The sequence below is a fragment of the Gossypium raimondii genome, chromosome 13, assembly GCF_025698545.1.
Source record: "Gossypium raimondii isolate GPD5lz chromosome 13, ASM2569854v1, whole genome shotgun sequence".
In the NCBI taxonomy this organism is placed as follows: domain Eukaryota; kingdom Viridiplantae; phylum Streptophyta; class Magnoliopsida; order Malvales; family Malvaceae; genus Gossypium; species Gossypium raimondii.
In genome coordinates this window covers 10,802,440-10,946,618 of record NC_068577.1, presented here as the reverse complement: position 1 = coordinate 10,946,618, position 144,179 = coordinate 10,802,440, and the positions used below count along the sequence as shown (strand labels likewise).

The 144,179-nt window shown below is 34.6% G+C and overlaps 7 protein-coding genes across 11 annotated transcripts; 2 read left to right on the top strand and 5 right to left on the bottom strand.

Annotated features, from left to right (window-relative positions):
* The first annotated feature begins 15,103 nt into the window (after positions 1-15,103).
* Positions 15,104-15,739, top strand: LOC128036126 (uncharacterized). Its single transcript, XM_052627001.1, has 2 exons — positions 15,104-15,332; positions 15,417-15,739. The coding sequence occupies exons 1-2, from the start codon at positions 15,104-15,106 to the stop codon at positions 15,737-15,739; spliced, it is 552 nt and encodes a 183-aa protein (XP_052482961.1).
* A 23,031-nt stretch (positions 15,740-38,770) lies between these two features.
* On the bottom strand, positions 38,771-41,045 carry LOC105782543 (hypothetical protein). The gene is made up of 3 exons (XM_012607340.2): positions 40,838-41,045; positions 39,569-39,719; positions 38,771-39,195 (listed from the first exon to the last, which is right to left on the bottom strand). Exons 1-3 carry the CDS (start codon positions 40,899-40,901, stop codon positions 38,934-38,936), a joined length of 477 nt encoding a protein of 158 aa, XP_012462794.1. The 5' UTR covers positions 40,902-41,045; the 3' UTR covers positions 38,771-38,933.
* Positions 41,046-43,270: 2,225 nt separating this feature from the next.
* LOC105782542 (60S ribosomal protein L8-3-like) lies at positions 43,271-59,337 on the top strand. Of its 4 annotated transcripts, none has more exons than XR_008192886.1 (6): positions 43,594-43,801; positions 44,923-45,149; positions 45,895-45,998; positions 58,672-58,698; positions 58,832-58,951; positions 59,076-59,337. XR_008192886.1 is itself a non-coding variant. In XM_052626787.1 (6 exons), the coding sequence occupies exons 2-5, from the start codon at positions 44,938-44,940 to the stop codon at positions 58,926-58,928; spliced, it is 279 nt and encodes a 92-aa protein (XP_052482747.1). In that variant the 5' UTR covers positions 43,594-43,801; positions 44,923-44,937; the 3' UTR covers positions 58,929-58,951; positions 59,076-59,337. The 4 variants fall into 4 exon arrangements, 2 of the variants coding, with proteins under 2 accessions (XP_052482746.1, XP_052482747.1); XM_052626787.1 differs by having other exon boundaries at positions 44,923-44,988; XR_008192885.1 differs by lacking the exons at positions 58,672-58,698; positions 58,832-58,951; positions 59,076-59,337 and having other exon boundaries at positions 43,271-43,801; positions 45,895-46,755.
* Positions 59,338-72,968: 13,631 nt separating this feature from the next.
* Positions 72,969-75,220, bottom strand: LOC105782541 (lysine histidine transporter-like 6). Its single transcript, XM_012607337.2, has 6 exons — positions 74,938-75,220; positions 74,717-74,856; positions 73,737-74,620; positions 73,534-73,625; positions 73,335-73,403; positions 72,969-73,244 (listed from the first exon to the last, which is right to left on the bottom strand). Exons 1-6 carry the CDS (start codon positions 75,031-75,033, stop codon positions 73,146-73,148), a joined length of 1,380 nt encoding a protein of 459 aa, XP_012462791.1. The 5' UTR covers positions 75,034-75,220; the 3' UTR covers positions 72,969-73,145.
* Positions 75,221-81,864: 6,644 nt separating this feature from the next.
* LOC105783081 (mediator of RNA polymerase II transcription subunit 25) lies at positions 81,865-89,790 on the bottom strand. 2 transcript variants are annotated; one of them, XM_012608270.2, is made up of 16 exons: positions 89,579-89,790; positions 88,897-88,927; positions 88,422-88,485; positions 88,204-88,334; positions 87,269-87,478; positions 87,114-87,179; positions 86,522-86,723; positions 85,820-85,887; positions 84,901-85,743; positions 84,101-84,154; positions 83,929-83,957; positions 83,648-83,716; positions 83,489-83,573; positions 83,124-83,210; positions 82,942-83,010; positions 81,865-82,602 (listed from the first exon to the last, which is right to left on the bottom strand). In XM_012608270.2, exons 1-16 carry the CDS (start codon positions 89,674-89,676, stop codon positions 82,171-82,173), a joined length of 2,538 nt encoding a protein of 845 aa, XP_012463724.1. In that variant the 5' UTR covers positions 89,677-89,790; the 3' UTR covers positions 81,865-82,170. The 2 variants fall into 2 exon arrangements, with proteins under 2 accessions (XP_012463724.1, XP_012463725.1); XM_012608271.2 differs by lacking the exon at positions 82,942-83,010.
* Positions 89,791-106,566: 16,776 nt separating this feature from the next.
* Positions 106,567-109,292, bottom strand: LOC128036125 (uncharacterized). Its single transcript, XM_052627000.1, has 4 exons — positions 108,915-109,292; positions 108,290-108,394; positions 107,876-108,136; positions 106,567-106,971 (listed from the first exon to the last, which is right to left on the bottom strand). Exons 1-4 carry the CDS (start codon positions 109,290-109,292, stop codon positions 106,567-106,569), a joined length of 1,149 nt encoding a protein of 382 aa, XP_052482960.1.
* A 15,846-nt stretch (positions 109,293-125,138) lies between these two features.
* On the bottom strand, positions 125,139-127,040 carry LOC105784055 (transcription factor HHO3). Its single transcript, XM_012609833.2, has 5 exons — positions 126,634-127,040; positions 126,327-126,550; positions 125,898-126,228; positions 125,736-125,812; positions 125,139-125,648 (listed from the first exon to the last, which is right to left on the bottom strand). Exons 1-5 carry the CDS (start codon positions 126,974-126,976, stop codon positions 125,295-125,297), a joined length of 1,329 nt encoding a protein of 442 aa, XP_012465287.1. The 5' UTR covers positions 126,977-127,040; the 3' UTR covers positions 125,139-125,294.
* Positions 127,041-144,179: the final 17,139 nt, after the last annotated feature.

The following is a 144,179-nucleotide window of genomic DNA, read 5'->3' as shown; positions in this document are numbered from 1 at the left end:
TAAGTTTATTTTGTCTAAGGGAGGAATTTTTGTGGGGAAAGGGTATATGTATGAGAGTATGTTCAAAATCAATATTATTAATAAGAATAAAAATAATATTTCCACTTATATGGTTGAATCTTTTGTTTATGGCATTATAGATTAGGTCATTTGAATTATAGAAAATTGAATGACATGTATAAGTTAGATTTAATTCCTGTTTTTAATAATAATATTGAAAAATGCAATACATGTATGTTGACTAAAATTACAAGAAACCCTTTCCCTAAGGTTAAAAGGAAAACAAAATTTCTTGACTTGATAGATAGGGATTTATGTGACATGCATAATACTCCTACATTAGGTGGAAAGAAATATTTTGTTACTTTTATTGATGATTGTTCTAGATATTATTATGTGTATTTATTGCATTCAAAAGATGAAGCACTTGATAAATTTAAAGTTTATAAATCTGAAGTTGAACTTCAGTGTGAATCATTTATTAAGTGCTTAAGATCGAATAAAGGTGGAAAATACTATAAACCAAGTTATTTTGAATCCACTGGAATTGTCCATCAAGTTTTATCCCCTTACACACCAAAACAAAATAGTGTAGCTGAAAGGAAAAATAGAGCCTTGACTGAAATGGTAAATTCAATGTTATCATATTCAGGTCTTGGACAAGGTTTTTGGGGAGAAGCTGTTCTAACGACTTGTCATATATTGAATAGAGTTCCTAATAAGGAAAATAAAATAACCCCTATGAACAATGGAAGAAAAGGAAACCAAACCTTAATTATTTGAAAGTTTGGGGTTGTAGAGTTATTGTCAAAATTTCAACACCTAAACGTAAAAAGTTAGGTGAAAGAGGAATTGAATGCATATTTATAGGTTATGCACATAATAGCAAGGCATATAGGTTCATGGTAATTGAACCAAATGATTCAATTTCAATTAATACTGTTATTGAATCAAGAGATGCTATTTTTGATGAAAATAGATTTAATTCTATATCAAGACAATTACAACCACAACAATTGATTCATTCTTCAAATGAGAATGAGATTCCATTGGAACAAATTGATAATAATGATGAATCTTGTCAAGAATTAAGAAGAAGTAAGAGGATTAAAAAGGTCAAAGATTTTGGACCAGATTTTATTATGTTTCTTGTAGAAGGAAAATGTGAAAGTATATGCAATAAGATACCTTATTGTTATAATACGGAATCTGATCCTATTACATTTGAAGAGGCAATGAAATCTCAAGACTCTGCTTTTTGGAAAGAAGCAATAAATGATGAGATGGATTTAATAATGGAAAATCAAACTTGGATCTTAGTTGATCTTCCACCAGGTTCCAAACCAATAGGTTGTAAATAGATCTTCAAAAAGAAAATGAAGGTTGATGGAACCATTGATAAATTTAAAGCAAGGTTGGTAGCCAAAGGTTTTACACAAAAACAAGGTATTGATTACTTTGATACCTATGCTCCAATAGTAAGAATTGCTACAATTAGACTCTTAATATCACTTACCTCTATATATAATTTGGTTGTTCACCAAATGGATGTTAAAACTGCATTTTTAAATGGTGAATTGGAAGAGGAAGTGTACATGGAGCAACCGGAAGGATTTGTTGTTCCAGGACAAGAGCATAAGGTATGTAAGCTTGTTAAATCTTTATATGGACTGAAACAAGCATAAAAAAAATGGCACCAAAAGTTTGACAAGGTTGTTTTAGCTAATGGCTATAAAATAAATGAATCTGATAAGTGCATATATAGCAAATTTGAAAATGGAAAAGGTGTCATAATTTGCTTATATGTAGATGACATGCTCATTTTTGGCACGGATTTGGAACAAATAGAAAACACTAAGAAAATCTTGTCAAACGACTTTGTTATGAAGGATATGAGTGTAGCAGATGTTATTCTTGGGATTAAAATAACCCAAGATGAAAGCACTATAGCTTTATCACAATCACATTACATTGAAAATGTGCTTAAAAAGTTTGATCTTTTCAATTGTATACCAACATCTACACCCATGGATCCTCAAATAAAATTAGTATCTAATGCTGGTAGGAAAATTGATCAATTGAAATATACAAGTCTAACTGGTTGTCTTATGTACATAATGACTTGTACAAGACCAGATATTTCATATGTTGTTGGAAAATTGAGTAGGTACACAAGTAATCCAAGTAGTTTGCATTGACAAGCTTTGAATAGAGTAATTAGGTACTTAAAGAAAACTATTAAGTATGGATTGTGTTATAATGGATATCCTCCAGTTTTAGAAGGGTAATCGGATGCTAGTTGGATTACAAGTTTGGAAGATCATGCATCTACTAGTGGATGGATCTTCATTCTTGGTGGAAGAGCTATTTCTTGGGGTTCCAAGAAACAAACATGTATTATTGATTCCACCATGATAATTTATTGCATTAGCCACTGCATCTAAAGAAGCTTAATGGTTAAGAAATTTGCTTTATAATGTACCTTTATGGCCTAAGCCAATTTCACCTATTTCTATCCGTTGTGATAGTGAGACTACTCTAGCAAAGGCATATAGCCAAGTATATAATGGAAAGTCTAGACACATTGGATTAAGACATAGTTATGCCCGACAATTAATCTCTGATGGAGTGATCACTATTAATTATGTGAGGTCAAGTGAAAATTTGGCGGATCCTTTGACAAAAAGTCTTGCTAGAGATGCAGTAAAAAGGACCTCAAAAGGGATGGGACTCAAGCCCATTAATTAGAGTCACCCATAGTGGAAACTCGACTCAACGCTTGGTATAACGTCAAGTTTTAAGTTCAATGAGTCAAAGTACATCATTAGTATGTGACTGTTAGCACTATAAATAAATTCATCCTAAGATTAAAGTGCTAGGTACCCGTAATGATAAGGGAAGGATGAGTAATGTAATCTTAATGGACCCATAACATAAATATGTTAGATTTTTATAATTACGGGAACACTCTTGATGGGATCTACCTATGTGAGTGGAAGTGTGGCCGCTTCTAGGAGCTCAAGGGCTTAGCTCTGACAGCACTCATGAAAAGAGGACATAAACAAATGGCCATAATAGTGTCCCTATATACTATGCATTGACCGATGTTGAAATCATTGTGTGAGATGTATTCGGTTAATCAAATGGAATAGTTGGTTCAAAACTTAGTCTACCATGCAATTTCGATTAACTTTAACATGTTTTCACTAAGTGAATGTTCAATCGTAAGATACCTTCATTTATGCAAATTGATTTCCAAGAATATCAAAATCCAAAATATTTTGAAAATGGGGGGAGATTATTTGAACATTTTCAAATATTTATAGTGTTCCAATAACTATAAATGAATGGGTGTAATTAATCAAAAGTTATATTATTTGATTTTTGAAAAGAATTATAACTATTTAAATAATATTATTCAAATAGTTATAATATTAAATGAATAATTATGTGTTTACTTTAAAGACATTATCATTCGAAAGACACCTATTGATGAAAGATGTCTCTATGAAGAGACATGAAAATTCTTATAAATAGGAATGAGATTTCATTTGGAAAACACACCAACAAATTCTAATATTCTTTCTTTCCTTCCTTCATTTTCTAATATTATTTGATTATTTTATAAAGTATTATTGCAAAAATCCTTTATAGAAATTGAGTTTCTTGTCATACATTGCTCAGTGTGTAGTGGGTTATTCTCGTCAGCGCAAAACGTAAATAGTCATTGGCTTCATTGTATCCTCAAGGTTAATTTGCTTGGAACTCATTTGCACACCGAAAATAGGTGCGGACGAATATAACATTAAAGATAGTGACTTGATACGTGCCTTAGAGCCTTGTCCTATTTCTTCTTTTTTCTATTTGAGTTTCGTTCGTGTGTTCGAGATTTTCTTCACCGGAGATTTGTAATAACATATAGTGGTGAGTATTCACTAATCCTATGACATGCCATCTATTCCCAATAGATTCACCTTGCAATTTTGCCAGTATAACCAATCATACAGGGCATAAAATCTGATATTTAAGCACTTAATTCATGATATAAAAATTCAATTTAAATCATGTCACTTAGTAATTTTAGTTCAAACATAAATCAACACAATAAGTGTCTTTGTCCATGGATCTAAAATCAATCATAAAACCATCATCAAGTGCTCTAATATACAGTAATCCATGCTCGAATTATTATTCAATACAATCCAAATCAATCATACCAAAAACACAATTCACAATTTTCATAAACCATTTACAAAATGCTTATATAAAATTAAAATCAATTTTAATAATCTAAACCATTTGAGATACAATTGAATCATTAGAAACACCATTCAAAACCTACCTTACCGAAAACTCATGGTATAGCCAAAACACAAATTTCAGCCCCTAAATGACCTTTCCTACACCAAACACCATATCTAAACATAATTTCTAATCTATCAAGAGAAAACCTAAGCATCAATTTCATCAAACAAAGCATTTCATAATTTTTTGAAAAATCAACTCATGTTTTATGTTAAAAATGATTTTGTCAAAATTGATTAACCAAACGAGTTTAATCTTTTGTTTTCTGATAAAAAAATTTAATAAACATGATTTGAGCTTAAATATCCATTTAAACTTGGATTCCAACTCAAAACCATGAATTCACCGTTGATGAATTTCATGTTCAAGAGAGAAGAGATCAAGATTTGAAAAATCATTTTTGTAATACCCGATTTTGGCCCGGGTAAAAGGCCCAAAATACAAACGGGTTTGTAAGACCCAAAATGAACCGAGGCCCGAATACAGCGGCCCAAAATAGATGAAAAACCCTAGGGTTTCTAAACTTCGGCCGCCGCAACTCCAATATTCAACACAGGCTGAATCTCCACGCAATCTTCACCTGCACGACAGGGAAAGAAACAAAATGGAAAGAAAATCAAAAGATTGAAAATCAAATCCAACAGATTTACTTTCTATGTTGTTATTTTATTATAAAATAGCCATTGAAATATTGTAATGGGGGGATTGGAAAAAAAACACAATTATTTTTACAGCAAAAACACAGTTAGTTCAATACCGAAAGAGCAGAAATCGTTCCAAGGTTGATATTTATTTCTTTATCTTTGTTAATCTACAGTTTTTTTTATTATATGTTTTTATCTATATGCTAAGAAAATAAATAGAAAGAAAAGGAAAGAAACAACCTGACTGGTACCCAGAACCGCCGTGAACGGTCAGAAACCGAAAGGTTTCTCAGAGATTTGAGGCTCCTGCAGCAGTGTTTTGTGGGTTTCGGGTCCAGATCTAGGTTTAGGGGCTTCAAAGGGACAGAATAGGAGATTTTCTCCTTTTCCAGCCACCGCAGATGGTGGTGCCGGCGCCGGAGATCGGCGGCCGGGGCAGTGGCCGGTGACCGGCCGATGATCGGACTGGAGGCCAGACAACTGGGGAAAGAGAGAGCTTTTGAAAGTTTTTTTTATTTTTTTTTGGAAAAAGGGTTAAAATGAAATTTTTTTGGATATTTAGTGGCTTAAATAGCCAACTAAAACGACGTCGTTTTGAGCATGGGGCGACCCGAATCCGACCCGGCCTAGGATCCGCGTGTTTTTTTATGCGGAGGGGTAAATTGCGCTTTTAGCCCCTCCGCCTTTTAATATATTTCCAATTAAGTCTTTTTTTTATTTTTTAGATTTACCCTATTATTTATTTCAATAGCAATTTGGTCCAATTCGCAACAGCGCCGTTTTAGAGGAGAAGGGATAATTTCCTTTCCTGCCCCTCTGCGTTCTTTGCGCGTTCAATATGGTTCTCTAGTCTTCAATTATTTACGGATTGGCCCCAGATTTTTGTCTACAGTTCAATTTAGTCCTTTTTTTTATTTTCTTTATTTTTAAATTAATTGATAATGTAATTATTTTATATATATATATGTAATTTTTCTTATCTATATATGCATATATATTTCTATTTTTTAATAAATATTTTTCTATATTTGTTTTTTAAATGAATATTTTTATATTTATACGTATATATTTATGTTTTAAAAATGATTAAATATTTACTTATTTTTTATTTTATTTTTATTATTATATATCGTCTAATTTATGTATTTTCTATATTTTCATAAATACATTATAGATTTTGCTATATATAAATTTTATAATTCTAGATTTTATATGTAAATCCACGTGCATGTTTTTTTTTTTGAAAAAATTCAATGTATATATTATGTACCTTTTATTCTTTATTTTTTATTTAGTTCTTTCATTTGTTTATTAATTTGTGTTTTCATTTATATTATTTTGCTCGTTTATTTAATACTTTGCATGTCATCGTTTATTTTTTTATGTATATTAGTTTCTTTTGTTTATTTGTATACATTATTTCTATGACATTGTTATATCTATTATTGTTTTATTTATTATTGTGGCATATATATATATATATATTATAATATTACGTCATCTTTTTACTCGATTTTAAAAATAGAACTTTTCAAAATAGGGATAATACTCATATTTAGGATTTTTAAGAAAATTGAGCCCTAACGTATTGGGTTCTGATTTTCTTCGTAAAATCTAACAATCGAGGATTGCTCTTTAATCGAACAAAATAAAACTTGTCATTGAGAATTCAATATGTTGTGTCCTAACGTATTGGATGTGACACGTTGATTTCTCGAGACAAAGATTTTTTTTTAAAAATAAAGGAAATATTGAATGTTTGGGATCTTAGGAAATTGTGCCCTAACGTATTGGGCTGCGATTTCTTCATAAATTTTAAACAATTAGATATATTTTTTTAAATTTTATTACATGAGTTTTTTGGACTAACTCATCTTGAAGAGAATAAAATGTTGTGCCCTAACGCATTGGGTGTGATATTTTTTTTAAAATGAGAAAGTCATAATAAATAATTTAATTTAATTAAGGATCGCACTTTTTGAACTCTCGACTTTAAGATATTAATTAATCAATTTGGCACCAATTTTTGGGCGTTACGAGGGTGCTAATCCTTCCTCGTACGTAACTGACTCCCGAATCCGTTTTTCTGAAACTTGTAGACCAAAGTCATTTTTTAGGTGATCCAATCACACCTTAATAAAAGATTGGTGGCGACTCCCAATTTTTGTTTTTTTAAAGTCGACAACTAATTTTTGTTTTTTTTTCAAAAATAAAAAAAAAGTTAGTTTCGACAGCTTGGCGACTCCACTGGGGACTTTTTAAAAAAAATAAGAGAGTCGAGCTACAAAGTTGATTAATTTTTGTCTTATGGTCGAGAAAATTTTGTTTTTTTCTTGCTTAATGGATTTAAGTATTGTTTGCATTACACATTACATGAGTTCAATAATTTTACCCTTTTAAGTGGGAGCGAGAAACTAGTCTTTCGCGAGGTTTTCACCTCCGTGCAGGGCAGTGGACCGCTTCCGGGATACATCCGTACCATGTCTTCGTGAGATTTTCATCTCCGTGCAGCCATAGGGAAATGTATTCCCCTGAACTGAACTCGGTCCATATGAGCCTATAATGGGTGAGGATTGAAGAATCTACTAGTTCGGGTACCCTTACTCTAGAAGCCAAACCTCATATAATGAACCTTAGGAATCCACCCTAGGTAGGACTACACTAAACCCTAGTAGATATCTGGGTAGGTATTTTACTATTATATTATATGTTTATATGGTATTTTGTGTTTTATTTACATGTCATGGCATTTCATTTCATTATAAAAGGTGTCGGTTCATATTCAGTTGCTAAATAGAAAGCTCATCATGGAAAAAGGGTTTCTTGATAAAGTGGAGGATAATGCGGCTGTTCGAACTTGGTCTAAAACAACACAGCAAGAAAAGGGTGATAGTTTGGCGGACGGGCATATGTCAGAATTATGGGACTTTATGCGCATTAGTGTAACTCAAAACAATTTGCAAGAATTGAAGGAAATCTGGGGTCAGTGGAGTGATGAGGTTAGACAGCTATTTTATGATAATTATGGGGATCTACCTTATTTGCTTGATCTAAAGGTAGACAAGCATTTGTTTCAAGCCCTTGCCCAGTTCTGGAATCCTGCTTACAGCTGTTTTACATTTGGGAAGGTCGATTTGGTGCCTACGATAGAGGAATATGTGGCTTTACTTTGATGTTCAAAGTTTCAAGTGGACAGGGTCTACTCGAGAGCGGTAAATGTGCCAATCTTTTCAAAGAAGCTGATGAGTATAACAGGAATGAGTGAGCAGTGGGTTGTTGCATGGATTAAGCAAAAGGGGGATAGTAAATGCGTTCCTTGGAGAAGTTTGAAAGATGTAATTCTAACACACCCAGACGTGAGAAAGAGGTTAGATGTATTTGCTTTAAGTATATACGGCTTGGTTGTCTTCCCCAAAGCCTTGGGGTATGTGGATGAAGCAGTCACCGATTTATTCGACCATCTTGATAAGAAGGTTACACCGATTCCAGCAATTTTGGCAGAAACCTTCAGGTCATTGAGTGCATGCTGAAAAGCGGGTAAGGGTAGATTTATTGGATGTGCGCAGCTACTACTCGCGTGGCTTCACAGTCACTTTTGGAAAGTGGATAAGGTTTCGTATCGAGTTTTCTCTGAAAATTATTCACCACTAAAGGAGATAGTTGCTACGCCGAGGAGAGATGACATTTCGGAGGAAAAGTGGATGGCAATTCTTCAAAATCTTCAGGAGGAGGACGTGGAGTGGAGAGCTCCTTAGTTGCTTCCAGATGAGATTCTGTATAGGTGTGGTAATTTTGACTACGTTCCTCTGCTTGGTATTTGGGGAGCTGTTGGATATGCCCCATTATTGGTGCTAAGGCAGTATAGGTCAAGGCAATTTATACCTGCGACCCAAGGGATAGCTGATTGTGAATTTTTGTACAAGGATGATGGTTATGGAAAGAAGATTTAAGAGATGTCTAGTGCGTGGAAACAGAGTCGTCGAATGAAGAGGTTAGCTGTGGGTCCGATGACAACTCCTGAGTATCATGAATGGTGAGTTAGGAGGATCAACGATAACACACCTAAGTTAAAACAGGAAAACAACCAGTCAATAGAGGAATCTTTGTGAGTCGTCCCTTCTGAGTTGGAAATTATAAGACAGGATTTTGAAAGAAGAAATGCGGATTTAGAAAATAAGATAGAACAGATGGAGGAAGAAAAGACGAACTTGAGATTAGACATAAACGTTCAGAAGCTCGAAACTGAGAAATTAAGAAAAGAGAAAAAGAAGGCTGAGGAGGAGTTGGATAGTCTGAAGACGGATTATAAAAAGTTGCGTTTGTCAATAAGAACTGCCGGGTTGGGAAAAAATTCAGAACAGTGGTGTAAAGAACTTCGAGAAGAAAAGGACAAAGTCGATAGATGGGAAGGAAAATTCCAAGAGATGCAGATGCGAAACGAGGCCTTACAAAAGAGTTTGTCGGATAGCCAAAGAGAGAAAAGTGAATTAAAGGATAAGGTGACCGAGTTGGAAAGATCTCTTCATCAGTATCAGAATCGAAATTCTGCAATAGAATTGAAAGCAAGCTTGAGCAAGATTGAGGAAATGAATAAAAGAATCGAAGAGCTAGAAATGGCGCTGCAAAATTGTGAGATCCAGATCAAGTACTTGAAAGCAAATGAAGTCGTAATAATGAACAGCTCCACTACTTTCAGAGTCAAGTTAGGAGCAGAACTCATCTTATGGAGGAAGCAGTGGTCCAGATTCGAGAAGTAGCTGATCACATACAGACTTTAGCAGTACAGGCTGACATGCTGAGTGTGAAGTATGAATTAGAATCGAATCGGGGGCAAGAATTAGCTTTGTTACTTAGAAAGATTAGAGTTCTGGGTACTAGGGCAAAGTCTTATTTGTAATTCACTTTATGTAAAGAAATTTAATTTCTAGTAAAGTTTTCTTAAATGGAATTGAATCAAAATTAACGCCTTTTTGCATTCATTTCATGCATTGTATTTGCTTCGCATGCATTAAAAAAAACTAAAAGATTCTAATTAATTTAAGCCATTCCTCAGATAATCTGAAAACCAACCAACCTACCAAACACTGCTACGGTACTCAATCGAAAACCAAAGACATGGACCAAAGGCTAGAATAGTTCCAAAAGGAAATGCAAGATCAGCTTCAACAACAAATGAATGAGTAGCTTGAGAAGATTCAACAAAAAATGATGGATAAAATGATGGAATCTTAGGGGAATATGATGGCTAAGTTGACTCAGTTGTTGACTGAAGGAGTTGGTAAAGGGAAAAGCTTTGTGCTTAATGTTGAAGAAGGGGACAGTGAGGGACCTGTCTATCCTCCAGGCTTTACCCCTTAGCAAGTTGAAGTATATCCGCACAAATCCTCTGTCACCATTAAGCCTCAGCAATTTCAGGTCGGCATTGCAACGCCAACGAATTTTCAGGCTGGATTAGGCCCTAACCTCAGAGACAACCTTGTTAATCCTGCTATCCCTGATTTCGATGAAACATCTGAAAAGGAGAAAATGAACAATGAATTGCCAAAACAGCTAGAGGAAAGGTACAAGTGGCTGGAATAGAAATTTAGAGTGATGAAATGTGCCGAGAGCTACTATGGGATTGATGCTAAAGAATTAAGCTTGGTTCCGGATTTAGTACTCCCTTACAAGTTCAAAATGCCAGAGTTTGAGAAGTACAACGGCACTAGTAGCCCCGAAGCTCATATTACCATGTTTTGTAGGCGAATGACTAGGCATGTTAATAACGACCCACTACTGATACATTGCTTCCAGGATAGCCTCACAGGGGCAGCGTCCAAGTGGTACAATAAATTGAGCCGCACCAAGATTAATTCGTGGAGAGATTTAGCACAGGCATTCATAAAACAACACAGTCATGTGACTGACATGGTACCTGATAGAATCACTCTACAAAATATGGAGAAGAAACCTGGTGAAAGTTTTAGGCAATATGCACAGAGGTCGAGGGAGGTTACTGTCCAAGTTCAGCCGTCTCTTCTAGAAAGAGAGATGACAGTGCTTTTTGTTAACACATTAAAGACCCCATTTATTACTCACATGTTGGGAAGTGCTACTAAAAGTTTTTTCGACATAATTATGAATGGTGAAATGATAGAAAATGCTATCAGAAGCGGGAAGATAGATGCGGGAGAAAGTAATAGAAGGTCAGCCTCAAAGAAAAAGGAAAACAAGGTCAATAACACCAGTTATTCAAAGACTATTACGGTGAATCAGCCGAGAAAGGTGGCTATTGACAAACAAGGAACCGACACAAGGCAAAACAGGGAAAAGCCCCAATTTACGTCCATTCCAATTTCGTAGAAGGAGTTGTATCAAAAGTTATTTAATGCACACGTAGTTTCTCCCTTTTATTTAGAGCCTCTACAGCCTCCGTACCCCAAGTGGTACGACGCAAACGCACAATGTGATTATCACGCGGGAATCGTGAGGCATTCCATATAACATTGTACGGCGTTCAAAAAGCTGGTTGAAAGACTCATAAGCATGGGCGTTGTTAAATTGGATGATTCACCTAAGACAGAGAATCTGTTACCTGATCATAACGGAGTGAACATGATAGGTGGGAGCATGGGTAGAAGAATCAAGGAAGATATTGCAGAAGTTAAAATTCCTTTGAGATGGGTGTGGAGGAAGATGGTAGAAAGGGGATTATTTGTTTTGGATTCAGAGAGAAGCTTTGAAAGAGTGGAAAACTACTGTGAGTTCCATCATGAGGAGGGACATGAGATTCAAGAATGTACTGAATTTAGAGCTTTGGTTCAAGGCATGATGGATAAGAAGGAAATAGAGTTTTACAAAGAAGTTGAGGAGGAAGGGAGTATCTGCACATCCGAATCCACGAAGGTTCCAAGAGTAGCGCAGCCGGTGGTCATCATTTCGCGACCAAAGAATAATGAAGTGAGAATGCCAGTAACTCCAAGGATCATAATAAAGAAGCCTGCAACCTTTTCTTACCAAGATAGTAAGAGGGTTTCGTGGAACTATGAGTGCAATACAACTGTCCCTGGAAAGGAGACTGCAAAAGACCAAGGTGTGTGTACCGATCCAGAACCTGTAAAAGGAAAGGCCATAGCAGTGGAACAAAAAAGGAAAGTAGCTGAGCCTGTGCTATCTATCAATGAGCCAGTGAAGGAGGAAGAAGCTGTGGAATTCCTTAAATTTTTGAAGCATAGTGAGTATAATGTGGTTGAACAGTTGCATAAACAACCGGCTCGCACATCCATACTAGCCTTGCTCTTGAATTCTGAAGTACACCGTAGTGCGTTGATGAAGGTGTTGAAATAAACCTATGTAGCCAATGATATTTCTGTCAATAAATTGGATCGGTTGGTCAATAATATCATTGCTGATAACTTCATGTTCTTCAACGATGATGAGGTACCATCTGGGGGCACGAGATCTACTAAATCTTTGCATATCACTACACGATGCAAGGGGTATACTTTGCTAGGAGTGTTGATTGATAATGGATCAGCTTTGAATGTGTTGCCATTATCCACACTTAACAGTCTTCCCATAGATAGCTCGCACATGAAAACATGCCAAAATATAGTGAGGGCATTTGACGATGTAGAAAGGAAGGTCATGGGACGAATTGAAATACCCCTATTGATCGGCCCAATAGTTTGCAAGGTAGATTTTCTTGTGATGGATATCAAACCCTCCTACAATTGCTTACTAGGGAGACCATGGATACATTCGGCGGGGGCCGTACCTTCATCGTTACATCATAAATTAAAGTTGGTGTCAGAAGGTCGATTGGTGACAATAAACGCTGAAGAGGATATTATAGCAACCGTATCCAATGAGGCGTCGTATGTGGATACTAATGACGAGTCGGTGGAATGCTCTTTTCGATCTCTGGAGTTTGTGAATGCAATATTTGTTCCTGAGGGAAGCAAGATTCTGGTGCCTAAAATATCCAAGACTACAGAGATGGGTTTGCAACTGTTAGTAGGAAAAGGAGCTTTACCCAGAAGAGGATTAGGGAAATACCTGCAAGGGAGAATTGAGGTTCCAGTGCTGAAAGAAAAACAAGACAACTTTGGCTTAGGGTATAAGCTAGACAGAGGGCAGAGAAAAAAGGAGTTGGAAAGAAGACATGAAAGAAGAAGGTGGGATCATTCATTCTGAGAGAAGGATGTCAATTGAGGAAAGCATCGAAGAGACATTGGAAAATATGCACATCAATGCCATAAATGAGGATGCAAATGGAGGGGAAAGTTTGTTAGACATATGTCCTTATGAACCTGGGAGTGTTCTAGATAATTGGACTGCGGAAGAAATACCTGAAGTCTTTAGAACTATCTCAGAGTAATATTCAAAACAAACTTGTTGTTTTAGCCTAGAAATAATAAGAACTCTTTTGTGAAAAAGGCTTATGTTCAAATATCATTATTTTAATGAAATACAACTCTTTTGAGCAAATATTCTTTTATTCTTCCCATACGAGTAAATACCTTAAATTATTCTTTCAATTATAATCATATTGCACAGATAATTGTACATAAATTCATACATTCTTTTGCAACCATATTAGGTCCTTGTATATCAATGATGTGAATGACACTGCTACAAACTCAGAGTTTTCTGTTGAACGAAACATGTGTTTAGAGGGATCGTGGGACTTTGAAGGCGACGTAGATGGTGGTTTATCTTTGGATTTGTTGAGAATGGTAGAACAGGAAGAAAAACAAATTCTACCTCACAAGGAATCAATAGAAGTTGTGAGCTTGGAAGAAGGGAAATAGGTGAAAATTGGAACTGAGATCTCTGCCAAGACAAGACGAGACCTCATTAAATTACTCCAAGAATTCAAAGACGTCTTCGCATGGTCATACCAGAATATACCCGGATTGAGCATTGACATTGTGGTACATCGCCTACCTATAAGGGAGGATTGTAAGCCAGTTCAGAAGAAACTAAGAAGAATGAGGCCCGATATTGTGCTTAAAATAAAAGAGGAAGTAAAGAAACAGTGTGATGCGGGGTTTTTACAGGAGGTCAAATATTCTAAATGGGTAGCCAACATCGTTCCAGTTCCTAAAAAAGATGGAAAAGTGCGAATGTGAGTGGATTACAGATATTTGAACAAAGCGAGCCCAAAAGACAATTTCCCATTGCCGCATATCGATACTTTGGTTGACAATACAACAGCATATTCATTGTTTTCCTTCATGGATGGTTTCTCAGGGTACAATCAGATAAAGATGCACCCTGAAGATATGGGAAAGACTACATTCATTACTTTGTGGGGAACATTTTGCTACAAAGTAATGCCATTCGGACTAAAGAATGCGGGAGCAACATATCAGAGAGCCATGGTAGCCTTGTTCCATGACATTATGCATAAAGAGATTGAGGTTTATGTTGATGATATGATTGCCAAATCCAGAACAGAGGAGAAACATGTGTAGGTCCTGAGGAAGTTGTTCCTAAGACTAAGAAAGTTTCAGCTCAAACTCAATCCAACAAAATGCACTTTTGGAACCAGGTCAGGAAAGTTGGTGGGCTTCGTAGTCAGTGAGAAAGGAATCGAGATTGACCCAGACAAAGTTAAGGCAATACGAGATTTACCGCCACCACGTACTCGGAAAGAAGTTCGAGGTTTCTTAGGAAGACTGAATTATATTGCTCGGTTCATTTCACAGTTGACTGAGAAATGTGACCCCATATTTCGTCTTTTGAAGAAACATAACCTAGGTCTTTGGAATGAAAAATGCCAGGAAGCTTTTGAGAAGATAAAACAATACTTATCCAAGACTCCAGTGCTGTCACCGCCCAGCCCAGATAGACCATTGATTTTGTATCTAACAGTGTTCGACAACTCCATGGGATGTGTGTTGGGTCAACATGATGAGACTGGAAAGAAAGAAAATGCGATATACTATCTCAGTAAGAAATTTACTGACTGTGAAATGAGATATTCGTCTATTGAAAAATTGTGTTGTGCCTTGATTTGGACGACGAAGAGATTGAGGCAATACTTGCTTTATCATAGGACTTGGCTGATTTCAAAATTAGACCCTTTAAAGTATATGATGGAGTCAATGGCGTTGAATGGAAGAATGGCTAGATGATAAATCTTGCTCTCTGAGTTCGATATAGTATATATGAGTCAAAAGGCCATCAAAGGGAGTGCGATAGCAGATTTCTTGGCTAGCAGAGCTTTAGAAGATTACGAACCACTGGACTTGGACTTCCCAAATGAAGACTTGATGTATGTGGCAAATGCTGAAGAAGATCCCCAGGAAAATCATTCTTGGAGGTTAAACTTTGACGGAGCTTCGAATGCGTTAGGCAATGGGATTGGGGCAGTTCTGGTATCTCCAAATGGAGATTGTTATCCTTTCACTAGCAAATTGCACTTTGATTGCACTAATAACATGGCTGAGTACAAAGCTTGCATCATGGGTATTCGGGCAGCCATAGAGCGGAAAATTAAGATACTAGAAGTATACGGAGATTCAGCATTGGTAATATACCAACTAAGAGGGGAATCAGAGACAAGAGACCCTAAGTTGATCTATTATCAGAGATTGGTTCTGGATTTGATTGAAGAGTTTGACAACATTAATTTTCACTATCTCCCACGGGAAGAAAATCAGATGGCTGATGCTCTTGCTACTTTAGCCTTCATGATTGAAGTGAATAAATTAGAGGATATGAAGCCCATTCAAATTAGTATTTATGAAATCCCGGCTCAGTGCTACAGTATCGAAGAAGTGGAGAATGATAATCTCCCCTAGTACCAAGATATATTGCTATATATGAAGAATCGCGAATATCCTGATTAGGCAACGGAAAATGATAAGAGGACATTGAGGAGGTTAGCTATTGACTATGTCCTAGATGGAGCGATTCTATATAAAAAGGGAAAGGATCGAGTACTGTTGAGATGTGTGGATGCTGTAGAGGCTAAGGAAATTTTAGAAGAAGTCCATGAGGGTGTTTTTGGAACGCACGCCAATAGATTCACCATGGTTAGGCAGATCATGAGATTCAGATATTACTGGTCCACCATGGAAAGAGATTGCATCAATCATGCTAAGAAATGCCATAAATGCCAAATTTATGACTTCTCCATGGCCTTTCTCTATGTGGGGTATGGACGTCATTGGACCAATATCACCGAAGGCTTCTAATGGACATCGTTTCATTTTTGTGGTTATTGACTATTTCACTAAGTGGGTAGAAGCAGCCTCATATGCTAATGTTACGAAGTCAGCAGTCAGTAAGTTTTTGAAGAAATAGATCATATGTCGATATGAAATGCCTGAAAGGATCATATCTGACAATGCGCTGAATTTGAATAACAGCACGATAGCGGAAGTCTGCAACCAGTTCAATATTAGACACCATAATTCATCACCGTATCGTCCAAAAATGAATGGTGCAGTAGAAGCGGCCAATAAAAATATCAAGAAAATTGTGGCGAAAATGGCTGAAACTTACAAAGATTGGCATGAGAAGTTACCATTTGCTCTTCTTGCTTACCGAACATCTATCAGGACTTCTACAGGAGAAACACCTTTTTCTTTGGTTTATGGGATGGAAGCAGTCCTACCCATTGAAGTCAAAAATCCTTCTCTCCGGGTATTGGCTGAATTAAAATTGGATGAGGCAGAATGGATCCAATCTCGGTATGATCAGTTGAACCTGATAGAAGAGAAAATACTAAAAGCTATTCGTCATGGTCAAATGTATCAGAAGCGAATGATGCGAGCTTATAACAAAAAAGATTCATCCCAGAGAATTTCATGAGGGGGACTTGGTGTTGAAAAAGATCCTCCCTATACAAAAGGATTTCAGAGGGAAATTGATGCCAAACTGGGAAGGACCTTATGTTGTAAAAAAGACTTTTTCTGGAGGTGCTTTGATTTTGGGTGAAATGGATGGTAAAAACTTACCGAATCCTGTAAATTCAGATTCAGTCAAGAAATATTTCTCTTGAAGGAAGAGAAGGAATCAAAGTGAAAACCCACAAAAGGCACTTTGAATAAAAAAAAATGGAGAGGCCAAGGTGAAAACCCGCAAAGGGCGCCTTGAGACCAAAGGGGATTTGAGTTGAAAACCCGAAAAGGGCAGCTCAAACATTGATCAGATTGGGGCATGTGGTGATCTTGCTATACCTAAATCAACATGAAAAGGATATGCGACATCTTGGGGCATCGACAAAGTACTGTGGATCTTCTAAACACATGTTAAATTCAAAACGATTCTTAGTTTGCATAGAGAAGTTCAAGCTGTGATATCCAAGGCACCTAGTCTTCATATACAGAATTTGTTTGTTCTTGTAATACTTTATTCATTGTTCTTGAATATCTTTTTCTTTTCAAGACACTAGCTCTCAATTCCTTTTTCTTTTATTCATATTTGATAATTCATTTCTGGGACAGTAATATGTTGGTACGAGCATATTGCGTTAGAATAATGATTAATGGACTAATAAACTTTCGCAAAGGAAGTTTTGAATATTACTCTGGAAGATTCTAAATAATACAGTAACATGAAACAGGACTATTGTTTAGAACACGCCAATTTTAAAATTTTGTCGAGATATCTTGTTGGTGACAAAATTTTAATCACCAAGAGATAAGAAGAAGTTCCTTTTAAAAAAAAGAAGATGTAGAAATTTTTTGTTTATGCAAGAGAATTGGGTATGACACCCTGGGAATGGTGTAAAAGACCAAAAGAAATTTCACATTTTCTATCCTTGAATTGTGATAGGGGAGGATTGAGAAAAGGCCAGATCTTTTTGCACTTGAGTTACCACGAGAGAAAGATAACACAGATTTTAAGTTCTAGTGGATTGAACTTTGAAGTTCACAGTAGGGAGCAATTTGATTAAGTGTTTTTCGAAGATGCTAACTGAGCAAGAAGGTATTATAGCACATTAGTGAGGAAACCTTAATAAACTTTGAGTAATAATAACTCAAGTGTTAAAATATCGTTTTCATGACATTTTGCATTCATTTAAATGTCATTCATACACGTCTAGCCAGGAGCATTTGATTCATTCTAAGCATGACATCCTAATCTCTAGGTATAATTAGGTTCATCATACAGGCATGTTTCACAGAAAATAGATCAGTGAAATCATAAAGCTTATCTCCCTAAGCAACAGTGGAGCAGGTTAAAAAGTAGCAGATCCTGTCTTCCTATACTGGTAGGAAGTGGATCGAAGATGCAGATCTTGCCTTCTCATACTGGTGGCGAAGTAGATCGAAGAAAGCAGATCTTGTCTTCATGTATTGGCGTGAAGTAGATCGAAGATAGCAGAACCTGTCTTCCTATACTGGTAGGAAGTGGATCTAAGATGCAGATCTTGTCTTCCCATACTGGTGGCAAAGTAGATTAAAGAAAGCAGATATTGTCTTCATGTATTGGCGTGAAGTAGATCGAAGATAGCAGATCATGTCTTCTTATATTGGTAGGAAGTGGATCGAAGATGTAAATCTTATCTTCCCATATTGGTGGTGAAGTAGATCGAAGAAAGCAGATCTTGTCTTCATGTATTGGCGTGAAGTAGATCGAAGATAGCAGATCCTGTCTTCCTATATTGGTAGGAAGTGGATCGAAGATAGCAGATCCTGTCTTCCTATATTGGTAGGAAGTGGATCGAAGAAAGCAGATCTCGTCTTCATGTATTGGCGTGAAGTAGATCAAATATAACAGATCCTGTCTTCCTATATTGGTAGGAAGTAGATCGAAGATGCAGTTCTTGTCTTCCCATATTGGTGGCGAAATAGATCGAAGAAAGCAGATCTTATATTCATGTATTGGAGTGAAGTAGATCGAAGATAGCAGATCATGTCTTTTTATATTGGTAGTGAGGCAGACTGAAGATGGCAAATCTTATCTCTCTGGAGTTGCAGAGAGCAGATCGCATCTAGTCTTATCTCCCTGAAATTGCAGTGGAGTAGATTGAGGCACTAGTTCCTATACCTCTAAAGATGCAGTAAAAGAGAATGAGGCTACTTGAAGAAGAAGAGTACCAAGGTCCAGCACGACCGGGCCAAATCGGACCTTTTTAGGTCTTTGCTCCATTCCTGTTACACGATAACGAGCAAAGAGGGGCAACAATCGGGTATTACAATTTTAATCAATTTAAATCAAAAATAATAATTAAAAAAACTTTAAAATGAATTTAGAGTTGAGAATTTACCTTCAATCGATCTAGAATCATAAACATTGAAGATTGGACCAAGATCTTTGAAGAACTCGGATGAGTTTTTTCCCAACTTTGAAAATCTTTTTTAGAGAATTTTGAGAGAATTTGGAGAAAATAAAAGATGAGATCTAATATTTGATATGTGGACTTCGAAAATGAAAAAGAAAAATGAGAGAAAACGCTTAGAAATCAGGTGAAAATTGTGTGTGAAGTGAGGGGGTTGCAGTGTTTTTGAGCTAAAGAACCCTCACCTGATTTTAAAAAATTGGGGAAATTACCATTAGGCCACTACACAGTTCTCTTGTTTTACAAAGTAATCTTTTCCTTCCAAAATGTTTCATCTGAGACGTCGATGTCACGACATCGCACCCTAATGTTTCAACATCCTAGACATAACACAACCTCGCAACATTAAAGGGCCAAGTTCATCTGAGACGTTTTGTCATCCATTATCGGCACTTATTATGTTTCCTCTTATTTTTATTTGTTATTTTATTACATTATATTTCATATTTTGTGTCGTAGTATTTTTTTTAGGTACTATTTTGTCCACTTGGAGCACACATAACCCAAGATCATCATAGCAACAAGGATTCGACCAATTCAGGGAAATTTTCTTGTTTTTGCACCTTAATTATTTTACACTATGGGCAATGTATGTTCTATAGTGTGGGGGAAAGTACATAGGATTAGTTTGTGTATGGTTTAATTTGTGTGTTTTCTTTGATTATTTATTAAAAAATTATTGTTGTTGTATGGTGCTTGGATTATATTAACACTGTGAATAGTGGTTGAAAATAATGAAGCATGTAATGATCTTTTCCAAGCATGAAATTTTTGATTGATATGAGATAATTTGATTATTTTTAAGGGGAATTGATTAGGTTATTTAATTAAATTGCAGAATAGATTAGAAGTACCTAAGTAAGAATGTTTGATGATGCCATATGAGATTAAGTTTTTTAGATAGTCGTAGAGACATGAATGCTTGGATTGATTATTATTCATTTGGTTTAATTCGAAGTATGAAAGAAATTGTGTATGGTGGGATGCTTAAGGATGACCTAAAGCATTGTTTGAATAGCCAATTCTCAAATGACTATACCTTAATGTTATGAATCCCTATTCTCCTTATTTGAGCCTAGTAACTCCTTTTTGATGAACCTACAAAAATTGAAACCCAAAGACCATACATAAATTTTAAATTTGAACTCTTTCCTATCCTTGGTCCCTTAATACATTACGAAATAAATGTCAGGCCATAGAGATTGAGGGTTTAGGTAGATACATTATGGTGGTTTAAAAAAGAACAAAAAAATAAAAGAGAGAAAGAGAGCGAAAAAGGAAGAAAAAATGTGATACAATAATTAAAATAAATTCAAAATGGAAAATAAACGATTTTTTAACTTAGTGGACAGTTTAGGTGGCTTAATAGGTAAAATAATGTTAAAATTTCCATTATATTAATATATGTTCATAATTTATAAATTTTTAAACATAGAAAGAAAGAAAACAATTCCCGTTTCTTCTCCATGCACCGAAACTCTATTTTTGAAAGACAGAACTGACCTTTGATCTCTAAACTTTAACCCCTCAATTAGTAAATTCAATTTAGTCAGTTTATTGTAATTTTTATGTTTTTGAGGTCCCGAGAAGTTGACTTAGCTAACCTTGGATCAATTTTTGAAACTGTTAAAGTATCTAAATGTTATCATTGATGAATGCATGATCAAGTCGGTGTTATCTGGTTAGATTTGGTGCTTAGATATGAAAAAAGGACTAGTTTGTAAAATGAAAATTGTTAGTTTTGAACTTAGGGACTAATGTGTAAATATTTAAAAATTGACTTGAAATTTTTATAATTATAGATAATAGAGGGTTATATAAGAATGAAATTGAAATCGGATTAAAAACAAAGCTTAAAGGTGAAAGTTATAATTGTTTCGATTTTAGAGACTAAATTGAATAAAATAAAAACTTGAGGAAACATCGATAGATGAAATTGAATTTTACATAACTATAGTAGGTTTTAATTGATTTTTGGAATTGATAATTTAATTGAATTATGATATAGATTGAGATTTAAACCAGTCGAAGGATAATCACAAAAAAGGGAAATTTATGAATTAGTCATTAACACCTTATCGGTTTTTTTCCCCAAGTAATTTCATATGGTGTGATGAGTCTAAATCATATTTCCTTTAATGTTGTGGATATATTTATGTTTAATTAAAATTTGAATTATTTACGTTTTGGTACAAAAGCTGAGATTTGGACTAAAATGTATAGAAATGAATATGGGCTTATATGTTGGATTTCTCTGATGAACCTAGTTCAGGTTTCGTACCAATGGATAAGGAAGATTACCAATGATTATCGAGATCCAACATTTGTTGCAGACTCGAAGATACATGTGCCACTAGTTTAGCTTAGACGAGTAACCTGATGTTGTGTTATAGGTTTAGCTCGAATGAGTAACCTTACACATATGTTTACAGCTTTGGCCAAGCTATTTGATGTGTCGATAAATGTTTACCTCAGTTGGGTAACCTAACACTAATATATGTTCAGCTCGTACGAGCAACCTGAGGTTGTTTAAAGGTTCAACCCGGATGGTAACCTAACCTGTACATTACAACTTTGGCTAAGTTATTTGATGTGTTGATAAAGGTTAGCCTGGACAAGTAATCTGACACAATTATATGTTTAGCTTGGATGAGAAATTGATATATTAGAGATACTTGAGACACAACTTTAGCTCGGACGAGTAATTTGATGTCATTTAAAAGGTTTAGCCCAGATGGGTAACCTGACGTATATTCATATATTCATTCAGCTCAAATAACTTGGGTAATAGAATAATTTTGCATTATATGAATTTGATATCTTAAAGTGGTTAAATGTTGAATTTATTATGTATATGGTATTGAAAAGTTTAGAATGGATTGAATTGAACTATCTAAAATACATTGTTTGGAATGTGTTTGAACATGTTTTATGTAGGTTTGGAAGTGTACAAATGCACTAAAGGTGCAAACGATTGGAAAAAGTTATTACGAACTTAGTTAATATGTTTATAAAATGTACATGAGGGAAATACATGAAAATAATCAGTATGGTGGTATGTGTTTGTGATTTGAATACTTTGATCTTATTATACCAATGTACTAACTTGTGGTTGTTTTGTGAATTGGTACAATAATGCTTAAGAATGTCAAAGAAATGTCATGTTATGCATATTTGTATTTCTATTGATAAAATTGATATGAAATTTAAGTAAGTTAAGTGAAATCTCGCATGAACTTACTAAGCATTCTGTAATGTATACCCCGTTGCTTTTATTTTCCTGTAGATTTTGACTTGTGGATCGTATCAATCGAATTCTCGAGGAGCTCACGCTATCCATCTCCTAATTCGATAGTTTTTTGATCATTTGAACTCAGTTATATGTGACATTTACTTAGGGTTTTTCATGTTACCTTGTAATGATAAGTTTGATTTGGAACTATATTTGATATTGAACTTATATTGTAAATGACAAATGGTATATATGCACAAGTTGAGTAATATGTTATAATATGAATGTTTGATATCTATAGTTGCATGCTTGATCATGCATTGAATTGAAGATACAAATGGATAAGTGTTATGAATTGGTATAAATAGGTTGAATGGTTTGTATTGATTTATGTATCCTTGTTGTGAATTGGTGCCAAATGTGGCATATTGGTTTCTTAGATTGATTAGATGATTATATGTTATGTTTTGGCATGGAATTGGCATGTTTTGAACATGTTTAAATGATGTCAAGTGTATTCTTATGACCTATTTGAAAGGTTGGTTTGTAGCAAGTACCAAATGACCAAAATTTACCAAAAACAAGTTCCTCGTCCCAACATCAATATTCCCTCGTCGCAATGTCGGCCAACAGTTTGTGGCGTCCTGATGTCAAGTGGTTTGACATTGTGATGTGACATACCATTTGGTGACATCACAACATGGAGAAAATCTCATCACAGCGTCGGCATTGTACTTTTTAAACTTTGTAATTTGGTCTTATTCGATCCTGGGTTGACTTTAGAGCTTATGTAAGTTTGTATTAAGCTTGGGAAAGGTTTTAAATTTGTTTTGAATGATTTATAAAAGGGTAGATAATGATTTTCGACTCGAATTATCCATTAAAGGTCTGTAACTATTCTATTTGTACTGTAGCATTCTGTAGCTCAATCCCAATGATCGGGACGAGCTAGAGGTGTTATAACTAATTCGTAACTTGAGTAGACTAGTAACTTTTTTTCGGATAATTGGCTTAGTAAGAGTTTTCACCAACCTAGCAATCTTTTAGATACGATCCTTAGAGTACTTACATGTTTTTTTGTAAATAAAAACTATATTTCAATTTTGACCTATTCACTTGCAGATACCACACTTTAATTCCATATTCAATTGCATATTTCTAAGCCTCGGTACGCGCACGCTGGGGCGTGGTCAATTCTCCAAATGCACTCTATACTCATCAAACATCTCCTGTATACAAACTTTTACTAGCTCATTCTCATAATGTGCATCATGTATATCCAACACTCTTTCCCTAAATCATTGGATATAATTCATAAGACCCCCCTCAAAATTTAGTGCTCCCTCCCCAGATCAATCAATGTAACCTTCCCTTAGGTAGAAAAAATTTCTCCCTAAACAGCCTGCACATTTTCCCTATAACTCTACAGAACTGGAAGTAAGGTTGACATACCAGGTGTATGTCTTCTCTATTAAGGACTTTGAAAATTCCTTCAGCTTTAAGTCATCATCCAATCCATCAACTCCTTGTGTCTTGACGAATTTCATTACATTTTCACAAGTTTCACTTGAGTTTGTATTGGATGACTTATATTTAGGGTTGGTGTAGTCTTGGAGGTATGGTTTAGCAACTACCCTAACAGGGAGTGGTAGTTTGAGGTCAAACTTAAAGAAATTAAGGCTTGTTTTTTTTTCTTCTAAAAAATTTTGTTGTCCCCCTTTGGTAACAAAACTATGGGTTTCAGTGGTTTGTGCTACCAATGAGGATGCTCTACGCTGAGAGTTTTTAGTGACATGGTTTCTCGTGGAAGTAACAAATGTGAGAGTGGTAAGTGTGTTAGTGTTCACGGTGTTGGTTGCATCGATTTTTATGGGAAGCACAAGAGTAGAAGCATCAGATGTATTTTCTCTATTTTCATTTTGGATAAGGGTAGGTCTAGTAGAAGTGTTTATTACGGGCTGGAGGTGAGAAGGGGTGGTGTTGGAAGAGAATGTGGGTGAGGATATAGTTTCCATTATCTTTTTGTTATTCTCCTCTAACTTTTGCATCATTTCTTCATTTTTTTTCATCATCTTCATCAAGCCTTGAATATATGAAGGGATTGGATTATTTGAATTTCTAGAATCCTCTATAATTTTTGGTGGAAGTTGAAAAACAATGCGGTTGGTGTTTTACTGAATGTAAGCGCTCCTCCCTAGTGGAGTCACAAAAATGTAGAAGATTCCTTTAGTTAAGTGAAGAAACATTACAAGTTAGTAAAATGAAATTTCGTCAAGAGATAATAGAGAGAAAGATTGGAGTAGACTCTAGAAAACAAGTGCGATGGTAGGTAGTGGTGATGGAAAGAATAAAGGGCTAAGAAAGGTTAGAGCTATGGTGGTTGTTGCATTTGTAAAATGAAAGTTGTACAAAAAATTTTTAAAGAACTCAAGTTTACCAAACCATCAAAAAAAGTTTTCAAATGAAACTTTTAAGCCTTTATTTATAGGCCTTAAAGAAATTATTAAATAACAATTACAATAAGAACAAGAGGAATGATCGTGCTAAAATAAGGGATAGTAGAAGTGAGAGAAGTTATTCATGTCACGAGCCATGAATCAAAGCCCATGACCATTGCACCTCCCATGGAGGTTAATTGATTAAATGAGGCTCATTTGACCTACTTGAATTGGCCCGACTCGTGGAACATATAAAGAAGCACATCTGCTTGAAGCATTAGTAGCCTAATGAAACATTCCAGTAAAACTAAAGTTACTAGGGTAATTAATGTAAATCCTAAGAGATAATGATGTATAGAGTTTAAATCCCTTAGCACTCTCATCTTGTAGATTGGCTTTGATCTTAGTCGTTAATGTAATTCGATCTGTATCGTTGAATCTAGAGGAACTCAACTATAAATAGATGTCTTCCCCCTCATTTGTAATCACCCAATTGTAATAGAATACTTTTGAGAGCATTTACTCAAACACTTAGTGTGTGATATTTTTATTTCTGGCTTTTCTGTTATTCGTTACTTCTTTCTCTCTTTAGTTTGCTTCTGCTTTGCTTTGGTACTTTAGATAATTTCTGAAAGAATTCTTATTTCCTAAGAGTAGGCTTACTTGAGCAAGATTTGAACCCAAGAAATCGCCTAAGGACGTTCGGTTTGCCAAACTAAATTTCTAGCCCCATGACAATCGATATCAGAGCCAATGTTTGAAGGCACTGATTGAGATGATGAAAGGAGGAGACGAGCAAAATGTCTCGATTGAGATTCGTGAGAGGTCCAGAAAAAATAACAGATCGAGGGATATGCTGTCAGCCTTGGAAGGTAAGGTGACCAATCTCGAGGAATCTATGGGTGGTGTAAAGGAAACACTTGAGGTAGTTGAGGGATGCATCGATGAGTTGGACATGATAAAAGAGCATGTTAGGGACTATGTGATGGAGACCCTTAGTGCCAATCGAGATGTGATGAAAGAAGCCTTCAATGTCGCTGTAATAGCCCATTTTCAGTGGTGTCAAAAATAATGGTTTTGGGACCACAATTTCAAATATTGAGTTAGTGTGTAAATATTTATTTAATGTTTAGGAATATTTATTAAGGTCATACAAAAATTTGGTTAGGAAATTTTAAGGTTTAAATGGTTAATTAAGTAAAAGGACTAATTTTTAAAAGATGCAAAAGTTAGTTTCTATTAGTTAAAAAGGTCAAATGGCTATGAAATTTTAAGTTAATGGGTTTAGTGGGTAAATATGCCATATTACATGTTAGTGGACAGTTATGGACAAGGTTTAATGGTAATTTTTAATTATTAGTAAGGGTAAAATGGTAAAATAGTAAATAAAAACATAATCAAAAGAAACAAAACATTCATCTTCTTCATTTTAATCAGCTTGACTGAAATTTCACCATTAGAGAACCTTAAAGGATTCGACCAAGCTCCTATTTTGCATATCAAGAATTGAATCAACTAGACTTGAATCGAGGAAAAGCTAAGGTGTCGGATTAATCATCGACTCTACTTTTACCACTGTATTAGTCGAGGTAAGTTCGTATTTCATTTTAAATTATTACATTTGAATTTATAAGATTAATTGATATCTTTATTTATGTATATATGAATTGGGTTTTGGGATTGTCTTGATTTGGGAAAAGGAAAAGACCGTGATTGAAATACATCATGGTATTATACTCAAAAAGGAAAAGACCATGGTTGAAAGATACCATGGCATTATATTCGGTATTCTCGAATCAATGAAAAGGTTGAAAATGATATCAAATGAAAAGGATGATACTTAAAAATGGTATCATTTGAATGAATTATTAAGTAAAGGTTTGTTATGTGAAATGGAATTGTTATGTTCATTTGAAATGAAAAGGATATTGAATATGTGATTGATGATTTAAGTATTGAAATCTTATTCATGATATGTTATATGTTGTTATGATTAATATGTTCTTACATATATATAATTACTAACTTGTGAAGTGGTGTGATTAGAAAGAAATGTATATATATGGTAATGAGCAATGTTTGAATGGTTTAATTGTGTATTGTGTATTTATTTATTCATTTGGTAAGTTTAAGTTTCCTTTATATGAGCTTACTAAGCATTAGTTTTTTATGTAGTTGCTTTCCTTGTCTTGTAGACAGTCAAAAAGCTCAATCGGTTGGAATCACGTCGGAGCACGATCACACTATCTAGACGTCATTTTGGTAGTTTTTAATTGTTTTGGCAAGTGGTTATAAATGACATGTATAGGGTTTAAGTGTAATAGAGCTTGATGTTAATGTGGCCATTTGGTATGTTTTGAGATATGCTAAGGTTAAGTATGCTTTAATGTTCTTACTTGAAAGTTGTAAATAATGGTGTAAATAGTTGTGTTATTGAACACTTATGCATGTCATATGACTATAGGAAAATCATGGTTGAATCATATATACATATATGTGAAATGATTTTGGTATATTTGTTTGTGGTTAAAGAAAGAAATTGAGTTGTTGGTATGATAGATTTTGGTGTATGTTTGTGGTGCCTTTTGATGACATATTGGTTAGACACAGGATGGATGAATATCTGGCATATTTTTGGTGTTTTGAGTGTCCTTCTAACCATGTGAAATAGGCTAGAAATGGTGTGCTTGGTATGCAAGAATTTAGGCTTGATTTGGCTTGTATTAGGGGCAACTCGTGCAGCACAAAGCTTGAGACATGGGTTGTCACATTGCCGTGTGCCACACACAACCACCCTATACAGTCGTGTGTTATTATTATTTTAGGTGCAGGCTTTACACAGTCTGAGACACGATCATATGTCTCAAGTCAATATGTGATACGGACTCGCACACGACCTGTGACACGGCCGCGTGGCCATATTTAGAATACACACATGACTTGGCACACGGTCTGCGACACGACCGTGTGGCCCTATTTTGAATACCCACACGGGCTAGGACATAGCAGTGTGTCCATATTTTGAATGTCCACACAGTCTGGGATATGTCACACAGCCTAGACACAAGGTCGTATGACCCCTGTTTCCAAAATTTTCAAGTTTTTCCAAAAATTTTTATTTTATTTCAAATTGATCCCTGAATGTTCCCAACCCATATTTAGGGCCCCGTAGGCCCGGTTTATCCTTGGACATAGATCTAACTTTTCAAAATTTTTGATTCCTTAGAGTTTGTTTTGCCCGTTCCTGGTGGTATCAAGATGCAACTATGACGAAATATTTTATCTCTTTCTTCGAGAAATAGATATTACCCGAAAAATTTCAGTTCAATCTTTTTTTTCTCCACTCGGACCAATCCAGCCACTTGGCTTCTTGTATTTAAAGTGATTTGGGTATCTACTCCAATGGTACTATTGTTCCATACCATTATGAAAGAAGATTCAGATAAAATATACATTTCCTCGGGAATGAAAAAAATCAATCTACTTTCATTTGGTATTTTAGCTTAACCTTTTTGACTCCTCGATACTCAATCACATCCTCCCTTTTGACGATTGAATGCACCCCTAGAGTCCCATATTTAGTAATTCTTGAACTCTTTCTTCTGTATAGAGGATCGTAAAAAAAAAGCAAGAATACTTTTTTTATGGAAAATACCATTTATAGGTGTTTCCATCGAGATACCAGAATGGGAATGCAACATTAGTTCTTTCTATTGGTCTTCAATCAATTGAAATGGAATAATAAATCTATTTCTTCGTCTCTTTGTCAATAAATCAGCATTCTCGTGGAGAATAGCAGAATATATGAAATCACAATGCCCAGTACCTATTATTTGATTCAATTCTGAAAAATCGTAAATCCTATCTTCTTCTTTTTTTATTTGAAAAATTTGAACTAAATAAGTTGTGTCTCACTTGATCATTATTCATTGAGAATCTAGAAATATACCTTCGTTTGGAAAAAGGATAATGAATGTTTATTTGATCTTGATCCTTGTGGAGCGAAAAAGGAACTACACCAAATTTGTTCGAACCCCCTGATAATATCCACATATGGCTTGTTTTTGGTAAGAGATGGACATTACTATATGTAAATTTGGGTGAATGGTACACATCAGTACTCCAGTGCATTTCCCTCTCGGACAGAATAAATATGTTTTCGAACCCTTTCCTTCAATTTTAAAGTGTATGTTCCCGCTCGAATCTCAGCAATCACTTGTTCTGATTCTACATATTGATCATTTTGAACTAAAAGAAAACCTTTTGGTGGAATAGTCACCTTATTTATAATATCTTCGCTATGAATAATTACATACAAGTCCAGATAACATAAAAAAGCAAGTGACGTGTGCATGTAGGATGAACCAAATCCTCATTGAATTTGATTTTTCCATTAAAAGGGAAACTATCTCTCCAAGGATTGTGAAAGATGTTCCACTAGAAATATTCTTGTTATTGCTTCGAATCATATTCCCCAAATAGTGGATCCCACTCTAATAGCCCCGAATAAATTAAATACATGTATTAAGATACGAAGGCTTTTTATTCCACAACAACGTAAACACTTTTTCACTCTTTCATAAATTTTGCTATATTTAAAATAATTTATTAAATGTTAGTATTTAATTCATATGATTGTTTATGTTTTGAAGTTAAATGTTCTGTTTTGTGCAGTAATACTTTGTAACCCTAGTCCAGCGACGAATATAAGTTAGGGGGGTTACAGTCACCAAGGGTGATCAAACAAAGAATAATGATTCTCTCGATGCTATGGTCATGGCTTTGAAGGAGAAAACTGAGGCCATGACGGTAAAAATTGGGGAGCTTAATGGAGAGCTTGTTGTGTGCAGAGTTGTTGTGGGAAATAGGATGCTGGCTTCAGTTCCTAAGCAACCTAGAATGAATGTCCCCAAGTTAGAAGAGTTTAAGGGGATGAGGTCTACAAAAGATGTGGACAGTTTTCTCTAAGGGATGGAACAATACTTCTATATGATGGGCATCGAGGATGATGCCACTAAGGTAAACACTATTGCAATTTATTTCATTCATGTCATTCTCTTATGGTGGCGTCGTAAGTCCATAGATAAGAAACAATGTGGGACTGCAATTGGATCTTAGGAGGAGTTCCAAAAGGAATTGAATAAGCAGTTTTACCCACAGTATGCCGAGAATGAGGCTTGGATGAAGTTGCATCAGTTTATGCAACAAGTGTAACACCCCTAACCCCTCTCCATCGTCAGATTAGGGTTACGGGCATTACTAACCAATCAAAATATTTAATTACATCGTAAGTAGTAGTATAAGCTAACTAATATCGTCATAATATACAGGGGCACACCATGTCCATCAAATACTTGCACAATAGTGTCTTATATAATCAAATAGTGCATCATGCTATGCAATGCTAAACTTGATCTTGCACTGTCTACACTCTTATCATTATTTATCCCTTCTTGAATGCAAGAAGTTAGATACATAACAAGACTATTCCAATTATTAGCATTAGAGTATTGGCCCAGACACCAACTATTATTACCTTCGATGATGTTAGTAGAATGCACTTAATTTAGGTTTGCTAATTCATTCCAATTCAGAGTAAAAATTACTCTTACAATCCCTATTTTGAGTCCATGAGATCCTAAAAATAGTTTAAAATATAAAGCGAATAATTTGGAGCAATTCTAAAAGTTTAAGGTAATTTTTGAAAATTCCTAAAAATAGGGGACACATGGCTGTGTGAAATGCCTCAAACCGTGTGACTCTCGAAATTGGGACACACGGCCGTGTCCCAGCGCGTGTAACTTACTGACTTGAGACACATGGTCGTGTCTCAGCCCGTGTCTCTGCCCGTGTAACTCATTGACTTGGGTCACACAGCTGTGTCCCAGCCCGTGTGAAAACTACACCTATACTATTTTTCAACACGGCCGTGTGTGGCACATGGTCGTGTGGCTAACCTTTTACACCTAAATGTACCTTAAAACTCAAGTTTACCATTTCATATTTACTTGGGAACTAAGCAACTCAATTACCAGCCATCTAACCTATTCAAAACACGATTAAGCATGCTTAAAATAAGCCAAAACAATATATTTTAAGTGCCTAACCAATGTACCTTTATTGGTACCGCATTCTATATCATCAATACACTAGCAAAGAAATAAACCATTCAAGCTTTCCTTCATACCAATTTTTCCATAATTGAACTAATATTTAGCTAGTTTGGCTACCAAAATATTAAGTTAAACACATACCAATCTATAAGCTAACATACCAACATAGCCTTACCACAACCATATATATGATTAATCATCATTTTACTAGCAAACCAAAATATCAACACCTTATAAACAACATCAACAAAAGACTCCCTAGGTACATGCCATTACAAAATAAGATATCACCACACTTGAGCTTGGGATTTGTTGTTTGATGTTGAGTCGGTGATAAGTCGAAAAGTACCTAGCCTGCGCACGGAAAACAAAACCGCACGTTGAGTATAACTTAGTAGTATTTCTATAATCCAAACAATTTAAGCTTGATATGAATAGATAAGATATAAGGATACAATAAGTAATGCTGTAAAACATATGTATCAAATTAGTAATGTCAATTTACTCCTTCTTTATTCACATTCAATGGAGTTCACAAAATTTCGCCCATGGTAACAATATTTCATATGTTCAAGCACATATCAATGGTATTCCATATATATATAGCATTTGGTAATCCAACTAATGCAATGGCATGATTCATCTTTTTGATCAATACTTGAATTCATTTCAAGATTCACATATCATTTCATCATTTCATATTTCATTTCTCATCTCATATTCATTTCTCAACTTTGCCATCACAATATCAAACATATAAATTTATCATTTAATTTCTCCTAATAACACGACTCAAACTCGGACGGATACACAAATCCAACCAACACACCAGTTTGGCACCCAGTGCCTCATCAGATAAATTCGAAGTAATAACTACGCCCAGCACTATATAAATTGACACCTAGTGTCTCATCGGTTAAACCGAAGCAAATTTGCACCCAGTGCCTCATCGACTCGAGGTCGAAGAAATCCTTAAGCTCTTCCTATCCTATGGCATGCAATCTATATCTGACTCAACCCGATACAGGTAATAGGGTTTCATTTCACTTTTCAATACAACCAATGTCTCAATTTCACATATATACACATTATCACATATAGTCAATTCAATATTCATATAATCAACATATTTCATAATACACAAAATCAATCCCTTTCAAATCCACTATGAATCCAATTCAATCCCAAAGTACCAAAGTACTCACCTCAAATGCTTACCATATGCAAACAATTAAATATGCAACAATCTACTATTTAATTCGGATTATAGAAACACAAACAGTGAATTCTGAGCTATTCGAAGTCAATTTTATCCTTCCCCTTTTTACTCGAGGATTCCGATACGACGTTAGCTACGGAATAAAACAATTAAAATACATTAATATTACACAATTCAGTTTTACATTAAATTTCAAATTTTACACTATATTTGCTTAAACTTCAATTTAGTCCCTAAACTGAGACTAGTTTTTAACCTTCACATTTAACTTTATATTTTTATAGTAATTTCACTCTAAACTAAATTTAGCTCCCTTTTTTCCAATTCGACCCCTTAATTTTTATTTTTTCTCAATTTAGTCCCTATTGCTCAAAATCAACAATTAATTTCACAATTTAGTCCTTTTCTATTTCTAACTTAAAAATCTATCTATTCCATCTCTAATACTTAAACTATTCAACAATAGCAACATCTAAAATCTTAAACAATACTAAAAATTACAACATGTGTCAGGTAGCCCTAGGTACTGAGATTCCAAAAATATGAAAATTACAAGAAAAAGACTAAATTATTTCATTAACCAATTTGAGTTTGAACCTTAAGTCCCTAGGCCATGCGTTCTCCTTTTTCTTTCTTTCTTTCTTTTTGCATGCTATCATCTCTTTCAACTTTCTTATTATTCTTTTATTATGTTTTCTATTATTATGATTATTATTATAACTAAATATATAACATATATATAATATACACATGCACATTCATTTAACCCATGGCCGGCCACCTATACAAAACCATTTATTAAATGGTATAATTGCTACTTTAGCCCTTTTTGTTTATTTCAATCTATAATTCAACTTTTAACTCTTACACGATTTAGTCCCTGTACCTTAACAACTCCTAAATTCATTAAAATTACTTATCCAAAATTTAATTAACTACACAACTAACTTCGTAAATATTTAATAAAAATATTTACGAGTCTGATTTACGAGAATAGAATCCCGAAAATAAATTTTTTGACACTCTTGACTATCGAGTCGTTACAACAAGACTCTGTTCGAGAGTACGTCAAGACTTCAGTGAAAAACTGCTTCAAATCTCTTACTTGAGTGAGAAGAAGCTTTCAACTGGTTTGAAGATAGGCAGAAACCTTGGGCGAAGCAAGAGTTGCGTCGACAAGGTATCACTGAGCTTATTATAGCCATGACTGAGATGAAATCTTTTGTCGAGCTTGGTCTGAAGAAAGACAAGTTCGAGTCTTTCAAGCTAAAAGAGACGGCTAATGATGGAGGAGACCATGATAAAAATGGAAATGATAACAGTGGCAATGGCAAAAATTGTAGTAATGGGAGACCACATAACAGGCAGTGGAAACCTAACAACAAACCAAATGGGCCAATAAAATGCTTAATTTGTAATGGTCTGTATATGGTGAGGGACTGTCCAAAGAAATCTGCATTTTTTGCCATTAAAAAAGATGATGAAACCAGACAGAGCATCAATGAGGCTTGGTTCGATTGTGCATTCTATCGCAGCCAAGAGGGTAAGAGAGAATGAGAAGAAGCTAGTAAAGTGCTTTTTATGTTGTGGTTCACATAGAATACGAGAATGTCCAGAGCGATCCAAGATATCCACATTCAAAAAAGAGGAATTGGAGCCAGAGAGTTGAGGCATTAAAACTTGGGTCAATGATACTCAATTCTATGAAAGCAAAGAAGAATCACAAGTAGAAGGATTGATGTCTGTGGACATCAACATCACAGACCGAAGGAGAAGTGCTCTTGTCGATACGAGGGCATCTAATTTATTCATATTAGAGAAAGTCGTGGGTAAAATTGGTCTTTTAGTTAGCAAATAAGTTAAGAAGATCAAGACTATTAATTTCAAAGAGGTTGTAATAGTGGAAGTAGCACATGAAGTTGAGCTACAGATCAGTCAATGGAAAGACAATGGAGACTTTAAGGTAATTCACTTAAATGATTACGACTATGTTCTTGGCTTGAACTTCCTTGATCGGGTTAATGTTGTCTTGGTTCCTTTTTCCAATTGCGATTATATCTTGGATTATCAAAAACCACGATGTGTTTGTTGGAAAAGACCCAGTTTGAAAACGATTTTCTTACACAATGGAAAGTTAAAATTTTGAAAATCGACCCGATTTATGATATTTATAGCAATAAACCTTAACTGAATTCATACCTGTGTTTTTGGATAAATGGATCATTGATGTTTTCCATCTTTCAACCAAACAATATTCTCCGCTATTCTTGTACCATGAACTGCTTCGAGTGTGGGCTCGAACCAATTGAATCAAAACACAGGACTAGAAAAAGTTTTCTTTTTGGGGTGAAAATAGAAATTCTCTCTTCTTTTATATAACTGGTAAAATTTTTATTCTAAAAAGTATGTTTATAAGTTGATAATAAATTGTCTCTATTTTTCGGCAAAATAACAATCTCTCAAAAGTTTTCTCAATGGCTATATCATTGCCATTTATTTATAGGAAGAGAATGTAGAACTTTTGTAGAGTTGTAGAAGTTGGTTTCTACTAGAAAAACAATATCCTAATTTATCTAGGATATAGGGGGCAACAACCCTAGTTAATAATACTAGGGTTTTTTCGTCCCACCTCCTTACATGAGGGGTTTTGGGCCTTTCTCACATCTGGTTCAATTACGAGTACTTCAAAGTCCTTTTTGACCCAGTACTCTGTAATATGATCCAACTCGATTCAGTTTTTCTATTTCCCAAAATAAAATTTAATATCTACATATTAAATAATTTTTTCACCCCGATTTTATCCAAGTAAAATTTTGACAATTTTATCCCCAATAAAATTTTGAGAAAATTCATTCAATATGTCACAACTCAACATGTTCACTACGATAAAATGATTTATTTTCATTTTCGGGCTTCAAAACAATCCAAAAACATAAACTCATTCTTCCATCATTTTTTAAGTAATCCTATATAGGATTGCAAGTTTTCATTTTCATTTCTATTTCCATTTTTGGAAACCTACATTCATTTTCAAATGATTCTATTTCTCCATTTCTGACAAAACCATAATCATTCTTAAATGTTTCCCATTTTTCTTTTTCTATTCATTTCGCTCATTTTTATTCAAATATGTAATTCATTTCTAGTTTCAACGAGCTAGAGGAGGGATCGATTGGACATATGTAATTGAGGCTTAAATGATTTATAATTAAGATCCGGTTTTTCACATATTAATTATAAAATCATTTAGTCACGAAGTCATTCCATTATAGTATCGTGAATGAGCTCTCCCCAACGATATACCATTATGAAAGTAACTACTTAGTGTTTATCCAAATGACCTTATCATTAGTGTGTTACCCTCATAAGATATCCTTGATCTCTTTGGGATAATATACGTTCTCTCAATATGATCCTATCTTATCTCATGGTAATCATTACATCTTTTTTCGTGAAAAGTTAATCACTATCAAATAGTGATCAAGTCATCCGTCACAAAGACAGACAACCTGTGGCCACATTTGTTTTTCACCAACCATGTAATTCCAATGAGAGGATATCATTTACCCATGTTTTGGTCTATTAATTCCACTATTGTGAATGACGCTACATATTAAAGAAGTCGTACACCCAACGCACCAGCTTTCGATTCCTTATCTATTTAAACTCAGGCTTTTACTTACATCAAAGTGTACGAGTCATGAATACATAGTCTGTCATCCACTTCAGATTTATGTATGCTACACTATAAATGTCATCTATATTAGTTACATCTATGTCTCTATCTTCTGGGAGTTATCCGCTCTGATGCCCAAGACAAGGTATCTCCCCAATTGGACTTGATAGACGACATATTAGTCTTTTAATCAATTTGCTCATTTTTTATTAGACTAAGGACATGTTTAGGTTCATCTACTAATACAAGTTATCTTTCTGTATTATGATCCGACCACATAATACCGCTTAGTATTAGTTAAACATTAGACAACCAGTGAGCAATATTTACTTCCATTTTGCTTTGCGTACAAAACCCATGTGAGGAAAATATACAAAGTATTAATGTAATTCATGAATAATTTTATTAACCTATCTGTTCGAAAAAATTACAAGTGTACTTAGACGAAAATACTACACTTAGGCCACTAGATCCAACAGTGTTGTGCTTGTAAGTTGAGACATGAGGGTTGGAACCAAGGTACTATTGGCAATCCAACTAGCCAAAGATGTTCATTGTGGGAATAACATTATCTTGGTAGTTCGAAGGAATGCTACAAATACCCCCTTGGAAATGCTAGAGGTGTGGCAAACCGATATGAAGCCTGTTGAGTCATTAGTGGGGCTACCACCTATGAGAGAGGTGGATTGTGTATCATACTTTGGGAGAAAAGTTGTGATGCAAACTGGGTAGTTGAAACAATTAAATGCAACATGCTATGTACATCTCAAACACTTATCTAGTTTTTTTTTTTATTTTGACTTATCGTTGGCTTGGCAAAGACATAGGGGCCTTTCCGAATTCTAAAGCGGGTATGCTTAGGGGCTCACAAAAAAGAGTTGGCGAGAATATTCAAGGTCAATCTAGTGCTCAATGTGAGTATGTCGAGGCTTATTTGTGAGGATCAAGAGGATCCCAATCAGGGCAAGTCACACTGGAGGCAAGTAAGAGCGGTGGCCTCTTACGATCAAGATGTATAAGAAAGAAATGCAGTTCGGGGTAGGCAACGATGGAGACATAAGCTCAACCAAATTTTCCAAGAAGCAAAACTATCCGATAGAAAAACTAGTTGGGAATCAGTCCAGGTATCGAGGCTATTCCAGGACGAGTCAAACCAATGTCATTTCGAGGACGCAATGAGGGCATTGCGAGAATAGGTAGGAGAGAATGTCACAAGCCGCAGATTAAAGCCCATAACCATTGCACATAGAACGTCCCATGGAGGTCAATTGATTAAATAGGGCTCATTTGACCCACTTGAACTGACCCAACTCGTGGAAGATATGAAGAAACCTATCCGCTTGAAGTTTTAGTAGCCTAGTGAAACACTCTATTAAAACTAGAGTTACTAGGGTAATTCATGTAAATCCTAAGGGATAAAGATGTATAGAATTTAAATCCCTTAACACTCTTATCTTGTAGATAGACATTGATATTGGTCGTTAATGTAATTCAATATGTACCATTAAATCTAGGAGAGCGCAACTATAAATAGAGGTATTCCCCCTCATTTGTAATCACTTAGTTGTAAACCTTCAAAGTAATAGAATAATTTTGAGAGCATTTACTCAAGCACTTGGTGCGTGCTATTTTTCTCTATAGCTTTTTTTGTTTTTCATTGCTTCTTTTTCTTTGAGTTTGCTTTCGATTTTCTTTGGTGCTTTAGAGAATTTATTCGTTGCTTCTTTTTCTTTGAGTTTGCTTTCGATTTTCTTTGGTGCTTTAGAGAATTTATGAAAGAATTCTCATTTCCTGAGAGTAGGCTGACTTAGGTAAGATTTGAATCCATGAAATCGCCTAAGGCCATGTGGTTTACCAGAGTAAAGTTCTAGCCCCATGACACTTGAACGTGGATAATGGAAGATAAGTTATATGAATAACGGGTACAAGGATGATTACATGAAAGTTACACCCACTTACAATATTTTAGCAAGAAGGGTTTTTAATGCAAATGCATTGTCTATTCAATGAAGAAATAAGAAGGAAGCACTTGTATTCCAAATAAAAGTTAAGAAGTTCAATATCCGTATCTAAGCCTCCAAGTCATGCATTCTGGGACATTCCAAAAGTGGAACAATCCAAAAATCATACCAACCTTTCATTATTCCCTAAGGGAGTTGATCCCGAAAGTGCTATTGTAGAGAGCAATATTTCCTACAACTACTATTAATAGAACAATTAACCGAAAACAAGCATCTACAATCACAAACTTTACATGTTTGACCTGAGTAAATCAAAAGTGAAATATAATCCTTTAATAATATATTCAAAATGTGAAAGCATCACCATTGGTAATGCCAATGTTGGGCGCTCTGTTTTGATTCATGATTACATTCTTTTTTTTCTTAACAAAATTTGGGTTTACAGTTCAGCAGTGAAAATTGAAACGCAACAATTAAAGGAAAAGCAGTCAGGTTAATGCCATTGCCTCATACAATGTCCTTATTATCAAGCATAGGTTTATTAGGTTTACGCTTTTTGCAGATTAAATTGACCTTTTTTCCATCTTTAGTGTTATCCCAACAAAGTAAATATTTTTTTTTCATTCTTTATATTCAGCCTCTCAATTTTTTTTAAAAATATTTTCCTAGACGCAACCGACCTTAGGCCATTTGTGGACATTAATTAAAAACGCGAAAACAACAATGAGAATAAAGCTATCGGTCCCTTGGTTTGGAATAATGTGAGACGAGTTCCATTCCTGGTCGTTCTTCAGGTTCATTTTTGTTCTTTTTTCCCCTTGATATTTTAAGGTGTCACTTATCCCAAATTGTTTAGCAAAGGCAAAGACAGAGACATCAATGGAGCCAACTTTACTCACAATTAGTACCTAACATCCATCCTCTTGTCTATAATTTGACCATACAAAATGTCCAGGTCCAGGGATCATACAACAATGTATCACCACTCAGATATACAGCATTTAAAGCTCTAAAAGGGGTATGTATATACATTAACAGTGGTAAAAGCCAAATGGATCTACTCTTCAGCAACCACCACTTGCTGGTTCAATTGAACTCAGAAGCCCATTCCCCCTTAACTGCATGCAGTGTTCTTCAGCATCAGCCTGTGCACAAATAATCACCACTGCCAACCCATTGTAGTGTGCTTCTTGCATTATATTAACTGCATTGTCTAGGGTCATCCCCGGGATCACTTTCATCAATACTTGGACAACATATTCCCGTTTATTGTAGTTGTCGTTGTGCAGCATGACCCGATAAGGTGGGGCTATTTTTCTTGACTTCCTGAGCAAGTTAAAAACATAAATGTTAAAAGAAGGTTTTATGAAGAAAGCAATATTAGATAACAGATATAGCATGTGCATGCGTGCCAATACATGAATAGTTAAGGACACCGATTTAACATCACAAGTAACGAGTGTGGTCACAAAATAGATACAGGGTGTGAAATTTGAAATCTCCCCTGTTTGCAGTTGGTTTCTGGATTGTGAAATCATTTTTATAGGGAGAGCAATTTTGTTTTGAATGACCAACTAAAAAAAGGAGGGTAACCAGCAAATTTACGATAAGAATGCTCATAACAAAACAATATCAATGATGAGTATTTCACATCAACATATTAAAAGGTACAAGAATACATTTGAATTTGGGGATGCACCTCAGATCAAACTCAGATTCACGACCAGGACTGGTTCTCTCTATAACTGGCTTCTCCAAGATTCCTCCTCCTTTACTTGGTCCTGTGGTCGATATAGCCATGAGAATGCCACGATTGATGCATGGTCCTCTGCACAGTGACCGTTTCTCTCCTGTTTTGCATAGTTTCAATTTAACACACATTGATAGAAAGCATGGAACCATTAGTATTAAGCGCTCTACTGATGCCAATCTAATTTTGACGACCAACAAGGAACGGAGGACAGTTTTTGGATATTGAAACAGAACACCGCAATTATAGCTTTTGAAAAGATTAATAGTTAATATCATTCATTTCATTAGCTCAAGAGGCTCAAAGCAATGTAGGTTCACCATATCCGGTCAATAAAATAATTGGTAATTGGAAATCAAGACTCAAGAGACTCACTAAATTACTGTCTGTAGGAAAGCAAATGAGATTAGCAAACAACACAAGATTAGCATAGCTAATATTCAATTTTCCGGTCATCAATAAGGAAAATGTACTATTCTCAGGTGTTCAATATATTTTGCAACAAGTCAACAACTAAGATTCAAACGACCATTTTCAGATTTCAGAGCTATTCTCGATAGATCTAAAGATGGCAAACTTTCTTCTTTTCTTCTCTCATTTTCTTGGATGAAGAAGTAAGTAGCTATATAAATGGATCCAATCATCTATAACCAAATTCATACCCTCAAAACTATACAACAAAAAAGGTCTCTGGCTGATGATGAGTGAGCTAAAAGGCAGAGAATCTAGATCTCTATCCCACTAACAACTAGCAAAAAACTAAGCTGACAATACATCAATAATGTTACCCTTTTAGGACAAAAACAAAACATCCTCAAAGATTTTCAAATAATACCAGCAAAAGGAACTTTGTAATTAAAATATGTATGTTTGTATATATTTCTTATTCCTAAGCATTTTCACAAACCACAGTCTCAACGTAATAAAAACTTTCTGAAAGAGAGTAGCCATCCCAGAAAATGAATCCGCAAAAAGTTCCATCCTTTTTAATCCGCATAGTTAATAAAAGCACTTCTGTATCTATAACTTGGATTATTGGATGAATAATTTGGAGGAACTAAGCAGAACATAAGCGATAATAGCCAGCTAAACAAAGTGGCTGCGATACCCAGATGCGTTTTATGGTTTATTCAGTAATAAATCAAGAAAATTTACAAACTTCACTTATAACCCAAAATTAAAAACCCAAAAAAGAAGAAAGTGAAGAGAAGGAAGAACCTGGTTTAGGATTAAAGACGGTGTTTGGTGAGAGAGATAATCTACCACGTATGGCAGTCTCCATGCCTCTCTGACCCTATATTTCCACACACAGTCTCTCCTCCCTTCCGTCTAAACGAAAATGGTTTTCAACCACTTTTTCTTTTTTCAGTTTTCGATTTTTTTTTTAATTTTCGATATTTTTTTTGGTGGCTAAACAATCCAAAGTCTGAAAGTTAAAAGCATTAGATATTTGGAGTGGATTGAGTTTATGAGTTTTTTTATTGTTTAATTTATTGAGAGATAAATTTATTTATTTTTAAATTTGATAGAGAATAAAGACATATTTAAACAAATTTCTTATTTGAATTATTCGAATGGTAAAATTCAACTCGATCAGAGCTCGAAACTCGATTCAATTAACTTGAAATTCAAATTTTTTCGATTTTTCTAAATCAAATCAAGTTTTACTTGCTTCTACTTTAATTTAGTTATTTGTATCTACCTAAATTTTTTAATTTTTCATTTTCATTTTCATATATCTTTTTCCATAAAAATTTAGTCATTTGTATATAATTGGTAGATAAAATTATTTTTAGACTTAACCGGTACTTTTAAACTTTAATTTTATACACTTTAATACCCCAACAATAAAAGTAACACTGCTAATGTGATATCACTACACCAAAACAGGCTTTTAGCGGCGTTTTTAGCGGCGCTTGGATAAAAAACGCCGCTAAAGATCTAGCATTAACGGCGCTTTTTGGAAATCACCGCTAAAGACTGAGTATTAGCGGTGCTTTATGAAAAACGCCGCTAAAAACAAGAATTAGCGGCGTTTTCCAGAAAGCGCCGCAAAAAACCTAAGCCTGACGACACCATTTTCTGAGTTTTCGGGGCTTTATCGGCGTTTTTGGGAAAGCGCCGCTAATGCTCATGGATTTAGCGGCGTTTTCAGGAAAGCTTCGCTAATGCTCAGGGCTTTTAGCGACATTTTTTATAAAGCGCCGCTAATGCTCTATTTTTAGCGGCGTTTTGTAAAATGCATCGCTAATGCTCAGGGATTTAAAATAATTTAAAATATTTTTTAAAAATGGAAAAATTAAAATACTATTATTTAAAATAATTTTAAAGTTTTTTGGATACAATATTGATTTTTTAATTTATATATTAAATAATTTCTTATATAATCGTAAAAGAGATAGTATTAATTTTAAAATATTGAATTAATTATCATTATAATTTAGAGTTTTTGGTTTAGGGTATATGGTTTAGAGTTTAAGGTTTAGGTGTTACCATTTTAAGTTTTATGGATTATGGATTTAGGGGTTATGATTTATGGTTTACGGTTTATGGTTTATGGTTTAAAGGCTGGGGTTTAGGGTTTAGAGGTTATGTGTTAAGGGTTTATGGTTTTAGAGTTTTAGGGTTTAAGATTTAGATTAACTAGTGTTTTCTAATTTATATATTAATTAATTTCTTATATAATTGTAAAAGAGATAATATTAATTTGGTTCTTCAAAATAGTGTGAAGATTTGGTTCTTCAAAATTGATATAAGCTATATCCAAGGGTATCCCCATCTTATCCCATCCCGGTTCAGTATTTTTAGTGCTCGGTTCAATTTTTTTATCCAATTCAGTTTTTTGCGTGTTTTGCCTTGCCCCCGCCGTGATCAAATAATTATATATGGATTTAGGGATTGTGGATTAAGGATTATGGTTTAAGGGTTAAGAGTTTGGGGGTAAGAGTTAGAGATTTAGGGTTTAGGATTTAGGGATTTAAGAGTCGGGTTAGGGTTTAGGGTTTAGATTAATTAGTTTTTTTAATTTATATATTAAATATGTTCTTATATAATTGTAAAAGAGATAATAATAATTTTAATATATTAAAATTATGAGTATAGTTTATATTATTTAAGAGATATATAATAGATAGACTTTGTGTATATTGAATGGCTAATTTAGGGTTTAAGGCTTATTTGATTTGTTAAATGATACAATTTTATGCAATCAATTAATGCTTTTATATTTAAAATATTTAATCTAAACCATTTGATATATTTGATATGGATATATAGGTAACTATTTAATTTGGATAGGACCAAATTATAAGAAAAAAATACAAAAATAAAAATGAGATAAAATGATATGGATATATAGGTAATTATTTTATTTGGATAATTCTAGCTTTATAATTAATTACTGACCATTTTATCATTTGTTTTCTTATTAAAATATATAATATTTATTTTGAGAGTACTTGGTTTTTTTATTTTATAAAAAATTAAAATAAAAAATTTTTAGCATAACAAAACGGCATCATTTTACTCAAAATAAAATAATTTTTTGAGGCGCATAAAATCCCTTCTTTTTTTCCCCTTAAGCAATAGCGGCGTTTTTATAAGATAACACAAAAAAATTCCCTTATAAAATCCCTTCTTTTTCCCCTTAAGTAATAGCGGCGTTTTTTTCACTTTTTTATAAAATCCCTTCTTTTTTCCCCTTCTTTTTCCCAAAATTTCTAATGAAATCCCACCTGAAATCTTTCTTGTTTTTTTCCCCATTTTATTTTTTTGCCCTCAATTTCTCCAAATCGACAGCCCTCTGCATCTCTGTTGGTCCCACCCATTTTCGCAGCCTCGACTTTGATGAACGAAACGACTACCTCAAAGGCGTCGTCACCGATGTTATCCATGACCCAGGCCGCAGTGTGCCCTTAGCTCGCGTCGTGTTCCGTCACCCATTCCGTTACAAGAAGCAGAAGGAACCGTTCGTCGCCGCTGAGGGTATGTACACTGGACAGTTCGTGTACTGTGGTAAGAAGGTCACCCTTATGGTCGGAAACGTGTTGCCTCTTAGATATATCCCCGAAGGAGCTATCGTTTGCAACGTCGAACACCATGTTGGTGATCGTGGGGTTTTCGCTAGGCTTCTGGTGATTATGCCATTGTTATTAGTCACAACCCTGATAACGACACTACCAGGTCTCTAATTTCATACTCTTATTTTAATTTTAATTTTGATTTCTATTTATTTGCTTTAATTATATGCCTTGTTTATACAAAGTTTGGGTTCAAGTATAAATTATTGAGGCTTAAGAGGAAAAATCTGACATAATTTTTGCTATGAATGAATGAATTAATGCATTGTTTATTTATTTCTGCATCACTGCATCATTTTCACATGATTTTGTTCCTTTTTACCTTTTCGACAAACATCAAAACAGTTGGTTTTAATAATCTTCAAACTGAATTATTGTATCAAAATAAATCTGGACATCCTAATAGTGTTCTGCTTCTTATTGTGTCTAGTAATTACATGTCAAAGGAAAATTATTGTTTGATTGCGAAGATATGTTGAAGCTTTTTATTGTTGTCATGGTTACGGATTTTGGGTTAGGATTGATTTCTCTTGGGTGTTAATTAGATTTGTGTTTTTAGCTTATTTCCATGGCAATTTTAACTTTTAATGCTTAGATTCTCTGGGATTTTCTATGCTTAGTTTCATATTTAATGGCTGTGATTTGCTGAATCAGTGTCCAGAGCAGAATTTAAAAGCAATAGTGTGCTTTATGCCCCTTATGATTTTTTTCACTATTGTGTAATCTGTAAGCAAATAAAAATATCAACGTTTATGATTGGTGTGGGAATTGATGTTTCCCAGCGATTAGAGCTTGAGATTCCTAGTTGGAAGAGTTTAATTCGAACCTTGCGATGTTAACTAGAGCTTATGGGATTGAAAACAGTCTTTTCTTGTTGTGTAGCTCGTGACTTGGCGGGTCTTTGCATGCACCTCAAAGTAAATATTGAGATTTGAATGTCAATCAACATGTGAAGCTATAGAACTGATGTTCTAAACTCGGTTTAGTTGTAGAAGTCCGGTTTTCATCTAATTTGTTTTCTGTTTATGCTAAAGAACTGTGGCCTTTTTTATCATTTATTTTGTGAAGGAATTAGTGGTGCACCTTAAGATAACAACATTATGCTTTGGAATGCTGTTATATTAGGGTATATTATGAAATAAGACTAGAGAACCTTTATGTACTTGCTTTTTAGATTAAAGTTCTATTAAATTGTGCTAATGTCTTTACTTGATGGATTTGCAGACTTGATGATACCCTATGGGATTTGCAGACCATTCATCCGACCATGCTGATTTCCATCTTGACATTGTATTTGTTCATATTCCATGTAGTTTATATTTGCCATCTTGAAAACAACTCTGCCGAAAATTTCAACAGTCTTTTTATATTTGTATTTTTTTTTCAAATGCCATTTTTCAAATCTTTTCCTTTGAATTTCCAATCCCTTCAGAGCTCTGAAAAATATTTAGGTACTTCGGTATTTTTCAATTTCGCATTTTATTTCCTCCAATCTTTGAATTTAGTTCCAATTTATCGTCATTTATTTGCTGAATTAACTTGTAAAATAATTGTTAGCACCTAGGGTTTTTTTTATGTAGGGTTGTTTTTAATTTTAGTTGGAGAATATATTGTGGTTTGATTGTTTGTTAGGTTTTGATATTCATAGGGTTTTTAATTCGAATTTCTAGCTTAAGTAAGGACCTCATTTCTTTTGCCTCAAATTAATTAAATTTAATGGTTAGTATTTGTAAAATTTAATGTAATGTAAAATTTTGGCATGTTATTAATTGTAAAATATTTGGTATTTGGGGTTTTCATTGTTACTGCAATTATATAATTGGTTTTGATGCAGAACATATATGTTTCAACAAGTAAATATTTAGGGATGGGACACTTGTATTTTAAGCCTGAAAAGTCATTAATAGGTTGAATAAATACTGCTTATAATTTTTGTTCAATTTTTTCTTGAATTTTGGTGAACTCCTTTAGTAATTATTTGGGGCTTGTTATGTTACGAATTGGTATTGAGTAGATATAGATATTCTCTGAGAAATTTTTTTACTTGCATCATAGCCTTTTTTATGATGTTTGCCTTGTGTTTACAAAGATTTTGTATTTTGTTTTCTACCTAGTTTTTTTTTTTCATGCTGCCTAATTTGTCGAACTTCTAGCATTAGTGAAGTTTTTATTCAAATTACTTGTGTGCTATCATAGGCGCTATTGGCTGGGGTTTACAAGGAGCTACGTCAGGCATGGAGGATGCCAAAGAGCAAATTGTACAGGAGTCCAAAAATTCCACGCTACCATCTCAAGATGAGGTAGTGTTCTTATCTTGGTTCATTGTGGAATATTTGATTGGTTAAAGATCTTAGCTACGTACAGGATTAAAATTTTATTCTCTGGAGTTCTATAGTTGCTTTTGATTGATTGGATTGGTTGGAATTTTAGGTGTTCATTTGTAAAATTTTCATAACTTGTTTGTTCTGTTGTTTCAGAAACTGAATATGACCCATGGTTTTGCTTGGCACTTTTACATTTTAAATTATCTTAACACTGTAATAGCCCAATATTGCCCGGCCCAATATAAATAATACAAACCAAAAATATTAATAAGAAAATGTCCAAATACATAAGGCCTAACGGGGCCCAACCCGTTTTAACCTAAACTCCCCACTGTCCAACCCATTACAGGCCCAAATCAGAAACCTAAACTAGCCTAAACTTGGGAAATCAGAAACCCTAGGCAGGCATTCAGCCCTAGCACAAGCGTCGCAATAGCGGCCTCCAACACGCCTCTTCCGCTCCATGCCAGCCTTTGCCTCCGTACGTGTCGAGCCACGTCATGCATACCCGTACCTGTAAGAAGGACGAACAACACAAGGACAACACAACACACAAAGAAACAACAAAAAGAAAGAAACGAAACAACAGAAAAGAGGATTATGTATTTTTCTTTTTATTATTCTGTATTTTCAGCTATATAAGCCAAGATTCGAACCTTGTATTTTTTGGTACGCACACTGAAATACAAAGAAATTGAAAAAAAGAAATAAGAAACCAGTTCGAAGAAGGTGATTTGGAGTTTTTCTTTCTCTCACTTTTTTTCATTAGAGATTCTTTGATCCTTTTTTTCCTTTTATTTACTGTTGAAAAAGGAAACAAAGGAAGAGTGAGGAGTTTACCTTCGTTGCGGAGCTGAATCCTTGTCTTCTCCGTCATAATCGGAGGTCGAGCGAGGGATCGGAGAGTCTTTGAGGGATCGGTCTGCGAAGCGGCGCTAAGGGTTATAGTTTTAGGTTTTTTTAGAATGAAATAATGCTGTTGTTTTAGGGTTTTTTTAACCTATAAGCAGAACAATAAACGTCACCATTTGATACCGATTTAATGGTTTCAAAACGGTGTCGTTTGGAGGTTAGACCCGCGCGGTGACCCGACCCGAGAGGAGGATCCGCTCATTTTATTTCAATGGTTTATTTGCGCCATAGATCCTTTTGTGTTTTGATTTGTTTTAATTTAACTTTTATTATTATTTTGATTTATACGCTATATTTGATTTCGGTTTCAATTGAATCTGTGTGGAAACGACACCGTTTTGACGATTCTAATCCATTTGCCAAAGAAGATTTACTGGTTAAATTGCTGTACTGGTCCTTTTGATATTAATTGGCTCTCATTTTAGTCATTTGCGCATTATTTTCAAATTTACCTTAAGATTTTTGTTTTAATTCAAAATTTGTCCATTTTTTTTGTCTTTTTATTATTAAATTAACTAGTTTATTATCAATTGTTATTATCTTTTTTTTATAACCCTAATTTTGTTATGATTTTTATTATTTTATTATATGTTATTATCTTAAGTTTTTGTATATTATTATTTAACTTCTACAAATATTTTATTTTGGACATTTATATATATATATATATATATATTCATTTGAATTTAAAAAAATCACACAATAGCATTTCATGATCCTTTCATATATGTATATATATAATTTATATTAAAATTATTTTATTGTACATATGTATATAATATAATGTTATTAATCTCAAATCATAAATTTTATGCACAAATATTTTATTCCTTTTAAATTTGCTATTCTATCTTACTTATTTTAACTTATATATATTATGACTATATATATTATTATTTACATTAAGATTTTTTTTACTTATAAATCAAAACATATATCAATTTTAAAATTTATTCACCTTTATTTTCTTACAATTTTTTTCTTTAGAATTTACTTAAACATTTTATTTTTAGTTCCACTATTAAATTGTTTGAAATTTTTATATTAATTATTTTTAAATTTTGTGTATATATATATTTTTGAATCTTGAATTCATTTTATTTTATTTTGTGAATACATTTTATTTCCTTTTAGATTAATAATTCTTAAACGTTAATGTAGATATTTACATGTGATGTGATATTATTGTATTTATGCGTATGGTATTTGTTTATTGGTATTCATCTATTATTAGTGTTTATTAACTTATATTGTGGTTTATGAATTATCACCTCGCGTCGTGCATTGTTATTCCATTGTGCTTTATTCGTTCAAAAAGTCGTGTCTAATATGGTTTAATATCAAAACCGATTTATTCAATAACTTTCAAGATAATGCAAAGTTCAATATTTGGAATCTTCGAAGGAATTGAGCCCTAACGTCTTGGGTTCCAATTTTGCTCGTTGAATATAAATAATCAAAGATTTTCTTCAATCAAAACACATAAATAAAAGCTCATTCTTGGGAATTCGATATGCCGTGTCCTAATGTATTGGACATGACATGTTGATTCCTCGAGATGAGAATTTTTAAAATAATAATAAAGGCAATGTTCGATATTTAGGAATTTTGTGAAATCGAACCCCAACTTACTGGGTTTTGATTTTCTCATTTGACCCAAATAATTGGATATCTTTCTCAAAATGCATAGGTTTTTAAAGTCAAGTGATGATTTTAATTTTGAGGATTTAAAATGTTGCACTCTAACTTACTGAGTGTGACAATTTATTTATTTGAAATAAGTGAATCTCATTGTCCAATTCATTTTACTCAAATTTTCATTTCAAAGGATCGTATTTTAAAATCTTTTCAAAGTTTTGACACTAAGACATAAAATGATCAATTCGGTACCAATTTTGGGCGTTACGAGGGTGCTAACCCTCCCTCGTGCGTAACTGACTCCCGAACCTGTTTTCTCAAAATTCGCAGACCTAAAATTATTTTCTAGGTGATCCGATCACACCTCAATAAAAAGGATTGGTGGCGACTCCCATTTTATTTTCAAAGTCGATCCCCGTTTTTTCAAATTTAAAAATGGTTTGATAGCTTGGCGACTCCACTGGGGACCTCTCAGAGAGCCAGGCCGTAAAATTGATTGTTTTTGTCTTATTGTCGAAAATTAGATTTGAAAAATTACAATATTCTCTGTGCATTTGTTTGTATGATTACTCTAATTTGAGCTCTATATTTTGGCATCATATTGCATAAAGACTATTTAGTCTTACCCTTCTAAGTGAGGGTGAAAAGCTACTCCTTCGTGAGGTTTTCACCTCCGTCCAGGATAGTGGACCACTTTCGGAATATACCCGTACCTATGTCTTCGTGAGATTTTCATCTCCGTGCAGCCATAGGGAAATGTATTCCCCTGAACCGAACTCGGTCTGTATGAGCCTATAATGGGTGAAGATTGAGGAATCTGCTGGTTCGGGTACCTTGACTTTAGAGCCAAACCTCATATAGTGGACTTAGGAACTTAACCTAGGTAGAGCCACTCCAAATCCCTAGTGGTTACCTGATTAGGTACTTTTTGTTTTCCTTGTTTACTTCTGTTTTGTACTAACCCCTTTTGTTGTGTTTTATTTGTGATTGCATTACATTTGCATATTAGGAAAGAGATATTGATTCAAGTCCAATTACTAAATTAGAAAGCTTGTCATGGAATACGCATTCCTTGATAAAGTGGAAAACAATACGGCTACCTTAATATATTCTAAAAAAACACATGGAAGAGTTCGTGACCTTGCTTCGTAGCCTGAGGATTCAAGGTGATTGTCTAAGAGCCTTCGACATTCCAACTCCCTTAAAGAAGCTGACGAGCTTCATGAAGATGGGCAGGTGATGGATCGCGACCAAGATCAAGAAAAGGAGCTAGCAGTGGCGTCTATTGGAAATTGGTGAGATTATCTCAAACATGCGCATGAAGAAAAAGATCGATGTTGTTTCTTAGAATATGAGGGTGAGGCCGTACATGTATCCGTTTTATGTAAAGGAATTTACTTTCTAGAAAAGTTTCCTAAATGTAATTGAATTAGAATCAACGTCTATGTAGGCATGCATTTCATACATCTGCATCGTATGCATTAAAATCCATTGAAAGAGTCTAAACGAGTAAATTTGTTTCAGCTAATCTGGAAAACCAATCAACCAAACATCCTTACGGTACTCGTCACAAAGCCAAAGAAATGGAAAGATTAGAGAAATTAGAGCAAATGCAAAAAGAAATGCAAGATCAGCTACAGAAACAAATGAATGAGCAATTGGAAAAAATTCAACAAGACATGACAGAAAGGATGCGGGAGTCTCAAAAGGACATGATGACTGAGCTGACGCAATTACTAAAAGGAGTAAATAAGGGGAAAGGCCCTATGGTAAATGATGAAGGAGAAAACAAGGATAAACCTATCTATCCTCTAGGCCTTACGCCTCTGCATGTGCAGATTCAGACCGAGGTACCTCCGCGCAGATCCTCTATTTCAATTGAGCCTCAGCGGTTTCAAACTGATGTTTCAATGCCGATGAACTTTCAGGTTGGATCAGGTTCTAATCCTAGAGATAACCCATTGAATCTTGTTATTCCTGATTTCGATGAAATGTCTGAAAAAGAGAAGGCAAACGTCGAACTGTCGAAACAATGGGAGGATAGGTGTAAATGGTTGAAGGAAAAATTCAAAGCCCTGAAAAGCACCGATAGTCACCATGGAATCGATGCAAAAGATCTGAGCTTGGTTCCAGACTTAGTACTCCCTCACAAGTTTAAGATGCCTGAATTTGAGAAATATAGTGGGACTAGTTGCCCAAAAGCCCATATCACCATGTTCTGTAGGACAATGACTGGGTATATTAACAATGATTAGCTATTAATACATTTTTTTCAGGATAGCCTCATTGGAGCAGCGTCGAAATGGTACAATCAGTTGAGCCGTACCGAGATTGGTTTATGGAGGGACCTAGCACAAGCATTCATGAAACAATACGATCAAGTAACGGATATAGTTCCCGACAGAATCACCTTGCAAAATTTGGAAAAGAAATCGAATGAAAGGTTTAGACAGTATGCACAGAGGTGGAGAGAGGTTGCAGTCCAAGTCCAGCTGCCACTCCTAGAAAAAGAAACTACGATGCTCTTTATCAACACTTTGAAGGCCTCGTTCATCACTCACATGTTGGGAAGTGCTTCAAGGAGTTTCTCAGATATAATCATGGATGGTGAAATGATCGAAAACGCCATCAGAAATGGAAGAATAGAAGGTGGAGAGAGTAACAAAAAATCAGTCTCAAGGAGAAAAGAAGATGAGATGAATAACATAGGTTATTCAAGGTCAGCAAGTCATCCAGGTAAAGGGGTCACTAGTCAACAAGGTTCATTGAGATAAGAATCTGGAGTGAAACCAAGTACTAAGAAGCTCCAGTTCACACCAATTCCGATGTCGTACAAAGAGCTGTATCAACGCTTATTCGATGCGCGCATTGTCGCCCCTTTTTACTCAAAGCCCCTGCAACCTCCTACCCCAAGTGGTATGATGCGAATGCACAGTGTGATTACCATGCGAGAATTGGAGGACATTCGATAGAAAATTGCACTGTCTTTATAAAGCTTGTTGAAAGGCTCATTAACATGGGTGTTGTCAAGTTTGATGACTCCAGTGCAAAAAATTCGTTACCCAATCATAATTGATAATGGAGTGAATGCAATGCATGAAGAAGAGTGGGAAATGTTCACATCGATGAAAAGCAACTGAAGGAGGGACCTTATTAGATATCCGCCCTTATAAATTTGGAGTGCTCTAAGCAATTAGACTGCGAAAGAAAGCCCTGTAGTTTTTAGAACTTATTTAGAGTAATGTTCAGAACATTTTGTTGTTTTTAGCCTAAAAATGATAGAAATTCCTTTGTGAAAAAGGCTCATGTCTGAACGTTATTATTCTAATGAAATACATCTTTGCGATCACTTTTGAGCCAATATTATTTCATTCTTTTTGAATAATTATTTCTGATTATTTTATTCTTTTGTATTTTCTTCCACATCATTCATTCATTCATAATCATATTGTATAAATAATTATTCATAAATTTATACATTCTTTTGTATATTCTTTGGTACTTATTATGGGTCCCCAGATATCAATTACATGAATGACGCTGCTACAGACTCAGATTTTCCTTTTGAGCGAGGCATATGTTTAAAGGGATCTCATGACTTTGAAAATGACATAGATCGTAGCTTATCTCCAGAATTGTTGAGGATGGTAGAACAAGAGGATAGACAGATCTTACCTCTCAAGGAATCATTAGAAATTGTGAGCTTGGTAAAGATTAAAATTAACCTGACCGCAAGGACGAAGTAATACCTTGTCGAGTTACCTCTAGAGGTTTAAGATGTCTTTGTATAGTCGTACCAGGATATGCCCAGGTCAAGCACTGATAATGAAATCTGCACAGCAGCACGATGTCAAAATTTGTATGAACGATGCAATTCTTTACCGGGGCAATGCCTCTCTCGTTGACTCAGCATAGCTTCGCCCATTCGAAGTCGAGTTTCTATCCCTTCAAGATGTTATTGGATTTTACTTTGATTAAAGAGGAGGATCCAAAGTCTTTTATCGTAGTTGCGCCCCAAAAGGCTCTATGAAAGAAATCTGATATCAAAGAAGGTTTTTGCATACAAGATGAAAGTGAGAGATCTTATGTGGGAAAATTTATCAAGAAAAATATTGGTCCTGGTCAAAAGGGATAACAAGGACTTGCCTAATCCTATGAGGTCAGATCCAATCCAAAATAAATAAAAAAATAAATCAAAGTCAAAAGCAAAAAAGAAAAAATCTATCAAGGTCAAAATGAAAATAAAAAAGAGAGAAAGGAAAAAAGGAAAAAGAAAAGGAGAGGCCGAGGCGAAAACCCACAAAGGGCGCTTTATGACCAAAGATGGTTTTGAGTTAAAAACCCGAAAAGGGCGACTCAAATTTTGAGCAAAAAGGGGCATGGACATCACCATTATCGAAGACTTCTAATGGGCATTGCTTTACTATCAAGATCATTAATTACTTCATCAAATGGATAGAGGCTACTGCATGCGTCAATGTCATCATATGCCGATATAGAATTCCAGAGAGGATGGTATTGGAAAATGCATTGAACTTGAATGACAGCACGATAGCTTGGGGCTGTAATCAATTCAAAATCAGACACCACGGTTTGTCACTGTATTGTAAGACAATGAATTGCAAAAAAAAAAAGATGAAAAATGAAAATGAAAAATGAAAAAATGAAAAAGTAAAAATGGAGAGGCTAAGGGGAAAACCCGCAAAGGGCACCTTAGGCCAAAGGGGATTTGAGTTGAAAACCCGAAAAGGGCGGCTCAAATATGGATCAGAATGGGGCATGAAGTGATCAGAGCAATTCAAATTTTGATCAGATTGGGGTATGTGGTGATCTTGTTATATCTGAATCAACAAGAAAAGGTGGGCGACATCTTGGGGCATCGACAAAGCACTGTAGATCTCCTAAACACATGTCAAACTCAAAATGGTTTTCAGAAAGTTTGTACAGAGAAGTTCAAGTTACGATATCTGGGGACCCAATTTGCTTACTATATTGAATTTGTTGTTCTTGGAATACTTTTTTCTTTTCCAAGATATACATTCCCAATCAATTTATTTATTATCCTTCTTTACTATTTTTGATAATTTAGTCATTTTGAGCTATGCCCAGAACCAAATTTTTTCTTATCCATTGTTATGACCCTCTTTGCAAGCATGTTGCATTGGAATAACGATTAATGGACTAATAAAACTTTCACAAAGGAAGTTTTGCATATTACTCTGAAAAGTTCTAAATAATATAGGAACCTGAAACAGGACTCTTGTCTAGAACACACCAAATTTAAAGAAGGAAGAGTCTAAATTTGGATTTTCTCTTTGGATTTTGTTGTCAAATGCATTGATTGAACAAAATGACAAGATGTCGTGTTAATCACAAAGCTTAAATAAACAAGCAAACAATGATTAGCAGGCAATAGAGAGGTTACCTCGGAGAAGAAAGCCTTCATCTGTGCATAAGTCTTTGGTACGACACCCTGAGAATGGCGTAAGAAACCAGAACGATTCAGATCCTGTATCCTTGAATTGTGATAAGAGAGGATTGAGGAAAAGCCACATATTTTTTACCCTTGGATTGCAATGGGAGAATGATGGTACAAATTTTGCGCCTTAATGGATTAAACTTTGAGGTTTACCGTAGGGGGCAACCTGGCTAAATCTTTCTTTAGAAAAGCCAGTCAAGTAAGAAGGCATTGCAGCACGTCAGTCACAAAGCCTTAATAAACTTGGAGTAATGACAACCTAAGCGGGATCATTCTCGGAAAAAAATAAAACTCTGCATTTATGCAAACACTATTCACATGTCTAGTTAGGAGCATTTGATTTATTTTGATCATGCCATCCTAATCATTAGGCATAATTAGGTTCATTATACAGGTCATGTTCCCGGAGAATGATCCGGAAATTACAGATCTTGTCTCCCTAAGCAATAGCAGAGCAGATCGAAGACGGCAAATCTTATCTTCAAGTGTAAGGAAGCAGATTTAAGCCACAGATCTTATCTCCCTGAGATTACAGTAGAGCGGATTAAAATAAAGAATCTTATCTCCCTGAGATTACAACGGAGCAGATTAAAGCCGGTAATCCTATTTCCCTGAGATTACAGTGGAACAGATTAAAATAAAGGATCATATCTCTCTAAAGATACAGTAGAGTAGATCGCATCAGGTCTTATCTCCCTGAGATTACAGTGGAACAGACCGAAGAAGCAAATCTTATCCCCCAGGCGATGCAGTGGAACAGATTAAAGCCACATCAGTGAATCTTGCTTCCCCGACATTACAATTCAAAATATTAAAGCTATAACAGCGAATCTTACCTCCCAGGCGATGCAGTGGAACAGATTATAGACACATCGGTGAATCTTGCTTCCCTGACATTGCAGTTCAAAAGATTAAAGCCACAACAACGAATCTTATACCCCAGGCGATGCAGTGGAACAAATTAAAGCCACATCGGTGAATCTTGCTTCCTCGACATTGCAGTTCAAAAGATTAAAGCTACAATAGTGAATCTTACCTCTCAGGTGATGCAGTGGAGCAGATTAAAGCCACATCGGTGAATCATGCTTCCCCGACATTGTAGTTCAAAAGATTAAAGCCACAATAGCGAATCATGATTCCCCGACATTGCAGTTAAAAAGATTAAAGCCACAATGGCGAATCTTACTTTCCAAAAGTTACGAATTACAAATCCTATCTCCCTGATATTACAGTGGAATGGATCGAAGCACCAATTCCTATACCTCTGAAGATGCAGTAGGATGGAATAAGGCAACTCGAAGAAGAAGAGCACCAAGGTCCAGTACGACCGGGCAAAATTGGCCTTTTTAAGTCTTTGCTCTATTCTCATTACACGACAATGAGCAAAGAGTGGCAGCTGTAATGGCCCAATATTGCCCGGCCTAATATAAATAATACAAACCAAAAATATTAATAAGAAAATGTCCAAATACATAAGGCCTAACGGGGCCCAACTCGTTTTAACCAAAACTCGCCACTGTCCAACCCATTACAGGCCCAAATCAGAAACCCAAACTAGCCTAAACTTGGGAAATCAGAAACCCTAGGCAGGCATTCAGCCCTAGCACAAGCGCTGCAACAACGGCCTCCAACACGCCTCTTCCGCTCCACGCTAGCCTTTGCCTCCGTACGTGTCGAGCCACGTCATGCGTACCCGTACCTGTAAGAAGGACGAACAACACAAGGACAACACAACACACAAAGAAACAATAAAAAGAAAGAAACGAAACAACAGAAAAGAGGATTATGTATTTTTCTTTTTATTATTCTGTATTTTCGGCTATATAAGCCAAGATTCAAACCTTGTATTTTTGGGTACGCACACTGAAATACAAAGAAATTGAAAAAAGAAATAAGAAACCAGTTCGAAGAAGGTGATTTGGAGTTTTTCTTTCTCTCGCTTTTTTTCATTAGAGATTCTTTGATCCTTTTTTTTCCTTTTATTTACTGTTGAAAAGGGAAACAGAGGAAGAGTGAGGAGTTTACCTTCGTTGCGGAGCCGAATCCTTGTCTTTTCCGTCGTAATCGGAGGTCGAGAGAGGGATCGGAGAGTCTTTGAGGGATCGGTCTGCGAAGCGGCGCTGAGGGTTATAGTTTTAGGTTTTTTTAGAATGAAATAATGCTGCTGTTTTAGGGGTTTTTTTAACCTATAAGCAGAACAATAAACGTAACCGTTTGATACCGATTTAATGGTTTCAAAATGGTGTCGTTTGGAGGCTAGACCCGCGCGGTGACCCGACCCGAGGGGAGGATCCGCGCATTTTATTTCAATGGTTTATTTGCGCCATAGATCCTTTTGTGTTTTGATTTGTTTTAATTTAACTTTTATTATTATTTTGATTTATACGCTATATTTGATTTCGGTTTCAATTGAATCTGTGGCAACGACACCGTTTTGAAGATTCTAATCCATATGCCAAAGAAGATTTGCTAGTTAAATTGTTGTACTGGTCCTTTTGATATTAATTGGCTCTCATTTTGGTCATTTGCGCATTATTTTCAAATTTACCTTAAGATTTTTGTTTGAATTCAAAAGTTGTCCATTGTTTTGTCTTTTTATTATTAAATTAACTAGTTTATTATCAATTGTTATTATCTTTATTTTTATAATAACCCTAATTTTGTTATGATTTTTATTATTTTATTATATGTTATTATCTTAAGTTTTTGTATATTATTATTTAACTTCTACAAATATTTTATTTTGGACATTTATATATATATATATATTCATTTGAATTTTAAAAAATCACACAATAGCATTTCATGATCCTTTCATATATGTATATATATAATTTATATTAAAATTATTTTATTGTACATATGTATATAATATAATGTTATTAATCTCAAATCATAAATTTTTATGCACAAATATTTTATTGCTTTTAAATTTGCTATTCTATCTTACTTATTTTAACTTATATATATTATGACTATATATATTATTATTTACATTAAGATTTTTTTTTACTTATAAATCAAAACATATATCAATTTTAAAATTTATTCACCTTTATTTTCTTATAATTTTTTTCTTTAGAATTTACTTAAACATTTTATTTTTAGTTCCACTATTAAATTGTTTGAAATTTTTATATTAATTATTTTTAAATTTTGTGTATATATATATTTTTGAATCTTGAATTCATTTTTATTTTATTTTGTGAATACATTTTATTTCCTTTTAGATTAATAATTCTTAAACGTTAATGTAGATATTTACATGTGATGTGATATTATTGTATTTATGCGTATGGTATTTGTTTATTGGTATTCATCTATTATTAGTGTTTATTAACTTATATTGTGGTTTATGAATTATCACCTCGCGTCGTGCATTGTTATTCCATTGTGCTTTATTCGTTCAAAAAGTCGTGTCTAATATGGTTTAATATCAAAACCGATTTATTCAATAACTTTCAAGATAATGCAAAGTTCCATATTTGGAATCTTCGAAGGAATTGAGCCCTAACGTCTTGGGTTCCAATTTTGCTCGTTGAATATAAATAATCAAAGATTTTCTTCAATCAAAACACATAAATAAAAGCTCATTCTTGGGAATTCGATATGCCGTGTCCTAATGTATTGGACATGACATGTTGATTCCTCGAGATGAGAATTTTTGAAATAATAATAAAGGCAATGCTCGATATTTAGGAATTTTGTGAAATCGAACCCTAACTTATTGGGTTTCGATTTTCTCATTTGACCCAAATAATCTGATATCTTTCTCAAAATGCATAGGTTTTTAAAGTCAAGTGATGAATTTAATTTTGAGGATTTAAAATGTTGCACTCTAACTTACTGAGTGTGACGATTTATTTCTTTGAAATAAGTGAATCTCATTGTCCAATTCATTTTACTCAAATTTTCGTTTCAAAGGATCGTATTTTAAAATCTTTTCAAAGTTTCGACACTAAGACATAAAATGATCAATTCGGTACCAATTTTGGGCGTTACGAGGGTGCTAACCCTTCCTCGTGCGTAACCGACTTCCGAACCTGTTTTCTCAAAATTCGCAGACCTAAAATTATTATCTAGGTGATCCGATCACACCTCAATAAAAAGGACTGGTGGCGACTCCCATTTTATTTTCAAAGTCGATCCCCGTTTTTTCAAATTTAAAAATGGTTTCAACAAACACCTTACAGTTTTCTTCTTCCTATGGATACCATTACAACTTGCAGTTGAATGTTTCTTTTAGGTAAATCTTGTGACACATTTTCTTTCTTTGTTCACCTCACTTTATAGCCTATTTTTTTCCCTCCTGCGTTGGATCTTTTTTTTTTTTTAAATCACATGATCTCAAATTTCAATTTCTTTTAACATTTATTGGAAGAATAATGTGGTCTCATTTGATTGTTTCTCCTACCTGGTTCTTGCTTCTACTCGTATTTCTTTTTGGATGAATAAATTTATTTGTTTAATCCTCATCATCCTGTACAATATCATGCTTGCAAGTTTCTATTTTCCTCCTTATTGCAGATTTACTATCCTGTTATCCCTCTTTTGTTCTCCTTGATGTGGATATTTCTTGTGAAGAAGTACTTACATTTTGCTGTTTATTCATGCTTACAGGATAGGAGCAAATGGTTTGGAGAACTCGTAAGCACTCCTCTGTCACTCCTAAGCCAGTTGTTTAAATTATTTTCATAGCCTACTTTAATTGTTGTTATTTGTGGGAAAATTAGTCTACATTCTTTAAGCTGATCTTAAACTGCTTCCTACATTGTTTCAGCCTTGGGAAGAAAGTTTACGGGATGCACACGAGTTTGGAAAACTTGTTCAGTTTTAGAACTTGGATCCAGCTTACTCTTCAGCAGAAGTGGAGATAATATTTATTATGAATCACAATTAGGTTGTCTTTGAAGCATTTTGTATTTACACGCATAAATTTCTATTTTCTTTCACTTTTCCTCTTCCTACATGTGTGGTTTGTACTTTTTTATCTTTCTTATGAATAATGCATGTTTATATTGCAGGATATAGTTTGGAATGCCTTCAATGAAACTTGCAGAGCAAAGATGGTGCAGCAGACTGCATTGTATTTTTTATTACCTTGCAATGTGTATAATCATAGGCAAGTTCAACTAGTCAGTCTGTTTCTCATATGTATTATTTATTTTAGTTTTGATTCTAAATTTTTATTTTTACTTTAATATTTACGACAACTTGAGTTCTAACTTTTGGATTTTAATTGTGTTATTAATTTATTATTTTAAATTCTAAAACTAAATTCATTAATTTTTATATTTAGTTTTAATGTTAAAATTTTCATAGAAAATTTAATTTAAATAATATTTTTTTATTCATCCTTGAAAGTATATTTAAAGTTCAAATTTAAAAAATAAAACATAATATAATATTTATCATAAAAATAAATATTATTTGATTAAAATATATTTTTTAAATGTTATGTTTTTAGTGGCGTTTTTGCGAGAAGCGTCGCTAAAGGTTTGTTCTATATCGGCGTTTGTGTGAAAAGCGCCGCTAAAGGTCTATTCTATAGCGGCGTTTGTGGGAAAAACGCCGCTACAGGTCGATTCTATAGCGGCGTTTGTAGGAAAAATGCCGCTAAAGGTCATGGTCTTTAGCGGCGTTTGTGGTAAAAGCTAAAGGTCTTCGTCTTTAGCGGCGTTTGTGGTAAAAGCTAAAGGTCTTCGTCTTTAGCGGCGTTTGTGGTAAAAGCGCCGCTAAAGGTTTGGTCTTTAGCGGTGTTTGTGAGAAAAGCGCCGCTAAAGGTCTTGGTCTTTAGCGGCGTTTATTTCTAAAAACGCCGCTAAGGTTAGCGACGCTATCATTAGCGGCGTTTTTGGTACTTTTAGCGGCGCTTTCCTAAAAAAACGCCGCTAAAAACCTGTTTTGGTGTTTTGTATTGACTACTAATAGCACTGAAAACACGTGCTAGCCCAATATTTGATAAGTGACAAAAATTATAAACTAAAAAATTTATTTAAAATTCATAAAAATTATAATTTTTTTACAATTAAAAGAATCAACTTGAACAAATAGTTATCTAGATTCATCCAAACATTTTTAAAGTAATTTATATATTTTTAATTTTAATAAAATATTATATTTTTATATTATTATGAAATTAAAATATATAAAATTTATTATTTCATGACCTATTTTATAAAATATAAAATATATATTTGTATAAATATATAAAATATGATTTATAATAAAATATATAAAATCTACATAGATTTTATAAAATATCAAATTTTATGTATTTTAAATTTAATAATGCTATAAAATTATGATAATTTATGAAAAATTAAAATATATAAGATTACTAAAAGAACATGTTTGGAAAGAATTTGGATAAATTGTTCTTCAAGTTCCAATGTACTTGGATAATTATTTGTCCAAATTCACTCCTTATGTGTAAAATGTTATATATATATTTTTATTTTTTTAAATTTCTTCCACATGTCAAAATGTGGGGTTACCACGTGTTATTATTGCTATTGGTCATCAATACTATGTTAGTGTATTTTAATGGTGTTATTGCGAATTAAAACTTAGGTACCAATTAAGTGCAAAAAAATTATATAGGTGCTAGTTAGGTACAAATGGCCGATTTCATAAGTATCATACCAAATCCATCAGTCGAATCATTTTTTCGAGAAATACGATACATCTAAGTCATACAAATAAAAAAAATCTAATCATTGATAAGAAAAAGAAAAAAATGTGAGCGGTGATTGGATTGATGATAAAATAGAATCCGGGGTCGCGAACAGTGATTCGATTGATGATAAAGAAAGAGAATTCTTGGTTCAGTTCTCCACCTTAACTACAGAAAAAAGGATTGATCAAATTCTATTGAGTTTGCTTCATAGTGATCATTTATCAAAGAATGACTTTGGTTATCAAATGATTGAACAACCGAGACCAATTTACTTACGATACTTAGCTGACATTCATAAAAATTATCTAATGAATTATGAGTTCAATACATCCTGTTTAGCAGAAAGGCAGATATTCCTTGCTCATTATCAGACAATCACTTATTTACAAACTTCGTGTGGGGCTAATAGTTTTCATTTCCCGTCTAGTGGAAAACCCTTTTCGCTCCGCTTAGCCCTATCTCCATCTAAGGGTATTTTAGTGATAGGTTCTATAGGAACCGGACGATCCTATTTGTTCAAATACCTTACGACAAACTCCTATGTTCCTTTAATTACAATATTTTTAAACAAGTTCATGGATAACAAGCTTAAGGGTTTTCTTATTGATGATATCGATATTGATGCTAGTGACGATATTGATGATAGTGACGCTATTGATCGTGACTTTGATAGGGAGCTGGAGCTTCTAACTATGACGAATGTGTTAACTATGGATATAATGTCGGAAATAGACTGATTTTATATCACCCTTCAATTCAAACTAGCAAAAGCAATGCCTCCTTGCATAATATGGATTCCAATCATTCATGACCTGGATGTGAATGAGGCGAATTACTTATCCCTATTAGTGGACTATCTCTCCAAGGATTGTGAAAGATGTTCCACTAGAAATATTCTTGTTATTGCTTCGACTCATATTCCCCAAAAAGTGGATCCCACTCTAATAGCCCCAAATAAATTAAATACATGTATTAAGATACGAAAGCTTCTTATTCCACAACAATGAAAGCACTTTTTCACTTTTTCATATACTAAGAGATTTCACTTGGAAAAGAAAATGTTCCATACTAATGGATTCGGGTCCATAACCGTGGGTTCCAATGCACGAGATCTTGCAACACTTACCAATAAGGCCCTATCAATTATTATTACACAAAAGAAATCAATTATAGACACTAATATAATTAGATCTGCTCTTCATAGACAAACTTGGGATTTGTGATCCCAAGTAAGATCGGTTCAGGATCATGGGATCCTTTTCTATTAGTTAGGAACGAGCATGAAGAAATTAAAGTACAAGGGAAAAAGATATACTAATCCATGCTTTTATTATGAAAAAGTTAAAATGTGCTATTAATCCCTACACTATTATAGAATTTGAGATTTAGCCACCATACTTTAAAAGTTAAAATATAATCTTTTATTTTTTCCATTTAAAAATCATAGCCTAATGATTATTGTTGTTGATAGGCTTTGTTAAAATTTATCAATTTAACATGTTTATTTTTTTAATTATATGTCATGTGATGTAAGGATAACCTAATCAAAATTTCAAGTTGACAAATTTTGATGAAAAATACTTACGACTTCAACGATTGAATGAGAGTTTTAAATAAAAAGTAAGAGGACTTAATTTTTAAATTTTTTAAGTACAAGAATTAAATATTAAATTTTGTCAAATTATAAGAATTAACAACATATCTCAACCAAAAAAACAATTTTGATGTTCTTTTATAAAAAAAAAATCTCAATTTTAAATATAAAATGCTTTTGTCCCTAGACTCCTTATCCCATATGGTATTATTCTACAAGTGAATTTATCCACTCCATCAAGAGAAAAAGGACAGCTCCATCAAGAGAGAAACGAGAGGTAAAGAGTCTCTTGCAGCTTTTAAAATTGATATGAGAAAAACCTTCGACAAGATCAATTATGATTTCATTCTTATTGTCATGAAGCATATGGGATTTGAACGTGAATGGATAAATTTAATTCATCAGTGTATCTCCACTATCTCTTACTAAGTCCTTATTAATGGCTCTCTTTTGAAAGACTTCACTCTTTTCAGGGTTTGCGCTAAGGGGATCCTTTTTCCCTTATTTTTTTTTATTTTGTGCATGAACATCCTCTCACTTATGCTTCATAAAGCTGAAGTGAATGGATCCATTTATGGAATTAATATTTTTAAGAATGCTTTCTATTAATCATCTTCTCTTTGCGAATGATTGTGTTGGTGTTGAAATCAAAGAACAGACAAGCTCAACTTATGTCTTGTGCAGAAAGCCTCGATACTTTCTAAGCAAACAATCGGATTCGAAGCAAAAGAAAGAAGGAAAGCAAAGAAAATAGAGAGTATCTTGATGAACAAAAAAAATGATTTCATTCATACATTGAACAGTGGCATAATGCCAATACATAAACGAAGCAATTTGCGTGTCAAAATCAGCAAGTATTCACCTAATTGCTACCTACCACCACTAATACATTGAAACTTGAAGTAATTAACTTGTACATACAAGGAAAGCTGAATTAACAGTTCATTCATCAACAAATTACATCAATCATCAACCTAACATAATTCAAAATGAACTAAAAAATACATTTCATCAACTAAGAATTACAAAATGAACAAAACAGGAACAGTTGAGCTTGTTCCAACAGCTCCTGCATGGCTTATTGCTGTCTGCTTTATTGCTGCATGCTGACCAACTTCAGCACTCCTCCTTGGTTAGCATGTTGCAAACTCCTAGTTTCTTCCTTAAATACTCGAACCTTGTTGCATTAAGGGCCTTGGTCAAAATGTCAGCAAATTGATCCTCTGAATTGCAATGAATCAGTTTCATCTCTTGTGCCTGCTCCATCTCTCGAACAACATGAAGTTTAATGCTGAAATGCTTTGTTCTTCCATGGAACATTAGATTCTTTGCAATTGCAACAGCAGATTGATTGTCACAGAAGATCTCTGTTGCTTCCCTTTGATGCACATTTAAATCAGCCATGATTTTCCTTAACCAAATGGCTTGATTTACAGCACTTGCTGCTGCGACATATTCTGCTTCAGTAGTGGATTGATTCACCAATGTTTGCTTCTTCGAGCTCGAACAGAACATGGCTGAACCAAGATTAAAAGCATACCCTGAGGTGCTTTTCATGTCATCCATCGAGCCAGCCCAATCACTGTCAGTATAGCTAACTAACTTCAAGCTTTTAATTTTCCTATACATCAAGCCATAACTCAATGTACCTTTGACATACCTGAGCACCCTCTTTGCAGCTTGAAAGTGCTTCTCATTGCTATAATGCAAGAACCTTGAGAGCAAACTTACAACAAACATAATGTTAGGTCTAGTGGCTGTTAGATACAGCAAACAACCCACTAAACTTCTGTAAGTAGATTCACAAACCCTTTCAAAATCACCATGGCTCGATAGCTTCTCTCCAACAGCAATAGGAGTCTTTGTTGCTTTGCTGTTTTGCATGGAGAACTTGGTCAAAACCTTCTAGGCAAAGGCCTTCTGACTTAGGAATATCCCATCCTATGTTTGTGTCACCTCCATCTCAAGAAAATAGGACATTTTCCCTAGATCAGACATTTCAAACATCTCCTGCATTTTGGTCTTGAAATCAATCAACATTGCTTGGTCTCCTCCTGTCACCAACAGGTCATCAACATACAGAGACACAATAAACTGTGTCTGTACTCCTACCTTCTTAACATATAAAGTTGGCTCACTCTTGCTTTTGTCAAATCCCAAACCAGCCAAGTAGCTATCGATCCTGCTGTATCAGGCCCTTGGAGCCTGTTTTAAGCCATAAAAGGCTTTCTTTAACTTGTAAACCATATGCTCCTTGCCAGCTATCTCAAACCCCTGTGGTTGTTCAACATAGATATCTTCCTCAAGAAATCCATTGAGAAAGGCTGACTTCACATCGAGCTGATGGATTTTCCATTCCATTTGAGCTGCTAAGGCAATCAACAGTCTGATGGTATCGAGCCTAGCTACTGGTGCAAAGGTCTCTAGATAGTCCAAACCATATTTCTGGTTGAATCCCTTAACAACCAACCTTGCTTTTATCTTGTTCAAGCTCCCATCAGCATTATGCTTGGCCTTATACACCCATTTCACTCTAATAATCTTCCCTTTTACTGGTTTTCAATCAATTCCCAAGTCTGGTTCTTCTCGATCATGCTGATTTCTTCAGCCATTGCTTGCTTCCACCCTTGCTGAGCTTCAGCTTCTTCAAAACAGCTTGGTTCAGCTATAACTACTTATGCTCTTTCATAAATTTCAGCCTATGGTCTAGTGCCCCTGTTTGGTTCATCATCAATGTCCATTTTAGGATAATTTTTATCTGGCTCAACTTGGTCTGTTGCAAGATCTTCTGAAACTACCTGTGGCTCATTCATTTCCCAGTTCCAGCATGCCTTCTCATCAAATACAACATCTCTGCTAACTGACACTTTGTTTGTTGAAGGATCTAGGATCCTATATCCCCTTTTGACTGTGCTGTAGCCCACCAGAATACTTGGTTGAGCTCTTTTAGCCAACTTATCCCTTTTAACAACAGGCACATGTGCATAGCAGATGCATCCAAAAACCTTTAAGTGAGCCAATGATGGCTTGAATCCAAACCATGCCTCAAATGGTGTTTTCTGAGCCAAGGCCTTGGTTGGAAGCCTATTTTGAATGTAAGCAGTAGTGTTAATTGCCTTAGCCCACAAGGTCTTAGGTAGATTCTTCTCAATCAACAAGCATCTGGCCATATCCATTAAGCTTCTATTCTTTCTCTCACTCACTCCATTCTATTTAGGAGTATAGATGTTTGTGAGCTGATGCTTAATGTCAGTTTCATCACAAAAATCTTGGAATTGAGCTGAGGTATACTCAGTCCCATTATCTAACCTTAGGGTCTTCAACTTGCAGCCTGTTTCAGTCTCAGCAGCAGTCTTGAAATTCTAAAATACAGAGGCAACCTCTGATTTCTGTTTCAAGAAGTAAATCCAACAAAACCTTATGAAATCATCTATAAACATAATGAAATACCTGCTTCCATTCAATGGCATAGTCTTCATGGGGCTACACACATTAGTGTGTACCAGCTGTAGCCTTTCAGAAGCTCTTCAGGCTTGATTCGAGGGAAAAAGAAGTCTGGGCTGTTTCCCTAGCTAACACACCTAACAAACTTCCTATTTTTGAACTGGTCCATTGATCTGTAGTTGGCATGACCAAGTCTTTGATGCCAAAGCTTGGATTCATTTATTGTAGCTGTATAGGCAGTGTCTAAGTCCTTTGTCCAATCAACTACAAAGCTCTTATTAGCCATAGTGATTGCCATAAATTTGGATCCACTTGGATCACTGATTTGACACTACTTACCTTTGAACACTACTGAATACCTTTTGTCTAGAAATTGAGCTATGCTGAGCAGGTTTCTGTCAATCTCAGGCACTAATAGCACATTCGAGATGACCTTGGCACCTATGGGAGTGCATATCAACACATCACCCTTACCTTCCGCCTTTAGGAAGTGACCATTACCAATTTTAACTTTGGTTCTGCAGCTTCTGTCCAATGACTTGAAGATAGAAGCATCTGGTGTCATGTGGTTGGTGCATCCACTATCTAGGAGCCAACCATTTGAAAGCCTCTCTTGAGCAGCTGAGCATGACATAACAAAAACTTGCTCCACTTGATCACTGTCTTCCTTGGCTACTCCAGCCTTAGCCTTTGACTGTAGGGATTGATTCTGTCTTGGTTTGCCTTTATTTTTGCAGACCCTCTCAACATGTCCCATCTTCTTGCAATGTTGACACAATGCATCTAGTCTAAACCAACATTTTTCTTCTGGATGACCAGGCCTTTTACAATGCCTACAGGTTTGGTCTCCTTTCCTTGTAGCATCAAACTTTGGCTTGTCTTTCCAGGCCTTCTTGCCTTTGTAGGCAGTATTAGTCTTTGCCTGAAAGCCACCTTCTTGGTGCTCCTCCAGTCTGCTAGCTCTTTTCTGCTCTTGTGTATAAAGAGCATTAATCAGCTCTATCAGGGAGATACTGGTCAGGTCCCTTGAGTCTTCGAGGGATGAGATTTTTGCCTCATACCTCTCAGGCAAGGTTGAAATAACCTTCTCCATTATCCTTGCTTCATTAAACTACTCACCAAGGAGCTTTATGCTGTTTACCACAGCCATAATTCTGTCTGAGTACTGTTTGACAGTTTCTTCTTCCTTCATCTTCAAATTCTCAAAGTCCCTTCTCAAATTTAACAACTGTTGCTGCCTTGTCCTCTCTGTCCCTTGAAACTCCTCTTTCAACTTGTCCCAGACCTGCTTTGGTGTTTCACAGGCCATAATCCTTGTGAAAATCACATCTGACACTGAGTTTCGGATGCAAGACATGGCATTGTGCCTCTTGGTCCTTTCATCAGCATGTTGCCTAATCTGAGCCACTGTTGGATTGGCTCTGAGTGGCTCTGGTTCAACATCAGAGTTGACCACCTCTCACAGATCGAAAGCCTGCAAGTAGGTCTTCATTTTGACCACCCATATGTGATAGCCTTCTCTATTGAAGACTTGTGGTGCAGCTAGTGAGAAGTTTGATGAGGCTATCTTTTGTACAACAGGTCTCTTAAGATTGAGGCTCTATATACCAATTGTTGGTGTTGAAATCAAAGAACAGACAAGCTCAGCTTGTGTCTTGTGTAGCAAGCCTCGATACTTACTGAGCAAACAATAGGATTCGAAGCAAAAGAAAAAAGGAAAGCAAAGAAAATAAAGAGTATCTTGATGAACAAAAAAACTGATTTCATTCATACATTGAACAATGGCATAATGCCAATACATAAACCAAGCAATTTGCTTGTCAAAATCAGCAAGTATTCACCTAATTGCTACCTACCACCACTAATACATTGAAACTTGAAGTAATTAAATTGTACATACAAGCAAAGCTGAATTAACAGCTCATTCATCAACAAATTACATCAATCATCAACCTAACATAATTTAAAATGAACTAAAAAATACATTTCATCAACTAAGAATTACAAAATGAACAAAACAGGAACAATTGAGCTTGTTCCAGCAGCTTCTGCATGGCTTGGTCTTCATGGCCTACTTGCTGTCTTCTTTATTACTACATGCTGACCAACTTCAACAGACTGTTACATCTTTTTTAATGCTTCCATGCAGACATGCAAATCTCTCAAGGTTATGAAATTTTGTCCTCTTTCGGGTCTCCAAATTAATTTTGCTAAGTCTAAGCTTTTCTTAGTCTTTCTAGTAAGCATCATGTAAAGAGATGGTTTATTGCCATTTTTAATGCCAAAAGAGTTTGCCTTCCTGAACTGGGGAAATTTCAATAGAAGAAAGAGTTGTTTAATAACTTATTAGACAAGGTTAACAACAAAGTTGCTCTCTGGAAGACAAAATGTTTGTTGCCGGGTGGAAAACTCACTCTTATTAAATCCACTGTGACTTTGCTTCCCCTCTATTTTCTTTCAGCTTTAAAAGGCCCCACGAACATGTGTGATGAAAATGATAAAGTAAATAGTGCCTTCTGATGGGTTCATAACATAAACACTAGGAAATTTCATCATGTCAATGAGATAAACTTTGTGCTCCCATCTCACAAGGGGGATTGGAAATTCCTAAGACTAAACTCTTCAATGAAACGCTCCTATCGAAAGTCGCCTGGTGAATAATGATAGACCAAAACTGCATACTCTCAAAAGTCCTAAGAGCTAAGTATTGCAGTCATACCCCATTTGAGTCTATTAACCCAAAACCTTCCAAATTTTGGGTCTAGAAAGGCATACTTATTAGTGGTGATATTTGCAAAAGATGGAAGGATGTTCAACTTTGGGGTGGAAGAAACAACTGGATCTGCACTAACTCTAACCAACCCCTTATTGACATTGTTAAACTGTATGCTTCCAACTTTCAAGTTCAAACTTACCTCTATCCTCATCTCAATAGTTGGATCAAAATAAGTCCCTTAGATCTTTTGATATCAACAGAGCTTCAGATCTCCTTAGTAGAACACTTTCCATATAGGGAGGAGATGACAAAATAGTCTGGAAAGCCAATCACAATGTGGTTTTTACGGTTAAAAATGTTTATTCCCTCCTTTTCCAAAAGATCCCCTCTACCACTCTTTGTTGAAGATGATCATCCATGTAGCTGATTGTTTTTTAGTGTTTGTATATAACTGTCACAGTTTGGACACATGTATGCAGCACGTGTGTATGCTGCTTAGCTTTTAGTTTCATTACTAGTTCTTTTGTTATGGTGTTTAGATGTAAATGGGCTAAGTTGGTAAATTACTTCATCTGTTTAGGTACTGATTTAGACAAATCAACATGTATACAAGTTATGTTTCACTTGTTACTAGGCAGATTAGTGGGGTTAAGTGTGTTTGGTGAAAACAAATAACTTATATTGTAATCTTTTGATGAATGAAAATTGAGAGATAGAACAGATAGTGCAGTTTAGTTTGCAAATTTTGTTAAGTTGCATTCTTTAGCTCATTTTCGTTTTTGCTCTCTTCTTTCTTTGCTTAAGCATCAAAATCATTGTAGCCACTTTGAATATATTGCTTTGTTGATTGACTTGATTCTTTTTCTATTTGAATCGATTGATTATTGTTTGAATCAATTCTTTGTTGTTTAACTTGATTCAAAACCCAACAGTGCTATCAAAAGCCATTAATATTTGAGGGTCTCAAAATATCTTCAACTAGTTTTCACCTCCTCCATCACCTATTTTCAATGGTTATCTGGATGGTTAAAATGAAGACTTATAGTCAAGCTTTTGACTTGTGGGAAGTTATGAATGTTGATATTGAACCACCACCATTGAGGGCCAATCCAACTATAGTGCAGATAAGACAACATAGTGATGATTGTGCCAAAAAGTACAAGGTAATGTGTTGCCTGCAGAATGGTGTTTTTAATGTGATATTCACAAGAATCATGACCTGTGAGACTCCAAAACAAGCTTGGGATAAGCTAAATTAGGAGTTTCAAGGGTCAGACAAGACCAGACAGCAACAATTCATTAATCTCATGAGAGATTTGAGAATTTGAAGATGAGAGAGGCTGAAATAATGAAACAATATGCAAAAAAAGACCATGGCAATGGTCAATAGCATCAAGCTACTTAGAGATCGATTTAGTGATAGAAAGGTGGTTGAAAAGGTCATAAACACACTTCCTGGGAGGTGTGAGTCAAAAATTTCCTCTCTTTGAGACTCGAGGGACCTATCAGCAATCTCCCTTTCAGAGTTGATTAATGCTTTGTATGCTCAAGAGCAGAGAAGGACAAGTAAGCAAGAGGAGCACACTGAAGGAGCCTTTCAGGCCAGAAACAGAGAAGGCTGAAGCTCCTCAAGCAATGAAGAAAAGAAAGGCTGGACAAAGAAGAAAGAGAAGAGTTGGAGAGATAGTGGAAAGGAGAAAAATCCACCATGCTCTCACTACAAGAAGACTAATCACCTGGAGAGTTATTACTGGTTCAGATCTAATATTCAATGTAGAAGCTGCAAACAAATGGAAAATGTGTGCAAAAATAAAGGGCAATAACAGCAAAACCATGTTCAATCTCAGGCTGCTGATGGAAACCAAGCTCAGGAGGAGCATCTGTTCACTGCCTCTTGTTTTGTTTCAAGCAGCAAAGTCAATAAGAGTTGGTTAATTGACAGTGGCTGTACAAACCACATGACCTCTGATGAGAGCATTTTCAGGAAGATTGACATTAGTTTTGCTTCAAAAGCCAGAATTGGAAACGGTTAGTTTATTGAGGCTAAAGGAAAAGGTGTTGTGCTAATCAGCACTCCAATAGGTGCTAAAGTAATCCAGACATGTTTTTAGTGCCTGAGTTAGATCATAATCTCCTTAGTGTTAGTCAATTGCTTGAGAAGAAATACTCCATTATTGTTAAAGATAGATGTTGCATTATATTTGATTCATTGGGATAGGAAGTTATGATAGTCTCAATGAATAATAGAAGCTTTGTGTTGGATTGGAACTTTGTGGCATCGAGGGCCTATACCAGTTCAGTGGATGAATCACATATCAGTCAGATGTTCAAGTCAAATTTGATTGAGGATATGACTAAAGTTGAAGATGAAGCTGAAGATGAAGACTTTGATGACCTTCCTATTAAAGGCATCAGGCCTATTGTTGAAACTTATCACAGATGTGACTTAGTAGTGTTGCAGCTTGCAATTTTTAAAAAAGTTGCACAAGAAAACTAACATTGGTGCTTGCTGTAAAATGGTCAAGAAGGAGTGTTGCAAGTTGGCCAATCATGCAGTAGCAAGCAACAGGGTGAAGTGCGAGCTCACCAAAATGCAAGTTTTGAACTCAGCAAAAGTGTGAGTTGAAAAATGTGCGAACTGTGCAAAGTGCAAGCTGCAAGTTGAATGAAAAGCGAGCTACAAAAGTGCGAGCTCACCAAAATGCGAGCTCATCAAAATGCGAGCTGGCCAAGATGCTAACTGGCTGATATACTGACCAAGCCATTTGGAAAGGTCAGGTTTGAATATTTAAGGAAGATGAATGGTGTGAGCAACATGGAGGCCAATGAGGAGTGTTGAAGATGACCATCCATGCAGCTGGTTGTTTTTTTGGTGTTTGCATGTAACTGTCATAGTTTGCACACATGCATGCAGCACGTGTGTATGCTGCTTAGCTTTTAGTTTCATTACTAGTTCTTTTGTTATGTTATTTAGCTGTAAATGAGCTAAGTTGGTAAATTACTTCAGGTGTTTAGGTACTGATTTAGATAAATCAGCATGTCTTCAAGTTATGTTTCACTTGTTACTAGGCAGATTAGTGGGGTTAGGTGTGTTTAGTGAAAACAAATGACTTATATTGTAATCTTTTTATGACTAAAAAATTGAGAGACAAAGTAGATAGTGCAGATCAGTTTGCAGATTTCTTAAGCTGCATTCTTTGGCTCATTTTCGTTTTTGCTCTCTTCTTTCTTTGTTTAAGAAGCAAAAGCATTGTAGCCACTTTGAATAGATTGTTTTGTTGATTGACTCGATTCTTTTGTTGTTTGAATCGACATTATTATTTAAATAATTCTTTGTTTTTTAACTCGATTCAAAACCCAACACTCTCTCAATCTCAGCAAGTTGCCTGAGTTAATCAATTCCTTTCAAAATCATCATTTTTCTATGGAAGATTTGAAATAATTGCCTCCCCACTAAAGAATCGAGAAAACTCTCTACTAATGATAATCTCTATCTTCTCTAGAAAGAAGATAGGGAAACCCCCTATGCATCCCTTCTTAAATTGTAGTTTTGCAAGGGCCGTTTAGTTTGGTTCCCCTCTTTCACTTCACTTCACTTCGACTCTCTTACCAACTCATTCATCTCTTGCTGGATCCTACTGGCTCTAGAGAAATTGTATCAACTGTCTGGATTCAAGAAACTTCTACATTGCTACGGTCTATACCCTTTGGATTATATGAAAATTGAGAAATGAACTCATCTTCTAAGGATCTAGTCCCTGTCCTATAGGTGCTATTAAAAGAATTTTTTATATCTACCATTCGATGCTCAACTCCTTTCCTGCTAATATTTCTCAGACTATTCAATTAAGGATTCAACCTTCTCTTAGACTTGGTAAACACTTCTCCCAATGGTTCTTATCGTTAAGCATTATTAAAAATCGACAAAATGATATGACTGGAAGAGTGGCCATCGTTCAAAACTCAAATGGATTCCAACTGTTGTCCATTCATAGCTTCAAATTTGCTACCAAACTTCAGGCTAGAATTTTTATCCTCTACGCTGTTCTTTTGTCCCTTAAGTCTCACAATATTTCTTCTTGTAGGTTGCTGGACAGAGACAAAAAATGAACCAACATTATTCTTGGATGCACCAAAACAGGGTGGAAACTTGAACCAGCATTCAAAGATGTCCAAAATCTCTTCCAGTTTGTCACCATTAGTCAGCAACTAGAGGGCAACCACATACTAAGAAGAGAAACAGCGAAATGGGCAACATGTGCTTTGAGAGCTTTCATTAGTTTCTCCTTGCCATAAATGTTCTTCCTTGATAATGTACCTAAAAGATAAACTAAAACTAGAAGCTAGCCAATGATAAGTTGAAGTCTTAGTGAGCGTGTGTATACGAATGTTGCAAAGTCTCAGCCAGGGTTTTGATGAATGGTAAATGATCAGTCCTTTTCTTCAATCAATTTCTTTGTTTACATTCAAATGAAAATAAAAAATTAGGTAAACTGTCTTTGGATTTATAAGTTTTAACCACTTTATGCTATATATATATAAAACTTGCTCAATTTATATATAATCACTAGGACATTGAGTGGCTCGAAGGTAAAGCAAGTATTTGATCAGTGGATTCACATTAATACATCCATCTGAAACAACATACAATGCTCATTCATTCATGTATAAAAACTGTATGTTGAAGCATCTGCTATGATATTCCTTAAACCTCCAATTGTTGATGCCATCATAATGAACACTCCTACAAATATGCACCCCTGAAATATATTTACATATAGAAGAAAACACCCATTATTATCAGCAAATTTATCTATATGTATTTATATATGTATATGAAAAGTCATTACCCAATTGATGAACCAATTGAGGCTGAACCTTTTTGGTTTCTTGATCACCAACCACATTATGCTGGGAAGCTGTAAGCCAAAAATTTTGATGACAGATATAGATTTAAGTGAGTTGCAGATAGCAACACTGAATTGAAATCAGTCATATATGTTTATATATATGTGTGTGTGTGTGTGTGTGTGTGTGTGTGTTGCTTACAAAATATGAAGTGGGAGCAAAGCCAAATCCACCAAAGAAACCCAGAAGATCTCCAAAGAAAGGGAAAGTGACTCCTATGAACAGGGTAAATGCTGCAAACATCCAATATCCATTGTTCTTATAATTAACTAAAATATCTAACTCATTTTATAACTTACGGATGGTCGTGTAAGTAAAGTTGGTTCGTATAGAGGAAACCTCACCTACGTAAGTAGATCGACTTATGAGCCTGAGAGCAATCCCTGGTGGGAAGTTGAGCCTTTTGATCATCATGTTCTCCAGCAGGTCAAACACAGGCATAGCATAAACCTGGTAGCTTCCAATGACATGAACAACCACCATCAAGTTAGCAGAGGCTATGAGCCATGCAGGTTTCTTGAGTGCCATAAGTACATTATCATCGACATCTTGACCGAATGCCCAGTATCCTATCATGGCTACCGGGAAGTAGCATATAGCATTTATGAAATAGGCTCCGAGTGCACCTTTCCACATCGGTATTTTCGAAGGCCTTTCTGGGGTTGATGGAATTGTGGCCTGAATTTCAAGGGCAACTGCATGACCTGCAAATGCAAATGAAATTTGGCCTAGTGCATTGAACACTCGAAACATGAAGTCAGTCGGACTTGTGCTCTTATACTCATAGCTCACACCATTGATCTGACCGTGACTCAAGGAACCTGCCCAGGCTATGGTTGAATAACTCAGAGACATAACTGCTGCAGCTAATGAAACAGCAGCAACTGAATTGAAATTGGGAAGCTGAGACAGGAAGAAATGGGTGCCACCAAAAATCAAGATCCAGTAGGACTGCCTGAGCTGTGTGCAGCTGGTGCAGGCAATCTCCATGAACTTTTTGAGGCACTTCCCTCCTGTAACCATGTACACAATGTCACATCCAACTTGAACAATCAGCTGCTGAGGCAACACTACCCATCCTCCGAGTTTCGGTCCAAAAGCATATCGCCCGAGGTCAATGTATCGATCGAATCGAGTTCCAGGGACACACTCATGCAGTTGTATCATCTGCCACATTGTATTCAAGGTCATGCACCATGATAATACCAGAACCATTGTTCCTGGACCCCTAAGATCAGAAAACAAAAGGTTAGTAAAAAATTTCCCAACTTGTCTCAACTAAGCCTTTTTGTTGAATTGAGTTTTAAGTTCCAGCATTGCATACCATCCTAGATAGGCCATGGCATAGGGCAAGCTGAGGACACCTGCACCTATCATGGCCGTGACAGTGTGAAAAGTGGAGTACCACCATTTGGCTCTGCGAGTAGGATCGCCTTCTGCCCATTTCCCGATGGATTGAACTTCCTGTTAGAATCAAAATGGAAAAATAGTCAATTGGTGTTGGCCATTGGCCAGGAAATACAAGCTAACTCATCATGTTCTCACTTTTGGAGGGGATGTTGAAACCATTTTTTGCAAAAAGTATTGAATTGGAAGATTGAGGTATCTCCTGAATGTAAGGAGTTGGGTCATCGTCACCATCTGTTTAAGTAGAGGACTTGGGACTTGTTAGTGATACATGATTTACTTTGCTTCATGGAATAAAGTTAAGAAAATGACATCCCATTTACTTTGGTTAGCTCTTTTTCTCTTTTTGTGATATTTCTTCTACCATTTCCCTCAAAACCTTTTATCCCAACTTGTTAAAACAGCATCTTAATCTTATAACAAAGTAACGCAATTGTTTACTTTATTTAACCCTTTTCCTTTTTTGAAACGAATATCTTTTTCCATCTCTCAAGACCCTCTCCTACATGCCCTTAAAAACCCCTAATAAAATTGAAGGAAAAACCGATGCATACAATTTATGTGTATTTAGCACTCTCCAAAAATAATTAATTAGTTGGGAAAATATGAATGGGAAACTAACAGGATCCTTGGTTTTACTGGAGTCACAATTTATCAAATGATTACAATAGAATGATATGATTCATATGCAAGTTCCACAGTCATATAATACCAAATAAATTCTATTTTGATAATAAGCAAGTGGTTCTAGCATTTTCATATTGGAAAGAAATTTTCAAACTCTGATTCTTAATTTCTTTTGTTTTCAAAAGTATGTATATGTTGATATAATATGTGATGTTGGAGGTTGGAAGCGGTTCATATAGTGTGTAGAGAGTTGCTAGCAATGGTTCCGGAGAGTTTGGAAGAAAATGGAAGGTTCTGATAAGATTTTGACACAACATTAGTATGTGAAGTAGAGTCTTAAAGACTTATGAGGATGAGGATCCTTGAACACACCTCCTACTACTTGGGGTTGGTGATAGTGTCATAGATATGATAAAATGTAATTTCACCACATCGTGGAGAGTTGATAATAAAATTATTACGGAGGTAATAAAAAGTTTGGTTTGCGTAGTAAGCATATAATAAATAACATCAGATGGGGAGTTTTCTTTTATCCGATCAAAGTGGTTAACTTAACAAGGTATCTCATAACAAAAACAAATAAGGTTAGAGATCCCAAGGAATGAGAAGTGACAGCTTTGGACTTATGGCGACAGATACTGAAATGTTCTACTCCACCATGATGCAAGTTAAGGAATAAAAGGACTTTTAATGGCTGGCAAGTAGCAACACGAAGCCCTACTAGAAACTTCCTATACTTTAGCAAAAGGACATTGTTGGCTTTTCTGCATTTTTTACGAGCTTTTGGACCCTAAGCCAATGACGGGAAGTTTTATTGGTTGGTGCTTTGGATCAATCCCAAAATCATTATACATTCTTTCTATGTAGCTTTATGGTAGAAATTAAGGCCATAGGTTCTGAAATAATGATTAAAGCAAGGAGGCTGCTTGTTTATGGGAAAGTTTGGTACGGGTCACTGTCTTTATTTTGAGGTGTCCCACTCCCCCCCCCCTTCTTCCATTGGAGGCCAAAAGCTGAATGCAAACAAAATTACAATGATAACATAAATATTTGCACTAATCTTTCATTCAACATTGTCGTCATTTTGACATCATAGTGCTCCAAATTTATCTAGACTAGATCTTTTCTAATGGTTCAATCTACAGGGAAGTTGCTTTTTGCTCATATAGGCTGGTCTGATTCCTTGGTTTAAACTTTCTGGCTTCTTATTCAGTGTCTACCTCAGTGGACATTGACCTTTTGTTTTTCCCCACCTTGTGTGGAGGGGGCTTTTAAACTTTAAACATTAATATACAGAGACAAAAGATGATACGGGGGTTGCGCGTGGACCAAGATCGAGTTGCCAAGTCACGGAAAACTCCTACAAAAGCTCTAAACAATCAGATCTGAAACGAAACAGAAAATTAAAAGATTAGAACTTTGAATTTTCAGATCTGAAATAAAATTCCCAAATCAGCAAAGAATCAAATTGAGAATAGAAATAAGTGTTAATAAGGGTTCTTGAAACCCTAAAGGAGATTGCGATTCTGCCCAATTGAACACCAAGATAGTTTTCCCCAAATTTCGGCAATCTAATTTCACCCAAAAAGAGTATGAATGAATCAACAAGAACCCTAGAAATTGGGGATTTTTGGCCGATTCTTTAAGATAGAAAAAGGCTGGAAACACAATAAGAACAACAAATAAATTAGATAAAGATTCGGCACAAGCAGAAATAAAGAAAAGAAATTGACAGCAAGCAAATAAAAGAAAAGTCCTAAGAAGCCTTGAAATCCCGAAAGATCTCACAATTCCCTTCAAACGGCTCTAATCTCCCCTCCAAAGAATATCAATGGCAAGAAGAAGGCTGAAGATGGCTCCCACAATCAAAAGATTGTTAAAACAACTTCTAAAGAAAACCCAAGAAAGAATTCTTGGAGAAAAAACTCAAAGAGAATTCTACACTTAAACAAATCTAAAATTTTTGATATAATTGAGAAGTATCTAACACGGTGGCTGGCCAAGCCTTTATATAGGCTTTTCAAATATTTTCCTAATCTAATTAGAAAACTAAAACTAAACAAACTCCTAATTATTTTAATTTTAAATGGAAATTAGGCCAAGGGCTTTTAATTTGGCCTCTTGGACTGAATATTTCCATAAAAATTTAAACTAAGTATTTAAAAAAAATAAAACTTTACAAATTGAGTCACTTTAACAATTTGGCCTGATTTCAAGTAAGCATGGTTTGTCTTCTTGTTTGGGCTTGGGTTGGGCCTTTGAGACTCGTATCATTCCCCCCTTCCTCAAAAAGATTCGTCCTCGAATCTGAAAAATCAAATGGACTCGACTTTCCTCGATCGAATGGGACTAATGGCAATTGAATCCACTGAAAAGAATAGCCATGAGTTAGTAAATAGCAACGCAAACAAACTTGTAGCCCAATCATAAGCATAACAGAACAAGTATAACGCATGCGAATTGACAGATTCAGATTACCATGCAAACAAGCTAATTTACTCGCCAATGCCTCGCCAAATATTCGAAACAAAGATGAACATGTTTTAAGGCATTCAGTCGTCTCAAATTGTTTCCACAAACCATGAATAAATTGCGAGTAATAAATCAAATGGTAAACATAATCGTCACAAGGTGTATTTGAAAAGATTCACACGGTTCACGAGTTGTACAATCATACCATGCATTAATCGACGACTATGGATTCACTCACATGCATCAAAAACAATAATCTTTTATCAATCATTAAAACAGATAGATCATCAATAAATAAAATAGGATAGTCAAGCACGTTTCGATCTAAGTGTTTTACAAAAATTAAATCATCAACACGATCTTTGTCACTATCCGCGGAGTACAAAGGTGTTTCAAAAGTTTCAAGCATCTTACCTTTATAAGCAAAAGAATAAGGGTCGATTTTACCTTTTTCATTTAATACAAACCTTCGCTCATCGGGGGCATAGTGTAGTCGAAGCTCCGTTGTTGAGTTAACATTTGTCAAATGGAACTTAAACTTTATGTATAACCATAGAAATTGTTTAAGGCACGAATATAAATTGAAAACAAACTTGGCAAAGCTCGTTACCTTATTCAAAAATCAAGTATCAAAATAATAGAACGTATTTGCCAAAATAGATTTGCACAAATTCGAGGATTTTACACAAGGTAAATTAAGAGAATAACAACTCACGCTTCCTTTCGTAATGACTTTATCAACCACAATCAAAGAATAACAATTAATTGGATCAAAATGAGGGGATCTTTTAAGAACTAAGTCACCAAAAGTTTTATCAATTATTTTCAAATCTGCATGGGACTTGGTTGCTAAAATTTCCTTACCTCGCTTACCTTCGGGCTCATGTGGTTGGATTTCATCTTTGCCTATGTTGATTGTATGAAAGCGTCTTTCATTTGAGAGGTATTGAAGTTGAAAGTTATCTTTCGGTCTTTCGGGAACCTGAAAAGTAGCAACACAAGAAAATTTCATATATTGGTTAGTGGAAACATTCCTCACCACCCTTTCCTTGTCTTTTTCTTTTGTTTCTTTTTCTAACTTATTTTCTCTTCTTTCTTCAATTTCTTTTTCACTTTTCTTGTCTGTTTCACATTCCTTTTCACTCTCAATCTCTTTTTGCTTTTTTCATTCTCTTTTTCTTTTTTTCTCACTTGTTTTAACAACAGAATTTTTCAGTTTGATTTGGTCCTCATGGACTTGTTCCGGAGTGAGCGGCACTAAGGTGATTTTCCTTCCTTGATGCTTGAAAGAATACCTATTGGTACGACCATCGTGAGTGACCTTTCGATTTAGTTGCCATGGTTCTCCTAACAACAAATGGCAGGCTTGAATAGGTATTACGTCGCACACGACTTCGTCTTGATACTTACCGATAGAAAAGGCGATGCGCACTTGTTGAGTGACCTTAAATTGGCCTTCGTTGCTAAGCCCTTGTAGTTGATAAGGTCGTGGATGCTTGGTAGTGGTTAAGCAAAGCTTTTCCACCATCGTCGTGCTGGCTACGTTCGAGCAACTTTCACCATCAATAATAACTCTACAAAGCTTACCTTGTACATGGCAGCGAGTATGAAAGAGATGTTCTCGTTGCTGCTCGCTCTTTGGTTTTGCCAAAGAGGGTTGTCCACGATCATGAAGATCATAATCAGTTCTAGGGACATGCCGAGGAGCGCGCCTATGAGCAGGAGGCTGGTTATCCACATCGTCTTTAATTGGATCTCGATATTGAGGCTCTTGATTCAACCGCACCTCATCGATAGTAGCAGTCAACGCTCGAAGTGCAGCAGTCTGTTCTTCCAACTGTTGTTGGAATTTTTTAAATGTGTCATCATTATTATCACCTTTGGACATTTTCAAAAATCTGCAAAAAATAAACACTTAACACTCAAAAATAAAAGTTAGCAAACCTCACCGTTAATCACTCAAAAAGAAAAATCAAATTCTCAATGAGGTAGAATTCAGTCTTGTGAGTGCTTTAGTAGAGTTTATATCAACCATTTAGAGAGTGTATGAACCGGACTACCAAATAATCCTAATTTGCACTAGGATGCCAAAGACTGACGAGACACCAATTGATTCGTGTTGCACCGAGAAAGGATTGTGCACACGTTTAAATCCTACTAACACAAGAAACAAGAAGGTGTTAGATATTGTAAAGGGAGAATAAAAAGCAAACAAATGAAAATCTACAGCTAAGAATCAATAAAAATTGCTAAAACCAGAAAACCCGAAAAACTGCGGAGTAACTTGACAACTTCGTTTGAGGTGTTCCTGATCTCCAAAAATCATGAAATTAAATCTGGAATGTCCTTAAATATTTAATTTTTGATCTGGAAAGTTTGGGCACCAAACTCAACCCGCTGAATATTTTTTAAATTTTTATTGAATTTCGTCTTTTTCAATTATTTTGACTTTTTTGACTGACTTTTTTGCGGGAAATATTTTTTTATATTCAATCACAGTGCCACAAATATTTATGTAAAATTTTAGATCAATCGGACAACGTTTACCCACTCAAATGAATTTTTTTCGAAAAAATTTTCTGGGTAAAACTGTTGTTTGTAGTTTTAAAAAATAGAGATCAGTTTAGAAATCAACCAAGAACACCCAAAACGCCCAAAATCTGACACCAAATAATACGGGGGTTGCGCGCGGACTAAGATCGAGTTGCCAAGTCACGAGAAACTCCTACGAAAGCTCTAAACAATCAGATCTGAAACGAAACAGAAAATTAAAAGATTAGAACTTTGAATTTCCAGATCTGAAATAAAATTCCCAAATCAGCAAAGAATCAAATTGAGAATAGAAATAAGTGTTAATAAGGGTTCTTGAAATCCTAAAGGAGATTACGATTCTGCCCAATTGAACACCAAGATAGTTTTCCCCAAATTTCGGCAATCTAATTTCACCAAAAAAGAGTATGAATGAATCAGCAAGAACCCTAGAAATTGGGGATTTTTGGCCGATTCTTTAAGATAGAAAAAGGCTAGAAACACAATAAGAACAGCAAATAAATTAGATAAAGATTCGGCACAAGCAGAAATAAAGAAAAGAAATTGACAGCAAGCAAATAAAAGAAAAGTCCTAAGAAGCCTTGAAATCTCGAAAGATCTCACAACTCCCTTCAAACGGCTCTAATCTCCCCTCCAAAGAATATCAATGGCAAGAAGAAGGTGAAGATGGCTCCACAATCAAAAGATTGTTAAAACAACTTCTAAAGAAAACCCAAGAGAGAATTCTTGGAGAAAAACTCAAAGAGAATTCTGCACTTAAACAAATCTGAAATTTTTGATATAATTGAGAAGTATCTAACACGGTGGCTGGCCAAGCCTTTATATAGGCTTTTCAAATATTTTCCTAATCTAATTAGAAAACTAAAACTAAACAAACTCCTAATTATTTTAATTTTAAATGGAAATTCGGCCAAGGGCTTTTAATTGGGCCTCTTGGACTGAATATTTACATAAAAATTTAAACTAAGTATTTAAAAAAAAATAAAACTTTACAAATTGGGTCACTTTGACAATTTGGCCTGATTTTTAAGTAAGCATGGTTTGTCTTCTTGTTTGGGCTTGGGTTGGGCATTTGAGACTCGTATCACAAAAGGTATGCTGTTTCAATTCTGTTCTCTTCTCAGAGGATGGGATAAAGCTTTCAGTGATGTGCTGTTGTGATTACAAATTCTTGAATGCTATGGTTTTTTTACCACTTTTATGTTCAAGGTGTGCCAAGAGTAAACATCAATCAGTCTTAGAGACTTCAGCATGGATTGATACTAAGCATTTCTACTATAATCCATGAAAGTTGGTATTCCAAAATCCATCATCAAAACAACCTATGGCTTAGTTACTGCATGACATTCAAAATCGGATCCTATACAAAATGAATTAATGTAGCCTAGCCTTATATTATTAACTAGTTCACACAGGTTTGCATGATAAGATGAAGAGGAATTAACTTTTATATCGAAATTCCGTACCAGCAAATCTCTTTGAAATACAAGCAATGAAATTCATCAGCAAAACCCTTGCTTCCTCCCACCTCATTAGTTACTCTAGAAACATGAATGATGGCACATTATGAATGTACCATGTTAGACGTTATCATCAGTACATAAAAAAATTACTTCATCCCAGATGATACTACATGACTTTCTCCTCATGCTTAGCCACTAAAGTCACTGATAAAGACTAGTTATTTCTAATTAGGCCAGTAGATTCCAAGGTGTTGCTGATTTAACTCATAAATCCCCCTCCTGGCATATTAGGTGGGGCCTGTGATGGAACTTGCCCCTGAGAAACTAATTGTGATCGTCCTGGACCTTGAACGTAAGCAGGACCCATTCCTGAACCAACCATTTGTTGTTGCTGCATCTGAGGGTGTTGCGACTGTTGCTGCAGTTGCTGCTGCTGCTGCTGCTGCTGTTGTTGTTGCTGCTGCAGCTGGGAAAGCTGCTGCTGTTGCAGCTGTGGTAGCTGCTGCTGCTGTTGTTGTAGCTGAGGAAGTTGCTGCTGCTGCTGCAAGTGCGGAAGCTGCTGTTGTTGCAGCTGTGGATTCTGCTGCTGTTGCTGCTGCTGTAACTGGGGCTGCATCTGCTGCTGCTGCTGCTGCTGCTGCAATTGCAGCTGTTGTTGGCTGGACATTTGTGGTTTAAAGACAACCATATCCTGACTCCATAAAAAGCTTAGTTCAAATAAATCTAAAGCAATAAGGTAATGAAAGAACAAAATTAAGAGTCCATGTCATTGCTGATTTCACTATTTTCTTTTCAATCTTGGAGCAAAAAGCAAGTAATATTTTGGGATGAGTGGAATTGTTCCCTTTTTTTGGAAAACTAAAAAGTATTACTTTCTTATAAAATAGATATGTTACGACCAGTATAGCATTTCAGTGATTACATGTTAATCAAATTTCATTTTGCATTGTAAGCAAAAGCAAGAAGTAAATGGAGGCTACAGAAAATTCATATAAAGCTACAGGCTACTCATCTAGTTTGCAGTTTTTACCATTTCGTTTAATTTTTTTGGTTTGTCTAGAGAGGGGTGGAGGCCTGGTGGCGTGTTGGAACTGTGTAGCTGGGAATAAGTACAGGTTATTGTTATTCAGATTAGAAAAGGCACCAGAATATAACAATAATAATCCACACATGACAAACTAAAGCTTGGACTCAAAGTTAAAACATTCTCACCCCAGGGAAAAGCATTCCTATCAAGCGGCAGGCTTTGTCAGAAACTGAAAGCAGCAATGTCTGTTGTGGCAACTGAATTACAGCACACTGCAGGAATGAGAAGTGGGAAATTAGGTCAGAATAATCCGCAATTTCAAATTAAAAATGATTGATAGGATAATTTAGAGAAATTCAAAGCTTGACATGGCTCCTAGAAACACTCCAGGAGATACAGATACAATTACAAAGTCTCAAGCTTCAGCTGTAAACATCAACAAGAATCTGAGCAGTAAGTTTGCTTATTTGGGGGTCTACATGAGTCCTGGAAGACATTCAAATTGAAATTCAGCATTGCTTCAAATGTAAAATTATCCTCAACCACTTACAAGCTTCTTCTCTTGTAGCTGTCCAAGAAATCCATGCTGATTCATTGCCCTGAAAACTAAAAAATCTGCCTTCCCAACATATTGCCTGATGTTGAACAAAACAAAATTATTGAGAAAATTGAAAGATAAAGGACAATGTTTTCACAAACTAGAACTTACTTGTTATTCATGTGATCCTGAGATATAAGACGAACTATTTGCATGGTTTGTGGCCAATGTGCTGCAAGTCTGAAGCAACAAAACCAGAATCCTTACGTTCTATTAACCTAGATTGGCTTTAAATATATATAAAAATAATAGAGTCATCAAAGAACCTAAAATCCTGTAAGAAAAATGAAAGCCACGTCTAAAAGAAATAGAATGAGTATTTTTATCATTATATTATCCCCACTAGGGACTGAAAAAGAGAAAAAGAAGTTACACATTAACCATTGACTTACGTCTCAGAAGCTGAGGCACTCCGATAACCCTGCAACAAATAGCTCCGAAGTCAAAAGCATGGTTGAAGCAGATTACGCAAGGCATTAAAAAGAATCAAAAAAAAAGAAAAAAGAAAAAAAGGAAGTGTGCTGTATTTGAAGTAACATCATCAACAGATGTTCGTAAACATACTTCCAATCTGGTGATAAAGACCGGCTGCCCTTGTCTCTGGCCAGATAAATTTCCCTGAATTTATTGATCATTCAAGAGAATTAGACATGCCACAAGAAAATATACAACAAATAAAGCGGCAAATAATACAAAAAGATTTATTATACACATACATATCACCAACAATATTTCAAGGAATTAACGAGAAAAGAAAGATATACAAGGAGAAAACTGAAGCCAGAAGCATTACAGGTTTTATTATCTTGCTCACCTTCTCAGGCACTACTTTTTCGGAACCAACAAAACCTCTATTTTTATAACTAATTTAGGTGAAGGCAGTGTTTTATGGGGAGACAATAAAGGTGCACAGGGCCCCTCAAGTAAATTGCAAAGCATGGAATGATTTCACAGAAGCATCAACATTCCAATTCCTCTTCCTTCAACAAGAAATTCTACTCGTCACGAATGAGAGTACCCCCAGTTGATCCAAGAAGGGACCAGAAGATTATAGGGAAAATAAGTGATATAACGGCAAATTTCAAGCAAGATTGTTCCTAAGAGATTGTACACAGCATGTCTCCCCCAAGCAAAAGAATAGCTCTCAGGAAATATGGTTTATTGGGAGATCTATAATCACACAAGAATGAAAGAGCCGAAAGTATTAAAGTACCTTCTACCATGATATACGTATAAAAATAATTAAAAAAATGAACTGCCACTAAAGTTTAGAAGGAATTCACCCAGAAGTTTCTACATTTACTCAATGCAAGGAGGTCCATATATTTATCATCACTATCGTCTAAAATCATGCACTAGATTACCTCCCAGACTTTAACATATTTGGATTGTGCTGATTGCAAAGCACTTGACGTCTGTTGTGATAGTGGCATACTAGCAGCTGAACTGTTGCTCACTCCAAGTGTCTGCATTCCAGACTGTACTTGTTGAGACATGCCTGGAGTAGGAATCATTGTGCCATTTCCAGAAGAGACAGTTGATTGACCAAGGGCACTCATGTTCTGGCTCATGCCAACTCCACTTTGCATCATTTGGGTACCTGAATGGTTTCCTTGGCTCATGCCAGGTACTGATTGGCCTATATTCACTGCTCCTTGAACATTGCCCGTTGGTTGTGAAATTCCAATGTTTGAATTCCCAGCCACATTTGAACTTGCAGAAGAAAATGTACTAAGACCTGAGTTTGGTGGGACCTGTGCAGTCCCTGTAAGAGCTCCTGAGCCAGTTAATGAAGTCATAGTCGGTTGCCCAGATGATAATACAGTATGAGCTGGAGGCACAGAGGATGCCATTCCACTAGATATCATATTGGACATATGCATGGCCACTGGTGTTTGACCCATTGATTGAAGTCCTATAGAAGTTCCTCCAGTGAGAGCAGCAGAGCTCATAACCCGTGCTTGAGAAAGATTGTTTAGTATGTTCACATTTGCAGCAGCTGGAGGCACAGGACGTGAAGGTTGTGTCATGCCACTTACAGAAGGTTTTAGTTCTTGCATGTTGTCACCACTTGTCATGCCCTCCTGTGTATTTGTCAATGGCGAAGAGGTTTGCAAGGTCGGGATTGCTTGAGAAGGCACTCGTGGAACAGAGGGAACATGTGAAAAAGCAGGTCCAGTTGCCATGGATGTTATCGTTGTGGGCTCCTGAATAATAAAATATGCTTAAATATCCAAATAACACAGAAACAACTTTTCATTAACTAAAGTAAATGAGACTTACAACTTTTACAGTAGCAGTGGCAACATTTCCAACAGAAACAGGAAGCTTGCCCACCATAGATCCATTCACTAAAAAAGAGATAAAAAGAAAGTCTTACGCAAGAATTGGTCACAGCATAAATAACAACTTCACAGCAAGTCAAATCTGTTTATTTCTCCAATGCTCAATTTTTATTTTCCTAAGTGGTGTGTGAATCTGTATCTACTGTACTATCTACAGACTAAAATTAATAAATGAATGAGGTGCACAGCAAGTTAACAGATGCAGAACAGGTCTTTTGTTTCCATTATTAAATTCTGCAATGGAAAGGGATATGTCTAGGCTTTTTAGATAATTGTTCTTTTACTTCTTTGATGCTGAAGAAGAAACATATCAATCAATAAGAGGCAAAGAGCTTATGTTACAAGGTAATCACTAAGAAGCCTTCTTTAGTGATGAAAACTGAAAAGAAGATCTCGAGAATCTAGCATAATGAAGTCAGACCTGACAGAACTAAGATATGAAAATCAAGGTTACAAGTGGAAAGGCTTAGCATCTAGCATAATGCACATTAGTTCCCAGCTTTTCTATTTGCTAATGTGCTTAATAGAGCAGAGCCATGAATATGAATAAGCACACAAATTAGTCAGTCACATGCAACAATCAGTATCCAGTTAAAAGCAGCATTCTACAGAAGGGATCAACAGATTCTGCATAAACCACCTGATGATGGAGATGGTCCCATAACTGAAGTGACAGAAGCCATGTCCATTTTCACAGGACTCTGATTGGTTGCCAAACTTGGAACTCCAGAGCGACTTAAAGCAGCACGGCCCTCCATAAAGTTCTCTGAAATCAGAACAAGAAACTGAGAGTTTTTAACATTATCAACAGGTGGATCCGCTGCTCGGGGGTTCCGCTTTCCCTGTATTTGTGAAAATGCAGTCAGAATACTTAGCTTTTAGCAAGCAGAGAATATTAGTGGCTAAGCAAAGAAAACAGAATCTAGGATAAACTGTAGCAAAAATCTACTAATTAAATAGCTTTCCAGATGTTTATTCTTCCAAAGCTCATCCTTTCTTTAGATAGTGCATCATATTTATAAGGAACAAATTCCATAAAGTGCGATGGAACCATCACCATCAGCAAGCAGGTTACATAGCAGACATCCCTTAAAAATACTTTTACCAAATGTTCAAGAGAGGAGACTAGTAGGTGTTGCAAGACATAGCCAGTACATCTAATGCCAGAGAGAAAACACCCAAACAAGTCGCAAGAGAAACGGAATTAGAAATGTTATAGTTATAATCCTTACAGCACTGTAGATTGCTTTTAGCTTTGCAAGCTGCTTCGGACATATCACAGATAAAGAAACAGAACACTGCAATGAAAACTAAAGGTCAGTTAACCTCCTCCTAGAAAGGTAAACTGGAAGTAGTGGACAAGAGAAGCAAAATGATGTTGACCTACCTGAGCAAATGATCTAGCTACTGTTTCAGCATCAGACAGACAACTCTCTGTCTGGGCTTCAGAATTTTCGACTTGCTCCAAATTTTGAATTTGTGGTCTATAGACTGGTGTAGGCAAGGGATAGGGATTACTGGCAGCAACAAGAATGCAATGTCTCTGCCCATCCACATTTTGTGGTGTTTGGTTTCCATTTGAAGCAATAGGAAACATCTGAGCAGCACATCAGATGAAAAAGAATAAATGTCATGTGAAATGTACTAAGATATCAGCCATACATAGACAAAATTTGCCGATTTTAATTGATTAAACAGATAGAAGGACCATATTGATAGCATTTTTAATAAAATTGAGGATTCAATTGAAACAATATAAAAGCCAGATAATTTAACCCACTTAATAGGTTAAGGATGTTTGATGCAATTTACCCAAATAGTTTCTACTTCTAGTTGCCATCTCTTCTAGTCTATGTTTTGAGAAGCAAATGCATTTCACTTATCATAAAGCAATGCATAAAAACCTAAAATTTTAAATCACGGACTTCTGAAATACATTAAACTGGCGTATCATGGTTCCGTGACAGGATAATATTATGCAACATCCACCATGCATTTTCTTCCCTCTTTGCTGTTGAAATGGAGACGGTAATGAGGGGTTTATGGCCTATATCTCCTAAAAATTTGAAGGTATTTGTAACAATATGCGAGTTATAGAGAATCCTCACAGTAAAATAATATCTTCAAGCAAAACGACTTTTGGGTCAAATTTAAATCTTGAGAAAATCAATGAGGTATAACGTGCCTAACTTGTTAGAAGAAGCATCTAATTTAAGGAGACAAATATAAATGAACCAAAAAAGAAGACTTGTAAAGTAGTTATCATTCGGAAAGCATAAAACAAATGCAGTTAAATATTTAAAATCGCATGACTCTCCATACCATCAGTGCTTCAGACAGCCCTTCGGCAATTGCAGCATCATTGAAACCACCACCAGAAAAAGGTATAGCCGACAGCCATTGTAAGAAAATATCAACATCTTTTGTCCACCCACTACGCTGTACTAGGCAAGCTGCATATAGCATCACAGTTTCCAAATAATTTAGTTTCGCTACTAATAACCCACTTGAGGTTGAAACAAATAGAGCAAACAGCATACCACAATATGATCCATGAGTGTTGAATGTGACCAATGAAAACTCAACATTAGATGTAGAGTTCTTCTGTATTTAAACAAGTCAACAGAATTAATGTATTTACATATAGAATCACTATTAAGCAAACCAGATATCTTAAACTGACTGGAGAAAAAAATTGAAATTTAAATGGCTCCTTAAATTCACACAAATGAAAACTAATTCCCTCAGGTGAATTCAGAGGCCTTCACTGGATTGCCCATAATCATTGTCTAACAATCCTTTAGTTGTTAATGCAATGGTCAAAATTGATAGTCTTTTGCTAGATTATATACAATAAATATTCAACTTGTCATCTTATATCATGTACCCAGTAGTAACAGACTGAAACCTCAACAGCATAGTAACAGTTAATGCTGTAAAACCCAATGGTGACCATAGATTTAGAGAAGTAGCTCATCAGAATGGAAGAAAGATTGAGGAGAAAAGCCCTTTTACCTGCCCCGTCAACTCACTACTACAGAAACACCTGCAGGATTACCACAATCTATAAGAGATGGCAAACATACATAAAATATATATTCACACAAATAGTTAACAAAGGTTAACAGCCATAAACACAATGCAGGGTAAAGAGAAACAGAGCCTGGTTCACCCCTATGAACCAAACCACTTAATTGAAACTGAAGCTGAAGCAAACATTCTCATTCAAGCACACAAGCAAAACACAACAATTAAATTTTATGATGTACATTTATAAAACGAGGAAATTCCATTAAATTCACAGCAGATTAAAAGAAGAGTGTAACTCAAAGCAGAAAGAAACATTATACAACAAACACTATTACCCAACGGGAAAAACAGCTCAATGATCATATAAAAAATAAAAAAAATAAAAACTACTCTCTAGATTGTAAGCGAGGTTTCCGCAAATGTGGCCATAAAAAGAAAACGAAAATGCGAAGCGCATAACATAAATAAGAAAAAGGGTCATCTTTAAATTTAGACAAGAGTTTTCCGCAAAGACTAACAAATATATTGACATACAATAACGGAAGTTCAAAAACTATTTCTTTTTCTATCAACATTTGCAACATTCCCATCGATTGTAACAATAGAATTAAACTAAAAAACCAAATCGAGTAATGGAAATGGTAAATTTAAGGAAAGAGGTGGAGACCTGATGATCTTGTCGAGGTAATCAGAGACGACGATATGCCAGTAGGGACCCATGGCCGCAGTGCCTTCAACGGCCACGATTAGCTGCTTCTCCGCCATATTCTCCTTTGGGTATCAGGTTTTTACAATCTTCATGGCGATGGAAAAAATACCAAATGAGTAAAGAGGGAAGAAAAATAACTGGGAGCAAAAGGAAACAATAACTTGAAACTTTGATTTTTTCTGTTATGTACAAAAATGAAAAATAAATTAAATGAATTTTTTTTGTTTAATGTTTAGGGTCAAATTTTTCTCTTAGTCCCTCTACTATGTATATGCTAAGATTTAAGTCCTACAGTTTAATTTGATATTTTTTAACAATAAGTTGATATTTTTAGTTTTATACTTTTCAAAGTTCAAAATTTCAATATTGATCAAACATTAGTAATTAATTTCATTAAATTAAGTTTTTCTATTTTCAAAATTTTAGATAAAGAATATATTATAACATGTTATTTCCAAATTACTAACAAAACCTAATTAATGGATTAATGATTATTGTTTTGTGTTATTAAAATTTCAAAATTTGTAAAGCATAGAGATTAAAATTGATCAAATTGAAGAATATAAATTAATTTACAACTTTATACATAGTATAGAACTAATAGCAGAACTTAACCAAATGGAATTAATTGCTATTCTAAATTCAAAAAGTACAAGAAGTAAATTTGAACTAATTAAAAATATAAAGATTAAATTTACAATTTATACATGTTACAAGGCCTAGGAACAAAATTTTACCTAAAATAAACTAACTTGACACGACACTTCAACATGTCATAGCGGTCTATGTAGAATTATAATAGGAAAAGCGATTTTCTCTTTGATAGAATAGGAAAAGCGACCTTTATTAATTAGAAAATTGAGTAAAATGGATTGAGCTTCGACAATCAGACATATATTTGTTTGTTTATTTTTATTTTTATTTTTTTGAAAAAGAAGAAAAGACGCAACAAATTAATCTAAAATAAATAGATTATTTGTAAGCAATTGCAATTCTTCTCTCTATTAAAATCTATTTTAGTCATTCGAATTGCTTCTATGTTTTCTTCACTAGGGAAGTATTCCAATGCCCAGCTTTCGACATTCTTCAAGAGGTGGTAAATGTGCTTGATTATCGTCGGTATATAAGTCGTTGATTCCGGAACTTGGATAACTTCAATAGCTTTCAAACTGTCTGTTTGTATCAACACTTCCTTACCTTACTTTCCTGCACCAGCGACAGACCATCCAAAATACCCCATAACTCAGCATCAAGTATTAAGCATTTTCCCAACTGTCGACAAAAGCCAATGATCCACTCCCCATGATTGTCTCTCAATATCCCCCTGCAGTAGCATAACCTGATTTTAATTTAACTGAACCATCAGTTCTGAGTCTCATCCATTTATCTGTCCAGTTAAGCTCTACCCTCATCTTTTGTCTCATATTAGAGTTAACCTTGGGAAGAGACGCATACAGTTTTGCCCAACTGTATGAATCTTTGATGATTTCTTCTACACTTCATGGCACTTCCTGAAAAATAAGAAAATTCTTGTTCTTCCAAATACGTATGACAAGCCCAAAGAGAGTTGTCCAATCAATCTCTCCGAAGGTGAATTTTTTACTATTTAACAAATTAAACATAAGCCACTCATGCAGATTCCTGGAAAAAAACCAAGCTTGCTTCTCTACTGGAATAAGCTGCGACCAAACCTTTTTTGCTACACTACAATCTCTAATAGTATGATTGACATCTTTTGGAACTGCTCCATAGATCACACAATGATCATTGTTCACAATACCACACTTTAGTCTCTCCACTTGCATAAGTAATCGTTGTTTTAAGATTAACCAAATGAACATCCAAACCCTCTAAGGCCCTTAATACTTCCATGATATTTTCCAAGTTTCATCTTTCAAGTTCCACAAGTTTTCCTTGATCGTCTTGTAAGCACTCTTGATAGAGAAAGAACCTGTTAAGGTACCCATCCAAGAAACTATATCCACTCCAACAGAAGGGTGTGGGGGAGGAATACTAACAATACGATTTAAGACCTCATCCGGAAGCCAAACACGAAATAAATCTCAAAGGAGACAGTCTTCATCAAGGTTGTTTTGTGCTGGAATATGATTCTATAAAGGGTCAACTCCAAGAATCCAACTGTCCTTCCAACATCTTATGATGTCATTACCTTTGTCCAAATAATATTTTCTCAAATGAGGGGCTAGATCTTTGAAAGAGCTCTCCAAAAAAAAAAAAGCACATTTCCCTTGCTTCATAATAACAGGTAAGCTTTCCTCTACCTTATACTTCGACTTGATAACATGAACCCATAAGGAGTCAGTATGGGTCAAAATGTTAAACCCCAATTTTAACATGAAAGAAATGTTTTTTTCTTTCAACTGCTGAATCCCCAATCCTCTAGATGCATTGGGTTGACAAACAGACTGCTAATTAACAAGAGTTATCTTTCTTCTACCCCCAGAATACCCCCAAATGAATTGTCTGACAATACGTTCAATCTCCTCATATATACCTTGTGGAATCATCATGGTCTGCATAAAATAGTTGGGAATTGTGAGGAGAACCGACTAAGCTAAAGTAACTCTACCAGCAAGAGACAACTTCTTTGCATCTCATTGTTGTAGTCTAGCCTTAACCTTTTCAACCAAAAACCTCAAAGAACTATTCGTGATCCTTTCATGAAAAAGTGGGACACCGAGATAGGATCCAAGATTTTAGACCTTTCAGAATTCGAGAGTCTCACATAAACGCCTCCCATAATCTTTATCAACTCCTTTAGAAAAATAGATTGTTGTCTTGTTCGCATTAATCCAGTGCCCAAAGAAACCACATAAATTTTCTAAAATCTTCTTCATCAATATCGTCTGTTTCATGTCAACTTTGCCAAAAATAACCAGGTCATTTGCAAAAAAAAAAAAAAACAAATGTGAAATTGCAGGTCTTGTCCTAAGCAAATGAATGAGACTCTACTTACTTCTATTTGATGGAAGAATGAATGCACTGACCAACCCATTCCATGCAAAGGATAAATAGATATGGTGATAAAGGACAACCTTGTCTAATACCCCTTACTGGGTTGAACTTCTGAGTCAGGACTCTATTCCACAAGATCTGCATAGATGTATTCGTGATAGCCGACATAATAACCTTCATAAAAAATTCAAGAATACCAATCATCTGAATTGAGGATTTAATAAAATCCCAACGCACTCTATCATATGGCTTCTCCAAATCTATCTTGATTGCCATCAACCTCTTACTATTGTGTTTGCTCCTCGTAGAATGTATCACTTCTTGAGCTAGAATGATGTCATTCATGATATTCCTCCTAGCGATGAATCCAGCTTGCTCATGTCCAATAATTCTAGGAAAAACCAGTTTAAAATGGTTAGTAGTAACTTTCATGAATAGCTTATAAAAGATCAGACATAAGCTAATAGGACGAAATTGCGCAAAATTTTTTGGATTTAGGACCTTAGGGACAAGAATGATCAAGGTATTATTGAGTTCTTGGTCAATAGGTTGAACATCAAAGACTTTTCAAACCCAATAGCAAACGTATTCCCTAATCTAATCCCATTGACTTTGAAAAAAGAGGGTGTGAAAACCGTCACTCCTTGGTGCTTTCAAAGAAGCCATGTCGAAAAGGGCAACCTTAATCTTTTTCATTGAAACCTCTCTTCTCAATAATAGGTTATCATTCTAATCAAGAATCGAAAAGGAACTAGGAGGTAACTTCATCAAATTAACTTGTTGATCACCATACAAATTCTGGAACAAATTGAACGCCTCATATTGAAGTTCCTCCCCATCATAAATCCATTCACCTCTCTCATTCTTCAAAGTAGAAATTTGGTTATGTTTCATCCTCTAAATCATGCGAGAATGAAAAATTTAGTATTACGGTCCCCAAGTTACAACTAATCACAACAAGCTTTTTGTTTCCAAAGTAGCTCATCATGATATAGTATATTTTCCAACTCTTCCCTAACCTTCAATTCTAACTAGCTTAAGGCATTAGATCCCGACTTGTCTATTTCCTTTTGAATCCTAACTAGTTTCTGCATCAAAAAAACCTTTAATGGGTGCCAATAAGACCATGAACAACCTTATTCCAATCTTTAATACTCAAAGTAAACTGATGAAAAGACTCTGCCATCTTTGACAAAATTTGAAAAGTTTGGATGTTCCATCCTACCTACCAGAAATCTAAAGGGGCACCCACTAAGTAAATTAACCACAGACTTGAGAGAAAGGAGCAACGGTCTATGGTCAGATTTAAGCCTAGGGAGATGCGTGACGGAGTAATTGGGAAAAGATCTAACCAAATTTTCATTGCCAAACTCCCTATCAAGCCTCTAAAAAATTCCCCTTCGATGCTATGTGAATGCTGGTCATCTAAAGCCTGAATCTTGCAAATTATTCAATTTAAGAAATTCTTCAAATAAAGGATACCATATTCCAACTCTTCTACCTTCTTTTTTATCGTTGGATGAAAGTAAGGCATTAAAATCACTGATAGCGGCCCAAGGAACACCTCTAGATGGAATAATCGTACTAAGTCCCTCCCAGAGATTCCTCATTTTCTGTCTGTCTGAACTCCAATAAACAAAAAAATAATGATAGCCTGGGATTGAACCCTCTTAAAGACCTGGACGACAATAAATTAGGGGTGATTATGAATAACCTCAACTGAAACAGTCTCTTTCAAGCCAAGCCAAATACCCCTAAATAACCAACAACCTTTACTTTATGCGAATGCTGAAAACCCAAACTGGCAATGATTTTATTTGCTTTGCATCCAGTTACTTTCATCTTTAGAAGACTAACAATATCGAGTTTATAGTCCCTATTATATTCACAAAAAATATGAGTAAATTTGTTGCTAGCAAAACTTTGATGATCTGTCGTGATTCGGTGCAGTAAATTAAACTAGTTTTCGTACTTAAGGAGCTTGAATAGAAGCATTTTTATCATGTTTTAATAAGTTTTTATTGTAACACCCCTAACCCCTCTCCATCGTCAGATTAGGGTCGCGGGAATTAGTAGCAAATCAAAACAATTAATCAATCATAATTAAAAATGCAAGCTAACTATTAACATTATAGTATACAGGGTCAAGTCACGACAATCTAATACTTTCATAGTAGAATCTTATACAATCGAATAACGAATCATGCTATATAATCCTAAACTTGGTCTTCCACTGTCTATACTCTTATCACTATTTATCCCCTCTTGAATGCTAGAAGTTGGATGCATAACAAGGTTATTCCAATTATTAGCATCAGTGTATTAAACTATACTACGACTACTACTACCTTCGATGATATTAGTAGAATGACATACTTTACCTAATTCATGTTTGCTAATTTATTCAAAATCAGAGTAAAAATACTCTTATAGTCCTTAATACAAGTCTGCAGATCCCTAAAAATAGCCTATGAACAAATAGGGACTAATTTGGAACAATTTTGAAAGTTTTAGTGAAATCTCAAAAATACCTAGAAACAGGGGACACATGGCCGTGTGGCTAGGCCATGTGAAACGCCCCCAAACTATGTAACTTTCAGAGTTGGGACACACAGCCATGTTCTAGCTCGTGTCTCTACCCGTTTCACTCACTGACTTGAGACACACGACTGTTTCGCAGACCTTGTGGCTACCCATATGGGCAGCTGCACTTATACTATTTTACAACATGTCTAGGGCACATGCCCGTATGAGTGCCCGTGTGTGACACACCGTGTCTCAGGCCGTGTGCACCTAAATGTACCTTGAAACTCAAGTTTACTAAATCATGCTTACTTGGACACTATGCAACTCAATTACCAACCATTTAACCTATTCAAAACACCATTAAACATGCTCAAAACAAGCCAAAACCACCATCTTAAGTGCCTAACCAATGTACCCTCATTGGTACCACATTTTATATCTTCAAACATATCAACAACACATCAACCATTCAAAAACCTTCATTCACACCAAATTAGCCAATATTGAACTAACATTTAGCTACTTAGGCTACCAAGCTTTAAGCGAAAACACATATCAACACATTAACTAGACTGCATACCAAAACATAGCTTCAACCACAACTATATATACAAGTAACCATCATTTCACTTTAACCAAAATAACATCACATTAACAAACCAACTATCAACCAAAGACTTCCTAGGTACATGCCATTACAATTTAGAACATCACCACAGTTGAGTCTGGGATTTGTCATTGGATGCTGAATCGACGATAGTTTGAAAAGTACCTAACTTGCGCACGGAAAATACAACCATTTTTGGAGTATAACTCAATGCTATTTCTATAATCTGAACAATTTAAACTTGATATGAGTAATTAAAATGTAAGAATGCAAAAAGTAATGTTATGAACATATGTTTCAATTCAATAATATAAATTTGCTCATTCTTTATTCACATCCACTAGATTCCACATGTTCTAGTACATGACAATGGCATTTCATATAGCATTTGATAAATTTCAACTTATGTATTGGCATGATTCATCTCTTTGTTCAATACATGAATTCATTTCAATATTCATATCCCATTTCATCATTTCATATTCCATTTCCCATATCATATCCATTTCTCATCCTTGTCGTCTCAATATCAACACATAAATTTTATCGTTTAATTTCCCCTATTAACACAATTCAAACTCGGACGGATACGCGAATCCAACCAACACACCAGGTTGGCACCCAGTGCCTCATTGGATAAATCTGAAGTAATAACTGCGCCCAACACTATATAAGTTGACACCCAGTGTCTCATCGGTTAAACTGAAACAAATTGGCACCTAGTGCCTCATCGACTCAAGGTCAAAGAAATCCCTAAACTCTTCCTATCTTATGGCATGCCATCTATATCCAACTTAGCCCGAAATAGTTAATAGGGTTTCATTTCACTTTTCAATGCAACCAATGTTCCAATTTTCATATATGTACATTAACACAAATATAAGCATAAGCATTTATTAAATTTGATAGCAACCATAATTTCTCAATACACGTATTTTTCAATTATGTAACATTTGCTTTCATAAACAACTATCGATTCTAATATTCCAATTGAATAACAATCTCACCTTAATGCTTACCATGACAAATATATCAATATGCAACAATTTTTAGTTTAGTTCGAATAATAGAAATACAAATCGTATATTCCGAGCTACTCAATGTCGACCTTATCTTTCCGCTTCTTACTCGAGGATTCTTGAACGACGTTTGCTATGGAATAAAATAATTAAAATAAATTAATAATACACAACTAAATTATCATTTCATTTCAAATTTTACACCACATTTTGCTTAATCCTCAATTTTAGTCCCTAAACTGAGACTAATTTTAATCCCCATATTTAACTTCAAATTTTTATACTAATTTCACTCTAAGCTAAATTTAGCTCCATATTTTAATTCTACCTCTTAATTTCAAAATTTTCACAATTTAGTCCCTATTACTCAAAATCAATAATTAACTTCACTATTTAGTCCTTTTTCACTTCTAACTTTAAAATCTATCAAATTAACCCCTAATACTTAAACTACTCAACAATGACAATATCTAAAATATTAAAAAAATACTAAAAATTATGACATGGGTCGGGTAGCCCTAAGTACCGGGATCTCAAAAACGTAAAATTTACAAGAAAAGATGACTAAATTGACTAACCAATTGAAGTTGGAATGTTAAAACCCCTAAGTGTTGTGCGTTCTTTCCCTTCTTCTTTCTTTCTTTCTTTTCTTTCAAATTTGCATGAATAATTCTCTCTCCCTCCACTTACATTGTTATTTCATTTATTTGTTTTCATTTTAATTCATTATAGTATAATATATATACATTTTATTTTATTTATTTATTATAACATATTTATTAATTTATCATATATATAACACATATCACTAATGTCGTCCACTACTATTAATTAAATGCATATTTACTATTTTAGCCCTTTTAATTTATTTTCAATCTATAATCCAACTTTTAACCCTTACGCGATAAAGTCCCTGTTCCTTAATAGCTCATAATTCATGCAAATTACCTATCCAAAATTTAATTCGTCTCTAATATAACTCCGTAAATATTTACTAAAAATATTTACGGGTTCGGTTCATAGGAAAAAAGTCCCAAAAATACGTTTTTCGGTACCCCTGCCTATCGATTCGTTACAATTCTCCCTCCTAAATAAATTTCATCCCTGAAATTTACCTGAAAAGAGGTAGAGACATTGAGATATCATCGTTTATTCTGGCTCCCAAATCACTTTTTTGGCGGTATGACTACGCCATAGAAATTTTATTAACAGAACACGTTTATTACTCAACTCTTTCACCTTGCAGGCTAACATTTCAACCGGTTCTTCTTCATAAGAGAAGTCAGATCGAATTTTAATTTCATCCGTCGAAATAATGTAAGACGGATCTAAACGATACCTCCTGAGCATCGAAACATGGAAAACATTGTGTATTTTTTACAATTCTATAAGTAATGGCAATCGATACGCGACTGGTCCTAGGGGTGTTCATTCGGTTAACCGACCCGAAATTGCTATAACCGAATTAACCGACCTTCCAAAATTTTTAACCGTTAACCGAACTGAATTTTTTTAAAAAAAATTAACCGAACCGAATTTTTTTCGGTTAATAAGGTCGATTAACCGAATTAACCAAAAATTATGTGTTTTTTATTTTTAGTTAAAAATTACCCGAATTACCCGATTAACCGAATTAACCGAATTAACCGAATTACCCGAAAATTACCCAAAAAGTTCGGTGTTGAGCTTGAGAAAAAATTGGGCTAGGTTTAATTTGACCTATTTTAGGCCCTACCCTGCAAAATTCGGTTTACCCGATTTTTTTCGGTTAACCGACTGGTTTCAAACTGATTTAACCGTTAACCAAAAAAATAAAAAATTAACCGACCCCGATCAATTTTTTGGTTAATGAATCGATTAACCGAACTCGGTCGGTTAACCGAAAAAAATCGGGTTAACCGAATTATGCACAGCCCTAACTGGTCCCACTCTTTCAATGATTTCATACGGTCCAATAAAACGAGGACTCAGCTTCCCTTTTCGGCCAAATCTTAAAACTTTCTTTCAGGGTGAAACTTTAAGAACCACCTTGTTACCAATAGCAAACTGAATTTCCCGAAATTTGAAATCTGCGTATGATTTCTATCTACCAAAGGTTGTTTTCAATCTATCCTGGATTATCTTAACGATATCTTCCGTTTCTTGAATCAATTCCGATCTAACTTTTCTTTCACACAATTCCATCCAACAAACAGGTGTTCGACACCTACAACCATATAAGGCTTTGTACGGAGCCATTTGAATACCCGATTGGAAACTATTATTGTACACAAATTCGGTCAAAGGTAAATAATGTTCCCAACCTAATTCAAAATCGATTACATAAGTGCGAAGCATATCTTCCAAAATCTAGATAACACGTTTGGATTGTCTGTCTCTCCGTGGATAAAAAGGCTATGCTGAAATTGAGTCTCGTACCAAAAGATTCATGCAACTGTTTCCAAAATTTTGAAGTGAATCGCGGATCTTGATCGGAGATAATCGACATAGGAACGCCGTGCAATCTAACAATTTCCTGAATGTAAAATTCAACAAGCTTTTGAAGTGGCCAATCAGTTCTGAATGCAATGAGATAAGCTGATTTCGTAAGTCGATCAACGATCACCCACACAGCATTTTTCTTACTTGAAGATAAAGGTAACCCCATTAAAATATCCATCGCTATGCATTCCCATTTCCACTCATGAATTGAAATAGGCTAAAGTAATCCTGTGGGAACCTGATGTTCTGCCTTAACTTATTGACAAGTTAAACATTTAGCTACATATTAAACTATTTCTCTTTTCATTCCTGGCCACCAATACAATTCTCACAGGTTGCAATACATTTTTGTTCCTCCAAGATGTAAGGTAAAAGGGATATCGTGAGCTTCGTAAAGTACCAACTCTTTTAATTCTGCAACATCAGGAACACATATTCGATTCTAAAACCATAAACAATCACAATCATCAATGCTGAAATTTTCTATTGAGTCCTTTTGAACCATTTATCTTTTCTTCATTAACTTGAAATTATCTAACTGTGCTACTTTGATCTGATCAAACAACACTGGTTTGATTTTCAACTTAGCCGTCAAGCTTCCATCATTATTGATACTAAGTTGAGCAAACATCGCTCATAATTCAACTGCTACCTTTTTACTCAACGCGTCAGCTACGACGTTATCTTTACAAGGATGATAATTAATAACACAATCATAATCTTTTAGAAGTTTCACCCAACGACACTGTCTCAAATTTAACTCCTTTTAGGTTAAGAGATATTTAAAACTCTTGTGATCGGTATAAATGTGACATTTTTCATTGTCCAGATAGTGTCTCCAGATCTTTAGAGCAAAAACCACAACAGTTAACTCTAAATCGTGTGTCAAATAATTATGCTCATATATTTTTAGTTGACGAGACGTATATGTGATAACTTTCTCATCTTGCATCAAAACACAACCGAGACTGCTCAAAGAAGCATCACTAAAAACTACAAAATCCTTTCTCGATTTTGGTAAGGTTAGAACTGGTGCTTCAATCAACATCTGTTTCAATTTCTCAAAACTTTCTTGTCATTCATTACTCCAAATAAGCTGAACGTTCTTATGCAACAACTTTTTCATCGACAAAGATATCTTCAAAAATCCATTTACGAATCTTCGGAAATAACTAGCTAAACCAAGAAAATTGCAAACCTCTGACACATTCCTCGGTACTTTCAACTGAACAATGGCCTCAATCTTTCTCGAATCAACTCTAACTCCATCCGTTGAGATAACATACCCTAGAAACACAACCTCCGGTAACCAAAATTCACACTTTCTAAGCTTCTCATATAATTGTTTCTCTCGCAATGACTGCAGAATGATTCTAAGATGTTGCTCATGCTCGGACTCAGATTTCATGTAGATCAAAATGTTGTCAATGAAAACTACCACAAATTGATCCAAATACAGTTGGAAAGTGTGGTTCATGAGATCCATAAATGCCGCAGGAGCGTTAGTCAACCCAAAAGGCATCACCAAGAATTTATAACGCGTACAAATTGTCGTCTTAGGTACATCACTATCTTTTACTTTCAACTAATAATAACCAGATCTTAAACCATCTTAGAAAAGACAAAAGCTTCTTTTAGTTGATCAAATAAGTCATCAATATGAGGTAGGGGGTATCGATTCTTAATCGTCAACTTATTCAATTGTCGGTAGTCTATACAGAGTTGCATCGAGCCATCTTTCTTTTTAGCGAACAACACTGGAGCTCCCCAAGGTGATATACTAGGGCATATAGAGCTACGATCTAGTAAATCTTGCAATTGCACCTTCAGTTTTTTCAGCTCTGTTGGTGCCATATGATAATGAGACATTGACACTGGAGCCATACCAGGAAACACTTCAATTGTAAACTCAACCTCCCGATCTGGTGGTAATCCTGATAATTCCTCGAGAAACACATCAGGGAATTCACAAACAGTACGAATCTTATTGCTCTGACTATCACCAGAATTCAAGTTGATAACATAGGCTAGGAAAGCTTCATAGCCTTAATTGAGAAGTTTATTAACTCAAATTACTGAAATGATATGAGTTGAACCACTCGTTCGAACACCAATCACCTTAATCATGTTACCATTTGCTTTCTGAACCTCGAACTTTTTTTTTACGGCAGTCTAGAATCACTCTGTGTTTAGTAAGTCTATCCATTCCAAAAATTAGACCAAATTCGCTAAATAGCATTATCAACAAATCAATAGGAAAAATTATATTTTTCATTTCTAATAGACATCGCCTATACACATGATCCACTAATACGGACTACCCCAAAGGACTTGACACAACTATCGATACCCTAGATGTCTCAAATTTTAAACTTCCAGATTTAACTAACTCAGCATTAACATACAAGTGTGAAGATCTAGGATCTATCAAAGCATAAACAAGTTCTGAATGTAATAAAAAGATACCTACCAAAATGTCACTAATATTACCATCCTCACTTGTCCGCACAACATAAGCTCGGGATGGTGCTTTGGCCTCTGACTGGTGAGTAACAACATCACTTCCCTTTCTAGCACCACCTTTGATGAAAGAACCACCACGACTTGTTCCACCACCCCTAGATGCAGTACAAACCTCTGAGAAGAAGCAGGGGCAACATTCTCATTTCTTGGACACTCATGAGCAAAATGCTCCGTAGATCCACAGTAAAAACAAGCTTGAGTTAGCTTCCAACATTCACCATGATGCCTTTTCCCACAATGTTGATAATTTAGAATGTTAATATCTCTGAGAAGACCTTGCACACTACTCGTAGATATAGTCGATTATTGGTTACAATTTCTATAGAGTTGGTCAGATTTAAAAGTCGATTTCTAACCACCACAAAATTCTTTAGTTTTCTTAGGTTGTGGATGTGAACTAGCAGCCCCAAACCATTTTCTAACAGTGCGAGTAACCTCTACCTTTCTATCAAGACCTAATGCCTGTTCCACCATCTTTGCCCGTTTCACTAGATCTGTAAATTCTATTATTCGATACGATACCAACTATACCCGAAGCTCATCACGTAGTCCATGCAGAAATCATTTACAAATTTTGACTTTGGATGGCACAAATTCAACAGCGTACTTACTAAGTCATAAAAACTCCCATTCATAATCAACCACTAACATCTCACTCTGCTTTAACAACAAAAAATCTTGTTTCTTATCTTCGAGATACAATTCTCTAACGTATTTCTTTTGAAATTCCTTTTAGAAGAACTCCCAATTGGCCCGTTCGATAGGTACGTGGTGTGTTACTGACTGCTACCAAGTATACGCTTCTCATTGTAGTAGAGAAACAACACAAATTACACTTTTGTGAGGGTCGCATTCAAGTTGTTGTAAGACATGTTTAATAGATTCAATCCAAACTTCAGCTACTGAGGGATCAACCCTTTTCAACCCTCAAAACTCGGTCACCCCATATCTTCGTAATTCTTTTATCGGAGCCCATCAAACAGTAGGTGAAGGTCTTATAGCAAAAGTAGTTCTTGCAACACGCTGAAGAGCGTCAGAGATAGCTCGAAGTAAATTTGACTATGGTAATGTCACGATCAATCGGGTAACTTCGTTCCTTATATATTCAAGGGTTGCAGATTAGGGACAATGTGTCATCTAAGGTATTGGTGTAACATAGGAAATTTTATTTTTATGCTTTCTCTTTTGTTTTTGTTGTCAAAAGTGTGCTTGAGCTTGTAGAAATACAAGCAATTTTTTAGGAGCATGTATATAGGATTGATTACATTTACTATAAGTTTGGCACGATGTAAGTGATTTTAAATTTTCAATTATTAGACTACTAATTTCTATATATTAGACTGTAAATAGGCATTAAGTAATTAAATATACCAAATGACAGAGAGAATATAGGGAAACAAGCATGCTAATATGAATGATAAATGATTAGAATTGTGATTGCTTTATTCATTAAATTTGTGAATATTGAGATACATAGGGATAACTTGAGGCAGTGTTTGGTATAACCTAGAGCAAAAAATCCAACCTTATTCATCAATCTTTAGTACCCATATTTGAGCCAGAAAACTCTTCTTGATGAACCTTCATATAAAGCCCGAAACTAAAACACAAATTTGTACTTTCCTTTTTCTTTGGTCCCTGAATTGCACGAACTTAGACATTGAGCCATACATATTGAGGGATAGGTAGAGATATAACGGTGGTTTTAAAAAATCAAAGTGAAATAGGAAGAAACAGTGTGATATAGTGATTATATGTCTAGCTAAAATCTGTAAAACAAAAGAAAAATCCAAAAAAAAGTCAAAACGAGTAGAAAGAGTAGAAAGAGTACTTGAATAATGAAAAAACATTATGAGTTAGAAATTTTGGAAATGTCAAAAGTGACTCGGAAAAAAAGTAAAACAATTAGAAAACTCAAGCATTAATTCAAAAAAACTTGTAAGCTAACCGTAGTTACTTTATCATTTTGTGACTTCCTACATTGAGAAATAAGGAAGGAGAAAGATAGAGAAATAAGGCGATGAGCGGGAAAGGGTCACTGACGTGTATGAATATGACATGTGAATTGTGCAAGTATACATGTCGGATCAAGTAATAAAGTGATAAGTGAGATCGTCTCCACAGGGATTGACTATGTATAAAATGGTAGTTATTATAGTAAAGTGAGATTAATGCTAAGGAAAAAATAATAATAACAACGCAGTGGCAATTACGAGAATAATGTTGTATAAAATGTGCAAAACAAACAAGTAAATAATTAAGGATGCGAAAATAGAGATGCTATGGCAAAGTTTAAAGAATCTATGATGTTGACTTAGAAGGTTGGGATTACTGAGAATCTACCCTTGTTAACCAAATATACAGTGGCAAAATCAATCTTATTCTACTACTCGAAAGAGATCTAAAACTGTTTGCTTCTTTCGAGAGAAAAACATTAAGTTACCATGCCTAAAGCGATATATGTCTATAGGCCTTTAGGACAGTAACCAACATTGTTTTGTTTTCTTTCTGTATTGAACCCTGCACTATGTCTAGAGACTACTATAAGTATTCGGTCAAATACTTGCACATATCATTCAATTTCAATCAAACTAACCTAACCTTGTCAGTATTAGATTAATTTCATCAACATACTGCACATTCATCTATGTCTAGAGATTATATGCATGCAATTCATAAATAACATCGAATGAAACAGTAAATTAAAACTAATCTAGGCTTTAGTCATTAAAGGAAATAAAGGTTTCATCAAGCAATCCCAACTCTATGAGATTAATTTATGGGTTGGAAAATAACATTCAAATTCAAAATAGCATTCAACGTCATTCAAATTCAAAATAGCATTCAACGCCATTCTTCTAAATTCAATTCACAAAACAGTAAATAAAGAAGTAAAAGAAGAACTTCAGGAAGATGGATTTCACCTATCTAGCCCTATAGCTTTGGCGTTGGAATCTAATGGTGGCAAGAGGAACTGACTTCTTCTTCTCCCTTATGATTCTGCCTTGTTCTCAACCGTTATCCTCTATTCCCGTCCAAGGATCTTTTTTCAATTGTCTTCTCAACCGTCTACTTTTTTTTTCTTTTTCTTTTTGGGTTTTATATGTCTTTCTTTAGAGTAGGCCCATCATCCCATGATCCCATGATCTTTTCCCTCTTTTTTAGGTTGATTTTTTTGGTAAACGTACAGTAGGGATGATAACGGTTAAGTGTTGACTAGGTCTCTTCCTTGTATTGCCACGACATTCGTGTTGGCAAACTGTCCAACCTTTTTCCATGACAAACCTTCACTCGTTTACTTTTCTTTCCTCATTCTTCACCTATCACTAAATCAACAAACAAATCCTTTCCGCAAATAATTAAAAGTAACATATAATAATATTTAAGCACAGTCCAAGCTCCCTAATGCAATGCTCTAAAAAATACTAATATAATATCATAAAATACAAATAAATTCACCTGAATAGAGACAATTAACCAAGTCTAAAGGCATGACATATAACTCTTTTCAAGAGTTATCACACCCCCAAACCTGAGTTATTGCTTGTCTCCAAGCAAGATACGCATTAATGTACGAATTACCACAACAACATAATCACCTTTGTACTGTTAGACCATCAAAAGAGCATCCTATACTTTAGTTCTCAAAAATCTTCTATGTCTAAAAATTTGATCAAGTTTCGTAAGCTTATTCAGCAAAGGTAGTGCAAAAAATATTGTCCTAAGTACTCATGCAACTTTCACTATTGCAAGTATCTCCTAGTTTACTTAGTTCATCTTTTAACTAAACTCAAAGTGATTTGTAACGACATTTTATTTTATTTTTACTTTTATTTGAAACATGGGTTTTAGCATGTCACACAATTCTTTGACTCGATAGTCAAAGTGGAGCATACACAAAATTACCGAGTACTCAACCATGTCACAATTTGTATAAAAATCACTCATGAAGCTAAAGCTTTTAACTTAGAAGATGGATGGAACAAACAACTACCTCCTTAGTTACTCAGTCTGTTGCTACAATAGAATGCCCCCAATTTTCTTTACTTTATTACACTCTTTTGCTTAAACTTACTTTTCTAGCCAACAACACGATGGAGCAAACAAAGTGTTGTTGACTTGCTTGGCAATTCTAAATATTGCAGTATCTACAGCTATCTGTTTAAATAATAATTTGGCAATTTTTTTTGAGTTTAACTATAAGAATCTCTAGGTTTATTAAAAGAAATTCACTATAGTCCCAATATAACTAAATTCAAGACATCTCCCTTTTAGGAGGTAATTTCCAAGCAACCTTACCTAAACTAAATTTACCTAATCCACTGTCACATGTTCTAGATTTATTGAAGAATTTAAGTTCATCATCAAACATCACAAGTAAAAGTTGTACTCATCATAGTCGAAACAGTCCTTGTCAGTTACTTGGCAAAACAAAATTCACTAAAATGAACATGCTTACTAAATATAAACAAAGTGTTACTAAATAGAAAATGCATCCTAAATGCTAAATACACCCTCAAACCTAAAAGGTGCATTGTCATCAATGCATGTACGTACAAGCATGAAACATGAATGCAAGAATATATATATGTACAAAAAATGACATGGCAAAACAAATGGAATACATGATGCAAGGCACGGAAGAAAACTTCCCTAGCTTGGAGCTTAGTATGGTTACTTCATTCTTTTCTACTAGTGGATTTGCGTGCACTATGCTTATAATGCATTTTCCTTTTTAATGAGTGGAGTGGCACATCCTCCTGTTCATTATCAGACTTGGTGATTTCGTCAATGAGGTGATTGATTTCTTGATCTTATTCTATCATTGGTTCAGTAGAGGAAGGTGGAACAACTACAATGTTGTTCACTAGTGGTACAAGTGTGGGATTTACTTCTTTTTCTTCCTCACGATCAGTCGCAATGCTATCTGATTCGATTTTCTCTATTTCTTCCTCTAGTTCTTTATTTTCTTTCTTAGTAGTGGAAGGGTCTGTCTCAGCTGGCTTTACTTCACCAACCTTTTCTACTATAGCTGCTTGCAATTCCTTAGGAAAGTCTGGACATGCAAGCATTGGCTTGGTGAAATTCTTTTGAAGGGACCTTCTCATAGCAGCGTCCCTCCTCTCCGTATTGGCCCAGTAAAGAGCCAGTTTTTCCTGCAACTTTGCCAAATCTGCAGCAAGCCGAAGCTGATGAGTCTCGATAAGATTATTCTGCTTCTGCAAATGACGTGGGTGAAGGGAGGTCGGTAATTATGGCCTAACTTTGGTGTAATAAAATTTGGAGGGAAAGTGAAAAAGTTAAAGGCCCAAATATTTGGAAAACAAATTTCGATGGGACAACGAGTAATGTATGGCCCAACCTCACTATTACTGTTATGAAAAAAAATACCCGTAATACAAGGAAATAAAATTTATTAAACAAAATAAATAAAATAACTAAGAGAATTTTTCAAATTAGAAAAAATAAAATGAAAAAAGAATTATTAAAATGTTGAAGTAAACATATCGGAGACCAATGAACTATTTATCTCGAGTTACATGAGCACCCCAGTAGTGCTTTAAGCATTGTCTATTAACTTTAAATGTGACCCCCATTTTCTTATCTTTGACATTAACAGCTCAATGAAGTTATACATCAGCTACTTCAAAGAAACCTAACCAACGAGATTTTAGTTTTCCAGGGAACAAATTAAGCCTAGAGTTAAACAACAACACTTGTTGTCCTGGTTCAAATTACCTTGGCACAATCCTTTTATCATGTCAGCGCTTGGTCTTCTCTTTGTATAGTTTAGCATTCTCATAAGCTTGTGGTTGAAATTCCTCCATTTCCTTCAGTTCTAACAACCTTTTATGGTCAGCAGCAATCCAATCCATATTCAGCTTTTTAATAGCCCAAAATGCTTTATGCTCTAGCTTAATAGGTAGGTGACATGGGTTCCTATAAACCTGCTTAAAAGGTGACATCCCCAACGTTGTTTTGAATATTGTATGATAAGCCCACAAGGCTTCATCCAGCCTAGAGGACCAATCCTTTCAAATTAGGTTCACCACTTTTTTATAGAATCTGTTTAATTTCTCTATTAAAGATCTCCTCTGGTCTATTTTTCTGGGGATGATATACCGTGGAAATCTTATGCTTCACCCTATACCTTTGCAAAGAGTTAGCAACTAATTTGCAATCAAAATGAGAACCTTCATCATTGATAATAGCTCGAGGTTTACCAAATGTTGTGAAAATGTTCTTGTGCAAGAACTTCATCACTGACTTTGAATTATTAGCAAGGAGGGCAACAGATTCGACCCACTTAGAGTCATAGTCCACTGCCAAGAGTATGTAGAGATTGCCTAATGATAGTGGAAATGGACCCATAAAGTCTATTCTCTAGACATCAAACAACTTAATCTCCAAAATATTTTGCAGTGGCATTTCGTGTATCTTAGATAGATTTCTTGTCCTCTGAGAACGATCACATAACTTATAAAATTCATGGGCATCCTTGAACAAACTCGGCCAATAAAAACCAAATTGGAGTACCTTGGCAGCATTTCTCATTCCTCCAAAGTATCCTCCGTAAGGCACTGAGTGACAATGCTGCAGAATGTTATGCATTTCCTCATCAAGGACACACTTCTTAATTATCTGATTAACACAATACTTGAATAGGAAGGGTTCATCCCAATAATAATGTTTGGCATAATGAAGGAACTTTCGTCTTCTTTTGCTGTTGAGATCAAATTGCATCAAACCACTTACTAAAAAGTTCACTATCTTGGCATACCAAGGTAATGCCATGGCAACCAACAGTTGCTCATTTGGAAAATCTTGTTTTAATAAGTTGAATTTTACCATCTTCATTTCTAGCTTCTAACCTTGACAGGTGATCAGCCACTTGATTTTCAATCCCCTTTCTATCTCAAATTTCTAAATCAAACTCCTGCAGTAGAAGTATCCACCGAATTAATCTTGGCTTGGCATCTTTATTGGTCACCAAATACTTAATAGCATATTGGTCTATGTAGATCATGACTTTGGTGCCAACTAAATAAGATCTAAATTTATCGAATGCGAACACCACAACTAATAACTCCTTTTCTGTGGTGGTGTAGTTTAGTTGTGCATCCGTTAGGGTCCTGATCACATAATAGACTGCATGAAATACCTTATCTTTTTGCTGTCCCAACACTGCCCCCATAGCAAAATCACTGGTGTCAGACATGAGTTCAAAGGACAGTGTCCATTCCAGTACTATTACAATCGATGTCGCTACCAACCTTTTCTTCAATTCCTCGAAAATAATCAAACAAGGTTCATCAAAATTGAAAGGTCTATTTTTCTCTAGCAAGGTACACAAAGGTTTAGATATCTTCGAGCAATCCTTAATGACTCTTCTATAAAATCCTGCACGGCCTAGAAAACTTCTAATACCCTTGGCACTGGTTGAAGGTAGCAATTTTTCTATTACCTCAATTTTTTCTTTGTCAACTTCAATCCCTTGCTGCGATATCTTATGCCCTAACACAATACCTTCACGAACCATGAAGTGACATTTCTCCCAATTGAAGACAAGATTTGTTTCTTCATAGCGTTAGAGAACCATTTCTAGATTTGTTAAATAATCCTCAAAATTATTTCCAAAGATAGAGAAATCATCCATGAAGACTTCAAGAAAATTTTCCATCGTACAATACTGAAATGTTGTTGGGGCATTACATAACCCAAATGGTATTCGACAAAATGCAAAAGCACCGTATGGACAAATGAAATTTTTCTTCTCTTAGTCAATAGGAGCTATAATAATCTGATTATATCCTGAATAACCATCCAAAAAATAGTAAAAAGCTTTCCCAGCTAATCTATCCAACTTTTGGTCAATAAATGACAAGGAAAAATGATCCTTCTGGGTTGCCTTATTGAGCTTGCGTGTAACAACCCGATTTTGACCCTAATCGAAACAGTGGTTTCGGGACCACAAATTCGAGTCCTAAAAATATTTTAATATTATTTTTTGTGTTTATTATGTGTGAATTTACTTGTGTGAAAATTTCATGATTTAATTTCGTCGTTTGAGTGTCCGACTAAAGAAAATAACTTAATCGCGTAAAATAAAAAAATTAGGGGTCAAATCTAAAAGCACCCAACTGTTGTTGTCTTTTAAAAATGGGGGTTTTAAATGGAAATTAAGCCATGTAGATGATAGTGGGTGGCAATGGTCAACAGTGCTCTTATATTATATGTTTTATAATTTATTTATTTAAGGTTAAATTTGTAAACTAAAATTTATGCTAATATATGTTATATTAAAACATAAAAAAGGGTCATTTTTCATCTTTCTTGGCCGAATATAGCAAAGAAAGAAGTCATCCATGCTTGTTAAGGTTTCGGCACAAAACTAGCTTGATTAAAGGTATGTTTTACTTCGGTTTTTGATAATTTTTACGTTTTTGAGATCGTTGCTTCGTGTTCTTCAAAACCCATGTCTTAATTTTGTGAATTGTGGATGATTTTGAAATGTGCCATTGATGAATGCTTGAGCTTTATGATGTTAGTAGGTGAAATATGAAATATATTTGTTAGATTAACATGATTTGTTTTTGAATTTTTGGTGAAATTGAGTAATTAGGGTAAATTTGTGAAAATAAATTTTTGAAGGACTATAATGTGAAATAAATGAAATGCATGAGCTTGTATAGACAATAGGAATATTCGGCCCTTAAGGAGTGTAGTCAAAATTTGTGTATTTTGTGTTTTGAGCAAAAAGGATTAAATTGTAAAAAGTGTGAAATGTTAGGGACAAAATTGTAATTTTCCCATTCATGTGTTTTTAGGCTAAATTGAATAGAATGGTGTTTAAATAAACTTAATTTGAATATGTTTAGATCAAGAATTAAAGAAATCGAATTTGGATCGGGGAAAGACAAAAGTGGTCGAGTAGCCGATTTAGCAGTCAACAACATCCGAGGTAAGTCTATAAGAATATAATTGTCATTAAATTTGATAATATATATATATGTTACATGTTGGGTGGAATTTTTGTGAATATATTTTTGTATGGCCGAATGTATATTGAGCAAATGAGCTATATTCGAGTTCGATTCGATCGAGATACATTGTCCGAAAGTCCCGTACGAACCTTAGGAATAGATAGGATACATATGTCATGACATAGGATTTTCGATATGTGTTATCGTGTAAGACCACGTCTGGGACGTTGGCATCGACTTGTGTTTACGTGTAAGACCCTATCTGCTACAGTGGCATCGATATGTGATTACATGTAAGACCACGTCTGGGACGTTGGCATTGTACGATTTTCCGACTATCCGTGTATCTTTTTTAATTCTGAGTGGTTCAAAGGGCAATGTTAAGTGATAACCGAATGTGAAGTCGAATTAATAATGTTCAGGTATGTATTTATATCATGCTATGAAATTTAAGGTAAGTTGGATATTAAATTGATGATTCAAAGTTGATTGATATATGAATAATGTGTGAGCATGTTCATAGTTATAAGTGATTTGGTGGTATAGGGAAATCGGCCTATTATCATAGTTTTTAATTATAAAATGCTAAGTATACAAGAATTTGAGTATTTGTGCCTTGAGTTTTTATAAAGTTCAATGTTTACTTATATTTGATTTGGTTGGCTTGGTAAAGTAGTTTGATATTAACGTAAAAATGAAAATGAATAAGGTTTGCTTATGACTTACTAAGCTTAAATAGCTTACTGTGTGTATATTGCTTTTCAATTTTTTTTTTTAGATTTTGGAGGTTGGTTACGAGCTCGGGGACTGTCAACAAAGTCTATCACACTATCGACATCTTTTGGGTACTTTGATAAATTTTTAAACTCGATATTATGGCATGTATAGGCTTGCTTATCTTTTTGGTTAGTTTTGGAATATGTATATAAATGGCCATGTGAAAATGGCTCATCTTATTTTGATCGAGTTTGGCGTTTATGCATATGGTTTTAATGGTCATGAAAATGAGGTTTATAATTTTGCGTATTGAATTATGGTATAAGTTTGTGATATGATAATAAATGTGATATATATATAGTTTGGACATGTTAAATTTGATTAAGTGATTAGTATATGTACAATAGTTATGCATTGGATGATGGATTGATTTGGTTATGAGTTGAACCAATTTATTACATATATGCTGTCCAATTTTGATGCATAAATGCTGCCCAATTTGTTACATAATGCTGTCCAATTTTGATGCTTAAATGCTGCCCAATTTATTACATATATGCTGTCCAATTTTGATGCATAAAAGTTGTTCAATTTGTTACATAATGCTGTCCAATTTTGATGCTTAAATGCTGCCCAATTTATTACATATATGCTGTCCAATTTTGATGCATAAAAGCTGCCCAATTTGTTACATAATGATGTCCAATTTTGATGCATAAAAGCTGCCCAATTTGTTACATAATGCTGTCCAATTTTGATGCTTAAATGCTGCTCAATTTGTTACATATATGCTGTCCAATTTTGATGCTTAAATGCTGCCCAAACTGTTTTATATATGCTGACCAAATTCATGAATAAAAGCTGTCCAAATAGGGTAGATTACCTATGTTGTAATATTTAGTATTGTTAGTAAATTGAAATGAAATAAATGTTGGATATATGCTTGAGTTATGATATTAAGATTTGATTTGGTAAATGATAAATATATAGTTGGATTTTGAAATATGGTTAGTATATGAAATTTGATTAATGCATGTTTGATTTTAGATTGGTATTGTAGGCCATGTGTATTCGGATATGGTAGAAACTTGTGATAGATAATACAATGTGATAAAATGGATTTGGTTCAATGTTAAGGCTATAAAAGAGCATGTTATATATATATATATATATTCAAATGTGTATGGTACATGAATTTAATGTTATTAAATTAAATGTGTTTTAGGTTGCTTGTAATTTTGATTAGTTTAAAAGTTATGAACCTAAGTAATCATACGAAAATAATCCATTTTATGATTTCGTTCTAGTTATTAATAATGGCACATCTATACTAGTTATACATAATCTTTATGCTTTTGTTAACAATTTGAATAATATGATGTTTGTAATTATACTTATACGACTTTGTACTTGATTCATTTTGATTGGTATGATATATGATTTTAGATTTAATAAAATTTATGAAGTTTGTACGTGTCGGCTATAATTTATATGCTAAGTGGTGCTTTGTATATGTATAAAATATATATAAGTATTTTATATGTTGTCTATCTTGAGTTGATTAGGTAAAACAAAAAAAAATTATGTGTTGGGTTTTGATTGGTGATGCCTCGTAACTCTAATCTGGCGACGGATTCGGGTTATGGGGTGTTACATTACGATAATCCATGTATACTCTCCATCCCATGAAAGTAAGAGTTGGAATAAGGTCGTTTTTATCATTACTGATAACTGTAACACCTTCTTTCTTAAGCACACTATCACACTCCGTTTTTAGTAAAATCAAAATAGTAGTTTTGGGACCACAAATCTGATGAGTAAATTATTATTTTAATATTATTTTAAAGTTTATTAGATTTTAGTAAGGTCATATTAAAATTTCGTTAAGAAATTCTGATGTTTGCATGATTAATTAAGTGAAAATGACTAAATCATAAAAGGTGCAAAAGTGGAGCTCTATTTGTTAAAAGGGCCAAATGACTATGAAAATTTAAAGTGATTGGACTTATATGGTAATTATACCATTTCTATAGTTAGTGGATATTCATGACAAGGTTTTGTTGTAAATTTTGATAAGTAATAAGGCTAAAATAGTAAATTAGTAATTAAATTGAAAAAAAAGGAAAAGAAAAGATGAACATCTTCTTCTTCATTTCTTACTTACCACTGAAAATCACCATTAGTGAGGGGTTAGGACATTCGACTAAGCTCTCCCATTGCATGTAAGTGATTTTTAAGCCTGTTTTAATTATTTTTATGTTTTTAAAGTCGTTTTAGCTTAACCTAGCTAGCCCGGGGATCAATTTGTAAAATTGTTAAATATTTAAGGTTATTCCATAAATTTTATTTTTTTTATTCTTGATTTTTAATTAAATATAATGGGTCCTTGTTGATAAATAAAAAAGTTTTGTAAATTTATTTTGATGAAAATGACATTTAGGGACTTGTTTGTAAAATTGTAAAAGCTCCTGGTAAATTTATGAAATGATGGTTTGTATGGATTGATTTAAGTCCCTAGAGAATTCAACTAGCTTGAGAAGAGGATTAAAATGTTTAAATTTCAATTTATGAGCTTAAGGACTAAATTGTGAAAAGTTAAAATGGTAGGGGCAAAATAGTAAATTTTTATAAATATGAAAGTGGACTAAATTGAATGCTAGGGATTTTAAATGGATTAAATTTTTCTATTTAGATCAAGATAGACCACGTACGGATCTAGATTGGGGAAAAGCTAAAGCCTTAGATTAGTCGATTTAGTTTCTATGCCCTAATTGTCGAGGTAAGTTCATATATACGGATTACTATATTCATGTTATTCAAATGTATGTTATTATGCATTTTGTAATGCTATTGAACAATGTATATCCAAGCAATGCTATGACGATTATCGAGTCAAGGTTGAACCTTAGGAATTTGTAGGATACAAATGACATGTCATTAGGGATTTCATGTTTCAAGTGCTGGTCTTGAATGTCCTACTGATAGTTGAGGTCCTGCATTTGTTGTAGATACTTCATAGCTTGTGTGAGCAGCATCATGTAGCTTACATTCCGAGCTACAGCTCGTATGAGCATGCCCATTTCACAGCTCGTGTGAGCAATGATGTAAAGGAAAGGTTACGGTTATATGTTTAAGCACACTTCGTGTGAGCTTTCTTGAGTATTCAATGATATTCTAGATGGTCCAACGGGCATGAAAAGGAATTGAAAAGGTAAATTTCTAAATTTAATTATACATATGCTCATGAAAAGGATGTATGAATCAAGTGATATATGTTCTTATGAAAATGACATACCGCAAAAAAAACCTTTGACAAAGGTCATTCCATGATGCCACCGTCCTTGATAGCAAAGAATTAAGCCACGTTTTTGCTAAGCCTCTCAAGGAATATGGAAACAATTTAAGTCACAAGGCATCTTCAGGAACACCCTGTTGTCTAAATGAGTCACAAACTTCTAGAAAAAGTCTTAAGTGCAGTCTTGGATCCTCATTTGGTGACCCACTGAACTGCTCAACAGTTTGCAGTATCTGAAACATTACTGGTTTCAATTCAAATTGTTGAGCTTGTATGCGTGATCTGACTATCCTTGGATTCAAGTTATCCAAAATTGGCACAACATGCTCTCGAATTGGCCTGTCTCGGTCATGTATCACACGATGAATAGGAAAATCAAAATCATGACCATTTGGATTTAATGGATCATTCTTGTTCCTAGCCATGTTACGCACTTCTCTTCTCCTTCTTCATAAAGTTCTCTCGATCTCTGGGTCAAAAGGATACTTTCGTTAGCAGGAATGCCTCTATTCATGCATTGATAACAAACTTATAAAAATTAAATATAACTAACTTAACTAAAACTAAACTACTGGAATTAGTAAAATAAAAAAAAACCAAATTTCACCAAATTTTTTATCCTGGCAACGGCTTAAAAAACTTGTCGCGTGTGAATATGATATGCTAATTGTGCAAGTATACACGTCGGATCAAGTAATAAAGTGATAAGTGAGATCTTCTCTATAGGGATTGAATAGGAATAATATGGTTAGGTTATTATAGTAAAGTGAAATTAATGCTAAGGCAAAAACAATAATAGTGCAGTGGCAATTAGGAGAATAATGTTGTATAACATGTGCAAAACAAACAAGTAAACAATTAGGGATGCGAAAATAGAGATGTTATGGTAAAGCTTAAAGAATCTATGATGTTGAATTGGAAGGTTGGGATTACTCGAAAGATATTTAAAATGGTCTGGAACTTTCAAGAGCAAGACCTCAAGTTACCTTGCCTAAAGCGATATATGTCTATAGGTCTTTAGCACGGTACCTAGCATTGTTTTGTTTACTTTTCATATGGAACACTGCTCTATGTCTAGAGACTGGTACAAGTATCCGGTCGAATACTTGCTCATATCATTCAATTTTGATTTAACTAACTTAACCTTGTCAGTATTAGATTAATTTCATAGACATGTTGCACATTCATCTATGTCACATTGAATGCTATTCTAAATTTGAATGTTATTTGCCAACCCATGAGTTAATCTCATAGGGTTGGGATTGCTTGATGAAACCTTTATTTCCTTTAATGAATAAAGCCTAGATTAGTTTTAATTTATAGTTTCATTCGATGGTATTTATGAATTACATGCATATAATCTCTAGATATAGATGAATGTGCAGCATGTTTATGAAATTAATCTAATACTGACAAGGTTAGCTTAGTTAGACCAAAATTGAATGATAGAGCAAGTATTCGACTAAATACTTGTAGTAGTCTCTAGACATAGAGTAACGTTCTACACTAAAAGAATATAAAATCACTAGGCTTAACAACCCTAGGAAGTCATCTAGGTAGGAATGAACCCAAAATTGGTATTTCCTATCTGTAAACACCTTACCCCAATCTGATCTAGACTGTAAGGTCGAGAGATAAGTAGTTCTTACCAACTCATTAGTTTAGTGGAAGATCGAGAGATCCTATTAGGTTAATGACTAGTTGATTGAATAGAACCCGAAATAAGAGCTAGTTATGACCACTGAAGTGAGTTAATCTTCTATTCATTTTGATGGATAATACTTATACATTTATTCATTTTCATTGCCTCTATATCTATTAACACTTTAACTTCTTGAACTAATTGTGTTTGCATTAAAAATGCCCGAGTTGTCTAGATATCACTCTTAAGTTGCATGTAAGATAGTTCTCGTACAAGTTTGATATTTTACCACCATATAACCTAATTATCTGATTTAGTCCAAGGGTCATCTTTCTTTTTGCATGTTTGGTGTGTTTGCTTGAGGACAAGAAAAGAGTTAGGTGTAGGGGAGTTTGATATGTCGTAACTTGATATGGAAAATTAAGCTTTCTCGATATATTTGAGGAGCTTGTTTTCAAGCAAAGTAGTGTCTTTTACGTAGTTTTTAGGTTTTTGATTTAATAAGTGAAATTGTCTCTTTTTACTTATTTTTGAGACCCAAATTGGCCAATCGTTTCATTTGGTGATGTAACATTTGTTTAAGTGTTGTAGGTACTTGTTAGAGGTTTGATGTCATGTGAAAAATTTAACAAGGCAAGGGTATCATGATATCAAGACTCTAGAATTGCGAAACCCTCACCAGTCCCAGGACCAAGACATCAACCAGTGGTATCGTAATATCTCCTTAGGGTATTGCAATATCTAAGTGACAAGAAGAGCCCCCATTTCAAGACTAACAACGTTATCGCGATATCCAACCCTCAGTTTCGAATATCACTGTTGTCAGGGGATAAAAAATGATATCAGAGACAATGCTTGTCCAACAGAAGCACTAATCAAAATAAGCTCGTACAAGGGCATTCTAGTCACAAATATTGGGTCAGAATATTGCTAAAATCAACCAAAATTGGCTGAGGAGATAGGAGGTCACACATAGAGTAGTTTTAGCTTTAGTTTCCTTAGGTTTTCTCTTAGTTTTCTCTTTTACTTTTTAAGGTTTTTATTTTTCATCATCTTTCATAGCTGTAGAAGTTATTTTTTTTGCATTTTTCTTCTTGTTCTTGTTACTTGCATATTTAGTTAAGTTAGTTAATACAGTAGCTTAGGTTTATTTCCACTTTTAGTCCATCTCTTTTACTTGTAGTGACATTTTACTCTTTGTTTAATGCTATTCCAGTTTCTTTTACTTTCAATTGTTAAAAACCTTACCTTTAATGTTTATTGTGCTTTATTTTACTGCTAGTTTATCATTTCCATCTTTTCTTCAAGTTTTATACCTTAAAAATCCAAAATTTAATCTTTTTCTTAATATTTGTTTCCATGGCTGCAATGGTTTCTTCTTTCATGTTCATTAGCTTTATTTTTCATATAGGTGATTAAACTTTTAAGAGGATTAGTTGATAGAGATGTGGTGAACTGATTTTTAGATGAGGGACTAAATCTTAATAAATTGGACAAATTTGAATGGACCTAAAAACTTAGGATTAAGGGAATATCTAGGCAAGAGAGACCGAGAAGAGATCTTGTTGAGCACCGATTCATTAGTCCTAGGTTAGCCGATGATATCGAGAGATAACCGAATTAACTTGTCTAACTTGATAAAACTGAGACTAAGAGGTAAAATAGAGCCATTTTAGGAGTTTAAACAATTTGGATCCCTAATTCGAAGATTGATAAAACACATCAAAATCAATCAACCACCGTTTGTTATTTATTTGTTGATTCAAAAGATTTGAACTTTTTACAATTTGGTCATTGGTAGCTAGCTCGTAGATCAGTTTAGTCATTTTTGACTCTATGTTTTGCCGTAATATAATTTTCAGCGATTAGTTCGTTAGACTCTCTATTTTGCATGCTCATTAGTAGAAATTGTTCAATCTATGACTCTCTTCGGTTCGATCCTCAAATTACTCTCGTATCTCATTGTATAAATATATTACAACTGACATATCACACTTGCAGACATCACACCTATTAGTGTTATTCGATTGATGTCTTTAATTGTTGATTCGTCTCTCTCGTTGTTCGCGAGGGCAACGAGGGAGGTCACGGTCAAGCACAAATCCATCAAGAGAGGAAGGCTGCCAAGTAAGTTTCTTGTTTTTTATTTTCTCTAACTCCAAGGACAGTACATATAGCACTCCCAACTACTCCGTGGTCTTGATGCTTGTAAAGAATTCCCGTGGAGTTGTGTGTTTCTGTGGAACGAGTAGACTTTTTTAACTTTCGAGTTGACAACTTGGTATAACAGGATGCTTCTTTAAACCAAAAATTAATTTAAGAAGCAATGGAAACTTAGTCCTCCTTAGGTTACTTTAATGAGTGATAAGCAACAAACAGATACTCAACATCATGAAAGGTACCATCCCACGAAATCAACTACAATTAATTTAGCAGCACATGAGATAACTTCATCGTAAAAGGTGCCTTGAAGAGGTAGTATACCTAGTTTGTAAAGATCCCTTAATGAGATAGAAGCCTTATCGGTGGTAAGATGAATAGTGTTAGTTGATGGACATCAAGCCTCGTAAAAAACACAAATAATGTCCTTGTTATAATCATAAATGTACAAGGACGCATACACAACATTATATACTTCATTCATTGCCAAAGTCTTAGAAAAATGATATAGCACGTTTTTGGCCCACTTCCAATATCTCTATCTATATAGTTGATGTCTCTAGAAATCTTAAAGTCGGTTCCCCATCAAGCTTCCACAAATATAATTTGGCTTCTTAGTGTGACTAAATTTTCACTCGCGGTACTTTCAGTATGGAGATTTAATCGGAAACTCCTTGCATTTGGAAAATTCAATATTGATTCAGAAAGTTTCATGAACCAACCTTTCAAAGAAATCGGGAAGTCGAATGAGATTCATGACAGTCTGTACCTACCAGATATAGGTTTGCCAATAACGAAATGCGACCTTGTTTAATGCTCTAATTTTTTTGGGAAAAGTATGACTAAATATTCTTTGTGATATTTGAAGTGCAGCATAATGAGTTAAAAAATGTAATATATATAGTGATGATGTAAGGGACGTAAATAAAAACTAAAATTGTCTAGTCCAAACTTTAAAGTTGCTTTGGTTAGCAAAACTTAATCTAAAAGAGCCAAAAAGAGTATTTATAAATTGGTTAGCAATACTTTTACTTGAAGTAGGAAATAATTTCTAATTGTATTTATAAAACCAAATTCTAGTTGGATTTAAATAGACCTGTTCATGGGTCAGAAGATCCACCTAAAGTGTGAAAGGGTTTGGACAAAAATATAATCCCGAAAAATAGGTTTGGGCTTAAGAATAAGACCCATGTTTCTAAACAGGTCGAGCAAAATTTTTTCCTCTCAGCCCCGGCTCTCGGCCTAAAATTTTAAACTAAAATTTTTAACTTATTCCCAATCCCTAATTCCCCATATTCCAAATCCCTAATCACTATCAGTTCCTAAAAACAAAACCCCTATGTGCCGCTCACCACCTTTACCAATCACCTCCAACGTCGTTGCCCATTCGTCTCTCGCTCACCACTTCGGCGTCCACTTCGACTCCTGCTCCCTCTATTGTCAGTACCCATCACCATTATATTGTCCCACTCTAGCCCATTAGTGTTGCGACTTGCGTCGTTCATCTTCTTGTTGCTTCCTCTGTCACCAGCTTTACCATTGTTGCTTTCTCTGTCACCTTCTTCGCTCCAACCATCGCTATCCCACTAGTCTGCTCGGTTTATATGCACCATACTTCTACTGTTGCTTTCACAGTTCATATATTTTGAGTTTTAAGATAGAGAAAGACTATGTATGTTATTTGTACTTGGCAATTGGCAATCAATTCACTATATTAGTTGAACAGGGAACTGGTTCTGTTTATCAACCAAATGAAATAAAAAGAGAAGAAACTACTCAATTTTTTCCCCTTCTGCCACAAGCTTTTCCTTTACGCTATCTTTTCTAATTTGTTTTTTGAACAAACTCTATCCTTTTATGCATGTATAATGTAATTAAAGTTCATTAATTGGACAAGAGTTGATAACCATACCAAGCAATGATTGATTTCTGTCTTATGTTTTCTTTATATTTAGTTGATTGTCTTCCAAGAGCTAGCTAGGACATAGTTGTGAAAATAAGCAAATGAATTTAGGTTTTAAACTGTTAGAGTATGCCCAAAGATCAATCATGAGATGGTTGTAATAACATACTTGATTTATCATGTTTATTAATATAAGGCGTTACCATTATTATTTCAGCTTTCTTTTACGTGTGTATAAATAAACTGTTTTCTAATAATGTCCTAAGAATAATATGATTATTCTTAAAAGATCCTTAGTCAAGTATTATTGTTGGATAGGACAACAATAATGCATTAAGACTAACATGTAGTTGATTGATGATAAAGAGTTATCATTGATATGGAATATCGAATCGATGCATGAATATGTGTGTTAGAGAACAACATATTGGACTGACCCATTATGAGTATGTTTCTTGGATTATTATGTAATTGTCACGACATTACTCATAGTGATTAATATGTATATGATCCTCAGACTTGAGATCATCATAATCCCAACATCGTGAGTAGTATATTTTGATACGATCAAACGTACAATCCGTGGCGGTTGTTCTATAAAGGCTGGTGTTGGATATACCACAATCGATGTAGAGGGATATGGTTGTCGATATAGAATAAGTCCCTCCTACATAATAGGAGTAATATCTTAGGCCACTTGATTAAGTGAGACTAGAAATGCATGGCCATGCTCAAATAAGTTGATATGAGATGTCATACTTATTTGTATATCGTAGTCTGCTTAAAATATCAAGGAATATGGAATGGACTATACAAGTGTGACTATTCCATGACTTGTGTCCAATCCAGAGATAAAGGACTTAAGGATTATTGCATAAAAGGTTAATCATAAAAGGTTATGTCGAATCATGATCTCTTGTGACTTAGGTAGCAATGATGCATTGCTAGATGCCACTCATTGTTTGTAACATTGGAATCGTTCTAGTATTACTGCTAACGTTACAAGAACCTACAGGGTCACACTCTATAGTTAAAATGAACGGAATAAACCATAGTTGGTATTGTTTTTAGGTGTCACTTGAATTAAATTAATTATAGAATTAATTTAATTCGATTTCAACACATTATGTACAAGGTTGTTGTACACATAATGAGGTTAGCATATGAATTCAAATAAATATATGGTTTATCAAATTATATTATAATTAATGTAATTATAATTTTGGTTTAAAATATTATTATTTTAATTCATAAATAAAAAAACCCTAAAAAATAAATAATAAGGATATAAGTATCCTGTTTTTCTTTGTTTTTGGTCTAGCAGCCGTCAAAGAAAATTCACTCTCAAAACTGTTTTGGGGATTTCTTCCGTTCAGTAGTCAACTGGGTGGATCACGTGAGGTCGAGTCTCGATAGATTGCGGCTTAGTTCGATCAGATCGACTACACGTTGTTGAGAAGTTGTCTGTCTACTCGAACAAAGATTAGGTAATTTCGTAACCCTTTTCACCCCGATTCATTCCTCACACATGGATCCGTGGTTAGGGTCGCCGATTATTAAATTTTTCCGCTACGCCGTAGGGGTGCCGGCGATCCAACATAAACCACTTAAAATCAATATGATTTTTGTCTACATTTACCCATTTATTTACTATGAAGATTCCAAATAACTTAATGTGTTACAGACATTTTCCCTGTGATATTTCACTTTCTCTTTGAAAGCATGTCAGGTTATGGTTTAGCAAGTGAAGGTTGGGCTTCATTTTTGGTGTTGAGAACATGTAAGAAACATAAAATTTTGGGATTAGTTCTTTTTTGGGGTAAAATAAAGTAAACTAGAGAGATGGATTATCATAGATGTATAGATCAAAGTCTACTTCAGACTAGTACCAACAGAGTCACTTAGCAAAACACTAGTAATTCCTTGAAAGTCACTTAGCAAACTTTTAATATAGGTTGGGTCGGGTTTGGTCTGAGTTTAGTATTTATAATTTAGATCAAGTTTAGACAAAAAATTAAGCTCGTTTTTTGGACCAAATTCAAGTCTAAAATTTTAGCTGAGCTCAACTCGGCCTATAAACAAATCTAAATTTACACTAAAAAAATATGCATTTGTGGAAATCGGTCATCAATTTGCCATGTTAATGGCCTCCCTCCCACGTGGCTAATTAATGTCAGTTTTATTTATTTGTTTATTTTTCTTCTTGTTGTTGGTAGACTTGTTCATGGGCCATGTCGGAGGTCTGTCCGAAAAGTGAGTGGGTTTGGATAAAAATATAGGCCCAAAAAATGGACTTAGGCAAAAAAATAAGGCACGTTTAAAAAATGGGTCAGGCCTTGGGTAAGGCTTTTTTGGCCCGAACCCAGCCCGAATATGCAAAAAAATTTGTTTTTTCTACTGTTTTCTTGTTTTTTATTATTGTTTTCTTGTTATTTTCTTGGTTTTTTTTCATTATTTTGCTACCATTTCACTATTATGTTGCTACTATTTTAGAGGTATTTGCTTGTTAAGTTGCACCTATTTTAGTGTTATTTAAGTATACATATTTTTAAAATTTTATTTTCAATTTGTTGGGAAACATTTATTTTAATATTTTTAGTATTTTTTATGTATTATATTTTTTTTAAAAATTATATAAAAAAATTAATATGGACCGGGTCCGGGTTTTAGCAGTTTTATCCAAGCAGAATTTGAACAAAAATTTAGGTCCGTTTTTCGGGCCAGGCTGGGCCTAGAAAACGGTCCTAAAATTTTGGTTAGGCCCGCCCAAACTCAGCTCGACCCATGAACACCTCTAATTGTAGGGCACAAAAGCAAAAAAATGGTTCGATTTTTGCACTAAAATCAATTTAAATTTGAAGACCGCTCACTTATAAATTTCATTTCAAATTTTTGTTTGAGATCAAATTTTGAGGAAGTATTTGTAAACAATTCATATCAATGGTAGAATCACACATATCACATTGAAATTATCGTGAGTAAAAGTTAAAATTATCATGATGAAAATAATAATATCGTTACAATAATAAATATAACTTTCAATGTTTAAACAGTTTGTCAATTTGGTTTTAATTTTATAAATTTTAATAAATTTAGTCTTTATCGGATATTGACAAATTTAAAATTAATATCAAATTAAAAAATGTGTAAACATTAATATTATGGAGTATTATTTTTACACATAGGTTAGCAATAAACTAATTCAATGGGTAATATTTAGTTCCTCCCATGATTTATTTTTAGCAAAGAAAAGAATAATTTTCGCTTATCTTGAAGAAGTATTATTTTTCTACAAAAGTTATTTCTTAACTTTTTAATTTCAAGTTTAAATTTGTAGTATATAATTTTTAGTTTATATTTAATTACTATAATACATATATAATAAATGATTTTTTTATTACAAGTAATCAAAGCAAATCAAATTTTGAATAAATTGATGGTTAATTATTATTGATTGTGAATGCGAAACCTTATTATCATCTGAAAAACAAGGCAGAGAGAAAGAGCAAGCATTATAAGGTCCTGTTTTTGTGGAACAGGGGGCTACTATTAGCATTGCATGTTAGGTTATGGGGCATTTGCACTTGGTAAGTCCCTAGAAATAAAAGATAAAAAGGGTAAGCAAGAACTCGGTCGAAAGAAACAAAATGTGATTGGGTATTTATTTTTGGAACTAACAAGTTTGGTGTCCCGAATATTCTGTCATCAAGAAACAAGGAACCAAGAAATGACCCTTTTTGGTGCTTCATTTAATAATTAAATGTGACCAGTTTTATGGGGATGGAAAGGGTCATTTGGCCTTTACATTCAACCAAGAGACGCTGAAGTTATTGATTAGGAAACAAAGTAAGATATTAAACAAAACAAATCCTGGATCGATCCCAAGATTCTTAGGATCAAATATATATGTTGTATAGATACTTAGATAGATGCCCCCTTCTGCCCTCTCCTTCAAGATAACTTAAACTAATATGGAATATACTTTGGACAATTATGATACGACAACATCTCAATTTGTATTCTAAACAATAACTAATACATCAATCCGTTTCATTGCTCAATTTTATTCTTCAAGAACCAGAATATTCCCCCAACTCCTATGCATGCACGCCTCTCCTTATTATAAACACCATACCTTTTGTTTACCCTTATTTTCACTCTCAATATATATTTTTGGAATACACATTGGAAACTTATTATATTGGTATTGGTGGTCATCTAATTTTTAGTTTTTTTTCACAAATTTTCTTTTATGGTCATGGATAAATAGATAACTTGACAGTTTTAAAATTGACATAATAATAATTTTAACCCTTAACATTGATATATTGTGCCAATTTAATCTTGATTCTACAAAAAATTAACCATGAACATTTACATATTACGTAATTTAAATTTTCTTTTTACAATTTTATTTTTATTTGTGATATTCAAGGTTAATTTTAATAGAACTAGAGAATATATAAATTATTATATTAGATTTTTGGATATTTCTATTTTGTATATATTTCCGATCAATTTAGTTGAGTGGATTTTCTTAAAAAATTTAGGTGAAAGGGTAAAAAAAAAGTAAAATTAAAAAATATTAAACTGCACAAAATGTAAAATTGAGAGTTAAATTTTTAAAATTAAAAATAAATTAATCTAATATATAAATATTGAGACTTAAAAAGTTGAGTGAGTAATTTACCCAAAAGGATGCTCTGCTTTTATTAAACAAGGCTGATATACACTGAACAAAGCGCAAGAAGATGTAAAAAAAAAAAGGGCCAAAAACTCGGTTATTTTCATATAGAACTTTCTACTACAGGTAAAAATGAAAAAAATGTACAGCAAGATAACTAAAACGCAGGGAACCGATCTGTTGTGGTATGAGTAGAGGAAGATGTTGATGGTGAATTTGAGTGAACTCTCCCTTCACTATGACTACCTCTATCTTCAGATTGTGATCGTTGCGGTCTTTGCACTGATGGTTTAGCTAGCGTCGGCAACGGGACGGCCACCGGAGCATAGACTCCGCTGTTCGGACTCGGAGTCACACTGGTTTCCCCTGATACTGCTGCGGTTGTAGCCACCGAGGCATATTCTTGTGGAGGCACCCATATTCCTCCAACCACCACAAATTGAGGTGTTTGTGGGTTGTTGCCATTGCTGTTGATACTAGGGCATGGTCTCCTTGTGTGCAATCTATATTTCTGAAACAAACAAACAGATCATTAGCTAGATATGCTACCCTAAATCTAGTAGTTAATGAGTTAAATCAGTATAGAACAATTACAAACCTGTAAATGGCTTTTAACTTCATCATTTGTAAGTCCATCAACCTTCATCAGCTCCCTAATTTGCTTAGGCGTAGCCACTGCAAAAACAAATTCCAATTACATAATCAACAACAACAACAAAGAAATAGAAATAAATTGCACACTGCAAATGACAAAACTCACCATGTGAACCACCGAGTTGCTGAAGAGCATGCAAGAAGCGTTTATGCAACTCCGACGACCAACACCGCCTTTGCTTTCTCTGAGGCGGCTGCTGCTGCTGCTGCCCTTTCTCTACTTTTTTATCAGTATTTCCATCGTCGGCTGCTATTCCTCTGCTCCCACTTTCTGTCGTAGAAGCACTCGTAGTAGTAGTAGTTGCTGTAGCCGAAGCATTGCCTTTTCCTACTGCTTCAACGCTCTTCTTCTCTACATTACCTTTTTCTTTATGGAACGGCTGAAATGCTCCACCATTTCCCTTCATTTGTACTCCACTTCCAGTTTTGCCCACATCCTAACAAAAATCCCAAATTTTGTTAAATATTTTCTTTTGCAATTAAAGAAAAAATCCCACCCCCCCCCCCAAAAAAAAAAAAGAAGAAGAAAGGTTACCTCTTTGGAGGGTGGATTCCATAACTGAACAGATCTAAGCCAATCAGATTTCTTTTTATCAGCAGCAGCAACATTCTCATCATCATCATCATCGTCTTCCTCAGAGCAATTACAGCTTCTTTTGATGGGGATAAATTCTTCCAAAACAGGACTGTCACTCGATGTCTGTTCCGAACACTCCGATTGACCTTGCATGTACATCTCTTTCTTGCATGACTCAATAGCTATTGAAAAACACACACCCAAACACAAATTTTAGCAAAAAGGAAAAGAAGTTAAATGAATGGTCAGTGGAGAACACACAAACCTTGGGTGACAAGCTCAAAACACAACGGAAGTTCACGTTGAAAGACTTGGATTTTACGTCGTTCCTCTTCTAAAGCTTCCACATATTCATGGCATTTGCGCATTTTTTGAGCGTAATCCATATCTATCATAGCAAGGAAATTTTCTTTACTTAAAAAAGTAATTTTATTTCTTCCACACCGAGGATTTTCAGACACAGTGGATGATATAAATATATGTGAGGGGAAAGGGTTGGTTTCAGACCAAAGAGCATAGAGAGATCCGAACAAGATGAGAGAAGCTAAGTCAAGGGAATTAGTTGTGATGTTTTTTTTTAAAAGGATATAAAGTATAAACAGAATCATGAGGAGAATAAACTTTGGTACCAAGAAAAAGAAAAAAAAATGTTTACTTTAGAGAGAGAAAATAAAAGATAACATTATGGATCGAGGAAGGAAATTAAGCGAGAAAATGGAAGAAAGAGAAAGGAAAAAAAAAACATCAAAGTCGTGCCGTCGGCCCGTCGCATAACAAGGCGAATCTTTCATGTTTCGGTTTTTTGGTTAGAGAGAGATGAATATTCCAAAGTGATTCGATTTTGTCGTTTAGGGGTGAGTTGGCAGTGACGTCATCATTTAGCCCTTTCCTCTTGATTTTCAGATAAGATCAAAATCATCCATCACCCCTTTCTAAATTGGGTAAATTCACCATAGGTCATCCAATTATTGGTTATCTTTTTTCTTGGCCGCTCAATTATGATTTTTTTTAAAATGGTCACCCAATTATGAATTTTTTTTAATTTGACTATCCAACTAGTTAGGATTGATTTTTTATCCATTTCCCTTAATTGCATTAATGGGTGACGTGGTAGTTGAAAATTTGGTATAATAATAAATTTAGCTTTCAACTTTTACATATTATGTCATTTTAGCCATAATTTTAAAGAATTAACCTCAAAATTTATAAATTGTCTTAATTTGATCCTAAATCTAAAAATTCAAAAATATATAAGATACATAAATCTTTTAAAATATAATAATAAATTTTAAAAATCATATAAAATAAAAAAATTATTAACAAAAATAATATATAAAACTTAAAAATATATAAAACTACATAAATATTTTTTTAAAAATATTATAATAGATTTAAATTTTATATTAATAATTATATTAATAACAAATAATAAAAAAACCCCTCTTCCTCTCTTCTTCCTTTACCGTCCCTTTCCCCATTTTCCATCCCTTTCCTTTTCTGTTGGTGTAGTATATAAAACCCAGCTTCCTTCTTGGTAAGATTAAGAGCTAAAACCTCTTTCATTGCACCAATTTGATAGAGAAACTTGACCATTGTTATGACACCATTTATTTTATCTATACTTCTATTGATGATTCCTTCCCCCTTCCCCCTCTCTTAGGATTACTCGTATTTGTAAGGCATGGTTCTTTGATAGGACATGTTAGGGAATAACTAGGTGTCATGCATGAAGACACGTTATCCCCCTAGACCTGACACATATCCTTTGAGGGGTTCCCAGGACTTGTATCTTTACGGTTATACGAATAGGGAGGTGGCGAGTTGGGGAGTGACTAACTAGCGAGCTAGTAGAAGGGTGAGCTAGATAACATCCCTTCCTTAATTGAGTCGGATTTTGGATCACCCAGGTAGACCAAATTTCGGGTTTGTAAGGTATTATATAACAAATTTGTCTCTCACTTTTTTGAAGAAGAGTTATAAAGTGGCTCTTCTAAAATAGGTTTACACACCTTACCCGTGTAATTGAGGGCTTGTTATGTAAGCTTTAATTAAAACTTACTGAGTAAGCTTTATTGTGAAACAACGGCATGTAATATTTGATTCTTTGACAGTGTCACTAATTCTGATTTGGGTTTTGATATTATTTTTCATAACGTTAAAACTGCCACTTAATTTAGCATTAACATTGGGGATAACAACGGTGTATATGGTGAGCAGCGTAGCAAAAAAAGGGCGAACTATATGGCGAAAATACTTGTAATATAGTGAAAATATGGCAAACTATAAATCGAAAAATTAAGCGAGCTGTACATCAAAAATTCGGCGAGCTGTACAATGAAATTTCAACAAGTTGTGCTTTAAAAATAGTGCAATTGGTACTGCAAAATATTGCGAGCTTTATTGTGAGAATATTGTAAACTGTATTGTAAAAATAATGCGAACGATGTTGCAAAAATACTGTGGATTGCACTATTAAAATACCGTGAACTGTACTGAAAAACTACGTTAATTTTCTGAGGGTTTTGCATCTTTAAAATTGAAATCAACTGCATGAGAATATTGTGATCTTAAATCGGCAACTACAAGATTTTGGAAATCTTGTAAGTATAAGTTTGGGATTTTACATCAACGAGCTGCAAGATTCTGAGAATCTTGTAAGTATAAGGTTGTGATCTTAAATCGAAAAGTCGCAAGATACGAAAAATCTTGTAAGTATAAGGTTACGATATTGCAAACCACAAGATTCAGAAAATCTTGTAAGTATAAGGCTGCAATCTTAAATCAGAGAGCTGCAAGATTCGAAAAATCTTATGAGTATAAGGCTACAATATTAAATTGGCGAGCCGTAAGATACAAAAAATCTTGTAAGTATAAGGCTTCGATCTTAAATCGACAAGCTGCAAGATTCAGAAAATCTTTTAAGCATAAGATTACGATCTTAAATCGACAAACTGCAAGATTCGAAAAATCCAATAAGTATAAGGTTGCAATCTTAATCGACAAGTCACAAGACTAGAAAAATCTTGTAATTAGCAAATTGAGGTTAGAAGAAAATCGTGAAGCGAATTGAGGGAAGGAGAAAATCATGCCAATTTCTGTTGGAAAATTGGGTTTAGGAAAAGAGGGGAAAATAGGTTTAAGGAAAAATCAGAGTTTTAAATTTATTTCCAAAAAGTAAGAACTTGGTTGTGATATCTAAAGTAATTAACACTTAATCAAAATTATATCTTTTCGATTCATTTAGGATGAATGCTTTGAATGAGTAGCCTTCTCCGCTATCCTCAAGCTCACGTCTACCGATGTAGGCTCACTTCGAATCAGAAAAATTTTCACAAAATTACCAATGGGGAAATTTTGCAATTTCTCTAAACTTATAGGTCAAGTTGTAAATAAGAAAAATATCTTTAGGAATCTTCTAAAATAATTTATTTAGAGAAATTTCTCTTTACAACTTTCTCTTGAATTCAAGTGTGTCAAATAATGACACCTTACTCTGTTCATATAGAGAGAGTTTAAAGAGTTCAACTATGATTAAACTTAATCACTTAAATATTAAATTAATAAAATAATATTAAGATAAGTATTAAATTAAATTTAATATTAAATCTATTAAAATAATATTATTTTTGAAATAGTTAATCTGAAATTAAATTATCTAGTAGAGTCGCAATAGGAGTGTGATTCCTCCATTGCTTAACCGTCGAAGGACCACCCGCCGGCCACTAGAATGTTGTCGTCACCACCACCAGCACCGTCATGCTCGGTGGTGCCATTGCAGGTGTGACACCTGATTGCCTCCGGACGTACCAACATCCAGAGTAGAAATCCTGCACAAAAGATGTGAAAAACGATATTCGCATATAGTTACAACGGAGTAGGTAAGTACTTCGAGGATCGTAACCAAGGGAGGCGAGCACTAAATTAATTCTAATTTAAACAAAAATAGATCTAATTAGTACTTTAAGTGGATTATAGTACGAATCATCAAAAGAAAATGTTTTCGATAAACTATCTTAAAAATAGTAAGAAAGGAAATAAAAGAAAAGTAAATAAATGAGAAACAAGAAATCAATAATCAAATAAATATATATCAAATCTAGGCATAGGTGTTTAGCTTGCTTTGGTAGTCATAATCAACCGCCATCTCGAGCTTTCCTGTTCAATCAACTAATAAGTACCCTAGCAGGATCTTTCGATTCATCCATTGAAATATTGAGTCGGTAAGGACTACTTATCTTTCGACCTCACAGTCCAAACCGGTTCAGGGTTAAGGTGTTCATGGATAGGCCATACCAAATTTGGGTTAACCTTGATGACTTCCTAGGGTTGTAAGGCCTAGGGTTTAGATTCTTCCTTTCCTAAATAGTTGATCCATTTAAGAAATCCTTACAAAACAGTTAATTATTCATATATCCACTCACTAATTCCCTCTATTATCTCCACTCAGTTATTCCTTCTATAGGGATTAGTTCCTCATGATTTAATAAAGAATATAAACAGAAAGAACATAAAGAAAAATTCAAGAGTAGGGTTTAGAAGAAGCCTGATTGTATTTAATTTAAGCACAGAATCCTCATAGAGTTTGGCAGTAATTCTAGAATCTGATTTCTTCACAAAAGTAAATAACAAAAACGGAAATAAAATCTAAAACCTAAGAAAAGGGAAAAACTAAAGGCTAGGTCTAAAGAGAAAATTATACAATATGAAAAGGTGTCCATAACATGTGTTAAATGAGCCTATTTATAGACTTTAGGGTGATCGTCGTCCTTAACCCTAGGTTAGCCGTCGTCCTCTTGTTTAGCATTTGATTGTGCAGACTAAAATGTCCCTAGCTCGTAATTATTTCCCATACAGACGTAATGTCGTGACACACCAAGTCTTGTGTTGTGACATCGAGGGCAGTATGCTTATCTTTAGGGTGTCTTCAGGGGTATGTCCAACATCCTCAGGCAATGTCACAACATTGAAGGCAGCCTTGGAAATTCTTCTTTATGCTTCCTATGTTGTGACATCAAATGCTCCATGTTGCAACCTAGGGACCAGTATTGATTTAGTACACCTTATAATTGTCTCCTGCACACTCATAAAGTATATTAGCTCACCCTTATGCCTCATTCGGTCCCAAAGGTCAATAAAAGACTTAAATTACACATTTTATTAAATTTAATTAAACTTTACAGAAATATAATTAAAACTTAATTAAAATGCTTATGTTCAAGCTCCTAAAGTGCGAAAACTAGTTTATCTGCCACACCAAATTACGGCAGATACCCTTACGACACCTCAAGCTGGTTCAACTATTATCGATTTTGTCCAGGCCAATAATGACTCAACCGGTCCGATCTTGCCACCGATTAGACCGTCAAACCGGTTTCACATACCAGGTTCGATTCGAACAGTTTTTGAGCTTCGATTTTGTGTTCTTAGGCCCAAGTTTCGATCTCAAGTCTAATTTTCAAGTTCAATTATCCATTAGGCCAATTGTCTGACTTGAAAATTAATTTCCAAAAATATCATATTAATTTTAATTAATTTGATTTATATGATTTTATTTGATCAAAATTAATTTTCCCAAAAATCATTTAGATTTTCCAAAATAGTTTTTCAAGAAAATTTTTTAATCAAATTCTCTAGTTGAACAATTCTCATGACCGCTTAATTTAATTCCACATCGAATAATGTGATTCAATTAAATTATTTCAAAAGTCGTAGGAATTTCTTTTGATTCAAATGTAGTCCGATTAAGCTTTTGTTGAGCTAGCGGAGGGACCAATCATTGAGTCAGTCCACAAGAAGTACCATGATTGAAAACTCCTTATTGTATACTCTTTACGAAAGAAATTCGTCCAACTGCTTTGTCCAATGATCTCGTCGTGTGTGTGTCACCCTCAAATGATATCCTTAATTTCTTTGAGTTAAATCCGTTCACTCAATACAATCCTATTTCATCTCATTGTCACCATTGTGTCTTCTTAATGATTAATATGATCACTATCAACAAATGACTCTGATAAATTTCTCGTTCGAGAACAAGCAACTCATGGCCACAATCCATATTTATCAGTCCACACAATGCCAACAAGAGGATATCGTCAACTCTTTAATTAAGCTGTGGATTCCATTGTTGCTAGTAAAACAATGCCATACACAAGTCATGTACCCAACATACCAACTATGGGCTCGATCATCTTTAGAGCATAAGCCTCCACTTATATCAAAGCACATGAGTTACATACGCATAGTCAGTGACTAACTCGGGATTTAGGTAAATCACACAATGAACGTCACAAGTGAATTAATTCACAAATGGATTCAAAATTAATTCATCTTGAATCCAGTCCAATGTATAATCATTTCAATGAATAGATCTATGTCTCTCCCGTAGAGTCAACTGCTCCGATTGCCAAGACTAATAATCTCTCCAATTGGAATTGTAGACGACATAATAATCCTTCTATGTATTTGAATCAAATGCTCACTTTGATTCTTTTATGGGATTACGGACTCATTTAGATTATCTACTAAAGTAAGTTATCTTTTTTACGATGTAAACATTCTTACAATGTCACTTATCATTAGTTTGAACTTAGACAATAAATGAGCTAATATTTGCTTGTCACAATTTCGCTATGCATGCAAAATATGAAAGAAAGAAATACAATAGACATAATAGTGAAATATGTACTTAACTTTATTTATTTATTAATCATTCAAAAACATAGAAAATAATTACTTGTTTACTACAATATGTGCACATTTCCCAACAATCCCCCACTTGTCCTAGTGAAGTAAATGTGTCATGTTTCGCATTCCTATATCCTCGACATGTTTGTTAAAACTCCTAGTTACAAGATTCTAAGTAAACAGATCCACAAGGTTATATTCAGAAGATACTTTCACCACATCTACAATTCCTTCAGCTATTGCCTCTCATGTCAAGTAATACTTTCGATCAATGTGTTTGGTCCTCTTATGACTTCTTATTTCCTTGGTATTAGCTATTGCAACATTTTTATCACAATATAGTGTTATAGCTTTTTCTATACTAGGAATGACTTCAAGATCTGTTAAGAACTTTTGAAGCCATATCACTTTTTCATTGCATCAGAAGTAGCCACATACTCAACCTCTATAGTAGAATCAGCAGTGCAAGTTTGTTTTACGCTTCTCCATACTATGGCTCCACCACCTAGGATGAATACATTTCTTGATGTCGATTTCCTCTAATCTTTACAGGTTTAGAAGTCTGAGTCTGTGTATCCAATAGGAGTAAGGTTCTCCCCAGAATACACAAGCATATAATCCCTAGTTCTTTTAAGATACCTTAATATATGCTTTATAGCTTACCAATGCCTAAGACCAAGATTCGCTTGATATCGACTAACCATTCCCACTGCAAAATAAATATCTAGATGTGTGTAAGGCATCACATACATAAGGCTTCCAACTTCTGAAGCATATGGAACCTTACTCATATGTTTTTTTTTATTCTGTTATCTTAGGACTATCATCCAAAGAAAAAATAAAAACTCGATGCAATTGACTGAGCCTCTGGCTTCACATTGGTCATTGTAAACTGTTTCAATACCTTATCAATGTATTAAGCTTGTGATAGAGCTATGGTTTTATTATTTTGATCCTTAAGGATTCGAATTCCAAGAATATAACTAGCTTCACCCAAGTCCTTCATGTTAAACTGTTGAACTAACCACAGTTTAATTGATGACATTTCTCTTACATTGTTTTCAATAAGTAGAATATCATCGCCATACAAAATAAAGAATACCACCTTTTTTCGTTTATACGCTTATAAACACAAGGTTCATCAACGTTTTGCTCAAACTCAAAAGTATTAATCATTTGATCAAATATTTTATTCCATGAGTGGGATGTCTTCTTAAGTCCATAAATATATATTAGCAGTTGGCAAGCTTTCAGCTCATTTCCTTTGACAACATAGCCAGTGGGTTGAGCCATGTAAATGGTATCATCAAGATAGTCATTCGAGAATGCTATCTTGAAATCCATTTTCCAAATCTCATAATCGAAAGCAATGTCAATGGATAAAAGTACACAAATAAAATTGAGAATAGCTACCGGAGGGAAGGTCCCATCATAATCGATACCTTCTTTTTGTGTGTAGCATTTCCCTTCAAGTCTAGCTTTATGTGTTTCCACTTTCCCTTTCACATTTCTCTTCTTCTACATTTCTCTTCTTCCTATAGATCCACTTACACTTTATAGGTTTAATCCCAACCAATAAGTCTACAAGTTCCCACACCGTATTAGATTCCATAAAATTCATTTTGACATCTATGGCTTACTTCTAGAACTTGGAATCAAAGTCCTGCATAGCCTCCTCGTAAGTGAGTGGATCACCATTCTCATGATTAGCTTTCGTATTATATATACTACTATCATAGATGAAGAAGTCCAATTTCTTAGAAACTCTTCCACTACGAAGGATTCCCCTATGTTGTTGATCATTTGTAGGTTTTTCTACAACTTTCTCAAGAATTGAACTTAGTGATTGTTCTACAACTCTCGAAAGTTCCTCGAGTACCACTTTACTTCGAGGCTTAAAGTTATCCATGTATCTTTTTACAAGGAAATTTTAAGCCATGCAAAGAAACTTTGATCGTATTATCTTTTGGATTGTAGAATAACCCACCATTTGTTCCTTTTGAATATCCTACAAACATGCACAATTCTGTCCATACATCCAACTTCTTTGCATCCTTATCCAAAATGTGTGTTGGACATGTAACACCTCATACCCGATCTAGTCATCAGACCTGAGCTATAGGATGTTACAACAGTAAATAGAAACATTCACATGTAATTTACACAATAATTTTTAATAAATCAAAATATATAATTTAAGTCTATGTTTAACATGCAATACAAACAAAATTGAGTCTCAATCGAGCTTACGAAAGCCCTTAAGTGCAAAAAACCAAATTGGGAGCATTTTGAAACTTTTACAAAAAGTTAGGTAAAAAGGTAACACAAGGGTCACACGGCCGTGTGACAGGCTAAAGCCATGTGGGATTGTTTCACACAACCGTGTTCCCAAACCTTGTAACAAATTGTTTCCGTGTAATCCAGGGTCACACAATCATGTCGCTGGGCTATGTAACTAATTGTGGTCATGTGAACTCAAAACCAACCTGAATGTGTGGAATACACGATCGTGTCAACTACCTATATGTGACACACGACCGTGTGGTAGCCCGTGTGAAGCATAAATAACCTTTTTTGTGCAAGTTACATACCATCCATACCAAGTAACCTATAATGTCATTTTATGTCATTCAATCCTACTCCAAATCATACACATTTCACGGCCAAAACCTCAATTCACATAATCATTTAGACATACAACCAATATGACCTCATTGGCACCAACCAAAAAATTGAACTCAATTCAACTACCAATTGTGTTTTAACCATTTCATTTCACAACTTGAACAATGCCAAAGATAATATTTGCTTAACAAAAACCAAAGTTTATAGCCATTTCATACCACTAGCTAAATTATATGCACAATTTCATTCAAAATACCAAACTTGACATTAACCATACATTATATATCAAACCACAAACATAAGTTTAAATACAATGATATTATACCAAAATACACACTATCTTGCATAAGTTCATCTAACCTATGTATATGCCACAAGTAACCAAAATGAAAGATCAAAAAGTCTACTGAATTGAGAGACAATTAGTGTGTGCTTCTCGTTGATCCGATTGACACGTTCCGAACATTCAAAATCTACAAAAAAAATAGTAACACAGGTAAGTATATAAAATACTTAGTAAGCTTATACAATATAAACATTTACTTACCTCAATTTCTTATCCCATACAAATTCATTATGTAAAACAATTATACCTATAAAGATTCAAACAACATCATTAACATATAAGGTTTTGAGGTCAATCACACATATAACCTCAATAATTCACATTTTCATTTCAAACCAAGTTGTACCTTATATCGAAATCATGTAAATTACTTTGCCAACATCTAATGGCATATCATCACATTTTCATTCACAATTCTACCTAATGAAAATTCATAGAAGAACTCCGTACATAGGTGAAAGTAATAGTGTCTGGTTACCCATTTGGGTTAAACCTACACAAAAATGAATAATAGTGTTTGGTTACCTGTCAGGGTTAAACCTACACGAATAATGAATAATAGTGCCTGGTCACCTGTTAAGTTAAACCTACACAACAATTAGCCTGGCCAGGGTTTAATATACCTATATTCTCGAATCTGCAATACATGTTTGAGCTTGGAATCTTCGGATTTATCCTCACAATACGAGACTTTTACTAATTTCATCGAGATTTATCCTCACATTATACCAGAATTCATAGTCACCAACAATCGCCATATCAAAATCAAGTATAACACATCAAAAATAGGAATTTAATTATATTTTTTGAACTTACCTGACAAAACGATAAAACTTTAGATACCAGGGACTATTCAACAATTTTCCCCTTTTCATCTAAGTCAAAAACTTAATCTATATAATAGCTAAGATTCAAATATCAATACCAATTTCATAATAACACTTATAATCTTTTAATTTTATTTTACATAATTTTCGTAAAATTTTACATTTTATTCAATTTAGTCCCTAAATGCAAAATAAACAAAATTTACTTTATTAAATAATCCTTAAACATTTCATTGCTTCAAACCTACCATTTTCTATCAAAAATATTTAAAATTCATCAATGGTAACTTTTAAAACCTTTGACATTTTTACAATTAATACTGGGTTATATAAATTAAACTACAATGATTTTAAAACGTAAAATTTATGAGAAATGGAATTAAAATTTCATACCATGCAATGGCCAAATGAAAAGAAACTTGAAACTCTTTTTCTCCCCCTTAGGTTCGGTGAAGAAGATGATAGAATGAAGACATGTCTTGTTTTTCTATTCATTTTATTATTTATATTAAGATTAATATATAATTATTAAGATTAACCCTAGTTAACACTTAATTAATAATCAATAAATTTACTTAAAAATTTTTGGTGGGTGGTAGTTGGCTATCACCACCATTTGACCATCTAATAATGGTGTAATTATCCAATCTGTCCTTCAATTAATTAAAATTTTATAGCGATTAAATTTTACGGTTTTTACGATTTAATTCTTGTATCTTAATTAATCATCCAATCATTAAAATTTTAGGAACAAAATTAAATACACCTATATAAAAACTCTGTAAATATTTAATAAAAATTTTTACGGGCTCAATTTATGGAAACGAGGTCATGACACCTCATTTTCCAAAACCACTTGACTTTAGGATCAAACCACTTGTACTCAACCAATTATCCAATGTAATAAAATTATCAAATCAAAATTTACTATATCATAATACTTGTCGTAAATATTAAATAATAATATTTATAGACTCACCTATCGAAATTGTGGTCCCAAAACCACTATTTTCGACACTATTGAAACACGAGCTGTTACAACTTTCCTACCCTTAGGAAATTTCGTCCTCAAAATTTTTACATGTGAATATATTCGAGTACTGTAATCTCATAAATTTTTCATTTTTCCCACGTAGCTTCTTCAGTTCCAAATCGATACCACAGAACTTTCATTAATGGTAGTAATTAATTCTGTAGTTCTTCTATTTCCAAAGATAAAAATTTTGACTAGTTCTCCTGGATATAATAAGTCAGGTTGTATTTGTATATCATCGAAAGTAATCACATAATAGGAATCTGACCTATACCATCGTAGCATCGAAACGTGAAAAACATTATGAATTTTTTCGAGTTCTGAAGATACTGCTAATTTTGTAAGCCACAAGACTAATTGATTGAGATTTGCATCACTAATTATCTTGATAGTTTTATATGGTTAAACAATTCTCGGATTAAGCTTCCCTTTTCTGCTGAACTGTAATACCTTTTTCCATAGGGAGACTTTTAAAAATATTCTATTACCAATCTGAAACTCGATATCTTTTCTTTTTCAGATCATTATACAATTTTTGACAATCAGAGGCAGCTTTCAAACAATATCAATAAATTGCACCTTTCCTTCTGTTTCACATAACCATCATTTCCTGCCAGTTTCTCATCATTCAATTATGATCAGTACAAAGAAATTTTGTAATTGCATCTGTATAAAGCTTCATAGTGCCATTTTATTACTCCACTGATAACAATTATCAAATGCAAACTATATTAATGGTATAATTTTCTTTTATACAACATTGCAGTTGCATTCTAGAATTTGAATAATCCGCTCAGATTGTTTATCAGAGTGAGAATGAAATGTTGTAGGAAATTCAATCTGGCACCTAGGGTCTCATGTAACTTACCCTAAACTTGGAAGTAAACCTCGAGTTATGGTCAAAAATAATATATAATGACATGCCATGCAATCCAACAATCTCAGAAACGTATAACTCAACTAGCTTCTCAAATGAATAATCTGTTCAAACTGGAATAAAATGAGTTTTTTTTTTTGTAAATCTGTCAATAATTACCCAAAGTGAATCTTTTTTTCAGAGATAATGGTAGTCCCGTTTTGAAGTCCATCGCAACATATTCCCATTTCCACTTGAGAATCTTAATAGATTGTAACCAACCTAATGAAATGTAACAACCTATTTTTTAGTGGTGTCAGAAACAGTAATTCTGGGACCATAATTCTGACAAGAGAGTGTGTAGATATATTTAATTAATATTTATAAGTTAAATATAGTATAATAGTGAATCGTGGTTTAATAAATTTTATTAGTTGGCCAGTTAGTCAAGGTACAGGTGATGCGTATTGGAAGCTAGTGGTTTTGGAAAATGAGGTATTGTGACCTCGTTTTCATAAACTGAGCTCAAAAATATTATTATTAAATATTTACAAAGCTAAATCATAATAGACGTAAAAGTTAAGTACTATTTATTTTATTAGCTAAAATGCATGATTAAAGCGGGTTTAAGGATTTAAAAGGTAAATATGCCCTTTTAAATGTTTGTGGACGATTTATGGCATTATTTTAGATAAAATAAAAATATATTAATTAAAAACATTAATTAAAAACATAGAAAAGATGTCATCTTCTTCAATGTTTCTTTTGTTTCACCGAAACTACCATTTTTAGAACCAAATATTTGACCATGATTAGAACTATTGCATGGTAATCATTTTCTAAATTGTTTCTCGTAAATTTTATATTTTTAAATCGTTATAACTAGGTTTAATTAACCCATATCTCTGTTTTCAAAACTGTTAAAGTTTTTAAAAATTTTCATTGATTATTTTTGGATGTTCTTTGTTTTAAATGGAAGATTTTGAAGCTTGGAAATGTTTTAGGACAATTTTGTTAGTTTTGCATTTAGGGACTAAAATGAAAAGTTGTCAAAAGTGACATTAAATTTCTATAAATTTGGTTTTTAAAGGGTTGTTCGTGATGAAATTGTAATGGGATTGAAAATCAAAGCTTGATTTTGAAAGATATAATAGTTCCGGCTTTAGGGACTAAAATGAATAAAATGCAAAATTTTAGGAAAATTATGCAAAATTAATCAAATATATTTTATTCATGAATTTAAATGGTTTAAAGTGATAAAATTTAATGTGAAATAAATTATTATATAGATTAAAGATTGAATCGTACGAAGGAAAATCAAAGAAAAAAGAATAGTCCCTATGAACAAATTCGCTTGCTAGTTGCATTAGGTAAGTTCACACAGTGCATTAAAATGAGTTTTTATATATTGGCTGTTGTTGAATTATGTTTATAAATATGCATATGTTGGTGATATTGTGAGTTGACATTGAAATACTATAAATAATGGCTAATGTGGGAAAGGACTAAATTGAGAACTGTTAAATTCTAGTGAAATATGATGCATACGTAATTCAGAATGAACATGATTTTTTTACAGTATGTGTACGGATAGCATGGAAATGTTATGGTTTATAAGGCTCCGTTTGTTTGGCAGTAAAATATTTTCCGAAAAATAATTTCTGGAAAATGATTTACTTTTCTGGAAATGATTTACTTTTCTGGTGTTTGGATGAATTTGTATAAAATATTTTCTGTTGTTTGGTAGATTTCCTGAAAATATTTCATAAAAACTGTTTTAAATTAAACAAATATATATTTAAGAATTTATTATCTTTTATTTTTAATTGAGTTTATTATATATATTAATAAATTAATATTTTAAATTGTTTTTACATATATTGCAATGATTTAATTATAAATAAATCAAATTAAATAAATAATACTCAATTATTAAGCTAAAATTTTAACTTTCATAAATTGAAACAACCAAAGCAATAAAATTGAGCTAATATGTCAATTATTCAATAGTAATGATCAGTAGTATGGGTTAATTCATATATTTCCACATCGAGCTAATAAGCCAATTATACAAATACAATGATCAGCAGTATGGATTAATCCTTGTATGTCCTTTATTGAGTAGAAATATTGTAGGCCTTTATCAACCCATCCAGTGTTTACACAAGCAAAAAGAACCTAACAATAACAAAGTGCCTATAGCAATATCAACCAACAACAAAATATTGCCTTTACCAAAACCAAAACAGTGGCTATACCAGCACAAACTCTGTACTAATACCAACAAAATCCAATATCCAATATCAAACTAACAAAATACCAAAGCTCTTCGCTTGCTTCAAATTTGCAACTGATTCTTGTGTGCTTATGGGATCTCCACCAGTTTGGCGTTTCCTATTTGGTGATTTCAACTTCACTGAAGAGCTTGCAGTTGATGTCCGACCTAACTGTATTGTATTTGATCTCAATCCAGACTAAAAATTGTAAAATTATAGCGAGTTAAGTAGTTATAAATTAGCAAAAATTGAAATATTGCTAAAGTAATACTTACATAGAATGTCTACTCTCCAGTTTTCATATTTGTGTAGAGGCCTAACCCAGTGACTTACCACCTTCGTGTTTTCATACTTGTGGAATGCTTAGTTGTGGAAGCTGACCTAACTTTTTTTGGTTGATTCTTCCTCTCCAATAAGATAATGTTACATTGCATAAAGGTACACAGAAATTAAAATCAAAGCATGAAATAGAAGATTAATAAAATTGGAAGTGGAATGATTTAGAAAATTGAAGGCCTTTCTTATTCAGATCAAGACAGTATAATATGACATCTAAGTTAAACAAAAGGCTAAAAACTGGTTTTCTAGAAACAAGAAACTGCCTCATATTTGATGTTCTATACCACAACTATTACAAGCTGTGAATGTCTCTTGGGACCACTAGCATGCTAGGAAATCTGATACAAAATCACTAGACACTAAGCTTGGAGGATAATAGATTGTATACCTTTAACATAGTAAACTTAACGCCGTCTTATGAACATTTGCCTACTTAACCCTTAATTGATGATATCCAGATCGAAGGTCAATCATAGAGAAAACCGAAGCTCCTTGAAACTGGTCAAACAGATTATCTATCATCGGTAGGGGCCCTTATTCTTAATGGTTAATTTATTTAGCTGCCTGTAGTTGATGCACATACGCATGGATCCATCTTTTTTCTTTACAAACAGAACCGGTGCTTCCCACGGAGACACACTAGGGCAGATGAACCCACGATCTAAAAGCTCTTGAATCTGAGTCTTAAGCTCCTCAAGCTCCTTCGGTGCCATTCTATAGGGAGTGATGGACACCGGAGCTGTACTAGGAAAGAGCTCTATCCCAAACTCCACTTCACGATTCAGAGGTAAACCCGATAGCTCATTAGGAAAGACGTTCGGAACATCATTTACCGTTTTGATATCCTTAACTGTAGAGTCCCTAGAATCCGAAACACTTACATAGGCCAAGAATGCCTCACATCCCTTATGAATTAACTTCTCCGCCACCAATGTAGAGATCACATTAGATAAGTAGTTCTGAAGTTCTCCGATCATGACTACCTCCATATCCTCCTCAGTGATTTTCGCCATTTCGACCAAGGCAGAAAGATTTCATTACTTGTTCTTAATGGTTAATTTATTCAGCTGCTTGTAGTCGATGCACATACGCATGTATCCATCCTTTTTCTTTACAAACAGAACTGGTGCTCCCCACGGAGATACACTAGGGTAGATGAACCCACGATCTAAAAGCTCTTGAATCTGAGCTTTAAACTCCACAAGCTCCTTCGGTGCCATTCTATAGGAAGCGATGGACACCGGAGCTGTACCAGGAATGAGCTCTATCCCAAACTCCACTTCACGATTCGGAGGTAAACCCGATAGCTCATCAGGAAAAATGTCTGGAACATCCTTTTCTGTTTTGATATCCTTAACTGTAGAGTCCCTAGAATCCGAAACACTTACATAGGCCAAGAATGCCTCACATCCCTTACGAACCAACTTCTCCGCCACCAGTGCAGAGATCACATTAGATAAGTAGTTTCGATGTTCTCCGATCATGACTACCTCCATATCCTCCTCGGTGATTTTTGCCTTTTCGACCAAGGCATAAAGATTTCATTACTTATTCTTAATGGTTAATTTATTCAGCTGCTTGTAGTCGATGCACATACGCATGTATCCATCCTTTTTCTTTACAAATGCAACGGTGCTCCCCACGGAGATACACTAGGGTAGATGAACCCACGATCTAAAAGCTCTTGAATCGAGCTTTAAACTCCACAAGCTCCTTGGTGCAATTCTATAGGAAGCGATGGACACCGAGCTGCATACAGAAATGAGCTCTATCCCAAACTCCACTTCACGATTTGGAGGTAAACCCGATAGCTCATCAGGAAAAATGTCTGGAACATCATTTTCTGTTCTGATATCCTTAACTGTAGAGTCCCTAGAATCCGAAACACTTATATAGGCCAAGAATGGCTCACATCCCTTACGAACCAACTTCTCCGCCACCAGTGCAGAGATCACATTAGATAAGTAGTTTCGATGTTCTCCGATCATGACTACCTCCATATCCTCCTCGGTGATTTTCGCCTTTTCGACCAAGGCAGAAAGATTTCATTACTTATTCTTAATGGTTAATTTATTCAGCTGCTTGTAGTCGATGCACATACGCATGTATCCATCCTTTTTCTTTACAAATAGAACTGGTGCTCCTCACGGAGATACACTAGGGTAGATGAACCCACGATCTAAAAGCTCTTGAATCTGAGCTTTAAACTCCACAAGCTCCTTCGGTGCCATTCTATAGGAAGCGATGGACACCGGAGCTGTACCAGGAATGAGCTCTATCCCAAACTCCGCTTCACGATTCGGAGGTAAACCCGATAGCTCATCAGGAAAAATGTCTGGAACATCCTTTTTTGTTCTGATATCCTTAACTATAGAGTCCCTAGAATCCGAAACACTTACATATGCCAAGAATGCCTCACATCCCTTACGAACCAACTTCTCCGCCACCAGTGCAGAGATCACATTAGATAAGTAGTTTCGATGTTCTCCGATAATGACTACCTCCATATCCTTATTGGATATTTTCGCATTCTCGACCAGGGTAGGAAGATCTCACTCCCCTTGCGGGACTGTCAAAACTCTCAAATTATCTCTGAGGCCATCCTTAAAGTGGACACATCGCTCATACTCAGATGTCACCATACCTCACGCATAGCGGCCCAGTCTCAAAAACTCGGCCTCATACTCAGCCACATTAGGGTGACCCCAGTGACACCCCTAAAGAGCTCAGCTCCATTGGACTGGAGTCGTTCCATAACTGACCTTCGACCCTCAAATCCAGTATTGGGCCTAGCAACCCTCTCCAAAATCCTTAGCATAGCCTGG

Bases quoted from the DNA above. Each gene is read 5' to 3' on its own strand.
- LOC128036126 (XM_052627001.1), top strand. From the start codon at position 15,104: ATGAGTCAAAAGGCCATCAAAGGGAGTGCGATAGCAGATTTCTTGGCT. The intron at 15,333-15,416 runs GTTATCCTTTCA...GTATTCGGGCAG, and splicing joins GGTATCTCCAAATGGAGATT to CCATAGAGCGGAAAATTAAG.
- LOC128036125 (XM_052627000.1), bottom strand. From the start codon at position 109,292: ATGGTTCGTGAAGGTATTGTGTTAGGGCATAAGATATCGCAGCAAGGG. The intron at 108,395-108,914 runs GTATTTCATGCA...TGTGTTAATCAG, and splicing joins TGGGACAGCAAAAAGATAAG to ATAATTAAGAAGTGTGTCCT. The intron at 106,972-107,875 runs GTATATCATCCC...CGTCATTTGCAG, and splicing joins TGAAGCATAAGATTTCCACG to AAGCAGAATAATCTTATCGA.
- LOC105782541 (XM_012607337.2), bottom strand. From the start codon at position 75,033: ATGGTGACGATGACCCAACTCCTTACATTCAGGAGATACCTCAATCTT. The intron at 74,857-74,937 runs GTGAGAACATGA...TGATTCTAACAG, and splicing joins TTTCAACATCCCCTCCAAAA to GAAGTTCAATCCATCGGGAA. The intron at 73,245-73,334 runs GTAATGACTTTT...AATATATTTCAG, and splicing joins TCAATTGGTTCATCAATTGG to GGGTGCATATTTGTAGGAGT.
- LOC105782543 (XM_012607340.2), bottom strand. From the start codon at position 40,901: ATGGAGACTGCCATACGTGGTAGATTATCTCTCTCACCAAACACCGTC. The intron at 39,720-40,837 runs GTTCTTCCTTCT...TATGCAAAACAG, and splicing joins CGTCTTTAATCCTAAACCAG to GAGAGAAACGGTCACTGTGC. The intron at 39,196-39,568 runs GTGCATCCCCAA...TAACTTGCTCAG, and splicing joins GAATCTGAGTTTGATCTGAG to GAAGTCAAGAAAAATAGCCC.
- LOC105783081 (XM_012608270.2), bottom strand. From the start codon at position 89,676: ATGGCGGAGAAGCAGCTAATCGTGGCCGTTGAAGGCACTGCGGCCATG. The intron at 86,724-87,113 runs GTAAGGATTATA...TCACAAATACAG, and splicing joins TAAAAGCAATCTACAGTGCT to GGAAAGCGGAACCCCCGAGC. The intron at 84,155-84,900 runs GTAATCTAGTGC...CAATAAATTCAG, and splicing joins AATATGTTAAAGTCTGGGAG to GGAAATTTATCTGGCCAGAG.
- LOC105782542 (XM_052626786.1), top strand. From the start codon at position 43,342: ATGAAATCCCACCTGAAATCTTTCTTGTTTTTTTCCCCATTTTATTTT. The intron at 43,802-44,922 runs GTCTCTAATTTC...ATGGATTTGCAG, and splicing joins CCTGATAACGACACTACCAG to ACTTGATGATACCCTATGGG.
- LOC105784055 (XM_012609833.2), bottom strand. From the start codon at position 126,976: ATGATTCTGTTTATACTTTATATCCTTTTAAAAAAAAACATCACAACT. The intron at 126,551-126,633 runs GTTTGTGTGTTC...GTTTTTCAATAG, and splicing joins TTTTGAGCTTGTCACCCAAG to CTATTGAGTCATGCAAGAAA. The intron at 125,649-125,735 runs GTTTGTAATTGT...TGTTTGTTTCAG, and splicing joins AAGTTAAAAGCCATTTACAG to AAATATAGATTGCACACAAG.